The 144,179-nt window shown below is 42.3% G+C and overlaps 1 protein-coding gene and 1 long non-coding RNA gene across 3 annotated transcripts; one reads left to right on the top strand and one right to left on the bottom strand.

The window, feature by feature from the left end:
* Positions 1 to 23,109: 23,109 nt before the first annotated feature.
* Positions 23,110 to 43,398, bottom strand: LOC118397013 (uncharacterized). Its single transcript, XR_004828321.2, has 3 exons — positions 43,259 to 43,398; positions 23,941 to 24,052; positions 23,110 to 23,668 (listed from the first exon to the last, which is right to left on the bottom strand). It is a non-coding gene; the product is annotated as an uncharacterized LOC118397013 (long non-coding RNA).
* Positions 42,813 to 82,134, top strand: LOC118397012 (ATP-binding cassette sub-family G member 1). 2 transcript variants are annotated; one of them, XM_035791399.2, is made up of 15 exons: positions 42,813 to 43,066; positions 46,036 to 46,279; positions 62,588 to 62,705; positions 63,172 to 63,304; positions 65,140 to 65,190; positions 65,781 to 65,926; positions 73,211 to 73,334; positions 73,763 to 73,877; positions 74,172 to 74,317; positions 74,506 to 74,607; positions 75,019 to 75,187; positions 75,360 to 75,460; positions 76,236 to 76,394; positions 76,946 to 77,064; positions 78,831 to 82,134. In XM_035791399.2, exons 2-15 carry the CDS (start codon positions 46,060 to 46,062, stop codon positions 79,057 to 79,059), a joined length of 1,932 nt encoding a protein of 643 aa, XP_035647292.1. In that variant the 5' UTR covers positions 42,813 to 43,066; positions 46,036 to 46,059; the 3' UTR covers positions 79,060 to 82,134. The 2 variants fall into 2 exon arrangements, with proteins under 2 accessions (XP_035647292.1, XP_035647291.1); XM_035791398.2 differs by lacking the exon at positions 42,813 to 43,066 and adding an exon at positions 43,476 to 43,619.
* The last annotated feature ends 62,045 nt before the right edge of the window (positions 82,135 to 144,179 follow it).

Below are 144,179 nucleotides of genomic sequence, written 5' to 3'. Positions count from 1 at the left end.
TACTCTACTTGTTGTTATTTCTCCACTCCCCGTAGAAATCACCACAACGTTCCCAACCCCAATTTCTGAATAGGTATTAGCAGCCTGCGTCATTCTTTGGAAGTGGAACCTAAATGAGAATTTCCACAATTATATTGAAATAGGGGCTGCATTGCCCTCTGGGGGTGGCATTTTAAGCTAAATTCCTACAATTCTACACATTTTGCCATGTCATATGCCATGTTAATATGATATTTGAGTGAGAATAACTAAATCAATTGGAGCCCCCTAGAGGTCAAGGCCCATGACTGACATAACAAGAGAAAAACTGCTGATGCACAACCACATTTTGAAATTGCACCTGGTTTATTTTATGAATCATGCTTTCAATAGTTGAGACCCCGACTGAATTCCTAAAAATAAAATATATACAGTACCAGTCAAAAGTTTGGACACACCTACTCATTGAATGGTTTTTCTTTTTTAAGTATTTTCTACATTGTACAATAATAGTGTAGACATGACAACTATGAAATAACACATATGGAATCATGTAGTAGCTCAAAAAGTGTTTAAACTTTTTTCAGGCTAGGGTCTATTTTTCTCCACTTCCTGTCTGACTGACGCGCCCAAAGTAAACTGCCTGTTACTCAGGCCCAGAAGCCAGAATATGCATATAATCGGTACCATTGGATAGAAAACTTAAGTTTGTAGAAATGTCTATAACACAATAGATATGGTAGGAGAAAAAACAAAGAAAAACTAACCGGAATTGGGGGTTTTTGAGAGCCCATGCTCTTCCAATGGAACGTATAGGGCCATATCCAAATCCAGCTTCCAGATTGAAATTCCTTTGGTTTCCACTAGATGTCAACTGTCTTTGTTCAAGGTTTCAGGCTTGTCTCTTCCCAAACGAGGAAGAATTTTGAGTTTTAGTACTGGGAGTCAGAGATGGAAATCACTCTGTGCACACGCAAAGAAAAGGACACGCACATGTTAACTTTGCTTTCCTATTGAACATACTTCTTTCTGTATGAAATATTATAGTCTAATTACATTTTAGGGCACCTGAGGATTAAATAGAAACGTATATTTTGACTTGTTTTAACAAAGTTTAGTGGTAGCTTTTTGGATTCCTTTCTCTGCATGTTGAACGAGTGGATTACTCAAATTGATGGCTCTAACTAAACAAACTTTTTGTGATATAAAGAAGGATTTTATCTAACAAAACGACCATGCATGTTGTAGCTGGGACCCTTTGAATTGCAAATCAGAGGAAGATTTTCAAAAAGTAAGTCAATATTTAATCGCAATTTGTGATTTTATGAAGCCTATGCTGGTTGAAAAATATTTTGATGTGGGGCGCCGCCCTCAAACAATCACATTACATGCTTCACTGTAAAGCCTATTGTAAATCGGACAATGCAGTTAGATGAACAAGACTTTACGTTTTTAACCAATATAAAACACTTGTACATGTTTAATGTTTATAATTATGATTATTTATTTTAATTGCTCGCCCTCCAATTTCACCAGAAGTTGTCGACAGGTGTCCTGCTGGCAGCATAAGTAAGTCGCTCTGGATAAGAGCGTCTGCTAAATGACTTATATGTAAATATATAACAAATCAAAATATATTTTAGATTTTAGATAATTCAAAGTAGTCACCCTTTGCTTTAATGACAGCTTTGCACTCTTGGCATTCTCTCATCCAGCTTCATGAGGAATGGTTTTCCAACAGTTGATGACAAATGATAGTCCCATTAAACGCATGCCAAATTGGATGGTGTATCGCTGCAGAATGCTGTGGTAGCCATGCTGGTTAAGTGTGCATTGAATTCTAAATAAATCACTGACAGTGTCACCAGAAAGCACCATCACACCTCCTCCTCCATGCTTCACATTGGGAACCACACATGCAGAGATCATCCGTTCATCTACTCTGCGTCTCACAAAGACACGGCGGTTGGAACCAAAAATCTAAAATTTGGACTCATCAGACCAAAGGACAGATTTCCACCGGTCTATTGTTTATTGCTTGTGTTTCTTGGCCCAAGCAAGTCTCTTCTTCTTACTAGTGTCCTTTAGTAGTGGTTTATTTGCAGCAATTCGACCATGAAGGCCTGATTCACGCAGTCTCCTCTGAAAAGTTGATGTTGAGATGTGTATGTTACTTGAACTCTGTGAAGCATTTATTTGGGCTACAATCTAATGCTGTCCAGGTGATTACCTGCTTGTTGAGAGAGTGCCAAGAGCGTGCAAAGCTGTTACCAAGGCAATGGTTGGCTCCTTTCAGAAACTAAAATCTAAAATATATTTTCATTTGTTTAGCACTTTTTTAGTTGCTACATGATACCCTATGTGTTGTTTCATAGTTATAATGTCTTCACTATTATTCTACAATGTAGGAAATAGTAAAAATGCTTATATCACTTTTGCCTGGAGCCGGCCATGCATTGATGTCTGTGCCCAGTAGGTCTTTCCTTAAGTAGGACAGGACAGTTGTACAGGACAGTTGTATTTTTTTATCCATTTGATGCTGATTTGATGCTGATTAGTATGCTGTTGTATCAAAAATGTATTTTGCAATCTGCAATGTTTGAATTTCCAACTTTAATTACTGAACAAGTTATTACATTATTGCCACCAGCCAGCAGTGTAAATGGCAGCCTTGGAACACATACAGTGAGGGAAAAAAGTATTTGATCCCCTGCTGATTTTGTACGTTTGCCCACTGACAAAGAAATGATCCGTCTATAATTTAATGGTAGGTTCATTTGAACAATGAGAGACAGAATAACAACAACGTAAAATCCAGAAAAACTCATGTCAAAAATGTTATACATTTATTTGCATTTTAGTGAGGGAAATAAGTATGGGGCCAGAGCTGACTGTTGTTCAGGAGGCTGGGCAGGTGGCATGGCAACAGAAAAGTCCTGCCTGACCACTGGAGCAGTGGCCACGTTCGGTATGTTCACAGGAGCAGAAACCTGTGTAGACAGTGGAGAAGGTGCTGGGAGAGTGCAATGCCCAGAGAGCAACCTTCGACCATGTGCACGCGCAGTCATTTTCTAAGGACTGATTAAATCTTTTCTACCCCCCACAGTTAGCCAGCGGGTGATAGAAAGCAGTATGGATGTGGGTGACACCTTTGGCTGCGAGGTAAGAGGTGAAGTGGTTTGACAGGAACTGGGGTCCATTGTCCATGTTAATGGCCAAGGCAGGCCCCAGCGAGCGAAGACCTGATCCAGAAAGTTGAATATGGTCTCCGCTGTGCCTGTGCCCATCGAAATGACTTTGGGCCATTTATAGTGAAGATCATACAGCACAATGAGGAACTTTTGATAGTGTGGTATGTTGTGTATCTTCCCACAAACGTTGAGCTGTAGGTGCACTCAAGGCCCAAATGGCCAGTCCAGGGGATGAAGAGGGGGAGGAGCAGGTGAGCCAGTCTTCCCACTGATGAGGTATGACGTGCAGGACCTGACAAGCTCTTCAAGTTCACAATCTATGCCAGGCCACCACACCATGTCACGATACCTCTGTTTCAGTTTGATGATTTAAAAAAAAAAAATATTTCACCTTTATTTAACCAGGTAGGCTAGTTGAGATCAAGTTCTCATTTGCAACTGCGACCTGGCCAAGATAAAGCATAGCAGTGTGAACAGACAACACAGAGTTACACATGGAGTAAACAATTAACAAGTCAATAACACAGTAGAAAAAAAGGGGGAGTCTATATACAATGTGTGCAAAAGGCATGAGGAGGTAGGCGAATAATTACAATATTGCAGATTAACACTGGAGTGATAAATGATCAGATGATCATGTACAGGTAGAGAGATATTGGTGTGCAAAAGAGCAGAAAAGTAAATAAATAAAAACTGTGGGGATGATGCCGAGATGACCTTTGTGCGCCATCGCCATTACACGACTCCTGATAGCTGAAGGGATCACTGGCCGCGTGCAATGCAGGCATCACCCCAGCTCAGTTTGTTTTTCACTTGTGAGAATGACTCCAGTTCTGATGGGACATGGGAAGGCCATCCTTTCCTGAAGTACATTTGGCACAATGAGTTGTGCCAAATGTTGATTCTGCAGTCAACGTGTCCTCGAGTTCGTGCAGGGACACAGTGTTCTGTAGAGGAGAGTAGACAAGATGCACCAAAACCTCTGTCACCATCTGAGTAGATGAGCTTTGTGTGTTGATGGGGCGGGACAGGAAGTCTGCTACAACACTGTCAGTTCTGGAGGGAGCTGTACTTGGAAATCGTACTGTTGTAACCAATCTGACCACCTATGGATACGGAGAGACCTGTGTCTCCTGTCAGTGGTGGACATCAGGGCTTTCAGGGCTTGATGGTCTGTTCTGAGGGTGAAGAAGCGACCATAAAGGTAGAGATGCAAGCCCAGATGCAAGCCCAGATGCAAGCGAGAGCCTCGTGTTTCCCTACTGTGTACTTGTGCTCTGTCAGACAGATAGTGCGAGAGAACATCATGCAGCTGAGACAGGACAGGCCCCATAACCACTGCTGAGGCGTCGCAAGTCACCAGCGTGGGGCGGTTCAAGTGGAAATGAGCCAGGGTTGGAGACGTGGTGAGCAGACATTTTAGCTCCTTGAGCGCTGCCTGAGTCCAATTCCAATATCCTGCTTAAGAAGCTGTCACAGCAGTGACATGATGAACAAGTATTCTGGTAGAAATCACATGTAGTAAGCGGTCATACCTAGGAAGGATGCCAACTGTGAAGCTGATGTGGGTGCGACACTTTGAGGATGGCATCCACATTTGACTGCAGCGGAGAGATGCCCTGGGATGACACCCGGGACCCCACAAAGTCTATAGCTGATGGTGGTTGAGGTGATGGCAGTTGAGGCTGGTGAACACCTGTTGTAGGCGCTCATCATGAATGGCCGTCTTGGCCCATGCACCACAAACAATACCGTCCAGTGTGAGTGATGAAGGCCGTTAAGTTCCTGCTCTCTGGATGAGGTCGAGCTTGGAAAAGATATGGGAGCCATGGAAGTGTGTTGTGAGCGCCTCCATTGTGGGTAGTAGATATTTGTCAGGCACCACTGCTTTGTTGGCTGCTCACATGTAAACGCAGGTTCTGATGCCCCCTGATTTCTTCTGAACGATCACCAGGTTTGACACCCAGGGAGAGGCATAGATGGGTTCGATTAGATCCTCAGCCACGAGACATTGGAGATCCCCCTTGACGCCTTAGCAGAAGGCCAGGGGAATCCGATGCAGCTGTTGAATGACAGGAGGAACCTTGGGGTCAAAGAGCGGTTTGTGTGTGAATGCAGTCAGACATCCCAAACCACTGAACAGCTCTGGATACTGTTGATACCATGGAGAAGACACATGAAGTATCTTGGCCCCACTGTTGTGCTGTAGAGAGAATCCATGACTGACAAAAAGGTCCAGGCCCATGATGTTTGCACCCTGGCATGTGATGTGAAACGGGAAAGAGTCTAAGCCCCTGGAACCATAACGTACTGGGAGTTGGAGAAGGCCGACGATATCTACTTCGCTCTGACCGTAGCACGAGTGTGGTGGACGGAGGCTGCAGCGGTACGTGCTGGAAGAACTGGTTGTATGTTATGACATTTAGCAAAGACACCATGAAACTGGTGTCAAGGAGAGTGGGAACGCAGCTCTCTTCCAGGTGGAGAGGGCACATAGTAAAGTTCACTGATTGGGGCCCCACTGTATGGATCACTGCCTGTGTGTTTTGACTGTCGTAGGCATGTGGTTACACTGATGCATTGGCGTGTGTGGAACGGCACTACTTTGCAAAATGGTTAAACTTTTGACAATGTCTGCATGTCTGGTCCTTGGCTGGGTAATCTGGAGCCCTTGAAGCATGACGGGTAGATCCACCATTTCCACAGCGCTTCTGCTGGAACCGGTGAGGCAGTGCTAGCTGTATTGCGATGATTGAGTCTGTGTCACACACTTAATAACTAGTATGTAGCTACTGCACTGATTGCTCCCCAATGCTAGCATTTGTTGTGGGTTAAGCTTGTATTTCACCTATTTTAGCAGCACATTCAGTGGCAGATTCAATTTGTAGAGCAGGCGTGAGTGAAGTAGCAAGGGTTAAAATAGCATCTTCAATTTAAGTCTTTCTTGTACCTGGGTGTTGGACATTTAAAAAAAAAAAAGGGCCAAGGTGGCAAAGTAATTACAATATAGCAAGTAAAACACTGGAATGGTAGATTTTCAGTGGAAGAATGTGCAAGGTAGAGATCGAAATAATGGGGTGCAAAGGAGCAAAATACATAAATACAGTAGGGGAAGAGGTAGTTGTTTGGCCTAAATTATAGATGGGCTATGTACAGGTGCAGTAATCTGTGAGCTGCTCTGACAGCTGGTGCTTAAAGCTAGTGAGGGAGATAAGTGTTTCCAGTTTCAGAGATTTTTGTAGTTCATTCCCGTCATTGGCAGCATAGAACTGGAAGGAGAGACGGCCAAAGGAAGAATTGGCTTTGGGGGTGACCAGAGAAATATACCTGCTGGAGCGCATGCTACAGGTGGGTGCTGCTATGGTGACCAGCGAGCTGAGATAAGGGGGGACTTTACCTAGCAGGGTCTTGTAGATGACCTGGAGCCAGTGGGTTTGGCGACGAGTATGAAGCGAGGGCCAGCCAACGAGAGCGTACAGGTTGCAGTGGTGGGTAGTATATGGGGCTTTGGCGACAAAATGGATGGAATTGTGATAAGACTGCATCCAATTTATTGAGTAGGGTATTGGAAGCTATTTTGTAAATGACATCGCTGAAGTTGAGGATCGGTAGGATGGTCATTTTTACAAGGGTATGTTTGGCAGCATGAGTGAAGGATGCTTTGTTAGATTTAACTTTGGATTGAAGATGTTTGATGTGAGTCTGGAAGGAGAGTTTATGCGCCACTTGCATGTATTGTCTATGGCACAGCAAATTAGATGGCGCCGAGATTGCAAGTCCTACAGCTTCCACACGATGTCGCCAGTCTTGGCAATTGCCTGGGAGTTGTTCCTTGGTCAAACCGAAGAAGAGAGACCCCATTCCATCCGGTCTCCGACAGGATGTTTTGGAAGCGAGATTTCCGACCATGATTTGAAGACGTGGAGCTATTGAATACACATCGCCCCTTGATCAATTTGAGAGATGATTATTATTTTAAAAAATGACGTTGCGTTTTGAAACTGTGTTTTTTTCTGGATCACACAGTTTTCAGAGATGGATATTTTGGGTATATATGAACCGATTTAATCGAAAAAAAAGACCCAATAGTGATGTTTACAGTCTAACCAGACACCTGGGTATTTGTAGTTGTCCACATATTCTAAGTCAGAACCGTCCAGAGTAGTGATGTTGGACAGGCGGGCAGGTGCAGGCAGCGATCGGTTGAAGAGCATCCCAAACTTGAACTTGTATTTAAGAGCAATCGGAGGCCACGGAAGGAGAGTTGTGAAGCTCGCCTGGAGGGTTGTTAACACAATGTCCAAAGAAGGGCCAGAACTATACAGAATTGTGTCGTCTGCGTAGACGTGGATCAGAGACTCACAGCAAGAGCGACATCATTGATGTACAGTATATCACAAAAGTGAGTACACCCCTCACATTTTTGTAAATATTTGAGTATATCTTTTCATGTGACAACACTGAAGAAATGACACTTTGCTTCAATGTAAAGTAGTGAGTGTACAGCTTGTATAACAGTGTAAATTTGCTGTCCCCTCAAAATAACTCAACACACAGCCATTAATGTCTAAACCGCTGGCAACAAAAGTGAGTACACCCCTAAGTGAAAATGTCCAAATTGGGCCCAAAGTGTCAATATTCTGTGGCCACCATCATTTTCCAGCACTGCCTTAACTCTCTTGGGCATGGAGTTCACCAGATCTTCACAGGTTGCCACTGGAGTCCTCGTCCACTCCTCCATGACGACATCACGGAGCTGGTGGATGTTGGAGGCCTTGCACTCCTCCACCTTCCATTTGAGGATGCCCCACAGATGCTCAATAGGGTTTAGGTCTGGGGACATGCTTGGCCAGTCCATCACCTTTACCCTCAGCTTCTTTAGCAAGGCAGTGGTCGTCTTGGAGGTGTGTTTGGGGTCATTATCATGTTGGAGTACTGCCCTGCGGCCCAGTCTACGAAGGTAGGGGATCATGCTGTGCTTCAGTATGTCACAGTACATGTTGGCATTCATGGTTCCCTCAATGAACTGTAGCTCCCCAGTGCCGGCAGCACTCATGAAGCCCCAGACCATGACACTCCCACCACCATGCTTGACTGTAGGCATGACACACTTGTCTTGTCACACAGTACGATTTCCAAGCCACACATGCTTGACACCATCTGAACCAAATAAGTTTCTTGGTCTTAACAGACCACAGGACATGGTTCCAGTAATCCATGTCCTTAGTCTGCTTGTCTTCAGCAAACTGTTTGCGGGCTTTCTTGTGCATCATCTTTAGAAGAGGCTTCCTTCTGGGACGACAGCCATGCAGACCAATTTGATGCAGTGTACGTCGTATGGTCTGAGCACTGACAGGCTGACCCCCCACCCCTTCAACCTCTGCAGCAATGCTGGCAGCACTCATATGTCTATTTCCTAAAGACAACATCTGGATAAAACTGAATTGAAAGGGATCCTCACAGAAGTTAATCTCCTTGGCTACATTTCAGACAAGGAGTTCAACGTTCTTTTCAATGGCAGTCAGCGTATGTCTTCTTTTTACCTTCTTCCAAAGGTCTACAAAAATCTTGAAAATCCCCCCAGGCAGACCAGTGGTAGTGAAAGTCGGACAGAACCCATCTCTAAGTACATTGATTACTTTATTAAGCCTTTTCTGACGTCACTCCCAGCCTATCTTCAAGATAACACAGATGTGTTGAACAAAATTAAGGAATTGAACAATATAGGTACAGCTTCCTTTTTAGTCACCATGGGTGTGGAGTCTCTATACACCACCATTGAGCATGAACAAGGTTTGGCAGCAATGCACCATTTCTTGAGTACCCGACCTGAAACTGAGATGCCTCCTACAGAATTCATTGTCTCACTGACCGAATGGACTCTTAATCACAACATCTTTATCTTTCAGGACCGTATTTCTAAACAGGTCAAAGGGTGTGCCATGGGAGCTTGCTACAGCCCTTCCTATGCTGGTTTGTACTTGGGTAAATGGGAAAAAGACTTCATTTTGGATCCTTCTAATAACCATTTCTTTGACCCGATTATATGGTGGGGACGCTAATATTGAAGATGTTTGCCTGTTTTGGTCCGGCTCAGAAGATGAACTTATTTCCTTTCACCAATACCCTAACAACATTAACCCTAACATCAAACTAACTATGGAGTATGTCGTGGAGAATTGTTTCAGAAATATAATACTCTCAGAAGAACTTTGTGAATTCAATGTAGACTTTAATACAAGTTATTAACATTTACATTTACATTTAAGTCATTTAGCAGACGCTCTTATCCAGAGCGACTTACAAATTGGTGCATTCACCTTATGACATCCAGTGGAACAGCCACTTTACAATAGTGCATCTAAATCTTTTAGGGGGGGGGGTGAGAAGGATTACTTTATCCTATCCTAGGTATTCCTTAAAGAGGTGGGGTTTCAGGTGTCTCCGGAAGGTGGTGATTGACTCCGCTGTCCTGGCGTCGTGAGGGGGTGTGTTCCACCATTGGGGAGCCAGAGCAGCGAACAGTTTTGACTGGGCTGAGCGGGAACTGTACTTCCTCAGTGGTAGGGAGGCGAGCAGGCCAGAGGTGGATGAACGCAGTGCCCTTGTTTGGGTGTAGGGCCTGATCAGAGCCTGGAGGTACTGAGGTGCCGTTCCCCTCACAGCTCCGTAGGCAAGCACCATGGTCTTGTAGCGGATGCGAGCTTCAACTGGAAGCCAGTGGAGAGAGCGGAGGAGCGGGGTGACGTGAGAGAACTTGGGAAGGTTGAACACCAGACGGGCTGCGGCGTTCTGGATGAGTTGTAGGGGTTTAATGGCACAGGCAGGAGCCCAGCCAACAGCGAGTTGCAGTAATCCAGACGGGAGATGACAAGTGCCTGGATTAGGACCTGCGCCACTTCCTGTGTGAGGCAGGGTCGTACTCTGCAGATGTTGTAGAGCATGAACCTACAGGAACGGGCCACCGCCTTGATGTTAGTTGAGAACGACAGGGTGTTGTCCAGGATCACGCCAAGGTTCTTAGCGCTCTGGGAGGAGGACACAATGGAGTTGTCAACCGTGATGGCGAGATAATGGAACGGGCAGTCCTTCCCCGGGAGGAAGAGCAGCTCCGTCTTGCCGAGGTTCAGCTTGAGGTGGTGATCCGTCATCCACACTGATATGTCTGCCAGACATGCAGAGATGCGATTCGCCACCTGGTCATCAGAAGGGGGAAAGGAGAAGATTAATTGTGTGTCGTCTGCATAGCAATGATAGGAGAGACCATGTGAGGTTATGACAGAGCCAAGTGACTTGGTGTATAGCGAGAATAGGAGAGGGCCTAGAACAGAGCCCTGGGGACACCAGTGGTGAGAGCGCGTGGTGAGGAGACAGATTCTCGCCACGCCACCTGGTAGGAGCGACCTGTCAGGTAGGACGCAATCAAGCGTGGGCCGCGCCGGAGATGCCCAACTAGGAGAGGGTGGAGAGGAGGATCTGATGGTTCACAGTATCGAAGGCAGCCGATAGGTCTAGAAGGATGAGAGCAGAGGAGAGAGAGTTAGCTTTAGCAGTGTGGAGCGCCTCCGTGATACAGAGAAGAGCAGTCTCAGTTGAATGACTAGTCTTGAAACCTGACTGATTTGGATCAAGAAGGTCATTCTGAGAGAGATAGCGGGAGAGCTGGCCAAGGACGGCACGTTCAAGAGTTTTGGAGAGAAAGAAGGAATACTGGTCTGTAGTTGTTGACATCGGAGGGATCGAGTGTAGGTTTTTTCAGAAGGCGTGCTAAGAGGCGTGCTGGTCCGCGGAATAGCCCCTTCTTAGCACGGGCTCTGCTTTTATACGTACATAGTATTTTTGTACATCACATATGTAAATAAAGTTACTACGTGTTACATTACATTTACATTTAAGTCATTTAGCAGACGCTCTTATCCAGAGCGACTTACAAATTGGTGCATTCACCTTATGACATCCAGTGGAACAGCCACTTTACAATAGTGCATCTAAATCTTTTAAGGGGGTGAGAAGGATTACTTTATCCTATCCTAGGTATTCCTTAAAGAGATGGGGTTTCAGGTGTCTCCGGAAGGTGGTGATTGACTCCGCTGTCCTGGCGTCGTGAGGGAGTTTGTTCCACCATTGGGGGACCAGAGCAGCGAACAGTTTTGACTGGGCTGAGCGGGAACTGTACTTCCTCAGTGGTAGGGAGCGAGCAGGCCAGAGGTGGATGAACGCAGTGCCCTTGTTTGGGTGTAGGGCCTGATCAGAGCCTGGAGGTACTGAGGTGCCGTTCCCCTCACAGCTCCGTAGGCAAGCACCATGGTCTTGTAGCGGATGCGAGCTTCAACTGGAAGCCAGTGGAGAGAGCGGAGGAGCGGGGTGACGTAAGAGAACTTGGGAAGGTTGAACACCAGACGGGCTGCGGCGTTCTGGATGAGTTGTAGGGGTTTAATGGCACAGGCAGGGAGCCCAGCCAACAGCGAGTTGCAGTAATCCAGACGGGAGATGACAAGTGCCTGGATTAGGACCTGCGCCGCTTCCTGTGTGAGGCAGGGTCGTACTCTGCGGATGTTGTAGAGCATGAACCTACAGGATGGGCCACCGCCTTGATGTTAGTTGAGAACGACAGGGTGTTGTCCAGGATCACGCCAAGGTTCTTAGCGCTCTGGGAGGAGGACACAATGGAGTTGTCAACCGTGATGGCGAGATCATGGAACGGGCAGTCCTTCCCCGGGAGGAAGAGCAGCTCCGTCTTGCCGAGGTTCAGCTTGAGGTGGTGATCCGTCATCCACACTGATATGTCTGCCAGACATGCAGAGATGCGATTCACCACCTGGTCATCAGAAGGGGGAAAGGAGAAGATTAATTGTGTGTCGTCTGCATAGCAATGATAGGAGAGACCATGTGAGGTTATGACAGAGCCAAGTGACTTGGTGTATAGCGAGAATAGGAGAGGGCCTAGAACAGAGCCCTGGGGGACACCAGTGGTGAGAGCGCGTGGTGAGGAGACTGATTCTCGCCACGCCACCTGGTAGGAGCGACCTGTCAGGTAGGACGCAATCCAAGCGTGGGCCGCGCCGGAGATGCCCAACTCGGAGAGGGTGGAGAGGAGGATCTGATGGTTCACAGTATCGAAGGCAGCCGATAGGTCTAGAAGGATGAGAGCAGAGGAGAGAGTTAGCTTTAGCAGTGCGGAGCGCCTCCGTGATACAGAGAAGAGCAGTCTCAGTTGAATGACTAGTCTTGAAACCTGACTGATTTGGATCAAGAAGGTCATTCTGAGAGATAGCGGGAGAGCTGGCCAAGGGCGGCACGTTCAAGAGTTTTGGAGAGAAAAGAAAGAGAAGGGATACTGGTCTGTAGTTGTTGACATCGGAGGGATCGAGTGTAGGTTTTTCAGAAGGGGTGCAACTCTCACTCTCTTGAAGACGGAAGGGGCGTAGCCAGCGGTCAGGGATGAGTTGATGAGCGAGGTGAGGTAAGGGAGAAGGTCTCCGGAAATGGTCTGGAGAAGAGGGAGGGGATAGGGTCAAGCGGGCAGGTTGTTGGGCGGCCGGCCGTCACAAGACGCGAGATTTCATCTGGAGAGAGAGGGGAGAAAGAGGTCAGAGCACAGGGTAGGGCAGTGTGAGCAGAACCAGCGGTGTCGTTTGACTTAGCAAACGAGGATCGGATGTCGTCGACCTTCTTTTCAAAATGGTTGACGAAGTCATCTGCAGAGAGGGAGGAGGGGGGGGAGGAGGATTCATGGTGAGGTGTTAGTCATCAGTTATCTTGCCTACATCTTTCTTCCTGTATCCTGCTGACCACAGCACGTATGGTCTTGGTTAATGTATTCTTTCAAAAATAGAGTATGGTCTGGGTGTCATATGGCCTGGATATCATCTTCTCTTAATGTGCATGTCCTCGCTACTTCAGCCTAGCAGCCAAACCTATCTACATGCAATGCTGAGCTTTCCTCAATGGTTTGCTCCAACAAGTACAGCAAAGATAACATTCATTTTTTGGACCTCGACATGAGTAAAAATTACAAAGGTTGTTTGCACACATCTATCTTTAGGAAGCCTACAGATGGGAATACCATTCTGAGGGCAGACAGCTTTCACCCCAAAAGGCTAAAAGAAAACATTCCATATGGCCAATTCCAAAGAGTCCGCAGAATTTGCAATCAGGAAACAGACTACAGTGTCAAATCTGCTGAATCGGAGAATCGCTTCTTGAATCGGGGCTACAGCGTTCAGATCCTGAAATATGCCGGTATAAGGGCTGGATTACTTGACAGAGAGAAATTGTTGCGAAGGGGAGTGCCTCGTGATACATCGGAGAGAGTGTATTTTGTTACAAGATATAGCACTGAAGCAGAGAGCATTAAAATAATCATTAAAAACAATTGGGGAATCATCCAAAGTGATACGCTACTACGCCAAGTCTTTCCTGAGCCAGTCATAAGCTTTAAGAGATGTCCTACCCTAAATGACAAATTAGTCCACAGTTATCTTCTGGGTGACTCTCATAAAACTTGGGTTGACCACAAACCCAAGGGCTCTTTAAATTTTTTTATTTTATTTAAAGTTTTATTAAGTTCTTGTTTTTCAATCAACCAACAAAACACATTCCACATTCACAGACAATAAAAAGTCAAAAAGTAATAATACATTTGAAAAAATAAAAATAAAATAAAAATGAATGATAAAGTCAAATAAAAGCATTTATTTTTCATAATCTATATATTTTCCTTGGTACATACATACATACATACATACATACATACATACATACATACATACATACATACATGCACACGTACTCAAAAACTAAATTAAAATAAAAACACACAAAGAAAAACATAACACTTGCAGCAGCACTATCAAGGTTCTTATCAGCTATTTCAAGCATTCGCTGAGACGACGAGCCAATAATTCGTTTTTAGGTTTTACAGTACCTTACACAACATGTATCTGCGCATTTCCCTAGTCACCCCGTTCACTCTGTCCAGTTTGAAATATAGTTGAATAGTGGAGACCAGAGTCTATCAAACTTGGGCTGTCTCTTGTGGAGGTCATAAGTGAGCTTTTCAAGAGGAAGAAAGTCAACAATCTGGTCAATCCACATTTTAAATGTAGGGGTTTTTAGAGGCCCACAATAGGAAGAATACATTTCTTAGCAAAGTATGTAATAGTCATAAGCAAATTTTCTCTGTCAGGATCAAGAACAAAGTCCTGCTGGGCATTAAGAAGATAGATACACGGGGTCATATCAAACTGCACCTCTAGTATTTTCTGTGCAGCAGTATGCCTCAGCAAGACGGAGCTCCTCTTCCTCCCGGGGAAGGACTGCCCGTTCCATGATCTCGCCATCACGGTTGACAACTCCATTGTGTCCTCCTCCCAGAGCGCTAAGAACCTTGGCGTGATACTGGACAACACCCTGTCGTTCTCAACTAACATCAAGGCGGTGTCCCGTTCCTGTAGGTTCATGCTCTACAACATCCGCAGAGTACGACCCTGCCTCACAGGAAGACGGCGCAGGTCCTAATCCAGGCACTTGTCATCTCCCGTCTTGATTACTGCAACTCGCTGTTGGCTGGGCTCCCTGCCTGTGCCATTAAACCCCATACAACTCATCCAGAACGCCGCAGCCCGTCTGGTGTTCCAGCCTTCCCAAGTTCTCTCCACGTCACCCCGCTCCTCCGCTCTCTCCACTGGCTTCCAGTTGGGAGGACTTCATCGCTACAAGACCATGGTGCTTGCCTACGGGAGCTGTGAGGAGGAGCACCTCAGTACCTCAGGCTCTGATCAGGCCTACACCCCAAACAAGGGCACTGCGTTCATCCACCTCTGGCCTGCTCGCCTCCCTACCACTGAGGAAGTACAGTTCCGCTCCAGCCCAGTCAAAACTGTTCGCTGCTCTGGCCCCCAATGGTGGAACAAACTCCCTCACGACAGGACAGCGGAGTCAATCACCACTTCCGGTACACCTGAAACCCCACCCTCTTCAAGGAATACCTAGGATAGGGTAAGTAAGGGTAAGTAATCCTTCTCACCCCCCTTCTCCCCCTAAAAATTTAGATGCAGTGGCTGTTCCACTGGATGTCATAAGGTGTATGCACCAATTTGTAAGTCGCTCTGGATAAGAGCGTCTGTAAAAGACATCAATGTAAATGTAAATGTCAGAATCTGCAATCTCCCTACAGCTCCAAAATACATGCATATGGTTTCACTTTCAGAGGTACATCTTTTACAGTTAGGAGACATATCTGTTTTCATTCTATGGAGTCTCAAAGGAGTATAATAAAATGTGTACAAACATTTGTAATTAGATTGAGGAATGAGATGAGGAAATTACATGTCTAATTTGAAGATATTTAAAAAAAAAAAAAAATGGGATCTTGGCACATGAATTCACTGCAGAGCTCTTGAAAGGATTTCAATGTAGTGGTTTTCTGATGAAATAGGTCTGAAAAAGTCTGATTCCTAGAGCATGCCAAAGATTAAAGTTGGCGTCCTCAGGGCTTTTGGCAAGTCTGGGTTGCCTACTATGGTGGTGAAACATATTTGGGAAAATGCCCAGGTATTTCTTACAGTCCCTCCACGCTGTTTGTGATCCATGGTGCTGTAAATTGAAGGGAGGAAGGGCACCAAAGGTTTTGATAAGGCTAGGTTTTATTGCCCACTTCACTAAAGTTATTAATGAATATAATTGAGCTTAATGAACCACAGGATTGCTTCTATCTGGGATCACGTTGACTCTTGTCTGTTTGTGATCCATGTTAGCATGTTGAAACACCTGGTTTGGGCAGGACCAGTAGTGTACATATTGAGAGGGCAGAGGGAAGGGCAAGACCACCTTTAGATTTCTCAGGTTTTGATAAAGTGGAAAACTTGATCCACCCATAGGTTTTTATTACCCCATATAAATTTTGTGATTGTTTTGGTTAGTTGTTTGAAGAAGGATGAGGAGGAGCCATTTACTGTAGTTTTCTAGTCTAGGGCCTTCTCAGGACGTAGGATTACATTAATTCTTCTACTAAGCTAGGAGGGAGATCATGGGAGCTGGTGTTATCTAATATCCAAAAGGACAAAGTGTCTTCGAAGTGTAATATTGAGAGAAGACAGTATTTGTTCTGTCTCTAATAAAAGAAACTTGCTTTGGGCCTTTTAGAGCAGCGGGGAGGACGTTCATAGTATAGTAGTTTGATCGGCTTATGGGCTGGAAGGTAATTTTTATTATTTTGCTTTGGTACTAAGCTGTGTGCAATTGTCAGGTTTTTGCAAAATCCTCCAGCATTGGCATGAGATAGGGCTGAGCTGGGGCCAAAAGTTGTCGAGACTCTCTGGGAATCCATCTGGGCCTGGGGACTTATTAGGTGGCATGGAGGTAATTGCCTCCAGGATCTCCTCAGGGTGAAGGGGAGTTGAATCTTCCTGGTGAGTCTCTGATAGTTTAGGTAGCGAGATTCCCTCTAGGAAAGAGTGGAGTTCTGCCTCCATGTGTTTTCTCTGAGAGGTATATAGTTTGCAGTAAAAATCATGAAAAGTTAAATTGATCTTTTTTGGGTCATATGTGATCTCGTCCTCTGCTGTTCGGATAGCCATGATTGTACGCTCTGACTACTCCTTTTTTAATTGGTAAGCAAGCAATCTACTGGGCCTATTGCTATACTCATGGTATTTCTGTTTAGTAAAGAAAACGTTTTTTTATCTCCCGAGTGGAGTCCAAATTCAGTTTGGCTTTGGCTGCTTTAAGATGACTCCAGGAGGTGCTGTCTAGGGATTGTTTATGTATTTTTTCACAGCATTCCAGCTCCCTCTCAAGATCTAGCCTGTGTGCTTCCATTGCTCTTTTCTTAGAAGAAGCATATGCAATTAGATGACCTCTTAGTGTGGCTTTAGCAGCGTCCCACATTGTGGCCGGAGAAACAGGAGAATCTTTATTGTCTTGTGTGTAGTTGTCTATCCATGTAGTTACCAATGTATGGAACTCGTCATTTGATAGCATGGAGGTGTTGAATTTCCAGCTCTTTGACCTCGGGATGTTTTGCAGAGGTCAAGCGGAGGTGGACAAAGGCGTGATCTGAAAGTGCTATGGGTCCGATTGTACAAGTGGCTGAATTTATGAAACTCTTTGGGATAAAAATGTAATCTATACGGGAGTAGGTGTTATGGACATTAGAGTAGTATGTATAGTCCATAGATGAGCTATTATTCTCTCTCCAGATATCTATCAGTCCCATCTCTTTAGTAAGAGAGTTCAACATCTTTGCAGATCTAGGATTTGTGGTGGGGACTTGAGATGATTTGTCTAGGGTTGGGTTAAGGGTACAATTAAAATCTCCGGCCACCACACCAAAGGAGACACAATGCTCATTGAACAGGGTTATCATTTTTGACATGAAGGCAGGAATATCTGTGTTAGTGGCGTATATGTTTAATATAGTAATTGGTTGACCATATAGTGACCCAGTTATCAAAATAAATCTCCTCTCCGGATCAGATATGTTTTTGTCTATTATGAATGGAACATTTTTATGGATAAGTATGGCTGTGCCTCTACTGTTTGATTTGAAAGATGAGAAATACACCTGTCCCACCCAAGCTCTGCGGAGTTTGGCATGTTCAGCATCACAGAGGTGTGTCTCTTGTAATAGCGCAATGTCTGCTTTTTCCTTTTTTAGAGCACATAGTATCTTTTTTCGTTTTATTGCATGCCCTAGACCATGGCAGTTCCATGTCAATAGATTTAAGGTACTAGTCATCGTCATCGAGCAGTAATCGAACTTTAGTGCAAGTCATCGCTGGGTAAAAGTGGATAGTAATTACAGCTGCGTTCACATAAAAGGAAAATAAATGGTGTACATAAAATAATAATCTCTGAACACCCCAGCCGAGTTCCCAAACAACTCGACACATCCCGTTGGATCTATTACCCCCGCTCAGTCTCAATTCTGTGTTCCGAATAAAACAAAAACCGGGAACAGTTAGCAACGCACAACGTCTCCCTCTCCCCACCAAAGAAATGCCTCATCCTCTCCACCCCGCATTGAGTAAATAACACAGTTGCCCTCGTCCAGACCATAGTAAAAGAGGGGAGAAAAATAAAATCAATAGCCCAGCCTACATATACCTCCCCCAAGGGACATAGGGAACCCCAGGTAATAATAGCAACAACAAAAAAACAGGGAAATAAAAGTAGGCTGAATTGGTGATTGGGCGCGGCTCTCCCTCGAGTTCTATGGGCCTGTCGGTGGGCAGGTGGAGCCACTCTAGAAGTTTGTCTTGCAGGTAGCGGATCAGTGGCATGTTTCCCTCTTCTTTTTCGCCCAGATTGAATAGAACACAATTATTCCTTCGCCCCCTGTTTTCCAGGTCCTCTGTTTTCTCTTCCAGATGCTCAATTTTCTTTTTAGCATATGCTATTGTTTCCATGGCATCTGTCAATAAGTTTTCCATGGATAGGATTCGCCCCTCTGCCTCAACCATAAACGCAGGGCGCCTGGACATCTTGTTGTTGATGTCAGGAAAAGCGTTTTCCAGGATTGTCACCTTGCCCCCTATCGCACTGAGCTGAGAGTTAATGGCATCTAATTTGATGTTTAGTTCTGTACGTTGGGATCTCAACTCAGAAAGGATGTCTTCGACAGAGTGCGAGGTTGGCATTCGTTGTGCCTCGTGGGGGAGCGGGTTCTCTTGCTCCTGGCTAAATGGCGCTAGTTTTTTCTGAAGCTAGCTTCTTCTTGGAGGCTTTTTCCGTCACTAATACTCGAGTCCGGGTAAAAATGTCACCTGTAGTGTCGCCTTTTGTAGCCGCCATTACTTTTTCTTACTAAAGCTAAATGAGTGTGAACTTCGAGTGGAGGTAAGATTAGGAATTGGAAACTACTTGTGCGGAGCTCTTAGTTCATGCGGCCATCTCGTTCAAGGGTCACGTGATCCCCCCGGCTCTTTAAATTTAACCATGCAACCACTGCAGTAATATTGTACAGAAGAAGTATTTTGTTGACACAGCTTCCAAAATGGAGTATTACGTCAAGCATTTCATTAACTGCAAAACCACTCATGTAATCTATAGATTGGAATGTCCACAGTGCAAGGTGTTCTTCATTGGAAGGACAAAGAGACGACTTCAAGACCGCTTAGCGGAACACAAGTACGCCATACAGGTAGGTAATGAAGACTACCCCATGGCAAGGCACTACAAGTCCCTACACCATGGCAACCCTGCCTCCCTACAAGCTATGGGTATTGATCATATTCCGGCCTCTATTAGAAAAGGGGACCGTCAGTTAAACCAAAGGGAACATTTTTGGATTTACAAACTACATAAATACCCTGGTTTAAATGAAGATATGGTTTTCTCACCCTTCCTGTAGGGTCGTGATGGGTCCATTTGCTGTCATCTAGTGGACATTTTGCTTTATTGCCCTCAGCTATGTTAAGACTGTTGTTGCTCATGTTTTGCTGTGTTCTCGTGTACTATGGTAAATTTAGCTTTCTTATTCTTGACACTTCTCCCAGTCATATTTCAGGTTAGAACTTCCTTTTAGTGTTCTGATACTTCTAGTTTGGAGTTGTATTTTTAGGATAACATAGCTACAGTATTTCAATGTGTATAGTATTGCTTACTAGGTGTGTCCAATCAATTGTGTAACCACTCCCTCTTCCAATTAGGGCTAATTGATAAGCTGTTTAAAATAGGACCTTGTATTCCTCTTTTTTGTATTTTTTTGTTTGTTTTGTACTCCCTGACGAAGGCCATGCAGACGAAACGCGTCAGTTAAAAACAAACGTTGTTTCTATTGAACATGCCATACTAATAAAGGCATTTTAATCAATTATATGAAGAGTGCCTTGGTCGTCCTTTCTTTTTGATGAGCTTTGAGAGGAATTGAGAAAACAAGGACAGAGGAAGCAAGCATTTGACCGCTAGTAATGTTTTCAGACACAGCTGTGATGTCAGAGACAAAACCCATGCAAACAGATTTTACTCCATTGTAGTAGTGTCACGCTGTGCTGACTGAAATAGCGGAGGTGTTAGGAAATTATGATTAGTATGACTGAACAAATCATTTTAAATGTAACTGTAAGTAAACTTATACTCTGTTATATTATATCTGATTAACAATATGAGTTCATAAGAAGAAATTGTGTGACAGGACAAGGAGTAATAAAATGTTAAAGAACACCATTCCAACTGGGCAGGAACAAATGGTTTGTGGACTGTGTAAACACAAGGTCGTTAGCCTATGGTTGACCCAACTGAAACTTAGCTCTGGGGTTTTTAGATAAGGCAGTGAGTGCATTCCTAGGGTTTCTGTTAATTAAAACTGTCAGTTCAGTGGTGATCGATAATGTTGAGGGGTCAGAAGTTATCTGGGAGTGTGTTAGTAAGTTAGAATGAACTTTTCACCTTACTTTGTCCCGGTCGAGAAGAGGGGGTTCGGTTAAGGCAGTGAAATGACGTCATGATCTGTATATAAACTGATGCATGTGTTTGAGTGGTAGCGCGCTCCGAGAAATTCTATTACCTATTATTTAAAGACTGGTCTGCGTCTATGCAAACAAGAAATCTTACAAATTCTCATAAAATAGATGAAGGGCTTTCAATTGATGAAAGCACATCGGCATAATTAAATTATACCAACAGGAGGTATGGAGAGAGAACCCAGACAATGCAGCAGGCAGCTATATTTACAAATCCACGAATGCCTTTAACCTCTCCCATACCAGAATGCATTGTGTTTTTCATTCAGGCCATGTAGAACAGGAGCAAATTATGTTCACCAGACCTGGGGTCAAATACTATTCAAAATATTTCAAATACTTTGAGTGTTTGCTTTGACCTGTACTTTTGGGAGATCTCCATTGGGTCCATTGCAACAGACAAGCTTAATGAAGCACATCTAAAGTACAGTACCAGTCAAAAGTTTGGACACACCTACTCAATCAAGGGTTTATCTTCATTTTTACTATTTTCATTGTAGAATAATAGTGAAGACATCACAGCTATGAAATAACACAGGGGATCATGTAGTAACCAAAAAAAGTGTTAAACAAATCAAAATATATTTTATAATTTCATTCTTCAAAGTAGCCACCCTTTGCCTTGATGACATCTTTTCACACGCTTGTCATTCTCTCAGCCAGCTTCATGAGTTAGTCACCTGGAATGCATTTCAATTAACAGGTGTGCCTTGTTAAAAGTTGTAGTTGTGGAATTTCTTTCCTTCTTAATGCGTTTGAGCCAATCACTTGTGCTGTGACAAGGTAGGGGTGGAATACATTAGATAGCCCTATTTGGTAAGACCAAGTCCATATTATGGTAAGAACAGCTCAAATAAGCAAAGAGAAACAACACTTACTTTAAGACATGAAGGTCAATCAATCCAGAAAATGTCAAGAACTTTGAAAGTTTCTTCAAGTGCAGTCGCAAAAACCATGAAGCGCTATGATGAAACTGGCTCTCATGAGGACCACAATAGGAAAGGAAAAGCCAGAGTTACCTCTGCTGCAGATTATAAATTATTTAGTTAACTGCACCTCAGATTGCAGCCCCCCCAAAAATACTTACCAGATTTCAAGTAACAGACACATCTCAAAATCAACTTTTCAGAGGAGACTGCAGGAATTAGGCCTTCATGATTGAAATGCTGCAAAGAAACCACTACTCATAACACAAGAATAAGAGACTTGCTTGGGCCAAGTAACACAATCAATGGACATTAGACCGGTGGAAATCTGTCCTTTGGCCTGAGGAGTCCAAATTTGAGATTTTAGTTTTTTTTGTGAGACGCAGAGTAGGTGAACGGATGATCTCCTTATGTGCGTTTCCCACCATGAAGCATGGTGGAAAAGGTGTGATCCCACCGTGACGCATGGAGGAGGAGGTATGATGATGTGGGGGTGCTTTGCTGGTGACACTGTCACTGATTTATTTAGAATGCAAAACACACTTAACCAGCATGGCTTCCACAGCATTCTGCAGCGATACAACATCGCATCTGGTTTGCGCTTAGTGGGACTATAATTTGTTTTTTTCAACAGGACAATGACCCAAAACATACCTTCAGGCTGTGTAAGATTATTTGACCAAGGAGCGCGATGGAGTGCTGCATCAGATTACCTGGCCTCCACAATCACCCAACCTCAACCCAATTGAAATGGTTTGGGATGAGTTGGAGCGCAGAGTGAAGTAAAATCAGCCAACAAGTGCTCAGCATATGTGGGAACTCCTTCAAACTGTTGGAAAAGCATTTCTCATGAACCTGGTTGAGAGAATGCCAAGAGTGTGCAAAACTGTCATCAAGGCAAAGGGTGGCTACTTTGAAGAATCTAAAATCTAAAATCTATTTTGATCTGTTGAACGCTTTTTGGGTTACTACATGATACCATATGTGTTATATGTTCATAATTTTGATGTCTTCACTATTATTCTACAATGTAGAAAATAGTCAAAATAAAGTAGGTGTGTTCAAACTTTTGAAGGATACTGTACGTGAAATTATTTCAAATAGTATTTGAACCCAAGTCTGACCAGATCCCTGTTTCATTCTGATTCATAACTGCCTGGCTTTGCTGCAAGTGCAGGAATAGTAGTCTTATCCTCAGCATAACCCCCAGCTGCATATTTTTTGCACTGAAGATAGAAAAACCAATATATTCTGTGTTTATATTTACATGAGGGAAGCTAACCAATGTACAGTAGTGCTCATTCTTTTGACTAAAATAATCGTGTTACTACACTACCAAGTTGAAAAGAATATAGAGCCCAACAATTGTTGCATCAGTGTTTTCATTTGTCCTTGTGACAATTCTTGCTCAGAAGCTGCATCATGTATTTCCACACCACAACAACCTGAATTGTATTATATTATTACAATCACACTATTGATATTATATTACAATTAATGAATTGTATGAATTGTATGAATTGTATGAATTATGAAACAAACTGTATGAACAGTAAAAAGTATTTTATTGTATTTTAACTAATACAGTTAGATAATGAATGGAATACAATTAATCAGATGTCTTGTCACAAATATAAGAGTTCACAAGGAAAACGCTTCAAACATTTTCTTCACACCAGTAATATCTATGAACAACAAACTTTAAAATTATTTTAATGGTATACATAGTGCTAACAGACAGAATTTGGGTAAGTGAATTGTTATTGTCCTGGAACTTCACAATGCCGGGCATGGCGTGACAAGCATAAAACTAGAGCTGCTTTGACTTCTCTAATCCAATTAAAGCCAATACTAAGCAGAGATGCATTACATGTTCATACTGAATGTGTGCTTGCCTCAACAGAGACTAGTCCCTTGTTAGGAAGCACTAATGCACTATTTTGATATGAAACGGGATCCTCATAGCAGTTATAGTATAGGTTAATATTCCTAGTTCCCAAATGCATTCTGATTAAAAAAAAAGGGTCACCAAATTTGGCTCCAGATTGTTTATGTTGATCTCCTGCAGTCATGTATCATGCCAGGTTAGAAACGCAAAGCACAGCATCTGTATAGGAATAATGAGTGGTTCGAGTCACATGTTATACTTGAATTTCCAATCCTTTAATGTGATGCTTTATCCATTTTATTGCATTATTCCAGACCTGGGCTAAAAATATTTATGAAATACTTGAGGTGTGCTTGATTTGGCTCAACTGGTACAATGGAACCAATGGAGTAGTCCCAAAGGTGCAAACTCCGAAATCAAACACACCAAGTTTTTGAAAGTATTTTAGAAATATGCTTGATATAGGTCTGCATCATGACACACTATAGTACCTTAATCTGCGTGGGCAGCCATGGTAGCCAACCATGTACTCCTGGGCATAGCAGTACTTGCGGCAAGCCCCTCTGTGGCCACAGGTCCAGCCCTGAACCTTTGTGTCATCAGCTGTAAGAAAAATAGAACAAAACTTGACTGGGATGAATGAAAGTACCCCTTCATGACCAACATGTTGAGTTCTTGTCTTGTGACTAATGCCACTCTGTTAATCTTGAAGTGTACCTTGCACTGCTGTCAGCAGCAGAACTAGCATGACCAAACCCAGTCTCCTCATTTTGTTTCTTCAATAAACCCCTGACTCACCAGGCACTGTGCCTGCCTCTGTTGAGGCTGTTATATACAAAATTCCACCCCCCAAGGGGGAGGAGTTGTGGGAGTTTACGGAATCAACAATGATCACCAATAACACTCAGCGAGGGAGCCGGACCCACTGACAGGGGGGGGGGGTGAAGCACCTGACCTAACCCTTCCACTGTTGCATGTACTCTGAGCAGTGGAGCTGGGGCAAATAGTTAAGGGCATCCAGTAGCCATTTCCTGCAGTCAAATGACCTAGTGGCCTCATGGGTGGAATGTTAATTAATATTTTTCATTATTTCACAGTTAATGAAAAATGTTCTTTATTTTACACTGAAAATCCGGTGTTTCTATACTGACCAAACATATAAACGCAACATGCAACAATTTCAACCATTTTACTGAGTTACAGTCCATAGGAAACCAGTCAATTGAAAAAAATAAATGAGTCCCTAATCTATGGATTTCACACGAGTTTGCAGGGGAACAACCATGGGTGGGCCTGGAAGGGCATAGGCCCACCCACTGGGGAGCCAGGCCCTGAAAATCAGAATGAGTTTTCCCCCAAAAGGGCTTTATCCCAGATAGAAATACTCAGTTTTATCAGCTGTCCGGGTGGCTGGTCTCGTGTGGCTGGTGGCTGGTCTCGTGGACGATCCTGACAGGTGAAGAAGCCAGATGTGGAGGTCCTGGGCTTGCATGGCTGCACGTGATCTGCAGTTGAGGCTGGTTGGATGAAATGCTCACCAACAGGGATGTAAATAAATGTGTGCGCAACATTCTATTTTTGTTCAGTATATGTCAAACGGTTTTGTTATATTCAGACTTCTGTGATGCTTATAAAAAAGTGTAATATTGGGATGCAAACTCAAAATTGAATTAATTTCAACTATATATCTGACTTGGTACAGGTGTCTTCTTTTTTTCAAGCCCATAGATTTGTTTTAGACTCCATGAAACACTCTACAGTAAAAGGTTTTAACTTAATTGTCATTGACGGTCTGGTATCTGGCAGTGGCGTGTATTCATGGACACCAAAACAAGCCAGGTTTCCCCCAGAAATGTACCCCAAAATATATACAGTGCCTTGCGAAAGTATTCGGTCCCCTTGAACTTTGTGACCTTTTGCCACATTTCAGGCTTCAAACATAAAGATATAAAACTGTATTTTTTTGTGAAGAATCAACAACAAGTGGGACACAATCATGAAGTGGAACGACATTTATTGGATATTTCAAACTTTTTTAACAAATTAACTGAAAAACTGAAAAATTGGGCGTGCCAAATTATTCAGCCCCTTTACTTTCAGTGCAGCAAACTCTCTCCAGAAGTTCAGTGAGGATCTCTGAATGATCCAATGTTGACCTAAATGACTAATGATGATAAATACAATCCACCTGTGTGTAATCAAGTCTCCGTATAAATGCACCTGCACTGTGATAGTCTCAGAGGTCCGTTAAAAGCGCAGAGAGCATCATGAAGAACAAGGAACACACCAGGCAGGTCCGAGATACTGTTGTGAAGAAGTTTAAAGCCGGATTTGGATACAAAAAGATTTCCCAAGCTTTAAACATCCCAAGGAGCACTGTGCAAGCGATAATATTGAAATGGAAGGAGTATCAGACCACTGCAAATCTACCAAGACCTGGCCGTCCCTCTAAACTTTCAGCTCATACAAGGAGAAGACTGATCAGAGATGCATCCAAGAGGCCCATGATCACTCTGGATGAACTGCAGAGATCTACAGCTGAGGTGGGAGACTCTGTCCATAGGAAAACAATCAGTCGTATATTGCACAAATCTGGCCTTTATGGAAGAGTGGCAAGAAGAAAGCCATTTCTTAAAGATCCATAAAAAGTGTCGTTTAAAGTTTGCCACAAGCCACCTGGGAGACACACCAAACATGTGGAAGAAGGTGCTCTGGTCAGATGAGACCAAAATTGAACTTTTTGGCAACAATGCAAAACATTTTGTTTGGCGTAAAAGCAACACAGCTCATCACCCTGAACACACCATCCCCACTGTCAAACATGGTGGTGGCAGCATCATGGTTTGGGCCTGCTTTTCTTCAGCAGGGACAGCGAAGATGGTTAAAATTGATGGGAAGATGGATGGAGCCATTTTGGAAGAAAACCTGATGGAGTCTGCAAAAGACCTGAGACTGGGACGGAGATTTGTCTTCCAACAAGACAATGATCCAAAACATAAAGCAAAATCTACAATGGAATGGTTTAAAAATAAACATATCCAGGTGTTAGAATGGCCAAGTCAAAGTCCAGACCTGAATCCAATCGAGAATCTGTGGTAAGAACTGAAAACTGCTGTTCACAAATGCTGTTTTGCAAGGAGGAATGGGAAAAAAATTCAGTCTCTCGATGTGCAAAACTGATAGAGACACATACCCCAAGCGACTTACAGCTGTAATCGTATGAAAAAAAAAAATGTATAAAAAATTGCCAATCAGCGTGTTGAGCTAAACTGAGCGAGCTCAACTGTGAATGGTCCTGGCGGGAAAAAAAGTGTCAAGGGAATCCAGCTTGGATTTCACGTGTCACCTATCAAATCGCTTTGAGAGCATACCTCATCAACAGAAACAACTTGAATTGTTGCATCTACAGTCATGGCCAAAAGTTGAGAATGACACAAAATATTAATTTCCACAAAGTTTGCTGCTTCAGTGTCTTTAAATATTGTTGTCAGATGTTACTATGTAATACTGAAGTATAATTACAAGGATTTCAGCATTTCAAGTGTCAAAGGCTTTTATTGATAATTACATGAAGTTGATGCAAAGAGTTCATATTTGCAGTGTTGACCCTTCTTTTTCAAGACCTCTGCAATACACCCTGGCATGCTGTCAATTAACTTCTGTGCCACATCCTAACTGATGGCAGCCCATTCTTGCATAATCAATGTTTGGAGTTTGTCAGAATTTGTGTGTTTTTGTTTGTCCACCCGCCTCTTGAGGATTGACCACAAGCTCTCAATGGGATTAAGGTCTGGGGAGTTTCCTGGCCATGGACCCAAAATATCAATGTTTTGTTCCTCGAGCCGATAAGTTATCACTTTTGCCTTATGGCAAGGTGCTCCATCATGCTGGAAAAGTCATTTTTCGTCACCAAACTGTTCCTGGATGGTTGGGAGAAGTTGCTCTCGGAGGATGTGTTGGTACCATTCTTTATTCATGGCTGTGTTCTTGTGAGTGAGCCCACCCCCTTGGCTGAGAAGCAACCCCACACATGAATGGTCTCAGGATGCTGTACTGTTGGCATGACACAGGACTGATGGTAGCACTCACCATGTCTTCTCCGGGCAAGCTTTGTTCCGGATGCTCCAAACAATCAGAAAGGTGATTCATCAGTGAAAATGACTTTACCCCAGTCCTCAGCAGTTCAATCCCTGTACCTTTTGCAGAATATCAATCTGTCCCTGATGTTTTTCCTGGAGAGAAGTGGCTTCTTTGCTGCCCCTCTTGACACCAGGCAATCCTCCAAAAGTCTTCGCCTCGCTGTGAGTGCAGATGAACTCACACCTGTCTGCTGCCGTTCCTGAGCAAGCTCTGTACTGGTGGTGCCCCGATCCCGCAAATGAATCAATTTTAGGAGACGGTCCTGGAGCTTGCTGGACTTTCTTGGGCGCCCTGAAGCCTTCTTCACAACAATTGAACCGCTCTCCTTGAAGTTCTTGATGATCTGATAAATGGTTGATTTAGGTGCAATCTTCCTGGCAGCAATATTGTTGCCTATTAAGCCCTTTTTGTGCAAAGCAATGATGATGGCACGTATTTCCTTGCAGGTAACCATGGTTGACAGAGGAAGAACAATGATTCCAAGCACCACCCTCCTTTTGAAGGTTCCAGTCTGTTATTCGAACTCAATCAGCATGACAGAGTGATCTCCAGCCTTGTCCTCATCAACACTCACTCCTGTGTTAACAAGAGAATCACTTACATGATGTCAGCTGGTCCTTTTATGGTAAGGCTGAAATGCAGAGGAAATGTTGTTTGTGGATTCAGTTCATTTGCATGGCAAAGAGGGACGTTGCAATTAATTGCAATTCATTTGATCACTCTTCATAACATTCTGGAGTATATGCAAATTGCCATCATACAAACTGAGGCAGCAGACTTTGTGAAAATTAATATTTGTGTCATTCTCAAAACTTTTGGCCACGACTCTAGTTGTGTTGTCCTCCGGTGGCTAGCTAGCTAGCTAAAACGGTCCCTTTTCTTAAATTAGCCACGGATGGAGATAGGGATTTGGACTTGTGGTTTTACTTAATTCTCTGTACTGGCCAATGATTATAATGGAGATTCTGATCCAATCATTAATTCATACATTGTTGTGCCCCTAGCCTGAGAGGATGTTCAATATGTACAGTAGCTAGATGTAGAAGGCTGTATGAAAAATACAAGCGTGTACTGTATGACAGAATGATAGACCGTTACTGGTATCTGGTGCTGTGAATCATTATGTTAGTGCAAACATTAAATGAAAGCAATACACACCGTTTTAATTATCTGTCTAGGGCCTGAATTCAATCAGAACAAGTGTTAACCGGTGATAGCAGACACACGCATAGTGGATGTTTTGGCGGTGTCGGAGGTGGAACTGTGTTGGAGTGGTGAAATCAATGAGCAGCTGCTCTCGTGATCAATATCAGAAATCGATCCTTTTTTTCATTCTTCATTTTCTTCATCATCTTGAATGAGACTCTAGACCTGACAAAAGACACAGGCTACTATGGCTGTGAAGAGGAGGAGCTAAATACTGTGTTATCAATTTGATCAAGACTGCTGTGATCAATCTAACTTGTACTGTAGGCTATTTTGTGATTAAGCATTTTTGTTTTCCCTGAGAAAATTAAATCACTATACCAAATAGGGGAAAATTATACAGGGTTAGTTTTGTCTTTTGTAGATCCCATGTTTGCTGATGATTACTACACCTCTTTTTCTGTTAAACATTTGAGCCAAAATACCTGATTTCAGATTTCAACATTTTGATAAACATATCTGTGGAGAACTATGCACAGCCTTGTCAGCAGAAATGTAGTATTCACAACCCCTCCCAGGCAGCAGTAGCAACAGCATCAGCAGCAGAGGCACATGACTGGCTCCCTCTTCCACATGCACAGCCCGCCCAGTGAGGGGTAGAGCACTCCTACAAAATAGGCTACTGCGTTGCCTTTTACAACCTACACATGCCTGACATTGTGGTTTCTCTTAATATTTGATTTGACATTATGAACAGTCCATCCCTGAACACAAATATAAAACGCAACATGTAAAGTGTTGGTCCCATTTTTCATAAGCTGAAAATAAAGATCCCAGAGATGTTCCATATGCACAAAAAGCTGATTTCTATCAAATTTGTTGACATTCCGGTTAGTGAGCAAATCTCATTTGCCCCAGATAATCAAATCACATGTGTCGAATACCGTGAAATGCTTACTTACAAGCCCTTAACCAACAATTCAGTTCAAGAAATAGAAAATATTTACTAAATAAAATACTAAGTAACACAATAAATTAACAATAACGAGGCTACATATAGGCTACATACAGGTTAGTCGAGGTAATTTGTACATGTAGGTAGGGGTAAAGTGACAACGCATAGATAATAAACAGCGAGTAGCAGAAGTGTAAAAACAAAATGGGGGGTGTCAATGTATTAATCAATGTGGCCATTTGATTAATTGTTCAACAGTCTAATGGCTTGGGGGTCGAAGCTGTTAAGGAGCCTTTTGGACCTAGACTTAGTGCTCTGTTACCGCTTGCTGTGCGGTAGCAGAGAAAACAGTCTACGACTTGGGTGACTAGAGTTTCTGACACCGCCAAGTATCACAACTGGCCGGGATTGGGAGTCCCATAGGGTGGCGCACAATTTGCCCAGTGTCGTCCCGGTTTGGCCGTTGTAGGCCGTCATTATGAATAAGAATTTGTTCTTAAGTTCTTAACTGACTTGCCTCGTTAAATGAAGGTTATAAATAAATTTAAAATATAAAACAAAATAGTATATGCAGTACCGGTCAAAAGTTTGGACACACCTACTCATTCAAGGGTTTTTCTTCATTTTTACTATTTTCTACATTGTAGAATAATAGTGAAGACATCAAAACTATGAAATAACACAGTCATGTAGTTACCAAAAAAATATATATTTGAGATTCTTCAAAGTAGCCACCCTTTTTCTTGATGACAGCTTTGCACACTCTTGACATTCTCTCAACCAGCTTCATGGAATGCATTTCATTTAACAGGTGTAGTCCAACACTCTAACCACTAGGCTACCCTGCCGCAATGGACCCAATGGAGATCTCCCAAAAGTGCAGGTCAATGCAAACACTCAAAGTATTTGAAATATTTTGAATAGTATTTGACCCCAGGTCTGGTGAACATAATTTGCTCCTGTTCTACATGGCCTGAATGAAAAACACAATGCATTCTGGTATGGGAGAGGTTAAAGGCATTCGTGGATTGCCATTTGTAAATATAGCTGCCTGCTGCATTGTCTGGGTTATCTCTCCATACCTCCGCTATTCAGTCAGCACAGCGTGACACTACTACAATGGAGTAAACCCTCACAAATCTGTTTGCATGGGCTTTGTCTCTGACATCACAGCTGTGTCTGAAAACATTACTAGCGGTCAAATCCTTGCTTCCTCCATCCTTGTTTTCTCAATTCCTCTCAAAGCTCATTGGAGGAGGCGGGCCAAGGGAGGAACATCGGTTCCTGTCCTCCAATGCACTGTGAGAGGAATTGAGGAGATGAGTATGGAGGAAGCAAGGATTTGACAGCTAGTAAAGCTTTCAAACACAGCCCACAATAACATCTCTGGAATATCCCCACACAGAGGCCCATGAGGTCCAAACACTATGATGGTTTAAAAAAAAAATAAAACCTTGAATGAGTAGGTGTGTCCAAACTTTTGACTGGTACTGTTGGTCCTGGATGGCAGGAAGCTTAGCCCCAGTGATGTACTGGGCCGTACGCACTACCCTAAAGGTCGGATGCTGAGCAGTTGCCATGCCAGGCGGTGATGCAACTGGTCAAGATGCTCTCGATGGTGCAGTTGTAGAACTTTTTGAGGATCTGGGGACCCATGCCAAATCTTTTCGGTCTCTTCACGACTGTCTTTGTGTGTTTAGACCATGATAGTTCATTGGTGATATGGACACCAAGGAACTTGAAAGTTTTGACCAGCTGCACTACGGCCCTTCGATGTGAATGCGGGCGTGTTCGGCCCTCCTTTTCCTGATGTCCATGATCACCTCCTTTGTCTTGCTCACGTTGAGGGAGAGGTTGTTGTCCTGGAACCACACAGCCAGGTCTCTGACCTCCTCCCTATAGGCTGTCTCATCGTTGTTGGTGATTATGCCTACCACTATTGTGTCATCACCAAACTTAATGAGGTTGTTGAAGTCGTGCTTGGCCACGCAGTCGTATGTGAACAAGGAGTATAGGAGGGGGCTAATGATCACCTCCTTTGTCTTGCTCACGTTGAGGGAGAGGTTGTTGTCCTGGCACCACACTGCCAGGTCTCTGACCTCCTCCCTATAGGCTGTCTCATCGTTGTTGGTGATTAAGCCTACCACTATTGTGTCATCAGCAAAGGTTCCCCTGAGGTTTCCCCGTGTTGAGGATCAGTGTGAAAGACGTGTTGTTGCCTACCCTTACCACATGGGGGCGGCCCATCAGGAAGTCCACGATCCAGTTGCAGAGGGAGGTGTTTAATCCCAGGGACCTTAGCTTATTGATGAGCTTTTTGGGCACTAAGGTGTTGAACGCTGAGCTGTAGTCAATGAACCGCATTCTCACATAGGTGTTATTTTTGTCCAGGTGGTAAAGGGCAGTGTGGAGTGCTATTGAGGTTGCATCATCTGTGGATCTTTTGGGGTGGTATGCGAATTGTGGGTCTAGGGATTCCGGGATGATGGTGTTGATGTGAGCCATGACCAGCCTTTCAGTATGGTGAACTGCTTGAAACATGTAGGTATTACAGACTCGATCAGGTAGAGGTTGAACAGGTCAGTGAAAACACTTGCCAGTTGGTCCTGGTAATCTGTCTGGCCCTCAGCCTTGTGAATGTTGCTTGCCTTGAAGCGAGCATAAAAGGCATTTAGCTCGTCTGGTATGCTTGCGTCACTGGGCATCTCACGGCTGGGTTTACCTTTGTAGTCCGTAATAGTTTGCAAGCCATGCCTTATCGGACAAGTGTCAGATCCGGTGTAGTAGGATTCAATCTTCGTCCTGTGTTTACGCTTTGCCTGTCTGATAGTTCGTCTGAGGGCATAGCGGGATTTCTTATAAGTGTCCAAATTAGTGTCCCGCTCCTTGAAAGCGGTAGCTCTAGTCTTTATCTCAGTGCAGATGTTGCCTGTAATCCATGGTTTCTGGTTGGGATATGTACGCACAGTCACTGTGGAGACAACGTCGTCGATGCACTTATTGTTGAAGCTGGTGATTGAGGTGTTATACTCCTCAGTGTCATTGGATGGATTCCGGAACATATTTCAGTTTGTGCTAGCAAAACAGTCCTGTAGTGTGGCATCCGCGTCATCTGACCATTTCCGTATTGTGTGAGTCACTGGTACTTCCTGCTTTAGTTGTTGTTTGTAAGCAGGAATCAGGAGGCTGGAATTATGGTCAGATTTGCCAAATGGAGGGCGAGGGAGTGCCTTGTATGCATCTCTGTGTGTGGAGTAGAGGTGTTTTTTTCCCCTGTTGTTGCACTTGTTACATGCTGGTAGAAATGAGGTAAAACAGATTTAAGTTTGCATGCGTTAAAGTCCCCGGTCACGAGGAGCGCCGCTTCTGGATGAGCATTTTCTTGCTTGCTTATGGCCTTATACAGCTCGTTGAGTGCGGTCTTAGTACCAGCATCGGTTTGTGGTGGTAAATAAATGGCTACGAAAATATAGATGAAAGCTCTTGGTAAATAGTGTGGTCTACAACTTATCATGAGGTACTCTACCTCAGGCGAGCAATACCTCTAGACTTCCTTAATATTAGACATAGCGCACCAGCTGTTATTGACAAATAGACACACACACACAACACCACCCTTCGTCTTACCAGACGTAGCTCTTCAGTCCTGCCGATGCACAGAAAGCCCAGCCAACTGTATATTATCTGTGTTGTTGTTCAGCCACAACTCGTGAAACATAAGATATTACAGCTTTTAAATGTCCCGTTGTAGTGGTATTTATTAGAGAGGGGTAAAGAAGGATTTTGTCGGGCGCCAGGCAGGTATTAACCATGCCGAAAGGAAAAGAGTAGAATAGAGAGAACCACTACCAGACCCACACACATCAGCAGAAGAGACTGCCTAGAGTGTAGCCTGTTTACCAGATAGCAAGTGGAGAGAAAAGAGAACACACACCATATAAAACCCACATCACAGCACAGGGGTAACCCAAACAAGAATACCTCATACAATAATACTAATACTAATAATGGCAGAGCAATTCAACAGCAACTTCATACAAGAACGAACCCAGTCATCAACAGAGGATTTGCAATAATCGGTATTATTTTCTAGTGGATGAGTGCAGAGGGTATGAATGTTCATCGACACAACAAAGGCCTTAAAAATGTCCACAGTCTTCTCGGCCACATGTCATTAGTACACCTCACCACAATACAGTTCACATAACAATACACAACTTGCAAGCAACCTCCCTTTTAACTAAAATGTCCATCAAAATACTTCTGTCAGGGCAATAATAGTCCAGCTCTAATGAACTTCAATGGGAAGTGCATTTGAAAAATAGAGAGTCTGTTGCAGGGTAAAGCACTGGAACGAGAGGGAAGAGAAAGAGAGAGAAAAAGAGAAATCTTAGCTGTGGTCTTCAGGCCTGCCGGTGTACTGTCTGACTGTCCGATGGTTTGTATGTTAAAGCTTCACAACAATGTTGCTAATAATCCATGCGATCCATAACGGGCGCGGTCCCAAACAAAAACAACCACGATCTAAAGCGATCACCCCGATGATTGAGTTAAATACTTTATAAACTACAAACAAAAATTCTGCAGCACAGCACACACAATCAAACTGTTGCGCCACCCAAGAGCTCCTCCCCAAAGAGCTGAATGATCTCTCTTTATTTCCTCCTTCCTTACTGCTCATGCGCTCTTAAAGTGGCAGTGCACGGTGAAGGCTCCGTGCAGATCCCGTTTATTCTCCAGTGATTGCACGTTGGCCAATAGAACGGATGGTAGAGACAGGTTACCCACTTGCCGACCAACCCTCACAAGGCACCTCAATCTCCGCCCGTTTTTCCATCTTTTCTTCACTAGATGGGGATTTGGGCCTGGTCTTGGAGAAGCAGTATATCCTTATGTTGGACTCATTAAAGAAAATAATATTTGTCCAGTTCGAGGTAAGTAATCTCTGTTCTGATATCCAGAAGCTCTTTTCGGTCATCAGAGACAGTAGCAGCATTATGCACAAAAAAGGTTACAAACGATGCGAAAAACAAAAAATGCACAGTTGTTTAGGAGCCCATAAAACGGCAGCCATCCCTTCAAGAGCCACTATCTCCTATCCATCCACCTAACAGGTGTGGCATATCAAGAAGCTGATTAAATACCATGATCATTACACAGGTGCAACTTGTGCTGGGAACAATAAAAGGCGACTCTAAAATGTGCAGTTGTCGCACAACACAATGCCACAGTTGTTTCAAGTTGAGGGAGCTTGCAATTGGCATGCTTACAGCAGGAATGTCCACCAGAGCTGATAAGAGAATTTAAAGTTAATTTCTCCACCATAAGCCGCCTCCAACTTCGTTTTAGAGAATTTGGCAGTAAGTCCAACCAGCCTCACAACCGCAGACCATCTGTAACCACACCAGCCCAGGACCTCCATATCCGGCTTCCTTACCTGTGGGATCATCTGAGACCAGCCACCCGGACAGCTGATGAAACTGAGGACTATTTCCATCTGTAATATAGCACTTTTGTGGGGAAAAACTTATTCTGATTGGTTGGGCCTTGCTCCCAGTGGGTGGGCCAGTTTCCCAAGTGGGTGGGCATATGCACTCCCTGCCCAGTCATGGGAAATGCAAAGATTAAGGCCTATTTCATTTATTTCAATTTACTGTTTTCCTCATATTTATTTTGAATTTGTATTCAACCTTTATTTAACTAGGCAAGTCAGTTAAGAACAAATAATTATTTACAATGACGGCCTACCAAAAGGCAAAAGGCCTCTTGCGGGGACGGGTGCATGGGATTTAAAATAAAGAATAAATACAATATAAATATAGGATAAAACACACATCACAACAAGAGAGACAACACTACATAAAGAGAGACATAAAGACAACAACATAGCAAGGCAGCAACACAACACAGCATGGCAGCAACACAACATAAAAACAACATGGTAGCAACACAACATGGTATCTGCACAAAACATGGTAAAACATTATGGGGCACAGACAACAGCACAAAAGGGCTAAAAGGTAGTGACAACAATACATCACACAAAGCAGCCACAACTGTCAGTAATAGTGTCCATGATTGAGTCTTTGAATGAAGAGATCGAGATAAAAACTATCCAGTTTGAGTGTTTGTTGCAACTCTTTCCAGTTGCTAGCTACAGTGAACTGAAAAGAGGAGCGACTCAGGAATGTGTGTCCTTTAGGGACCTTTATCAGAATGTGACTGGCAGCACGGGTGTTGTATGTGGAGGATGAGGGCTGCAGTAGATATCTCAGATAGGGGAAATGAGGCCTGAGGCCTAAGAGGGTTTTATAAATAAGCATCAACCAGAGGGTCTTGCGAAGGGTATGCAGAGATGACCAGATTACAGAGGAGTATAGAGTGCATTGATGTGTCCTATAAGGAGCATTGGTGGCAAATCTGATGGCCGAATGGTAAAGAACATCTAGCTGAACTGTAACTAGTTGAAATTGTTGCATGTTGTGTTTAGATTTTTGTTTAGTATAGTTGCAGTCCCTGGTATAAATATTCATGAACAGTAGGCAAACATGACTGATGCAATGGTTGTTTGCACAACTATCCACAAGAGGGAGTGTTAAGATTACTGTCCTCGATTCTAAACCTGTTGACTGACCTGGGAGCCCTGTTCCCCATATAAACATTTTTGTCCATAAAAAATATATTCTATAGCCTATCACAAGAGAACACAAGATGAATGTTGCCTATAATCTTAGGATGATCCTTTCCTATGTAATATTTAATGGGAATATCATCAAGACTATAATTGATATGTTTTTAGAATAATTTTGCTTCCCATTTTTATGGAGTTTCCTTAGTAGCTGAGGAATGTTCAACTCCGTTCTTTTGAGACAGAGTTTAGTAGGCCTATTGATAATTGGTTGAGGGATTTGATAGCAACAACATTGAGTGGCCATCTGTTGATTGGCCTACCCCACTGGGCAGTTTTTTCCAATTTGGTTCAAAGTAATTTCATTCAAATGAAGTGGTAACAACGTTTATTCAACCAGTGTGCACCCAGTGGGTAGACCTACTTGTAAAAATGGCAATTCTGAAAACGCTTACCTGTAGCCTAACTATGTATGTCCTGTAGGGTACTAGGGGGTAATTGCCCCCCCATAATTCACATGAAGAATACCAGATGTCACCAAATTATTTCTCAAAACACTTTCTCTGGCTACCAATGCTATCTCATTACAACTTTAGGAAAAATATTTTATGGTACGTTTATCAATTTTTTTTAAGTTTTGAAAAAGTTTAGATATATTCCAATGAAGATATAGAGTGACTTGCAAAAGTGTTAATCACCCTGGTGTTTTTCCAATTTTGTTGCATTACAACCTGTTATTAAATTGATTTTTATTTGAATTTCATGTAATGTACAATGGTAATTGTCCAAATTGGTGAAGTGAAATAAAAACAATTACTTGTTTTTAAAAATTCAACAAAAAAAAACAGAAAAGTGCATGCATATGTATTCACTCCTTTGCTATGAAGCCCCTAAATAAGATATGGTGCAACCAATTACCTTCAGAAGTGACATAATTGGACATTTCCACCTGACCTAATTAAAGCGTCCCTGGCCCAGCTGAGCAAGTGGCCATAAATTAAAGGATTCTTCCACCAACTCCATGGGTCTTTTCTACAGCCACCCCGGAAATGTGTTAAATTCCACACTCCTCAAAAAGGCACATTGCTCCCCGTCCTCTGTCATCTCAGGTAGAGGAGTTAGTCGAGCAACTGGCCGGATATATGTCTGGTTCTTTAACTGGATCTCCACTGATCTAACACGACCATCGGTCCCAGGCATGCTCTTAGTGATATGGCCCACCGGCTAGGAGGCTCGAGGCAGCTGAGGGTCCAATATAATTACACCGTGGCCAGTTTCCAGGCTGGCCGTTTCTTTCTGCCATTTCCCTCTGTGCTGTAGTCTTGGTAGGTAATCCTGAATTAATCGGGCCCAGAAATGGTCAGCCAAGATTTGGCTGTGTCGCCACCAGCGTCTGCCAACAAGGTTGGTATCAGAATACATGGCTTGAGGAAGTGATGCATCTCGGCGTCCCATCAAGAACATATTCGGTGTAACCGGATTGGGGCCAGCGATGTCTGCAAAGAGATATGCCAAGGGTTTGGAGTTCAGTATCCCTTCCACCTTTATCAGGACGGTCCGCAAGACAGTTTCAGTGACAGTTTGATCCCCCAGGACTCGTAAGACCGTCTTTACAGATTTGATCTCTCGCTCCAATGTTCCTCCAAAATGAGGAGCTCCTGGAGGGTTACATTTGAATGAGATTTGTTGGTCCATCAGCTGATCCTAGAGGCTGGGTTCCATGGCTTGGAAGGCTTCCTCCAACCTGGCTTCTCCTGCCTTGAAGTTTGTGCCCCTGTCAGCCAGGATCCCGTAGGGTTTCCCCCATCGGGAGATAAACCGCCATAGGGCCATGAGGAAGGCTTCAGTATCCAAACTCCAAACTCCAAACTAATCTACTCATTTACCAGAAGGGTGGTTTGAGGAGGCGCAAGCGAGCAGGGGGTAAATCTGCCATTTTGGGCACAGTGGCTCTGGCCCGCCATCTCTGACATTCCACGCAGGCGTATGGGTGCTTATGAATGGCTCCTCGTCCTCCAAGTATCCAGTACTTCTGCCTCATCTCCCCATAGACTCTCTCTGGCCCTGGGTGGAGAAGCCTCTCATCATAACTCTTGATGAGGAGGCTGGTAATAAGGTGTCTGGAGTCAAGGATAATTGGGTGGATAGCATCGGGATACAAGATTTCTGCTTGGCGCAGCCTCCCGCCGACTCTGATCACTCCAAGGATTTGGTCATATTCTGGGGCAAGAGAGCGAAGCCGGCTGTCCTTAGCCACTTCTCTACCGGCTTTCAGAGCTTTTAGCTCCTCAGGGAAACTAACTGCTTGTGCATGCTGGAGGAGTAGTGTCTCTGCCGCGAGGGAGGTGGGTATGGAAGCCACCCCATATGAGGTCTGGTTTGTGGCGGCGATCAGATCTGGCAGTGTTTGTGCTGGATTGTGCTAGGCGAGGGAGAGCTGTTGTTGGTTGCTGTAGCATTGGGCGGACATCCTTAACTCATGAGCTTCAGTTGGTTGCGGAGGGGCCGTGTGACTGGGGGCTATCGGCCACTCGTTCTCTGGTTGGGACAAGAATGGTGGTCCCAAGCTCCAGCGATGGGGTTGAGCCAGTTCCCAGTCTTCACGAGTAATGTCATCAGCAGGATTGTTTACACTGTCAACATACCTCCATTCCTGGACTTCTGTTAGGTCTTGGTTTTCCGCAATGCGAGTTCTGACGAACACTTTATACAGTTGAAGTCAGAAGTTTACATACACCTTAATCAAATACATTTAAACAATGGTAGCATTGCCTTTAAATTTATTCACTTGGGTCAAATGTTTTGGGTAGTCTTCCACAAGGTTCCCATAATAAATTGGCACATTCCTCCTGACAGAGCTGGTACAACTGAGTCAGGTTAGTTGGCCTACTTGCTCGCACACACTTTTTCAGTTCTGCCCACACATTTTCTATAGGCTTGAGGTCAGGGCTTTGTGATGGCCTCTCCAACATCTCGACTTTGTCCATTTGGAAGACCCTTTTGCGACCGAGCTTTAACTGATGTCTTGAGATGTTGCTTCAATATATCCACATAATTTTCCTGCCTCATGATGCCATTTATTTTGTGAAGTGCACCAGTCCCTCCTGCAGCAAAGGACCCCCACAACATGATGCTGCCACCCCATGTGCTTCACGGTTGGGATGGTGTTCTTCGGCTTGCAAGCCTCCAGCATCTTCACAAGGTCCTTTGCTATTGTTCTGGGATTAAGTTGCACTTTTCGCACCAAAATACATTCATCTCTAGGAGACAGAACACATCTCCTTGCTGAGCGGTATGACATCTGGGTTGTCCTATGGTGTTTATACTTGCGTACTATTGTTTGAACAGATGAACGTGGTGCCCTCAGGCATTTGGAAATTGCTCCCAAGGATGAACCAGACTTGTGGAAGTTTACCATTTGTTTCTGAGGTCTTGGCTGATTTATTTTGTTTTTCCCATGATGTCAAGCAAATAGGCACTGATTTTGAAGGTAGGCCTTGAAATACATCCACAGGGGCAACTCCAATTGACTCAAATGATGTCAATTAGCCTATCAGAAGCTTCTAAAGCCATGACAACATTTTCTGGAATTGTCCAAGCTGTTTAAAGGCACAGTCAACGTAGTGTATGTAAACTTTTGACCCACTGGAATTGTAATACAGTGATTTGGAAATGAAATAATCTGTCTGTAAACAATTGTAGGAAAATGATTTGTGTCATGCACAAAGTAGATGTCCTAAACGACTTACCAAAACTATAGTTTGTTAACAAGAAATTTGTGGAGTGGTTGAAAAACGAGTTTTAATGACTCCAACCTGCAGGGCTCTGTCTTGAGCAAGGTCGAATCACTCCAGTAGATGACCCTTTGGATTGGCAAGGTGAGCTCAGCTCACAATTTAGAGGCCAACTGGGCTCCTGAAAGAGTAGCACTGAGTTCCAGCCTAGGCATTGACAACTGCTTCCTGGACATGACAAAGGAGACATGGGTGTGGCCTGCCTTATCCTCTGCTCTTAGATAGGAAACCGCCCCATAAGCTCGCTCCGAACGTCACAGAACACGTGCAGTTCTAGACATGATCCCAGTTGGTCAGCACAGGGTGGTATTTGGGAGCTCCGATAACTGTTTCCTTACAGATCCATCATTCCACTAGGTCAGCCGGGTGGATCAGTTCATCCCAGTCCCTCTTGGTCTGCCACAGGTCCTGGACTATAAGACTTTGGCCCGGTTTGTGTATGGCAGGATATACCCAAGGGGATCGTATTGACTGGCCAGGGTCCGATAGATGGTGCGCAGAGTGGGGGTTTTGGTACTCAGGGCTGAGTGGTGCTTGTACCCCAGAGTATCCTGTATGCAGCTCCATCTCAGTCCTAGAGTGGGCAATTGTGAGGTAGGGCCAGACTGCGATAGCCATAGTTCACTGCTACTGGACCTGGCTCGTGGCGGGAGGTGCAGGATAACCTCCGCTCTGTTACTCGCCCACTGTCGGACTTCGAATCCCCCTTTTGACAGGAGATTCGTTACTTTATCAAGGAGTGCTTTTGCTTCAGCCGTGGATGGGACGATCTGTAAGAAGTTATCCACATAGAAGGCTCCACTAAATCCACTAAATCCCATACTTCTGGGTCACTGTCTGGGTGCTCCCGTGTGTGTCTCTGCAGAGCATATATGGCACAGCAAGGACGGCAGGTGGTGCCAAATGGGAGTACTTGCCATTCATAGATTGTGGGCTCCAAGTCTCGTTCCATATCTCGCCATATGAACCAGAGCAGTGTGGGTTCGGAAGGCAGCTGACAAATCTGATGAAACATGGCTTTGATGTCTCCACTGATGGCTGTGAAATGCTGCCGAAACTGGAGAAGGACAACGAGCACAGAAGGACCTAAGTTGGTCCGGGGAGTAAACAGTCATTCAGGCTTTGACCAGCAGCATGGAATGAACAGTTGAAGACAGGTCTGTACTTCCCACCGTGTTGCTGGATAACATGGTGAGGGAGATACCAGGATTCGCTGAGTGGGTTTCCCTCTTCATGAGCTGTCACTTTGGTGACTTAGTCTGCCTTCACAAGGTTATGAATCTCTTGGTTATGAATTTCAGCAAGCTCAGGATTCTTCACCAGGTGTCGCTCCATTCCACGCAGTAGTGGGAGTACAGCCCGTGTCGTGGTTGCCAGAGGAGGATGGTTGGGCACCCGTAGCAGTGGTCGCATACCTCTGAACACCATTCATTTCAGTGGTTGTGGTGCGCTTCTCCAGGAGGTCTAATGCATAGGAGTCATGTTACGAGTGGGTGACCTCCTGTAGCTTCCGGTTGGAGAAGGTGTCCTTCTTCCAGGGCATCTCCACATTCCAAAGGAGGTCAGTGGCGGGACAGGGGGATGGATTGCTTCTGGATTGCTTCTGGTGAAGAGGACTTGCTGGGACTGTACAGCTTGGGAGTGGAGAGAAGTGGAGAGAAGTAGAAGGGCTGGACCTTGCACACTCCAACCCAAGGATGTATGGACAGCAACGGGCCCTCCTTTTGGTCCAGCTCGTATAAACTCGGTTGGGGTGACGAGATGTGGGTGGTCAATCAGGATGAGTGGCGCAACCCTGGCCAGGTTAGAAAGAGGCAATCCTTGGAGATGAGGATATTGTTTCTGTAGAACACTTACCGGGCAGGAGTGCTCTGCGAGATTCAGGCCATCTGCCGTGAAGGCATTGGGGATGTTATAGGCCACGTCCCTGTTTCCTGAAGGTGAAACGCTGAAGGTCACAGCAGAGCCTTTCACTTGGATAACATCATGTCACACCGTTCTGAGATTAAGGGTCTCGGGGGTCCCCTCCAGGTTAAGCTGACAGGTGGCCACCGGGAGAATGATGGTTCTTTCAGAATTAAAGGATTCTTCCATGGGCCTTTTCTACAGGTACATTACATCAAATCTACTCATAGTGTGGATATCTATGGTGACATATGCAACACCATTTCCCCCCATTTTAAATCATTAAAATAAGACAGCTTTTAAGTATTACTTACTAAATAATGTCTGACTAAAATTGATTAAATGGATTTTAACACACTTGTGTGAAACCCTATACCATAATCTTCTACCAGGGTAACTGGCACCCCCAGTTCTAGAAACATTTAATGAAATAACAAAAAAAGTGAAAACTCTGGACATTTATTTCCCTTTGTAGTTTATCACCTAAGCATGACCTTCATCCATATACCAATGTTTTTCTCCAAATGTAGCTTTTTTGTGTCAGTAATTAGACAGTGTTCTTAGGGGTGCCTAGTTACCCCCTAGTACCCTACAACTGCCGTCCTTCTACTGGGTGCTAAAATTCATACTTTTAATAAAAACTTTTATGTAATACATCCACTGACTTTTTTTCTATGTTGAGTTGATCCAACTGAGACATGGTAGCCTTGACATAACTGAGATTAATGGTGCTTTCACGATAACTCGGAAATAATCGCGGTCATGTCATGACCTAGAAAGATGCCCGAGTTTCCGAATTTGAATGACCGTTTTAAACGATTTTTCCCAGTCGGAGCTAGTTTTTTTTCTCCAGAGTTGTCTTGAACGCAATGAAGTCGGAGATTTACCAGTTACAATTTGTTTTGAACAGAGCATCGATTGGCACAAACCTACTTGCGCTGAGTTGAGAAACCGGTGGTTGTATTCGATACAAGTCTTTATTAATTAAAAGTTAGAATTTCAGCATCCCGCGGAAGGACGGCAGTTGTACAGGACAAACATAGGTACAGGTAAGCGTTTTCAGAATTGAAATGTTTACACGTATCGACGTATGGTGACCCAATGCTGTTGCTATCAGTTCTCAACTCCGTCTCGAAATTGAGTTTAGTAGCCTATAATACGTTTTGTATTGTAGGCCTACACCGTGACCGGCAAGCGGGTGCGTATTGACATGCGTATTGTGCAATTCCACAAGCATTTACCTAGAGACAGGCGATAATTTGTGTGCACGTTTGCTCCTTCCACCCGTAGACCTCCAGTCGTCGTCGGGCCGGTGTGTGACGTGACATTTTAAACACGTTGGCTGGTTGTGCGCTTGTAAACAACAGGCTACTGATTTCGTCCTGGGCACAGGGCAGGTAAGACACGCGGGAGAGAACTAGGAAGAGTGAACACCTTTTTTAGGTGCTCAGCGCATACCAAGCGGCGATGCAACAGATTTGTGCAGGTTTTTAGGTGGAATATTTTTGTCAATTTATTGGATCCATTTTTGGAGGGGGAATGGCATGTCTTATGGCAGCATTTTCTGTGAATAACGCCACTGACACTAACTCCATCCTAATGGTAAGAAAACGCTCTTATTCATTAAACATGAAAACGTGATTGTGTCAATGTGTTGTGATAATATTGATGGTATTTTCTTTAATGACACTTTTTTTTATCCTTTTATTTATCCTTTATTTAACCAGGCAAGTTGATTAAGAAAAAATGCTTATTTACAATGAAGGGCTGGCAAGTTGTGCATTTCTTTAAATGAAAATGTTTGATCAGCATTTTGCTATCAGTTCTTCTTGTTCATCATAATGTCCAAAACTGTTCATCATAATAGGCAGCCTTGATGAGAATATGTACTGTAATATCCCCTCGCCAAATGATTGAAATGCATTATGATCAGTGGTATACAGTATTTCAGTAAAAATACTTTAAAGTGCTACTTCAGTAGTTTTTGTGGTATCTGTACTTTACTATTTCGATTTTTGACAACTTTTACTTTTACTACATTCCTAAAGAAAGTGATGTACTTCTTACTCCATACATTTTCACTGACACCCAAAAGTACTCCTTACATTTTGAATGCTTAGCAGGACAGAAATGAACCATTTCACGCACTTATCAAGAGAACATCCCTGGTCATCTCTACCAGCCTCTGATCTGGTGACTCACTAAACACATTGCTTTGTTTTCTAAATTATGTTGGAGTGTGCCCTTGGCTATCCGTAAAAAAATAAAAAAAACATGAACAATTGTGCCATCTGGTTTGCTTAATATTAGGAATTTGAAATTATTTATACTTTTACATTTGATACTTCAGTTCATTTTTGCAATTACATTTAGTTTTGATACTTGAGTATATTTAAAACCAAATACTTTTAGACTTTTACTTAAGTATTATGTTACTGGGTGACTTTCACTTTATTTCTTGAGTCATTTCCTATTTCCTTTTACTCATGTATGACTATTGGGTACTTTTTCCACGACTGATTATGATTGTATGAATGTGGGAAATACTTTAATATATGTTTTGCATTTTCAAATCATGATAATTACAAGAACGATAACAGTATTTGCTAATTATTAGGCAACATATATCAATCTGCAAGTTTTTCATTTAGTCAGTTTTGTTTAACCTGTTGTGGCCATAAATGCTGGGTTACAAACAATCCAATTTGGGTCATTTGGTAACCCAGCACTGGGTAAATATTGGATAAAACACATGCTGGGTTATTTTGACCAGCCAGTTGGGTATCTTTTACTTTCATGCTTGGTTGACCTAGCATCTGGGTATTTCTTTATGTAATCCCTAGGTTATTTTCAGGAGGTGTGGCTTTCAGATATAACTTATTAATGGCAACCCGTGAGAGTAAATGTCATTCCTGTTTACATATTGCAAATAAAATGTTTTCTAAAAATGTTTATCATTTTACAAATTCTATTAGAATATTAGGAATACTTATTACATATTATAATAAAGTGGTATCTATCCCAACAGTGTGATTTGTATAGGCTTTTAGGGAACTCATACACTTCTGTAAGCCTCATGGAATACCAAAACCCCCTACTAAACTACATATAGTACATATTTTAATAACCCAGCATCAACAACCTAACTGTGCTCTTTTTAAAGAAAACAATCCAACTATGTGACCCAATGCCTGCAACCCGGCAGTTGGGTTAACCAAACAACCCAACATTTTTTTTGTGAATAAACCATGAACCATAGATTCGAATGACTGCCGTCTTTCTTCAATAATCTATTTTTTTTATTACTCAAATGTGTATTATGTAATTAACACATACCATGTAGTTCATCAGTATTATTGCATGGCTGTTGTTTTTCTTTGTGCTCAGAGTAAGCTTTGTCCGATAGTAACCTCGGCACTCTGCCTATAGATAGAAACAGATTAGGCGACTCTGCAGTAGCCTACAGTAGCCTATGCCAATATGCACTTTGCCTAAATCGTATTCTGAAAGGGAAATTATCAGAAATGTATATGCATATGTACATCTCATATCAAGGAATTGTGTTATAAGATATCTTTATTGTATTCAAGTTTGATTGTTGCCTACAATCTGGGATATTTTCAGTGGTCAAATTACAATTATTGACCTTGATTCTTGAAGAATATAACTTAGAAATTCCTCTCAGGCTCAGCACAACTGTCTTGGTCTATCATAAGCCAAAATATGTTTTTTTTACTCCATTGTTTAAGAATATCAAGATCGGAAATGAACAATGCATAGCATCACGTTTCAAACATATCACTTCCATCACAAACATTGTCTATGGATTTGAGAGGGGTTACATTTTCTTAGTCTCATCTCTCAACTTTTAATATCAAAACAAGTGGCGAGGCTGCCATTTCTCAATTCACAGTTTTAATGGTGTAACCTACCCCAACTTTGTTTGCCAATGTTTTGATAATTCAATCATTTTTATACCCCAAACCATCTGTTGTACCTCTCTCTCTATCACCACCAGAACACCAATGGGCCTCCTGATCTGATGCTGGACCCCAGGACTGTATGTGTATCTCTTGATGAAGTGGTATCCAATCATTTGAGCAGTCAACATACTCCATTATTAAATGGGCATCTCAAGAAAGTGGAGAACAGTCTAACTGAAGCCCAACGTTTTTCCTACCTGCCACATCGACCAACAGTTAACATTGAATTCAAAGATGTCAGCTACTCAGTTCCAGAGGGACCATGGTGGAGAAAGAAAGGTGGGTGCATTATAGGCGTTTCTCAGGAATCTTATTTTTCAAATCAAATCACATTTTATCTGTCACATGCTTTGTAAACAACAGGTGTAGACTAACAGTAAAATGCGTATGGGCCCTTCCCAACAATGCAGAGAGAAAAATAGATAGAGAGTAATGAAGTATAAATACAGTTTCCCACAATAAGTTGGCCCATTCCTCCTGACAGAGGTGGTGCAACTGAGTTAAGTCAGTTGGCCTCCTTGCTCACACACACTTTTTCAGTTCTGCCCACACATTTTCTATGGGATTGAGGTCAGGGCTCTCCAATACGTTGACTTTGTTGTCCCTGCCACAACTTTGGAATTATGCTTGGGGTCATTGTCCAGTTGGAAGACCCATTTGCGACCAAGCTTTAACTGATGTCTTGAGATGTTGCTTCAATATATCCACAATTTTCCTCCCTCATGAAGCCATCTATTTTGTGAAGTGCACCAGTCCCTCCTGCAGCAAAGCACCTCCACAACATGATGCTGCTGCCCCGTGCTTCACGGTTGGGATGGTGTTATTCAGCTTGCAAGCCTCCCCCTTTTTCCTCCAAACATAACAATGGTCATTATGGCCAAACAGTTCTATTTTTGTTTAATCAGACCAGTCGACATTTCTCCAAAAAGTACGATCTGGTGTTTTTATGGTGGTTTTGGAACAGTGGCTTCTTCCTTGCTGAGCGGCCTTTCAGGGTATGTCGCTATGGGACTCATTTAATTGTGGATATAGATACTTTTGTACCTGTTTCCTCCAGCATCTTAACAAGGTCCTTTGCTGCTGTTCTGGGATTAAGTTGCACTTTTCGCACCAAAGTACGTTCATCTTTATGAAACATAACGCGTCTCCTTGCTGAGCGGTATGACGTCTGCGTAGTCGCATGGTGTTTATACTTGCGTACTATTGTTTGTACAGATGTACGAGGTACCTTCAGGCGTTTGGAAATTGCTCCCAAGGATGAACCATTTTCTTTCCGAGGTCATGGCTGATTTCTTTTAATCTTCCCATGATGTCAAGCAACGAGGCACTGAGTTTGAAGGTAGGCCTTGAAATACATCCACAGGTACACCTCCAATTGACTCAAATGATGTCAATTAGCCTATCAGAAGATTCTAAAGCCATGACATTTTTCTGGAATTTTCCAAGCTGTTTAAAGGCACAGTCAACTTTGTGTATGTAAACTTCTGACCCACTGGAATTGTGATACAGTGAATTATAAGTGAAATTATACGTCTGTAAACAATTGTTGGAAAAAGTACTTGTGTCATTCTAATGGTATCCCTCGTCATCTGAGGAAGAGTAGTCAAGATCGGACCAAAATGCAGCGTGGTACGTGTCCATGTTAATGTTTATTTAAACTGAACACAAAACAACAAGAGAACTAATGAAAACGAAAGAGTTTTGTCTGGTGCAGACACAGAGACAGAAAACAACTACCCACAAATCATAGGCAGCCTGTTTTCCCACTAAGTATGGTTCTCAATCAGAGACAACAATTGACAGCTGCCTCTGATTGGGAACCATACCAGGCCAAAAACAGAAATACAAAACATAGAACAAAAACATAGAATGCCCTCCCCAACTCACGCCCTGACCAAACTAAAATAGAGACATAAAAAAGGAACTAAGGACAGGACGTGACAGTCATGCACAAAGTAGATGTCCTAACCGACTTGCCAAAACTATAGTTTGTTAACAAGAAGTTTGTGAGTGTTTGAAAGCCCCTGAGGGGCCGCCATATGAGGGTCAGCGTGCTGGATGTGTTGTTGCCTACACTCACCACCTTTGGGTGGCCCGTCAGGAAATTCAGGGTCAAGCTGCAGAGGGCGATGTTCAGTCCCATGATCCTGAGCTTAGTGATGAGTTTGGAGGGCATATGGTATTGAAAGCTGAGCTGTAGTCAATTAACAATTTTCTCATGCTCTGAGTACGCATCCTGGTAATCCATCTGGCCCCACGGCCTTGTGAATATTAACCTGTTTAAGGTCTTACTCACATCGGCCATGGAGAGCGAGATCACAGAGTTGTCCGGAACAGCTGGTGCTTTCATGCATGGTTCAGTGTTGCTTGTCTCGGAGCGAGCATAGAAGGAATTTAGCATGTCAGGTAGGCTGGCGTCAATAGGCAGCTCACAGCCGCGTTTCCTTTTGTAATCCGTGATCGTTTTCAAACCCTGCCACATTCGACGAACATCAGTGTAGTATGATTCAATCTTAGTTCTGTATTGATGTCTTGCCTGTTTGATGGCTCGTCCGAGATTGTAGCATTATTTTTTTAATAAGCGTCTGGATTAGTGTCCTGCTCCTTGAAAGCGGTAGCTTTCATGGCTTCTGTTTGGGTTATGTACGTACGGTCACTTTGGGTATGACGACATCGATGCACTTATTAATGAAGCGTGTGACTGATGTGGTAATGTTATCAGATGATTCCCAGAACATATTCCAGTCTGTGCTAGCGAAACACTCCTGTAGCTTAGCAGCCGCTTCATCTGACCACTTGCGCTGAATACAGATCACTGGTACTTCCTGTTTGAATTTTTGCTTGTAAGCAGGAAGAAGGAGAATAGCGTTATGGTCAGATTTGCCAAAAGGAGGGCGAGGGAGAGCCTTGTATGCGTTTCTGTGTGTGGAGTAAAGGTGATAAAGAGTTTGTCACCTCTAGTTTCAAAGTTGACATGCTGGTATAAATTTGGTAAAATGGATTTCAGTTTCCCTACATTCCCTTCACCAGTTTATTTGAATATTAAGTCAATCAATAGTAGGTCAATTGTTACAATTATGTACTTACATTTGGGGAGGCAGGTAGCCTAGTGCTTAGAGCGTTGGGCCAGTAACCAAAAGGTTGTAATCGAAAGGAATCCCTGATCTGACAAGGCAAAAATCTGTCATTCTGCAAGGCAGTTAACCCACGGTTGACACATTTCAGTACATTCAGTTGGACAACTGACTAGGTATCCCCCTTTCCAACTGAAAGTGTAATTATTTTCCTCTGTATGTAGTGTACTACAGAAAACTGCAGCCTAGTGAAATTCTACGTACCGCTTGCTCTTCAAATTTTGCTGGCAATTTTTAAAATTAAATTAGACATGATGATTACTTTGTCTGGTGGATTATCATAAATAAATGCAGATTTGCATATTTGTAGGAAGAAATAGCTAGGTTTGATTTAGCATGGATCTTATTGTGGTTCAGTGAAGCTTGTACTAGTGTTCAGATAACACATACTGTAAGCTCCAGTTAGGAAACTCAAATCACCTTTTAGAGAAATCGGCTGCCTGACAACACTCCGATCCCACTGAGTATTTTAAGAATCACCAACCATTATAAAAGTCTGATTTGATGTTGAGAGGGATGGAAGGCTATTGCTTCAAAGATGTGCCATCATACAAATTACTGTAAACAAAGTAAGATATTACTTGGTAGCCTTTTGAATAGGCACATCATTACTCCCTCTGGGTAAGTGATGGCTCTCCCACAAGACCAGAGTGAGAGAGTTGTTAGCGAGGTTGCTTTACGTTTGGGATTGGGTGCTGGTGGTAGCGTTTCTGTGAATCTGTGTTGACAGAACTGCACAGCTGGCTAGTTACTCTGGCATTTCTTCACTGGAGGGGCCCTCCTCCCATCACAGCAAAGCACTGTTGTCTTCATTAGCACTCTCCATCTGGATGTTCATTGGCATGCAGACCTGCGCCTTCTGTCTGTCTGTGCGCCTGTCCATCTGTCTCCCTCTCGAAGCGTAGACGAGATCAGAGAAACATACAGACAACATTAAGATAAAAAAGTGCAGAGAATACAAACATGTCATCTAATCATTAAAAGTCAGCCTACAGTTAGATGCAGTGATGCACATGTATTAATGTTTTATATATATATAAATTAATCAACCATGAGCATGGAGGAAACGTAGGTCATCTAAATTGATTGGACATTTGATTTCGATAATGGGAACTTCTGTCTGACCTTGTGGACTTGACCGGATGCCGTTGTCCCTGCCAGGCTTTAGGCCTGGGCAACATTACAGCCTGTATTGTTCCTGGTTGACTGAAATGTAAACCGGGCCGCCGAGCTGTCCTGCAAATCTTGGTAATACATAAGATAAGGAAACTGAGAAAAACTCTGTAGCAAGTCATCTGCAGCAGCAACTAAGAGAGTCTGAGTTGCTCTCAGCTGGTTACTATCGGTCAGCAAACTGCAGTAACCCAGAGATGCAGTGGGGGTGGGGCTGATGATAACACAGCAGGATGCCATGGGCTTTGCACTCACAAAGATACAAACAAAAAAGGATGCCTCTTGAGCTGCCTTTCATCTCTTAAAAGAGCAATGACTATTTTTTTTTTGCATTAACACATATGCCTTATGCTTCAATTCTTAATTGACCGATGGAGCTGGTTGCATCATAAAATTCACTAATAATAATACATCTTTAGATGATACAATTTTAGATGTCAAATCGACCTCAACCACATTTCAATTCATTACGTCACTTTATTTACTGTAGAACACACATTTATTTGCATAGCTAGTTGTGATGATGGCTTGAACAGAAATGTTCAACCTTAATATTCATGATCTCCAGCACTACTCCTACATCAACAATGTACAGTATGTGAATCATGTGATTTTAACCAATTAGTAGGTAATGACTACTCACAATTGATTAAAATCACATGATTCACACCAGATGATGCCATTGGAAAAAAATGATCTTGCTGTGTCTTTTTTTACTACAAAACATAGACATTTAAATATCCGTTTAACCAGACCCAGACCTACAGTTTAGTGCATTGATGTGACCTGACCTTGTTTTCTGACTGACCATCTGTCTAACTGATAGGATGACGAGGCATGGCTATCACCCTGGAAATCCATTAAATGACATGTCAGTTAGCGCTTTAAAGACCTGATGCATTTCACCTAGGCTGAACCCTCCAGACATACAGACATTCTGTTACTCTGCCGTTTACACCAAATAGTATTGGTGGTGATGAAAGTGTGTGTGCTTGCTTGTGTGCATGTCTGTGCCTGTGTGCGAGTGAGCGAGCGAGCATGACTAAATGTTTTGCTCCCCGTTTTTAAAGTGCATCAGAGGACTAATATTCAAGGGATTAGGCCACTGTAAGCTTTTGTTTGTTGGCATGGCTCTATATAGCTTTTTTAGAAACGTTTGTGTAAGGGGTCTGCTCAATGGTTTTTATTAGACTTCACACAATTGAGTCACATACTCTTTTAATGTCATCTTTGGTTGAAAAGAAAAACAGCTCTGCCCTGGTTATAATCTCGATCTTTCAAGATCCGTCAGGATCATGGGAAAGATTTTTAACAGGGTAGTACAACTCAGTCACTGTCACGAAGGGTTGTCAGCATCTACAATATGTCTGGCAGAGCATGGGCACCTGTGCTGGGGACCCTGGGGATTGGATTACTCTCAGATTTGTGCCACTGAGGATCCCTGTGATATCCTGTCAACTTTAGCAAGGTGTTCAGATTTACATTTAGATGTATTTATTTTATTTTATTTAACCTTTATTTAACTAGGCAAGTCAGTTAACCTCTTAACCTGTTGACGGTACAGGTTCCCCAAGGGGTACCACACCCCCCCTCAACTGAAACAGTGGCGCACAGAATGCAAAAATATTCTTAGACATATTTAACCTCCACACATTAACAAGTCCAATAGCTCAAATGAAAGATAAACACCTTGTTCATCTAGCCAGCGTGTCAGATTTCTAAAATGTTTTACGGCGAAAACATAGCACATATTTATGTCAAACCACCACCAAAGACACAGACGATATACAGCCATTTTGTCGAACAAAAGATGCAATCAGAAACGCAGGATTAAAAGAAAAATAATTCACTAACCTTTTGAAAATCTTCATCAGATGACAGTAATAGGCCATGTTACACAGTACATTTATGTTTTTTTCAATAATATGCAATTTATATCCATAAATCTCAGTTTACATTGACGCCATATGTTCAGAAAATGCTAAAAAATGTCCGGAGAAATTATAGATAACTCCGCCAGATAACGCCAGATAACAGCAATACACATCATAAACTTTGAGTAAATATACATGTTCTACATATAGTTAGAAAGATACACTGCTTCTTAATGCAATCGCTTTGTCATATTTATTTTTAATGTTACAGAAATCGTTCACTATTCAATAATCTGAGACGGCGCTCAGACATAAGCAATATTTCTCCGCTATGTTGGAGTCAACAGAAACACAAAATTACAACATAAATATTCCCTTACCTTTGATGGTCTTCGATCAGAATGTAGTGGAAGGAGTCATACTTACCCAAAACATTGTTTGGTTTCAAGTCGTGTGTCTTTGTATTAGCATATCAAGTTCCAGCTGAAATGCATCCAAAATGACTTCTGGTCTCTGGACTTCTGGTCTCGAACAGTTGCGCATTAAAACTTCAAAATTACATGTTATATGTCGACTAAACTGGTCAAACTAAGTGCAGAATCGAGGTTTAGGATGTTCTAAACGTACAAAACAATTCTCAAATCTATCGCAACAATCGTGCTTCTTCTCAGGCATTCTGGAACAAAGGAAGGTCTGTCCTAAAAGCGCGCTCTAGTCTCCAGGTATTTTCTCGCGACATCCACTCTTTCGCCTCCCAAAGGGTCAAAACTCGCGGGATTTGCACAATTAAACGCTGTACTGGATGAGGACATCTAGTGGAAGACACAGAAAGTGTCTCCAGATCCATAGCTGGTTGGGAAGGGTGGAGGCGACGACGTCAAAGTTGCCCCAAGTTTCAGGCTCCCAAAAATAGTTTGGAAGATTGCCTGCCCTGTGAGTTCTGCTATACTTACAGACACAATTCAAACGGTTTTAGAAGCTTTAGAGTGTTTTCTATCCAATAATAATTATTATATGCATATATTAGCAATTTTGGACAGAATTCATCCAAAGGGGGAAGAATTTCCACTTTTGGATAAATGGCGTGCCCAATTTCAACTTCCTGCTACTCATGCCAGAATAGAAGATATGCATATTATTCATAGATTTGGATATTAAACACTCTGAAGTTTCTAAAACTGTTTGAATCATGTCTGTGAGTATAACAGAACTGATGTAGCAGGCAAAACCCAGAGGACTAACTGTTCAGAATTGTTTTTTTCCCCCTCTCTGTTCCCTATATTGTCTTTGCCATTGGATATTTAATAGGAACCTAGTGTCAGTTCCTAGCGCTTCCACTGGATGTCGCCAGTCTTTAGAATATGGTTGAGGTTATTCCTTTGTGCTATGAAGAAGTAGGCCAACTCGGGACTGGAGAAACTTTTGTGAGTTGCGCAAGACGTGAAAAGCAGTGCTGGTTTCTTTTCTTTCCTGTATTGAATACAGATTGCCCCGTCTACAATTTGATCGATTATTAACGTTTAAAAATACCTAACGTTGTATTACAAAAGTAGTTTGAAATATTTTGGCAAAGTTTATAAGCAACTTTTGAAATATTTTGTAGTGACGTTGCGTTTTTGTAAGAGTTTTTTTTCTGGATCAAACGTGCCTTATAAATGGACATTTTCGATATATATATATATGGGACATATTGGAGTGCCAACAAAAGAAGCTTGTCAAAGGTAATGCATGTTTTATATTTTATTTCAGCATTTTGTGTAGCGCCTTCTATGCTAGCTCCTTTGTTTACTGCTGGTGCAGATGGTGCAGGCTATCAAATAATAGCTTCTTATGCTTTCGCCGAAAAGCATTTAAAAAATCTGACATGTTGGCTGGATTCACAACGAGTGTAGCTTTAATTGAGTATCTTACATGTGTGATTTAATGAAAGTTTGAATTTTATAGCATTTTATTTGAATCTGGCGCTCTGCATTTCCCCCAGCAATTGGCCAGTTGAGACGTTAGCGTCTCGCCTATCCATAAGAAGTTTTAAGAACACATTCTCATTTACAATGACGGCCTACCAAAAGGCAAAAGGCCTACTGCGGGCAAGGGGGCCTGGGATTAAAAAATAAATTATAAATACAATATAAATATAGGACAAAACACACATCACGACAAGAGAGACAACACTACACTACATAAAAAGAGACCTTAGACAACAACATAGCAAGGCAGCAACACATGACAACACAGCATGGTAGCAACACAGCAAAACAACAACATGGTAGCAACACAGCATGGTATCAGCACAAAACATGGTACAAACATTGGGCACAGACAACAGCAAAAAAGGGCAAAAAGGTAGACAACAATACATCACACAGAGCAGCCACAACTGTCAGTAAGAGTGTCCATGATTGAGTCTTTGAATGAAGAGATTGAGATAATACTGTCCAGTTTGAGTGTTTGTTGCAGCTCGTTCCAGTCGCTAGCTGCAGCGAACTGAAAAGAGAAGCGACCCAGGGATGTGTGTGCTTTGGGGACCTTTAACAGAATGTGACTGGCAGCACGAGTGTTGTATGTGGAGGGTGAGGGTTGCAGTGGACATCTCAGATAGGGGGGAGTGAGGCCTAAGAGGGTTTCATAAATAAGCGACGTATAGAGTGCAGGGATGTGTCCTATAAGGAACATTGGTGGCAAATCTGATGGCCGACTGGTAAAGAACATCTAGCTGCTCAAGAGCACCATTACCTGCCGATCTATAAATTATGTCTCCATAATCTAGCATGGGTAGGATGGTCATCTGAATCAGGGTTAGTTTGGCAGCTGGGGTGAAAGAGGATCGATTACGACAGAAGAAACCAAGTCTAGATTTAACTTTAGCCTGCAACTTTGATACCTGCTGAGAGAAGGACAGTGCACCATCTAGCCATACTCCCAAGTACTTGTATGAAGTGACTACCTAAGCTCTAAACCCTCAGAGGTAGTAATAACACCTGTGGGAGGAGGGGCATTCTTCTTACCAAACAACCTTTGTTTTGGAGGTGTTCAGAACAAGGTTAAGGGTCGAGAAAGCTTGTTGGACACTAAGCAAGCTTTATTGTAGAGCATTTAACACAACATCTGGGGAGGGGCCAGCTGAGTATAAGACTGTATCATCTGCCTATAAATGGATGAGAGAGCTCCCTAGGATGGGGCCTAGGATCGGGCCTAGGATCGAGCCTTGGGGTACTGCCTTGGTGACAGTCAGTGGCTGAGACAGCAGATTTTCTGACTTTATACACTGCAATCTTTGAGAGAGGTAGTTAGCAAACCAGGCCAAAGACCCCTCGGAGACACCAATGCTCCTTAGCCGGCCCACAAGAATGGAATGGTCTACCGTATCAAAAGCTTTGGCCAAGTCAATAGAAATAGCAGCACAATATTGCTTAGAATCAAGGGCAACGGTGACATCATTGAGGACCCTTAAGGTTGCAGTGACACATCCATAACCTGAGTGGAAACCAGATTGCATACCCGAGAGAATACTATATCAAGAAAACCAGTCAGTTGATTATTGACACGTTTTTCCAACACTTTAGATCAACAGGGCAAAATAGAAATAGGCCTATAACATTTAGGATCAGCTTGATCTCCCCCTTTAAATAATGGATGAACCGTGGCTGCCTTCCAAGCAATGGGAACCTCTCCGGAAAGGAGAGACAGGTTAAAAATGTTGCCGATAGGCTTGGCAATGATAGGGGCAGCAACCTTAAAGATGAATGTTAAATTAATACCTTCTTATAGCACTCAGTTAGTGAGAGAAAGAGAGATGGTGTCTTTAAACTCGCACTTGTCTTTTCTAACTAGCACTGATTTTGTAGATTTTCTGAAGAAGGGTTTTGGTTGCTGTGCTGAGCTGCTCTTCTTCCAGTGTATTTTATCATCCATGACTGGAGACCCAGTTGAGTAGACGCATCACCCTGACAATGATGTCTTGTGACTTAAGCAGTGCAGCAGTCTCTCCTTGATGGCCCATATTCTCAAAGTTTCTCAGGGCAGGCGTAGCCTACCGATCTAGAATCAGTTTTGCCTTTCAGATCACAATGAATAGGACAGGGGGGACAGGGGGGACATGATCCAACGGTGCATTCGGGAAGTATTCAGACTCCTTGACCTTTTCCACATTTTGTTATGTTACGGCCTAAAATTGATTTAAATAGTCCCCCCACCCATCAATCTACACACAATACCATATAATGACAAAGCAAAAACAGTTTTTTAGATTTTTTTGCAAATTTATAAAGAATAAAAGCTGAAATCACATGTACATAAGTATTCAGACCCCATCGGGTTCAAGTCCGGGCTCTGGCTGGGCCACTGAAGGGCATTCAGAGATTTGTCCCGAAGCCAATCCTGCTCTGTCTTGGCTAAATGCTTAGGGTCATTGTCCTGTTGGAAGGTGAACCTTCGCTCCAGTCTGAGGTCCTGAGCTCTTTGGAGCAGGTTTTCATCAAGGATCTCTCTGTACTTTGCTCCATCTTTCCCTCGATCCTGACAAGGCTCCCAGTCCTTGTTGCTAAACAACATCCCCACAGCATGATGCTGCCACCACCATACTTCACCGTAGGGATGGTGCCAGGTTTCCTTCCGACGTGACGCTTGGAATTCAGGCCAAACAGTTCAATCTTGGTTTCATCAGACCAGAGAATCTAGTTTGTCATGGTCTGAGAGTCCTTTAGGTGACTTTTGGCAAACTCCAAGTGGGCTGTCATGTGCTTTGTACTGATTAGTGGCTTCCGTCTGGCCACTCTACCATAAAGGCCTGATTGGTGGAGTGCTGCAGAGAGTTGGGCTTCTGGAAGGTTCTCTCATTTCCAAAGAGGAGCTCTGTCAGAGTGACCTTCAGGTTCTTGGTCACCTCCATAAGATTGCTCAGTTTGGCCGAGCGGCCAGCTCTAGAAAGAGTCTTGGTGGTTCCAAAGTTCTTCCATTTAAGAATGATGGAGGCCACTGTATTCTAGGGGACCTTCAATGCCGCAGAAATGTTTTGGTACCGTTCCCCAGATCTGTGCCTCAACACAATCCTGTCTTGGAGCTCCACGGACAATTCCTTTGACCTCATGGCTTGGTTTTTGCTCTGACATGCACTGTCAACTGTGGGACCTTATATAGACAGGTGTGTCCAATCAATTGAATTTAGCACAAGTGGACTCCAATCAAGTTGTAGAATCATCTCAAGGATGATCAATATAAACAGGAGGCGGTTAACTTTTCTGTAATACGATTGGTCAACAACTCAGATTTTCAATCAATCAATCAAATGTATTTATAAAGCCCTTCTTACATCAGCTGATGTGTCACGCCCTGACCTTAGTTATCTTTGTTTTCTTTATTATTTTGGTTAGGTCAGGGTGTGACAAGGGTGGTTGGTTTAGTTTTTGTATTGTCTATGTGTAGTTGCCTGTCAGCTTCACGTTAGTTTTGTTGTTTTGTTAGTTTGTTTAGTGTTCTTTGTGTAAATAAAGAAGAATGTATTCTTGGCGCCTTGGTCTCCTCATTGTGACAAAATAACCAACCAAACAAGGACCAAGCAGCGTGAAAAGGAGGAACTGCGCTTAATGGGGAGATGGACCTGGGAGGAGATATTTGATGGAGCAGGACCCTGGACACAGCTGGGGGAGTATCAAGGAGAAATAGAGGAGAATAGATTGGCTGAGTCAGGTAGGAGACCTGAGCCAACTCCTCGTGCTTACCGTGGGGAGCGTGTAACTGGTCAGGCACCGTGTTATGCAGAGATGCGCATGGTGTCTCCAGTGCGCTATTCTTGCCCGGTGCGCTCTATTCCAGCTCCTCGCATTTGCCGGGCTAGAATGGGCATCCAGCCACGACGTATTGAGCCAGCTCTATGTTCTGGATCTCCAATGTGTCTCCACGGTCCAGTGTATCCTGTGCCTCCTCCCCGCACTCGCCCTGAGGTGCGTGTCACCAGCCCAGTACCACCAGTGCCAACACCACGCACCAGGCTTCCTGTGTGCCATCAGAGCCCAGTACGCCCTGTTCCTCCCCGCACTTGCCCTGAGGTGCGTGTCTCCAGCCCAGTATCACTAGTTCCGGCACCACGCACCAGGCCTACAGTGCGCCTCCAGGGTCCAGTACGCCCTGTTCCTGCTCCTCGCACTCGCCCTGAGGTGCGTGTCCCCAGTCTGGTACCACCAGTTCCGGCATCACGCACCAGGCCTACAGTGCACCTCGGCAGTCCAGGACGCCCTGTTCCTCCTCCCAGCGACGGTCCCCAGTCCGGAACCTCCAGCGACGGGCCCCAGTCCGGAACCTCCAGCGACGGGCCACAGTCCGGGGTCTCCAGCGACGGTCCCCAGTCCAGAACATTCGGCGACGATCCACACAGCGAGGGTCCCCAGCCCGGGGCCTACGGCGAGGATTCGCAGTCCAGAGCATCCGACGATGATCCACGGGTCAGTCAGTGATACAAGAGCGGACTCAGTGTAAGGAAGGGGGGCGGCGTCCAGAACCAGAGCCGCCACCAAGGTTAGATGCCCACCCAGACCCTCCCATATAGGTTTAGGTTTGCGGCCGGGAGTCCACACCTTTGGGGGGGGTACTGTCACGTCCTGACCTTAGTTATCATTGTTTTCCTCATTATTTTGGTTAGGTCAGGGTGTGACAAGGGTGGTTGGTTTAGTTTTTGTATTGTCTATGTGTAGTTGACTGTCAGCACTCGTGTCTTAAAGCTTCACGTTCGTTGTTTTGTTAGTTTGTTTGGTGTTCTTCGTGTAAATAAAGAAGAATGTATGCTTATCACGCTGCGCCTTGGTCTCCTCGTTTTGACGAACGTGATATGATGTCACAAATTGCTGTACAGAAACCCAGCCTAAAACTCCAAACAGCAAGCAATGCAGGTGTAGAAGCACAGTGGCTAGGAAAAACTCCCTAGAAAGGACAGGACCTAGGAAGAAACCTAGAGAGGAACCAGGCTATGAGGCATGGCCAGTCCTCTTCTGGCTGTGCCGGGTGGAGATTATAACAGAACATGGCCAAGATGTTCAAATGTTCATAGATGACCAGCAGGGTCAAATAATAATAATCACAGTGGTTGTAGAGGGTGCAACAGGTCAGCACCTCAGGAGTAAATGTCAGTTGGCTTTTCATGGCCGATCATTCAGAGTATCTCTACTGCTCCTGCTGTCTCTAGAGAGTTGAAAACAGCAGGTCTGGGACAGCTAGCATGTCCGGTGAACAGTTGAAACTGGAGCAGCAGCACGGCCAGGTGGACTGGGGGCAGCAAGGAGTCATCATGCCAGGTAGTCCTGAGGCATGGTCCTAGGGCTCAGGTCCTCCGAGAGAGAGAAGTAAAGAAGGAAAGAAAAAAGTAAAGAAGGAAAGAAGGGGAGAGAGAGAGAGAGCATACTTACATTCACACAGGACACTGGATAAGACAGGAGAAATATTCCATGATATAACAGACTGACCCTAGCCCCCCGACACATAAACTACTGCAGCATAAATACTGGAAGCTGAGACAGGAGGGTCGGGAGACACTGTGGCCCCGTCCGACGATACCCCCGGACAGGGCCAAACAGACAGGATATAGCCCCACCCACTTTGCCAAAGCACAGCCCCCACACCACTAGAGGGATATCTTCAATCACCAACTTACCATCCTGGGACAAGGCCAAGTATAGCCCACAAAGATCTCCGCCACTGCACAACCCAAGGGGGGGGCACCAACCCGGACAGGAAGATCACATCAGTGACTCAACCCACCCTCCTGGAGACGGCATGGAAGAGCACCAGTAAGCCAGTGACTCAGCCCCTGTAACAGGGTTAGAGGCAGAGAATCCCAGTGGAGAGAGGGGAACCGGCCAGGCAGAGACAGCAAGGGTGGTCCGTTGCTCCAGTGCCTTTCCGTTCACCCTTCACACTCCTGGGCCAGACTAAACTCAATCATAGGACCTACTGAAGAGATGAGTCTTCAATAAAGACTTAAAGGTTGAGACCGAGTTTCCGTCTCTCACATGGGTAGGCAGACCATTCCATAAAAATGGAGCTCTATAGGAGAAAGCCCTGCCTCCAGCTGTTTGCTTAGAAATTCTAGGGTCAGTAAGGAGGCCTGTGTCTTGTGACCGTAGCGTACATGTAGGTATGTACGGTAGGACCAAATCGGAAAGATACGTTGGAGCAAGCCCATGTAATGCTTTGTAGGTTAGCAGTAAAACCTTGAAATCAGCCCTTGCCTTAACAGGATGCCAGTGTAGAGAGGCTAGTACTGGAGTAATGTGATCCATAAACAAACAAAAAATCCAAACAAGTCAGATGCTTATAGAAGCGTTTTAGATTCATTGTTCTTTCTCTTTCTTTGTTCCTGACACTCTCTCTTTCTTTCTGTCTCCTCACCAGGGACTCTTGGGACATGGCCTATGACTTCGCTCTCTCTCCCTGTCTGATAATGCCTAGATATTAGATGCCTTGTTAATGTCAGTATTGCCTTGTAACTTAAGCTTTATGCCTTATATGTGATTTCATTGATTTGACAAAGTAATTAAATACACTTGTATTTCGAATTCCATTCTCAGACCTTTCTTGATTTTCTATTACTTTAATGCAACAATATTCTTGCTGTAATATTGCTAAATTTTCTTCATTGACAATTAATTTTTATTGCATTTTTTACGGGTCGCATATGAAGGACATGTAATATGCATATAATAAATATTACCCCACTACACAGGAACATCCACGCTAAACTAGAATCAGTTCGGTTCATTTGCCACATTGTTTCAGAACACTTTTTGACCCACTTCTATCCTACTGTCACTTTGACCTTTGCCCTAACTATCTTGATCTGCTACTGTATGCCTTTAATGTTTTGTCATGAGTAACACATACCTTTGGTAACAAACAACATTTTCTACATTATCGAAGGTAAAGACCACTTCGGAGTGCTGTGGAAAAGCAAAGAACTAAAATGGAACTGTAGATTGTGTTTATTGAGTAGGCCTAACTTAACATTTGCTTTATGGTCAATTAAAAGAAATTCAAAAGTTCAATTGACTTTTAATTCAATCCTGGCTGACCATTTCTTGCTCTTGAAATATCATGGCTCTAAGTTAGTGGAATAACTATTTTGGCATTAATTCTCGGGCTAGTCCAATTTCAACAATCACAAGAGTGAACACTGGGTGTTTGTGCCTTATAAGTTGAATAGCAAAGGGAGACACTCGGGTGCTCATCCTTTTTGGCTGCTCTAGAGAAGGGTGTAGTTACCATTTATAGTGGTATTCAACACCAACTAGACATATAACATACTGCAAGCACAAAGATTTGTTTTTTGTTTAGCAAATTGTTTTTTATTCTTCTTCCCGATCCACATCCTAGTGCATTTATATCATCACTCAATGCTTCACCCCCCCCCGCCCCCCCAAAAACATACCCGTATTGGAATTAAGCCGTGAAATGAACAAGTTATGAACATGCCCTTCCTGAACCAGTCAATTACTGTCTGTGCAACCACTGTCTGTGCATGGCTTACACACTGTGTCCTCACAAGGGAGAGGTTACTAAAGTGCATCCTCTCCTAGCAGGGAATTACATTCCATTAAAAGAGGACAGAAAAGGTTGGAGGTATTTGTGTATCGCTCTGAAGGATTATACCAGAAAATCCAAATAAACTGGCAGCCACTGCAATCAACGGGATTAGCGTTCAGATGGTTGTGTCCATTAGATAAATAGCAGGTTACTATAGACCATTCCACTGGCTTTCTGCATGCTTATGGCTAGGCAATTATTCAATTTCCATTTTATTTACAGTGTTATCACATACGATAGATTAAGAGTGAGACACTCTAGTACTGAGACCATGGGTTGCACATTTCTGTTCTAGCCCAGCTCTAACACACCGGATCCAAATCATCAAGGTCATGAATTGGGTGTGCTAGTTCTGGGCTAGAACAGCAGTGTGTTCAAACAGAATAGATAAACGGCTCATTTTAAAATGTGAATTAATTCTAAAATGTATAACAATAACTTTATTTATAAAGCATATTTTATGAATGCAGCTCAAAGTGCTTTTCAATAAGCACCCCAAAAAAAGTGTGTGTTGATTTGAATCACTCCATGGGCATGTTTGGGTGGGAACCCGGCTAAAACCAGCTTGTTCTGGGGTCTGAAAGGTGAGCATGAGGAGATTTAAAATGTAATAGACACCCAACCAGATGGGTGCATTCACTCAGAAATACAATAAAATCCAAATACCCCCTTTTAACCCGAAACACAAAGAGGGTTTTATCCGAGGAGGAGAGAATGCATGGTTTGGACATTTAAGCAGGTTTAAGCAGATACTGTGTGAAGCTTAAAGCCTGAAGTGCCATTGTGAGGCTGATGGAGGGTTTTATATGGTTCTGCCTTCTTTTGTACCCGGCTCTTAGGTTACAAGACTCTGCTGAAAGGGATCTCTGGAAAATTCACCAGTGGCTGCCTGGTGGCCATCATGGGTCCCTCAGGAGCTGGGAAATCTACGCTGATGAACATTCTGGCCGGCTACAGGTGAGCCACAGGCCCGACACTTAACAACCAAGAGGTGTACAAGGACATTGATAGACGATTAACTTCTACTAACAAGTATCACGCCACACCCACAGTTCTGGGCATTAAAAAGTTGTCATTACAAAAAGCCTTGCTGCAGCTTGCTGTTACCTTGCTGTGACTCTTGCAGGGTGACGCCAAGCGCCAAGTTAATTCGAAATCATTTAACAATGACCCAAGTCATGAAATACATTTTTGAGAATGATTACTGTATGCATTTTTGAATATATTCAATTTTTATTGTATGTGTATGTTTTCAGGTTTTAAACTCTTTTAAACTTTGGAAATATGTGTTGTTCATTTTTACATGAATGTATTAGCTGTTCCCTATTGTTTCAATTGTTCATATTTCTTTTAAACCCAGAAATAAATAAATTATATCATATGGATCAAATGTGTAACCCAGGTATGGCTTTGCCCTCTGTAGAGAGACAGGGATGAAGGGGGAAATCTTGATCAATGGGCAGCCTCGTGACCTACGCTCTTTCAGGAAGGTCTCGTGCTACATCATGCAGGACGACATGCTTCTGCCTCACCTCACAGTACAGGAAGCCATGATGGTAATTTAAAAAAATTATATATTTAACCTTTATTTATCCAGGAAGTCCCATTGAGGCCAGAAGACCTCTTTTACAAAGGAGACCAGAGTGCAGGCCAGAGTGCAGGTCAATCGATTAAACACATTGCAGTGCATACACAATGCAATTGAATGCTTCTTGAAGTAAACAATAGGTTAATTAAAAAAAAAAATCACTTATCTAACCAGGTAGGCCAGTTGAGAACAAGTTCTCATTTACAACTGCGACCTGGCCAAGATAAAGCAAAGCAGTGCGACAAAAACAACAACACAGAGTTACATATGGGATAAACAATCGTATAGTCAATAACACAATGGAAAAATATGTGTACAGTGTGTGTAAATGAAGTAAGGAGGTAAGGCAATCGATAGGCCAATAGTGGTGAAGTAATTACAATTTAGCAATTTACACTGGAGTGATATATGTGCAGATGAGGATGTGTAAGTAGAAATACTGGTGTGCAAAAGAGCAGAAAAACATATGGGGATGAGGTAGGTAGTTGGTTGGATGGGCTATTTACAGATGGGCTGTGTACAACTGCAGCGATCGGTAAGCTGCTCTGACAGCTGACGCTTAAAGTTAGTGAGGGAGATATAAGTCTCCAACTTCAGTGATTTTTGCAATTTGTTCCAGTCATTGGCAGCAGTGAACTGGAAGGAAAGGTGGCCAAAGGAAGTGTTGGCTTTGGGGATGACCAGTGAAATATACCTGCTGGAGCGCGGGCTACGGGTGGGTGTTGCTATGGTGACCAGTGAGCTGAGATAAGCCGGAGCTTTACCTAGCAAAGACTTATAGATGACCTGGAGCCAGTGGGTTTGGAGACGAATATGTAGTGAGGACCAGCCAACGAGAGCATACAGGTCACAGTTGGGAGTAGTACAGTGGGACAAAAAAGTATTTCGTCAGCCACCAATTGTGCAAGTTCTCCCACTTAAAAAGATGAGAGGCCTGTAATTTTCATCATAGGTACACTTCAACTATGACAGACAAAATGAGAAAAATAAATCCAGAAAATCACATTGTAGGATTTTTAATGAATTTATTTGCAAAGTATGGTGGAAAATAAGTATTTAGTTAATAACAAAAGTTTCTCAATACTTTTTTATTTACCCTTTATGGCAATGACAGAGGTCAAATATTTTCTGTAAGTCTTCACAAGGTTTTCACACACTGTTGCTGGTATTTTGGCCCATTCCTCCATGCAGATATCTGCTGTGGGGGGTGCAGAGCTGTTGGCCGGTGTTGGTGTAGCCAGGCGGAAAGCATGGCCAGCCGTAGAAAAATGCTTATTGAAATTCTAAATTATCGTGGATTTATCAGTGGTGACAGTGTTTCCTAGTCTCATGGACTTTACAGTGTCCCAGAACATTTTGGAATTAGTGCTGCAGGATGCAAATTTCTGTTTGAATAAGCTAGCCTTTGCTTTCCTAACTGACTGTGTGTATTGGTTCCTGACTTCCCTGAAAAGTTGCATATCGCAGGGACTATTCGAAGCTAGTGCAGTACGCCACATGGTGTTTTTGTGCTGGTCAAGGGCAGTCTGGAGTGGAGTTAAACTGGTGAAATGTTTATAAAGCTGCAAATACAATGTATTAGAGCAGTCAGAATTCATTATTCCACATGATGTCTGTTCTACATAATGCATTTATATGTGACATGGTGCCCTTCTAAACTGTGTCTTTCTTCACATTGATAAGATACATCTTCTCTCTACATGGTTGCTTCTGAGACATGAAAGATTCTATGCATGTAGGCGTCGTTTCTCTTCTTTGGGACGCAGCCGTAGTGTGAACTAAATCTTACTCTCTCTCTGCTAGGTGTCTGCTAATCTGAAGCTCCAGGAAAAGGATGAGGGCAAGAGAGACATGGTGAGAGAGTTGCATGGGAACGGCTTCAGAATCTTCCCTCACCTTAATCTCGTACATGTTCCCTGACCCTCAAACTGGAAATGAGGACAAGTTACTATTTCAGCACTGGAGTTTTGCCACTAGTGCAGTCAGTACTGGCTTTAAACAGGCTGGAATGGATGTCATGTGAAATGATGATTGTGCCTGGGAAGGTGTATGTGTGTAGATGTTGCTACTAACCACTGATGCAGGGTCAGATATGATTTCCCCCCCATTATGTTTAAAAGGATCATTTGGGATTTTGCCAATGAAGCTCTTTATCTACTTCCCCAGAGGTAGATGACCTAGTGGATACTATTTGTATGTCTCTGTGTCCAGTATGAAAGAAGTTAGAGGTAGTTTCACTAGCCAATGCTAACTAGCGTTACCCATAGACTGTTAGTCATTGTGCTATCTGCTAGCTTGCTAGTAGTTACCCATAGACTTCCAGTCATTGCGCTAACTTTAGTTAGCATTGACCCTAGATCTGTGATTAATGTAGACATATGTCACGTTGCCAAGAGGGAGGGATGTGGTTATAGGTGTTTGTAATCCTCCTGTGTTGTTTTTAGGTGAGGGAGATCCTGACGGCCCTGGGCCTGCTTGAGTGTGCGAAAACCCGAACGTCACATCTATCAGGGGGGCAGAGGAAAAGGCTGGCTATCGCCCTGGAGCTTGTCAACAACCCTCCCGTCATGTTTTTTGACGAACCCACCAGGTCAGAAGCTCCCATTGCACATCGTATAGAAAACATGCATGTGTATCCGTGGCAAGGAAAGTCTTGACGTGACTATGGATTATAACGTGCCACTGTCTAAGCACACTGTACAGTCCATATTTTAGAGGCAATGCTATTCTTTCATGAGATGTACAAGGCAATATGACGTTGTTGAGTGCAGGTGTTAGTTGTGTTCCATTTTGTGTGTGTTTTTTTCAGTCTTGTTTGTGTCCCCACTGAAAGTAATCTGAAAGAAAAGGTTAACCTGTCCACTTTTTGGAACAGAGGATGCAATTGAATATCATCTCTCCCAGTTGGCTTCTGGTTAGGAAAGACTAGTCTCACCAGGGGACACAAATGAGTCCCAAAGTCCTTAATGGCCAAAAAGCAGCCATTTGTTTCCCTTTGGTTTACATTTGTACCATCTGTAGGGATGAGCCTACTCCTGAAGCTCACACACAAAATGTTGTCATTGCTCTACACAACATACTCCATAATGTCGAAGTGAAAAGAAAATTATACACTTTTTTTAAATTGATAAAAATTCAATAACAAAGAAATTGCCTAAATTAGTTAAGTAAAAAATTATTCTGACTACCCCTTCGTCTGTCCCTCATACATACAACATCTGTAAAGTCCGGCACCAACAGAGATGGCCGCCTCGCTTCGCGTTCTCATGTTCTTATTCATTCCTTTACACTTGTGTGTATAAGGTAGTTGTTGTGAAATTGTTAGATTACTTGTTAGATATTACTGCATGGTCGGAACTAGAAGCACAAACGTTTCACTACACTTGCATTAACATCTGCTAACCATGTGTATGTGACCAATAAAATGTGATTTGATTTGAGGTCCCTCAGTCAAGTTTTATTTTTATTTTTTATTTTTATTTCACCTTCATTTTTAACCAGGTAGGCTAGTTGAGAACAAGTTCTCATTTACAACTGCGACCTGGCCAAGATAAAGCATAGCAGTGTGAACAGACAGCAACACAGAGTTACACATGGAGTAAACAATAAACAAGTCAATAACACAGAAAAAAAGGGGAAAAAAGGAGTCTATATACATTGTGTGCAAAAGGCATGAGGAGGTCGGCGAATAATACATTTTTTAGCAGATTAACACGAGTGATAAATGATCAGATGGTCATGTGCAGGTAGAGATACTGGTGTGCAAAAGAGCAGAAATGTAAATAAATAAAAACAGTATGGGGATGAGGTATGTAAATTGGGTGGGCTATTTACCGATGGACTATGTACAGCTGCAGCGATCGGTTAGCTGCTCAGATAGCAGATGTTTAAAGTTGGTGAGGGAGATAAGTCTCCAACTTCAACGATTTTTGCAATTCGTTCCAGTCACAGGCAGCAGAGAACTGGAAGGAAAGGCGGCCAAATGAGGTGTTGGCTTTAGGGATGATCAGTGAGATACACCTGCTGGAGCGCGTGCTACGGGTGGGTGTTGCCATCGTGACCAGTGAACTGAGATAAGGCGGAGCTTTACTTAGCATGGAATTGTAGATGACCTGGAGCCAGTGGGTCTGGCGACGAATATGTAGCGAGGGCCAGCCGAATAGAGCATACAGGTCGCAGTGGTGGGTGGTATAAGGTGCTTTAGTAACAAAGCGGATGGCACTGTGATAAACTGCATCCAGTTTTCTGAGTAGAGTATTGGAAGCCATTTTGTAGATGACATCTCCGAAGTCGAGGATCGGTAGGATAGTCAGTTTTACTAGGGTAAGTTTGGCGGTGTGAGGGAAGGAGGCTTTGTTGCGAAATAGAAAGCCGATTCTAGATTTGATTTTGGATTGGAGATGTTTGATATGAGTCTGGAAGGAGAGTTTACAGTCTAGCCAGACACCTAGGTACTTATAGATGTCAACATATTCTAGGTCGGAACCATCCAGGGTGGTGATGCTTGTCGGGCGTGCGGGTGCAGGCAGCGAACAGTTGAAAAGCATGCATTTGGTTTTACTAGCGTTTAAGAGCAGTTGGAGGCCACGGAAGGAGTGTTGTATGGCGTTGAAGCTCGTTTGGAGGTTAGATAACACAGTGTCCAAGGAAGGGCCAGAAGTATACAGAATGGTGTCATCTGCGTAGAGGTGCATCAGGGAATCGCCCGCAGCAAGAGCAACATCATTGATATATACAGAGAAAAGAGTCGGCCCGAGAATTGAACCCTGTGGCACCCCCATAGAGACTGCTAGAGGACCGGACAACATGCCCTCCGATTTGATCTGTCTGCAAAGTAGTTGGTGAACCAGGCAAGGCAGTCATTAGCAAAACCGAGGCTACTGAGTCTGCCGATAAGAATATGGTGATTAACAGAGTCGAAAGCCTTGGCCAGGTCGATGTGAAGACGGCTGCACAGTACTGTCTTTTATCGATGGCGGTTATGATATCGTTTAGTACCTTGAGCGGGCTGAGGTGCACCCGTGACCGGCTCGGAAACCAGATTGCACAGCGGAGAATGTACGGTGGGATTCGAGATGGTCAGTGATCTGTTTATTGACTTGGCGTTCGAAGACCTTAGATAGGCAGGGCAGGATGGATATAGGTCTGTAACAGTTTGGGTCCAGGGTGTCTCCCCCTTTGAAGAGGCAGCTTTCCAGTCCTTGGGGGATCTCAGACGATATGAAAGAGAGGTTGAACAGGCTGGTAATAGGGGTTGCGACAATAGTGGCGGATAGTTTCAGAAATAGAGGGTCAGATTGTTAAGCCCAGCTGATTTGTACGGGTCCAGGTTTTGCAGCTCTTTCAGAACATCTGCCATCTGGATTTGGGTAAAGGAGAAGCTGCATTTCAAGTATTGCATTTCAAGCACAGATTCATCTACAAAGACTCATCTACAAAGACCAGGGAGCTTTTCGAAAGCCTCATAAAGAAGGGCAGTGATTGGGAGATGGGTAACAATAACAAATCAGACATTGAATATACTGTATCTTTAAGCATGGTCAAGTTAAAACTTCTTGTGACTCTCAAACCCGGATCCGGGAGCATAATCATAGCCTCAAACGAATTAGCATAACGCAGCGGACATATATACCCCTAGAAAATGTTCCTATTCATGAAAACCACAAATGAAATATATTGAGACACAGCTTAACCTTTTGTTAATCACACTGTCATCTCAAATTTTCAAAATATGCTTTACAGCCAACGCTAGACAAGCATTTGTGTAAGTTTATCATGGCATATTGCTATGCTATGCTAGGCTCTGCTGGCAGCAGGCAACATTTTCACGAAAATAAGGAAGGCAATCAAATTAAATAATTTACCTTTGAAGAACTTCGGATGTTTTCACTCAGGAGACTCCCAGTTAGATAGCAAATGTTCCTTTTTTCCCAAAATATTATTTTTGTAGGCGAAATAGCTCCCGTTTGTTCATCACACTTGGCTGAGAAATCGACCGGAAAATGCTGTCACTAGAACACCAAACTTTTTTCCAAATTAGCTCCATAATATCGACAGAAACATGGCAAACGTTGTTTAGAATCAATCCTCAAGGTGTTTTTAACATATCTATTCGATAACATATCCGTCAAGACAATTGGTTTCTCATAAGAAGCGATTGGAAAAATGGCTACCTCAGTATTTTACGCAAGATTTTCTGCGGGAGACATCATGTGACCACTTGCTAAATGTGGTCCCTTACGGCTATTCTTCAACATAAATGCGTAAAAAGACGTAGAAAACGTAAGCTCATTCGTAGCTCATTCACAGCCATATAAGGAGTCATTGGCATGAGGCAGTTTCAAAAAATGCGGCACTTCCTGATTGGATTTTTATCTGGGTTTCGCCTGTCACATCAGTTCTGTTGCACTCACAGACAATATCTTTGCAGTTTTGGAAACGTCAGAGTGTTTTCTATCCAAAGCTGTCAATTATATGCATAGTCGAGCATCTTTTCGTGACAAAATATCTTGTTTAAAACGGGAACGTTTTTTATCCAAAAATTTAAATCCTGCCCCCTAGTCGTAAAAGGTTAATAATTATGTTGTGGTTGGTGTTAAAACCACCCAGACACATCATAGATGCAGTTATCCTTCTGAACTGAGCTGCAGGACAGGAAGGAAACTGCTTAGGGATGTCACCATGAGGCCATTGGTGATTTTAAAACAGCTACAGAGTTCATTGGCTGCGATAAGAGAAAACTGAGGATGGATCAGCAGGTAGCCTAGTGGTTAGAGTGTTGGGCCAGTAACCGAGAGGTAGCTAGCTCGAATCCCCAAGCTGACAAGGTAAAACTATGTTGTTCTGCCCCTGAACAAGGCACTTAACCCACTGTTCCTAGGCCATAATTGTAAATAAGAACGTGTTCTTCACTGATTTGCCTCTTGAAATAAAGGTTAAATATCAGTAAGTATCAACAACAACTCCACAATATGAAAAGAAGAAGAATTTTTGTATGTATGCAAAAAGACACTAAAGTATTATTTCCAAGGAATACATTTTTTGGCCGAAATGCAAAGCTTTATGTTTGGGGCCAACACAACACAAGCATGGTGGTGGTGGCTGCAACATGGTATGGGTATGCTTGACATTGGCAAAGACTGGGGGAGTCTCTCAGGAGGAAAAGAAACGGGATGGAGCTAAGCACAGGCAAAATCCTAGAGGAAAACCTGCTTCAGTCTGCTTTACACCAGACACTGAGAGAGGATTTCACCTTTCAGCAGGACAATAACCTACAATGCAAAGCAAAATCTACACTGGAGTTGCTTACCAGGAAAATGATGAATGTTCCTGAGTGGCCAAGTTACAGTGTTTACTTAAATATGCTTAAAAATCTATGGCAAGACTTGAAAATTGCTGTCTAGCCATGATCCCTAACACCTTGACAAATATTGCACAATACAGATGTGTACTAAAGCTCTTATGAGACTTACCCAAGAAGACTCATGTATTGACTCCGGGGGGTGAAAATAATCCAGGTATATTCGTTTTATGTTTAATAAATCTCTTCCACTTTGACATTAGAGTATTTTGTGTAGGTCGTTGATAAAAAAAAAGACAATTCACCCATTACAATCTAAGCCTTGTCTAAGCCCGGAGATGGGGAAGGGTTCTACTAAGCTACAGTGGGGCAAACAAGTATTTAGTCAGCCACCAATTGTGCAAGTTCTCCCACTTAAAAAGATGAGAGAGGACTGTACTTTTCATCATAGGTACACTTCAACTATGACAGACAAAATTAGAAAAAAAATGTTGCCCAGCAACAACCCCAAAACATCACTGCTCTAGAGGAGATCTGCATGGAGGAATTGGCCAAAATACCAGCAACAGTGTGTGAAAACCTTGTGAAGACTTACAGAAAATGTTTGACCTCAGTCATTGCCAACAAAGGGTATATAACAAAGTATTGAGATAAACTTTTGTTATTGACCAAATACTTATTTTCCACCATAATTTGCATATAAATTCATAAAAAATCCTACAATGTGATTTTCTGGATTTTTTTTCTCATTTTGTCTGTCATAGTTGAAGTGTACCTATGATGAAAATGATAGGCCTCTCATCTTTTTAAGTGGGAGAACTTGCACAATTGGTGGCTGACTAAATACTTTTTTGCCCCACTGTATATGGAATTGTTTTAAGAAGGTCATACCAACGATACTTCCGCTATTTGATTTGGAATTTTAAGACCCCTTGAGGTATGATGGATGTCACTGTGTTTTGGGGGCCTACAATGCTGCAGAATTATTTTGGTACCCTTCCCCAGATCTGTGCTTCGACACAATCCTGTCTCAGAACTCTATGGACAATTCCTTCAACCTCATGGCTTGGTTTTTGCTCTGATATGCACTGTCAACTGTGGGATCTTATATAGACAGGTGTGTGCCTTTCCAAATCATGTCCAATCAATTGAATCAAGTTGTAGAAATATCTGAAGGATGATCAATGGAAACAGGATACATCTGAGCTCATTTTCAAGTCTCATAACAAAGGGTCTGAATACTTATGTAAATAAGGTGTTCTATTTTTTTTATTTGATCCATTTTAGATTAAGACTGTAACGTAACAAAATGTGCAATAGGTCAGGTGGTCTGAATAATTTCAGAATGCAATGTACTTCCAATAAAAAAAATGTAAACGTCCTAGAGCAACAACCATCATGTGCGTGTTCGTGAGTCTCACCTTTCCATAGAGGCGTCATAATACATAAGATTTTGTGAGAAGACCGATTTTCGGGATGTCTCATAGTCCAACAATCACCGCTCTTCTAGCTCTGTCACCTTTAACCGCAAGTGCCACATTGCGGTAGATTGAGACGGATCGAATGCAAAACAAAACTGATAACTCTAGTTTAAACTGATGGATTTGAATCGACTCTAGGGGGTTGAATCCATCTTAATCCCACTTTGTAACAGAAATCCAAAAGAAATCCAAGGCGGTTGTAGATTATCTATAGGCACTGTAAATATTCCAAGCATCTGAAATGGTGTCTTCTAAAGTCAATCTGACAACATATGGGACTGAGATAGGGCAGCTGGAAAGTCCCTGACAAATACAATCGATAAACAGCAGAGTACTGTAGAGCTACCACATTTGCTAACCTTACCATAAAAGTGGTCTTGTTATTTAAGGCTCAATGTTGTTTTTAGGGTACATTGTCCACTGTTAGTAGAGATAGAGATGTGTCTGAAACAGGATTTGGGTCCATTTGAATTGTCAGCCAATTCATGTAGAGTAGTAAACTGAAATTCCAATTCAATATTTGAGAAAACATTTTATTTTCAATGACTTCTCAATAAATCAAAAAGGAGAAACTATTTATTTTAAAATGTTAAAATTCCTTCCTGAATTGACTGACTTCAATTTGAATTGACCCTGGTCAAAAACTGGAATGATGTCATAGTTTTTGAGAGCAGCAGTGTGATACAACAAGTTAAGGGGATTTACTCCTGATGCCCATTCCTCTCTCAGTCACCTCTGACTGCTTAACTGCACTGTGATACACACTCAATCCAAAGAGTCTTCTCACCTGGTCAAAATCACTGACATATGATTCATATCAGTGTCCAGTGATAAGCCATTAGATCAGTTACAGAACATGTGTGCAGAAAAAAACATGTTAACTTCAGTAGCTCACGTTAGTGTTTGTTGCTTTGTCATATAGTGCAAGTTTATGCAATGTGCTGGAGTCCTTCTACCAGTTCACTTCACTAGTTTGCTTCTCCTCCATATTGATGATCTAAGATGTTACTTTAGGTGTACAAAAGCAAATCTATTCTTTGCTTTGACATTGTCCACCATATACTAACCTTGGCCCCTATACCCTGTTTTGCAGTGGCCTGGACAGTTCCTCCTGCTTCCAGGTGTTGTCTATGCTGAAGGCCCTGGCCCATGGTGGCCGCACCGTCATCTGCACCATCCACCAGCCCAGCGCCAAGCTCTTTGAGCTCTTCAACAAGGTCAGCCTCCAACCTGGCCTTCTGTTAGCCTGAGTCCCAGATCTGTTTGAGTTGTCTTACCAACTCCTACGCCATTGGCATGAAAAACATAAACAGATCTGGGACTCAGGCTAGCCTAATGCATGGGAATCAATGAAAGGCACAATTATACCAAAGGATCACAGTTGGAAATTAGATATGTAGCTAGCTATACATGTGGCACAATACTTATGCATGGTCCCCAACAAATAAACAAATCAACAGGCTAATTTAGTTGTTTAACAAAGTAAAAACAAACTGTGTATGCTTGGTATATACAGTACCTAGTGTGACTAACCTTTTCCCCTAATGTCAATGATTCCAATACTATTTTGATAACTAAATGAATGGTCTGCTAAATGAATGTACTGTATCCTGATTGCTTCGTGCCCCTGTGTTTCCCTCCCTAGCTGTATGTCCTTAGTCAGGGCCAGTGTATCTACAGAGGGAATGTACCTAACCTGGTCACCTATCTTAGAGAGCTGGGGCTCAACTGCCCAACGTACCACAACCCTGCAGACTTTGGTGAGAAACTCTTACCAGTTTAATAAGAAACAAGTAAAGTGTGTTGTCATCATTGTTATAATAACCGTATTTGCACATGCATATCAGTGTATTCAGGAATCTGCCTTATTTTCTGAGAATAACTGTCCCAGGAAGTTATTTTAGTATACTTTGGTATAAAGCGTTCTCGAAACTATTCTTTCTATTAGTTCAACTGAAAATACATTTTCTCAGAATAGCTTTTACAGATGGTTCCCATGCAATAATCACTGGGCTTTCTGTGACATGCGTACCTCTCTCTCCATTTGATCCCAGTGATGGAGGTGGCGTCTGGGGAGTACGGAGATCAGACGGTGCGTCTGGTGAAGGCCGTGCAGGAGAGGAAATGTGAGCAGGTCTACAAGACAGACATGAACAATGGACCCCTCAATCCCTTCCTGTGGCACAAGTCGTCTGAGGAGGTAAAGGGGGGATTAGTGTATTACTACAGCTCTCAATGGGTTGAAATTAAGAATCTCACTGAAGTTATATTTTCAGAGTCAAAGCATTTAATTTCAATGTTTCAGGAAATTTATGTTGAGAAGTCTTAGCACTTCAGGTTGTTCAGTCTCTGTTTCTCTCTCTCTATGTTGCTCTCCAATCCTTTCAGGACTCGTCTTCCGGTGAGGGCTGCCACAGTTTCTCGGCCAGTTGTCTGACTCAGTTCTGCATCCTGTTCAAAAGGACGTTTCAAAGCATTATTAGAGATACGGTAAGACACACTGCCACCTACTGTTTTGTTTTTATACGGCAAACAGCTTCCTTTTTAAAATAGCCAAATGTTATGTAATGAACCCAAAACATTTTAATATGATTCAAAAGCAAATGAAAAGGATAAGAGGAAAAAACTAAGTTCAACAAATTGATATGAGAATGTCATAACACAAACAAAAACTAGATCATAGCCATTCCATTTTCCCTCTTCCTCTCTGCCCTCCTTCCTCTCAATCAAATATATTTTATAAAGCCAAATGTATTTTTACATCAGCAGTTGTCACAATGTGCTTTACATATACCTGGCATAAAACCCCAAAGAGCAAGCAATGCAGATGCAGAAGCGCAATGGATAGGAAATTATATAAACAAAAAAATGTTCTCTTTTTCTCCTGTTCTGGTCCTACAGGTGCTGACTCACCTAAGAATCTGCTCTCACATTGGAATTGGGATTCTGATTGGCCTGCTCTACCTGGGCATCGGCAACGACGCCAAGAAAGTGCTCAGCAACTCTGGCTTCCTCTTCTTCTCCATGCTCTTCCTCATGTTTGCTGCTCTAATGCCTACTGTTCTGACCTGTGAGTATTCTCTGATCTTCTTACTGACAGGCATCTGCGTGCATTGATTTAGTGCATGAAGTCGGAAGCCATTGCATACAGTATGTTAGGAGTAGACTGTGCTGGGATTTACCTTGGCTCTGATTACTTAAATGAGATTACTATGACGCTGTTTCCTCCGTCTCTAATGCAGTCCCTTTAGAGATGGGAGTTTTCCTAAGAGAGCACTTGAACTACTGGTACAGTCTGAAGGCTTACTATCTGGCCAAGACTATGGCGGACCTCCCCTTCCAGGTAATTACAAATGTCACATAGAACTCTGGAGGGTCATTTTCAGTAGTTTTGTATCCCAAAAAAGGTCTACGTTGGTATTTCATCAAAATGTAAAAGACAAGAGAAACAAACAAAAACATTATGATTCTATCATTCACTGAAAAGAGCAAAGGTATTGATTGTAACTCAAGTAACCTGTTATGGGAGCTCAAAGTGGCTTTAGCATTAAAGTGGCTTTAGCATCAAAGCAATTCTGTCTGTCAGATTTGGACAAATCCCACAACAACATTACATAAGGAGGCTTTACGCGTCACCAGACATCGCCCTGTGCTCTAAATTTAAAGTGACGAAGGTTTACTGCATGCTTTCATTTATTGTATTGAATTTGTATTGTATAGCATCTAATTTGGCTTTTTTCAACAATTTCAAAATGATTATTTCAAAGCACAAATATCTTGGCCTTTATTCTCCACATGAAGAAAAGTGTTTTAGTTTGATGTTTTAATGATACTCAATGTGTTTTCCATGGTGTGATATTGTTGGCTGAACATGAGGAATGTGAGGTGGCCGTATCACAATCTTAGATAACAACAGCTTCTCCCGCTGTTGTGCCCTTCAGCAAGGCACTTAACCACCTAGACAACCCTGGGGTGCTGCACTGACACTATCCTTACAATCTGTCAATGTGTGGTTGGGCTTGTGTGGAACTGTACGTGCGTGTGCATGAAAGAAAAGCTGACAGGACAAATGTGTCCACAAATTGACAATCAAGTATTTGTCTTATTTTGCTTCACAGATAGTGTTCCCAGTCGCCTACTGCAGCATCGTCTACTGGATGACGTCCCAGCCGCCTGACGCTGTGCGTTTCATCCTTTTCTTGGCCCTGGGAGTCCTCACCTCTCTTGTGGCTCAGTCTCTGGGCCTGCTGATAGGAGCGGCTTCCACCTCTCTACAGGTACATCCTCCATCCAATGCTAACACGCAATAATAACTGCTACCCCTATTGTTTGCAGCTTGAGATTTGCAAATAAACTCTATTGTGACCATTCCAGCAGAGTATTGATATTATTAGCAAATTATGGCTGAGTATTGATATTACTTGCTCTTAAAAAATATATTTTGTGCTTGTGGCTGGTCTAAGGGTAGTGCCACCCCGTACCACATATGCCCCTAGAGGCAGCGTTTCAATCCCCTGTTCCACCTTCCACTCTCTCTACTGTATTCCTCTCTTCTGTCCCCCCCATCTACATTTATATCTGTAAATACAACTTTTTAGAATTAAACAAATATTTATACATATATTTTTAACTGTATTTCCTGGTACAATCACACCAACCACATTGTATTTACACAGTACCCACCTGTAGTATATGAATATAATTCTATGTTTCTCAGAGTGGTACCCAGTTTTATTCTAAGCAGACACTATGAACCGCAGTATCTTCATGTAACATGGTGACAGTGAGTCACGTCCTGCCTCTGATGTTGCGCTTGTCCATGTCTCAGGTTGCCACGTTTGTAGGTCCGGTGACTGCCATACCCGTGCTGCTTTTCTCTGGCTTCTTCGTCAGTTTCGACACAATTCCGTGGTATCTTCAGTGGATGTCATACCTTTCATATGTCAGGTATAAATCGTTTTTCAGATACTTTTTCCTGAGCATGTGACCTGCCCCTAATACTGAGAAAGTGGCATGTAATTCAGCACTTGAACAGTAGGGGAAAGGGGGGTATGTTGAGCCAAAGGGTTAATTCACCACCCCTTGTTTCTAGGAAACCATACACAAAATGAATCATGCGACCAAAGAAGTGGTAATCATTTCATGAAGTCTGTGACAGAAGAAACCATGTGGAAAAAGTGATAAGCAAGTTATGTCCAAAAAACTGATTTTCCCAAAGTCAAATTAATTTGTGTTATAGATTTCATGATGCTTGTATCTAAACCAAAGTACATTGTTTCATACAATCAGTTGAGGTCTATATAAGCTACAATATGAGGTCCTAAACCTAGCATGAAAGTGCATCCTTGTAACTGTGTGGGCTAATAGTCAAAATGTCAGTTTAACACATAATATGCATTTTTATTTTTGCATTCTGTCATGCATATGAATTCAAGAGTGCATTTGTATTGTTACAGAGCCGACATAATCATGCGCCGTGTACACAAATGTAAAACAAGCCGGGGTCTAGTCCCCATTGAGGTTCTTGACAGAGCAGCCAAAGAAGTGAGAAAAGTGAAGTCCATTTGAGCAGCAGCAAGGGATGAAAAAAATAGACTTAATGACACTAAAGAGGTACATTGGGAGAAAAAAAAAACGGACATGCATCTGTCCGAAAGGGAGGCTATGATAGAAGAGCAGAGGCACACAAGGTCTTATTGGATGACATGGAGTCTGGCACTGGGCCAATCGTGTCTCCCGGTTGCAGATGGCTACAACACGGTAGCTTGCATGCGGTAGTTTGCATGCGAAGCAGTGCCTTAGACTGCTGCGACACTTGGAGGCCCACCCTATGCTTAACTTACCCCATACCAGGGTGCCAAGTGACCACATTTTTTGGACAAGCTATGTTTTCAAAACTGTTATGTTTACATGAATTTGGATTATTTCCAGGGATACACAACATCCTGAAATATATGTAGATATCTTTCTTAGAAATAATTATATATACACACTGAACAAAGAATATAAATGCAACATGCAACAATTTAAAAGATTTTACTGAGTTACAGTTCATATGAGGAAATCAGTCAATTAAAATGTATTCATTAGGTTCTAATCTATGGATTTCAGGTGACTGTTGGTCACAGATACCTTTTTTAAAAAATGGCCCTCACAATGGGCCTCAGGATCACGTCACGGTATTTCTGTGCATTCAAATTGCCATTGCGTTTGTTGTCCGTAGCTTATATCTGCCCATACAGTACCATAACCTCACTGCCACCATGGGGCACTCTGTTCACAACGTTGACATCGGCAAACCGCTCGGCCCACACAACGCCATACACATGGTCTGCTGTTGTGAGGCCAGTTGGACATACTGTCAAATTCTCTAAAATTAAATTGGAGGCAGCTTATGGTAGAGAAATGAATGTTAAATTCTCTGGCAAAAGCTCTGATGAATGTTCGCAGTCAGCATGCCAATTGCACACTCCCTCAAAACCTTGAGACATTTGTGGCATTGTTGTGTGACAAAACTGCATATGGAACATTTCTGGGATCTTTTATTTCAGCTCATGAAACATGGGACCAACACTTTACATGTTCCATTTATATTTTTGTTCGGTGTATTTCCATTGACGTAGGGATGCTGAATGTAAGACATGTCTCAACTTACCCCACTTACTGTTCATCCTCTTTAGCAGCACCATAAAGCAGTTCCTATTATTTTGTAGGTATGGCTTTGAAGGTGTCATCCTCTCCATCTATGGCCTGGACCGGGAGGACCTCCACTGCAACAAGGATGAAACATGCCATTTCCAGAAGTCGGAGGCCATCTTGAAAGAGCTTGACGTGGAAGATGCCAAACTGTACCTTGACTTCATAGTGCTTGGCATGTTCTTTGTGAGCCTCCGCCTCCTCGCATACTTTGTGCTGCGCTATAAGATCAGTGCAGAGAGGTAGACTGGAGAGTGAGGGTAGGAGGAAGAAGGCCTAGATCGCTTGCATGCTGGAATACTGCTTCTGGAGACCTCCAGGCAGTGACCAGAAACACACCATGCACACTGCAGAAATTATGGGTACACTATGTGGCGGTGGCACGAAAGGGCTGGATTTTGACACTTGACTGGCCAATCAGAACATTCTCCATGGCTAAATATGTGGTTGCTTTACAGTCTTTTATGTTTTGCATTGTCATCAACGCCAATTTGAATGTCAGTCCGCTATAGCCTAGTTTGTTAAATAGCCTATAGAAACAAACTAACTAAATGTAGGCCTACCCATCTTTCCTAAATATATTGAACATGTTGGCAGTCCACATTGCTCTATGTAATTGCATTGCTTCAATATGGAAATATATTATCACACTGATATGAGCTAGGCCTACTGTAAATGTCATTATGGCTGAGCCATGGACATGCCAAACGTTGTCAATAAGCAAGATGTAATTCACTATTGACGAGGCCTAAAAAGAGTGAATCATTCTAATCAAATTCTAATCAAAAGAAAAAGTTGTTTTAAGTAGGCTGTCTAAATACATGTTTAAATGTTTTGTAGTAAACAAGTGTTTCCAATGACATCATCAACCAATTAGTAGACCATTAGTAGGCAATGTTTACTCACAATTGGTCAAAATCACATTATGCACACTGATGATGTCATTGGAAACACTTATCTTCCCCTATCTTTTTTTTTTTACAACAAAACATAGAAACTCACCATTTTCACATGTTGATGTTGGGGTGATGATGAATATGAAGTTGGAAAAAATGTGTTGTTTCCCTTTAAGGGTAGACTACAGGATGGCTTGGTTTGTAATCATATGAAACGGAAAACAAGCAATTGTTACAGGAAAATAAGTTCTAAAGGGTCACCAGCATTATCTCATCTCTCCTTTCATGATGGGCGTATGGACACAAGTAGCCTGCCTGGAGTTTATTTTTATTTTTACGCACGTCCAAAACGGGAGCTGGCTAAAATAACATACATATATACATACATACATATATTATATAAGGGGATGTCCACTTACTGTTTTTTTCTGTTTTTCCGCTCCCAAACGTTCATTTTTAATTAAGCTTTGTTGGTTAAGATGTATTTCAAAGCGGTCTCACTAGCGAAACCCTTTATTGTTAGGCTTGGCTACTTGGCGAACGCATTGGGCAGGACAAAACAACTGCCTTCATTGAGAGGAAGGGAGGACTATGCACAATTTTTAATCAAATGAAACCAAATGAGAAAACATATCCTCTCTTCTTCCATGAGTATAAGGGTCACAGCTGGATAGGTTGCGCTTCAGCTCACAAAATCCTTGCCATTACCAACCGCAAAGACCGGCTTTTCATTGGTCTTAAGTCTCCCGATATGCGCTGCATGAAATTGTCACTTTTGAACTTGTTTTCATGGGCACGCCTAAAATATTTACACAGCGCAAGCAAGCTGATATTAGACTGATGCGCTGCTGAACCTGGCACATGGGGTGGAAAACGCCAAAGCGACAGTTTTTACATGCTGAATTTGTGCGTTTGGCACTTGTGCCGCGTAGCTCCAGCCGAAAATAGAGCTTATTCTCTTTTGATAGGTTTACTCCCTGTGAAAAGGAAATTATATGACCTCATGGCATCTTGTCATTCATTATACATGGCTTTCATTTGTTTACCATAGTGAGAGGAACATGCACTGGCCACATGTGTAAACCTCAAAAATAGTGGAATGAATAGCAAAGGAATGCATTAAAGGGATAGTTCACCCAAATTAAATTAATTAAAAAATTACATTGGTTTACCATTACCCTGTAAGTAGTCTATGGACAAGTTAAGACAGCAATCCATGCTTTGGTTTTGTTTATTTGACCACTGTCTCCAAATGCTAACTTTTTAGCATTCATGTCATAATTACAATATGTCGTTAGGGTGAACTATCCTTTTAAGTTGCGAATTGGGCATTAAAACGATGTACAGGTTGCATAACATAACAGCAGAACTGCATGAAACAAATGAAGCTGCTTAATCTCTTTAGTGGTTTACTTATATGGCCTGAAAAATAAACTTTATATTTTTAATTATCAGTAGAAAGTATGATGAATTTTAAAAAAAACTTAAACAAATTACACACTCTACATAATGTGATACTGCAAATATCAATGCAAAACCTTTTGTAAAACATGATAATATGCTTTTGTAGATTGGTATGTTTTTGTCATTACTTTATTTTGTGTTGCAATATTTCACACACAGAGGTTGAAACTCTAATAAAACACTGCAGAGGAAATGTTGCATGTTACACTATTTCAAAGCTATGTTTTAATGGCAGTGTTATGAACATGTTTTCAGTACATAGGATAGTATTATTAAATATGTTTAATTGGCTTGCTGGGGAGGAGGCTTTAAAAGTTTAATGTTTAGACAAACCCCACTCTGAAGTTCTGAACTCATTGGAACAGCTTTCTATCAAGAATGTGGGGCATTACCAAATTATTTTTTGTACATTGGTTTGTTTTTCCAATTGTTTAGCTTTTCCTCCTTTGAATCCCCTTTATATCTACACGATACACTGATTATACAAAACATTAAAAACACCCACCTAATATTGAGTTGCACCTCCTCCCTTTCTTCAACAGAACAGCCTCAATTTGTTGAGCCATGGACTCTAATGTATCAAAGCTTAAAAATCCCTCTTTAACCTGTCTCCTCCCCTTCGTCTACATTGATTGAAGTGGATTGAACAAGTGACATCAATAAGGGATCATAGCTTTCACCTGGTCAGTCTGTCATGGAAAGAGCAGGTGTCCTTAATGTTTTGTATACTCAGTGTAGTTTACCTCATGGTAAACTGCAGACCCTTTTATCTACCAATAATGTTTTTTATCTTCCATAATGTTTTGTAGGTCGATTCTTGCATCAAACTAAAGCTGTATTTGAATAATGTTCAAATAAGTGTTGAGATACTCAGTTTATAGCTCATATTTTCTGCAACGTGTGAACTGTTACGTACTGACATTTTAGATGAATGAAATTAATAAAGTTGCAATATTTTTCACATGGCCTGTCTTGATTAGTCTATTTATATCCCCACATAATTGTATTGGGTACTAGGGGTGGGTTATTAGGTTTCACACACTCAAAAACAAACATGACAGATCAACATGCCAGACAAAAAACATCCAGGACAAACTCAACCTGATAGGCACACATTTCTATGTTGATGACATCTAAACAATGATAAAGTAACCATCCTCATGGTTTTATTATTTTGAAGTTCATTGAATGCCAAACATTTCAATTCATTACATTCTTTTTAGCACCCTTTAAGCATGCTTGCCCTTATCTTTCTCTCAGAACTTCAAATTCTCATTGATGTGAGCAGGCGGTTTCAGGACAGGAAGATGATGTCTACCTACCTTGCTCATTAGTAGTAATTCAAAGGGTAAACGATCCAAAGACAGTATTTTTACATTTCTGAACAATATCTCAGTTTTTTATGCCCCATGGGATCCTTGTTATTCATCAGTAAATGTAATCCAACCACTGTCTAAACAGGGCACTTCCTCTTTTGGCTTATTTGGATAGGCTAAGAGAACTATAACAGAAAAGTCATTTCCAACATATGATTGCTTGTAGATTGAGTACATTTTGTCTGGGATCTTTTGATAGGTGATTGTATGTTTTCAAAGTAGCACGGAATAGATAACGGTACACATGATGTAATCTATTATGGCAGGGAATAGAAAACAAATGTGTATGGCTGCATTTCAGATTTATTTTTGAACATTAGGACCTACAGTAGAAGGAAATGTTTTCTGTCTGGTGCTTTAGCGTTTGAGCGAGAGAGAGAGAAGGAGAACTCTGGGTTTTCAGTGAATTTATGTAAATCAACGAGGCTCATTTGAATTTCCTGCAGCACAGGAATATTCTTTGCGACAACCGCGTGATCAAATAAGGATAGGCTCTGTCCCACTTTGTGCAATCATCAAACTCGAGGATCGCTCAGTGATGTGTAGGACACCCATGCATGTACCACAACATATCACCAGATGGCATAATTATCAAACGAATCAGTTTGCCCACAATACAAACCCCAAACTGGCCACCAAACGCAACCATTTTTCTATGTAGTTTGGCTTCGTGGAGTTTGCAATTTAAACCAAAGCATCAAGCATCTGCTCAGCAACGCAGATGCTTTCGAGCAGTGTGGTTTAAATGACTTATTAACATATACTGGTTAAATTATTTTGCAATGCTATCACAACCACCGTTGCCGGTTTGGGGTCCGTGTAGGATATCATGTGAACCAAAAGGCATGTAAATTATGATTTCTGTATGCTCTTGATTGCTGTTATACTTGCTCTTCCAGGTGAAGTACAGTTGGGCTATGTGTGCCCATGCACCCTTATCAGAGCTCCTTAGCATGTGGTATTAATTACTCGTTATTTTTGTCAATGTAGAAACTGTCAACCATACATGCAGCACTTTATTACATGGAACCCTCCTAGTCAGTATATGAAGTGTAGAGTACATTTAATTTCAAGTTACTATATCCAAGAGTGAGATTAAAATCTCTCTTGGGGTCCAAGATATATGGAGGACAAAACCTGCCATAATTATAAATAAATAAATAAATGCACACATAATTAGATAGTGGGGCAAAAAAGTATTTAGTCAGCCACCAATTGTGCAAGTTCTCCCACTGTTGGAGGAAATTATAGTTGAAATGATTAATTATGTATACATTTATATTAGAACCATTTATTTTAATACGATTATGTTATGGTATGAAATGTATGGATTCTTGGTTAAACTAGGACTGAAAATGTAAGTAAAACAAATTAATTGTCTGTACCTTGCGGGTTTAAGGGAGAGGGATGGCATATCTCTTTAGACAGATAAAAATGTTTGTTTGATGTTCCATTAGTGGAGAAGAGTATATCTTTTAGACAGATTGGAATGTTTGTTTTATGAGGGGAGTAGAAGACAATCTCCAGACCTGAAGACACTGTGCTATTGTGTGGATCGGAGAGAGGGTGAGAAACTGATGACGTCATTTTTATCTTCTCTCTTTAAAATGTAATGTTCTTTGTATTTTGGGTCAGTACTCTCTTGAATTAAACGCAGTTACCTGACTGTTAAGACTGGTCTCGATCTATTTCATGCAAAAATGATAAACTTACAACTTATTATGAAATAGATAGTGTGAATTTGGTTTTGGCTACAAAACATATAGGAATTTAGAATTCCTCTAAAACCCACTTAAAAAGATGAGAGGCCTGTAATTTTCATCATAGGTACACTTCAACTATGACAGACAAAATTAGAAAACAAAATCCAGAAAATCACATTGTAGAATTTATTTGCAAATTATGGTGGAAAACAAGTATTTGGTCACTATCAAAAGTTTATCTCAATAATTTGTTATATACCCTTTGTTGGCAATGACAGAGGTTAAATGTTTTCTTTAAGTCTTCACTGTCACACCCTGACCATAGTTTGCTTTGTATGTTTCTATGTTTTGTTTGGTCAGGGTGTGATCTGAGTGGGCATTCTATGTTACATGTCTAGTTTGTCTATTTCTATGTTTGGCCTGATATGGTTCTCAATCAGAGGCAGGTGTTAGTCATTGTCTCTGATTGGGAACCATATTTAGGTAGCCTTTTTGGTGTTTGGTTTTGTGGGTGATTGTTCCTGTCTCTGTGTTTGCACCAGATAGGGCTGTTTTGGTTTTTCACGTTTCTTGTTTTGTTAGTTTGTTCATGTGTAGAGTCTTTATTAAATAACCATGAATAGAAACCACGCTGCATTTTAGATCGTTTTTCATTAAAAAAAAACCTTTGATACATTTCTGTATTCTCTTCCTCCAATATGATAACAAGGGGGTGTCAAGCAAATGTATGTATGTGGTATCTAATACAAAAGTGGTTGATCAATGCAGCAGTGCGTTGCTCGATTGCATGTGCCGATGGTGCGTTCAGTGCGACATGTGTTCAAGTGTTTCACATTAGCACCTCACAAACAATTATGTATCAATATGTCACTTTTTTATTCAACATTGGAAATTGGAGATAAAATATATTACATGCTGCTGTGTGGCACACGCACCATAAAAACACAAAAATATAAAATGGAACATTGCAATAAGGAACCGGACTACAGCTGTATAGTTTTGAAACTTAAAGGAGTCGACCGGGATTGGTGAGAAGAATGTCGAGTTGGCCAGAAAAGCATGGTAAAGCTAACGTTACACTAGTGTTAAGGGTTGAATCGAATCTGGTATCAGGATAAGTATGACACTGAGTCACCGAATTGTTTACTATGTACTTTTTATTAGCTAATGCAATTTTTGTATATACGGGCAAATATATATCAGGGCAAACAGAGAACTGACTTGTTCCTTACAAAGTTATCATTATATACTCTGACAGAAGTTGTTCCTGCTTCCGAGTCGGCCTGTCAGAGTAGAGACTGGGCGTGGTTTAAACACACCCAGCCTATCGTTGATTGTTGGCGCAAATAAAAGATAGGGGCTCTAAACAGAATCCACCACTTTCCCAACAGGGAACCATGGGTCATTTTTGGCGAGCCCCATCTTTCTCTCAAAATCTGAGTCAGAGTCTGCACCGCCTCTGGAGCCTCCAGGAGAGGCATCATACTGGCAGCATGCACATCTGTAACATATTTATTCAAACAAGGGATTATACAGGCAGCACAACACATCAATAACAAAAACACAAGAATTGGGGTCAGAAACCCAGTAACCACCAGTGATACTTACCAAGCCACACCCCCATCCAATACATCCAGCCAGACTCCTCCACCCCAGCCATGCCCTTCATTTCAACTGAGAGCTTTTCCAACCCAACCAATTATTTTGATATACTCCCATCAGGACTGGTATTATTAGGTATAAATGTACAACATTGTTCACCAAACATTTTGTAAACCCCTCCTTGGCTGGCCAGGATCATATCTAAAGCCAATCTATTCTGCCTGGCGGTCCTGGTAGTAGCCTCCAATTGCTCAGCCATACCAGTAAGGGCAGAGAGAGTATAGTTAACAAAACGTTGTTGATTATAGTATATATAATTTATCCATGAGGTCTGTTTGGCATCCACAATAGCGGGGCCAAGAATTGGTAGTAGATGCAATAAACCATCATTCCTGTTTAGCGCCTGGAATTCATGAGGAACACCTACTGGCACACCTAGTAGGTTGATATGTATATTATCTATTATCTCAGACCAAGGTGTATCACGCTTATATCTGGAGTATGGGTGAACATCATTAGGTGCTTTTCTAGTTGATCCCAGGAGCTGATTAGCTGTAACTTCAATAATGGTTAGTGGTATTATCAGACTGGCTAAAGCACACGTACCCTGTCAGTCACCTCTAAGGACAGGTGTTAAATGCCTGTTTTGGCCACATATCCACCGTACATCAGCAACACCCTTAGTTTGATTCAAGTCTTTCACTGGCCAGGTGGCATTAATGGTTATGTTACTATTACAATCTGCTGCAACCGTCATATCTAGTTTCAGTACCCAATTGGTCGCTATCTGTGATATCCTTAATATTAATTACCTGGATAGGGTTTGATATTTTGGTTGGTGGAGGCAGGGTTGGGCCTGGAGTGGTGGAGGAGTGTGTCTGGCTCAGGCTCTGGTTCATCTGGGACCGCTGTGGCTTCGGCAGAATTTTTACAGAGAACACACCCATCGTGTCAGCCCCATTTCTTTACAGACCGAGGGTGTAGGTTCCTGCATCAGAAAGCTTAATGGACCTAATGGTTAGTAGGATTTCATCACCTTTACAGAGTTCAACAGTGCTCCCAGGTTTTCTCCATATCATGGAAAACCTATCCACCTTTGTGGGATCCCCTATACTATAAGGATACCCTCTTCTCCAATCCCAAAACTGTCCCAAGTTGGTTATCATGTAATCCCCATACGGACACCCTCCCCCATTACACAGGTACACTGGTACCCTCCTATACACAGGAGTTAAAACCAAACATAAATATCTCAATTTCTTCCCTGTTTATCCAGATTAAGTGATCCCACATGCTTTGTTAATATATCGCTATATCACATTTGACATTGTCCGTAAGCTTGAGTTCATTTGTACACAAAAAATCATACATTTGATGGAAAGACCTATGTGTTGTCCTTGTTAAAGCAGACAGAAAAGAGCTCCAACTTCTTAATCATAGCCTCAATTTTGTCCCGCACATTGAAAATAGTTGCGGAGAGTCCCTGTTATCCTAGATTCAGATCATTCAGGCGAGAAAAATTCCCCCAGATAGACCAGTCGTGTGGGAAACTCATCATCATGCAAGTGGTCAGACAAGTGAAAATTATGGTCAGTAAAGAGAACTTTAAGCTCGTCTCTCAATTAAAAAAAACATGTTTATACTTTGACTCTTGATAACCAGTGAAGTGTATTTAATTGTTTTAATTTTTAATTTTACCTTTATTTTACTAGGCAAGTCAGTTAAGAACAAATTCTTATTTTCAATGATGGCCTAGGAACAGTGGGTTAACTGCCTGTCCATTTGATGTCACAAGCTGTCCAGTACTTTAAAAATAACCTCTCATGTTGTCCTGGTTTCCAGTGGTTTGCAGAAGAGGATGTCTTCCTTAATAATTAACCCACCATAAACGTAATGGACATATACCAGGAGCTGTGCCTCTGTTGACTCATCCAGCTGTAACGCATAGAATTCACTGGCTTTGTATGCGAAGCAGTAATTGTTTCAAAACAGTGTTGTTGGATGGCATTGTCTTTATAGTTTTTTTTTTGCCTTTTCCCCCAGCATTGTCCCAGCCATATCCGCGGTAGCAGGAAGAATTAAATCCTCCACAATAGTATGGGGCTTGCCTGTCCTAGGCACTCTTTAGGTCACCATATAAGATGCTTCTAGCCCCCTCTTATTAATTTTAAGCAATTGTTCCACGGGCACTTAACTGAACAATGTAAAAATCTCCTCAATTTAAGGTAAGGTATTGTAAGGCCCTTATATGATCTAAATTGATATTGTTTTATGATGATACATCTATCTTTTCATATTTGTGCAAATCTTTCTAAAAGAGAAAATGGACACCATTCAATCTCTGTCACACCCTGATCTGTTTCACCTGTCTTTGTGATTGTCTCCATCCCCCTCCAGATGTCGTCCCATTTCCCCATTATCCCCTGTGTATTTATACCTATGTTCTCTGTTTTTGTCTTGTTTGTCAAGTCAACCAGACTTTTTGTTATCAGCTCCTGCTTTTTCCAGTCTTTCCTTTTTTGCACCCTCCTAGTTTTGACCCTTGCCTGTCCTGACACCTGAGCCCGCCTGCCTGCCCACTCTGCCTGCCCCTGACCCTGCCCGCCGTTCAGTACCGTGGCCCCACCTCTGGTTTACTGACCCCTGCCTGCCTTGACCTGTCTATTGCCTGACCTTGTTGGAATATTAATCCATTGTCTATTCGACGTGTCCGCATCTGGATCTAACCTTGATTTCTGATAGATTTCAATCAACAAAGAGGAATATGTTTAAGGCTACTTGTATTGGGTGCAGATGACTGAACTGCTCACTTTTGTATCTGTGTCTGCAGGTATACTGACGAGGAGGCATACAAAGGTCTGTTTTGCAGATCACATGTACCATCCTCCTCCCGTACCTCTTCAAATATAATCCCATAGGCCTCTACATTATGAGCAAGGTGTGTGTATGAAAACCATTATCAATTTTTGTTTTCATTCACGTTTACCATAAAAACAAAGTTATGAATTCTGTCGTGTGCATGTTTTTTGTTAAATATCTGTATAATTAAAATATTTTATTTTCACAGACTTCACCCTCCCTACACCTCTGAATATAAAAGCCTTTTTAATCACTGTTCACTGCAAAATCATTCTGGCTATGGATATGGAGTACATCAACACATTAGCATCAACATGCCAGAGGATATATCCATTGGACTTGGGGCTCTAGATTTTTTTTTATTCTGTTTTGCCACTGAAATCATAATAAACACTGACAACTAAAATATTGTGTTATTGTGTTATTATAAATAATATGGTTATTGAAACGGTTCCTAAGAATTTATAGGGGTTCAGATTCAATTTGAAGAACCCCTAAAGGCTACCCCAGGAACATTTTCTTTGTAGAATGCATTACAACTGCAATATGCTGCAAATACTGCATCCAAAGAAACTGCAGTTACTGCACTTTTACTACAGTTTCAAAACTGCATATTTATTTGTAATGATTTTAGTGCAAAGACACACTCAAGAAACACCCACATAAAACCACACCCCCAAGACAACTCTCATTTGCCAGTCATGGCCACTAGCATTTCTTAATGAGCATTGATTGAAAAACAATGTCCAGTCATGAAGCGCAGTCAACCTTTAAGGCTAGGGCTGAAATCAAGGTTTTCTCAGCAAACAGCTGGAGGCAGGGCTTTCTCCTATAGAGCTTATTTTTCTGGAAAGGTCTACCGGTCCATGTGAGAGATGCAGTCTCATCCTACACATTTTGCCAATACTTACAGTTGAAGTCGGAAGTTTACATACACTTAGGGTGGAGTCATTTAAAACTCGTTTTTCAACCACTTCACAAACTTCTTGTTAACAAACTATAGTTTTGGCAAGTCAGTTAGGACATCTACTTTGTGCATGACACAAGTAATTTTTCCAACAATCGTTTACAGACAGATTATTTCACTTATAATTCACTGTATCACAATTCCAGTGGGTCAGAAGTTTACATACACTAAGTTGACTGTGCCTTTAAACAGCTTGGAAAATTCCAGAAATGGATGTCATGGCTTTAGAAGCTTCTGATAGGCTAATTGACATCATTTGAGTGTACCTGTGGATGTATTTCAAGGCCTACCTTCAAACTCAGTGCCTCTTTGCTTGACATCATGGGAATATCAAAAGAAATCAGCCAAGACCTCAGAAAAAAATTGTAGACCTCCACAAGTCTGGTTCATTCTTGGGAGCAATTTCCAAATGCCTGAAGGTACCACGTTCATCTGTACAAACGATAGTACACAAGTATAAACACCATGGGACCACGCAGCCGTCATACCGCTCATCTCCGAGAGATGAACGTGCTTTGGTGCGAAAGGAGGAAAAAGGGGGAGGCTTGCAAGCCGAAGAAAGCCATCCCAACTGCGAAGCACAGGGGTGGCAGCATCATGTTGTGGGGGTGCTTTGCTGCAGGAGGGACTGGTGCACTTAACAAAATAGATGGCATCATGAAGCAGGAAAATTATGTGGATATATTGAAGCAACATCTCAAGACATCAGTCAGGAAGTTAAAGCTTGGTCGCAAATGGGTCTTCCAAATGGATAAGACCCCAAGCATACTTCCAAAGTTGTGGCAAAATGGCTTAAGGACCACAAAGTCAAGGTATTGGAGTGGTCACAAAGCCCTGAACTCAATCCTATAGAAAATGTGTGGGCAGAACTGAAAAAGCCTGCACGTGCAAGGAGGCTAACTAACCTGACTCAGGCTAACTAACCGTGCACCAGCTCTGTCAGGAGGAATGGGCCAAAATTCACCCAACTTATTGTGGGAATCTTGTGGAAGACTACCCAAAACGTTTGACCCAAGTAAAACAATTTAAAGGCAACACTACCAAAAGCTAATTGAGTGTATGTAGACTTCTGACCCACTGGGAATGTGATGAAAGAAAGAAATCATTCTCTCTACTATTATTCTTTATTAAAATAAAGTGGTGATCCTAACTGACCTAAGACAGGGAATTGTTACTTGGATTAAATGTCAGGAATTGTGAAAAACTGAGTTTAAATGTATTTGGCTAAGGTGTATTTAAACTTCCGACTTCAACTGTATGACAGACTGACCAGGTGAAAGCTATGATTCCTTATTGATGTCAGCTGTTAAATCTGCGGCAATCAGTGTAGATGAAATGGAGGTTAAAGAATGATTTTTAAGCCTTGAGACAATTGAGAAATGGTTTGTGTATGTGTGCTATTCAGAGGTTGAATGGGCAAGACAAAAGATTGAAGTTCCTTCTGTAAAACAACATTGGAGGCAGCTTATGGTAGAGAAATTATCATTAAATTGTCTGGCAACAGCTCTAGTTGACATTCCTGCAGTCAGCATGCCAATTTCCCACTCCCTCAAACTTGAGACACCTGTGGTATTGTCCCCAGCACAAGGTGCACCTGTGTAATGATCAAGCTGTTTAATCAGCTTCTTGATATAGCACATCTGTCAGGTGGATCGATTATCTTGGCAAAGTAGAAATGCTCACTAACAAGGATGTCAACAAATTTGTGCACAACTTTTTACCTTTAATTTTTATTTATGCTCTGGCGATGTTTTTCAGTGGCAGGGACTGGGAGACTAGTCAGGATCGAGGGAAAGATGAACGGGGCAAAGTACAGAGAGATCCTTTACAAAACCCTGCTCCAGAGCGCTCAGGACCTCAGAATGGGGCAAAGATTCACCTTCCAACAGGACAATGACCCTAAGAGCACAGCCAAGACAACACAGGAATGGCTTTGGGACAAGTCTCTGAATGTCAGCCAGAGCCCGGACTTGAACCCAATTGAACATCTCTGGAGAGACCTGAAAATAGCTGTGCAGCAATGCTCCCGATCTAACCTGACAGAGCTTGAGAGGATCTGCAGAGAAGAATGGGATTACTCCCCATATACAAGTGTGCCAAGCTTGTAGCATCATACCCATGAAGACACAAGGCTGTAATCACTGGCAACGGTGCTTCAACAAGGGGGGTGGCAGGTAGCCTGGTGGTAGGAGCGTTGAGCCATGACCAAAAGGTTGGTGGATCGAAACACCAAGCTGACAAGGTAAAATAAATCTGTCATTCTTCCCCTGAACAAGGTAGGTAACCTGCTGTTCCTAGGCCATCATTGTAAATAAGAATTTGTTCTAGGTAAATAAAGGTAAAAGCAAAGGGTAATTATGTAAATGAGTGAGTTGTTTCTTTTATAATTGTCTAAAATCCTGTTTTTACTTTGTCATTATGGGGTATTGTGTGTAGATTGATGAGTAAAAAATGATTTAATCCATTTTCGAATAACATTTGGAAAATGTAGGTCTGAATACTTTCTGATTGCACTATATGTTAAGAATATAAATGTATCAATGAGAAGTTGATAATTAATACCTTTTTACCCCCAAAATTTGTGTTGGCTATTTAGAATTTTATCAGAGTAGCCTAGTCAGTTCAAAATGGAGAGCCAACATAAACTGTATTGAAAAGTGAAGCACCAGATAAACAAACTATTTTAAATCTTTAAGGTTTCAGACTACTTCATTCTTCTCTCCATACCCTATCAAGGTTTAAGAGGGTACACTACATTACTGAACCATGTGTGTTGTTTTTTTTACTATGCGCTAAAGGGCTCAAGAGGGTACTAGTCCTACGCTTTGCCATTGCAGAACAAGTAGTCAATATTGTATTTTCTGAGTACCATAAATTACCACGTTGTTGGTCACTTTACCTGAACAATGGTGGGACACAGACCATCATAATACATTTTTAACTACCATGCTTTCATGTTTCCCTACATGCTGCTAGTACAAAACCACAATATTTTTGGTTCATTTTTGGTTCATTTTTGGACCATGGTAGTTTTGGTTCATTTTTGGTTCATTTTTGGACCATGGTAGTTTGTACAATGTTTTTGTGGTTACTACCTTGGTAGTAATAGTAATTCAAATGCTGTCAACAAGACAAAATAGCAGGCTGCACGAATAGGGCAGCGCTATCTAACTATCTAGAATCCATGTGGATGTGACAGACCTAATGTGATTCTAAGTCAGCTTGGATATAACTAGCTTGATTTAACTCTGTATGCTGTTGTCTAACGCTAGTTTAGTTTTAGCAAAGATTTTTTTATAAGTTAACCAAGATAGACCACAGCCTGTCCTTGGAGAGGTGAGGAGTCATATATTCCAATTAGGAATGAGAGGAATGATTAGGTGTCCATGATGAAATGTGGCCAGGTTGGGAATTTAGCCATGATACCAAGGTGAACACCCCTACTCTTACAATATGCACTGTGGAATTTTAATTGACCACAGAGAGTCAGGACACCCATTTTAACGTCCCGTCCGAAAGACGGCAACCTACTATGATTATGTTTACTATGATTATGTTTCAGTCAAATATTATATCTGTTTAGGCTTCTTGCGGAAAATTGGCCCGCAGCTGAATATAGTTGATGATCCCTGGCCTATACAGTAGTTTACATCAGGATGCACTACCCTTCAGTTCTGTAAAGGGTTCTTTATCTTGTCATTCCTACTCTGATGCAGCACTTGTTGATTGTTTTTTAAAAGCAGGACAGAAATGAGGCAAATTATTTTTTACAACGATGGCCTGGCAAGAGGCCTCCTGTGGGGACGGTGGCTGGGATAACATTAAACCAAGTTAGAAAGGATGGACCCCCTACAGTCACAGCAATCCGTATATCTGATATCGTTCCTAATATTGGTTTGACATAATAACTCATAATAACTCATAATAACTCACAATGTTAGTGGCTGTGTAAATACTGTACATGATGTTGTGAACATCTTATAGAATTCTGGAGTTGGTATATTATACTACATGTACATAACGCTTTTATCAAATACTGTCTAATTTAGAATGTTGGTCAATTTTGTCAGACAAGGCAGCTTTACTGAGTAATAGGCAAATCATAACTGCATAACGTTTGCAGAAACTTTTTTCACTAACAGTTCATTTTGTAACAAGTCGTATGTATAGTTGTAATTGAATAGAAAATATCACACAACTGCTAGGTCTCCCGAGGTGCACATGTAGAGGACATATTATTTAGTCCTCAGTAAGTTACTTCTCTTAACTGCATACACAAAATGACCTTTCATGCTTTGTGGTCACCGTGTTGCATGCAGATTTCCCCTCCGCCATTAGTGGTGGTGCAAAAGCAGATTTTCCCCATCCAAACTAGTCGCATCAACACAGATCCCCAACACTGGCAGGGTGTTCAAAAGCTTCTTCGGGCTCATGCTTGTGATGACATTACTGCTTGCGCTCATGATCGCACTGCTCTGTTACTAGTCTCTAGGTGGAGTAGTCTCAGTACAACTGGAACTAGCAAGAAGCAACCACGAAACAGCATATGCAAATTTGAGTAGATTACTTTGAAAAAAAAAAACGATCTTGGATGCTGTCTCCAGTTCCTTATACCTCAGTGGGTGTATGTGTATTATACCTCAGTAGGTGAATTTGTACGCCAGTCATATCAGTGCACTGTCACAACTGTTGGCTGTTTTCAAGGTGTTAATCCTGAATGGGCCTGCCAAACCAAATATTGTCCACTTGCCAAAATGTGTCCACCCCTGCGTCACAATGTGATCGATTAGTTGTTAGCATCCGTTGCTATATCAACGGTGTGATGAGTTTATACTTTGAATTTTGGATCAAAGCCAAAATGAGTTTTTTTTTTCATCCCTGCTATGTAAACAAAGCTGATTTCGGCCACAATATCGCCGCTAAAACAATTTTTGTTTAGCTAAGAAGATGAATACATTACTTCAATCTATTTTTGACTACCTTGTTAACATTTCAACATTAAAATCAATGTTCTAAATGTTTCTATGATTTTGAAATACATAGCAAAGAAAACGTGTAAACTACACAATAACTTACCTTTCGAATAACAAAAGGAGCTGCAGCAATTATCGCTTCATTCATGTGCATATCATTTAAATTCATACACTGGTTCGTCTGGCTGGCATGTTTTTATTTAGAGCTCATATTCTACACCAAAGTATGCTATTAGTCCTATTATGATCATTTTTCCCTATCTCCCTTCCACATGGCATAAGCATACCTCAGTACTACACTTGTGGTTTAATATAATGCTGGACACAACATATAAAGTGAGACACAACAGGCATTTGAATAATGTTGAACTCACAAATACCAAAAAGGGACTTGCAACAATTAATGAATTAAATGAACACCCTGTGAAAACCAACCTGGCAATATTTAAGATTGAAACATGAAAATGTTTGTTGAACAGGTGTGTCATGAACTTGTTTATTTGATTTACTATACCCAGTTATAGACTGAAATTACATGCCTCGGGTGGTTCTGCCAGTCACTTTCCCTCGACAGGCAGCCAGTCTCGGAAGGGTAAACTGAAGATTCCAGGCACAGCTGATCTCTTTGCTCTTGGAGTGTTTGCAGTGCTAGTGTATCTAGTGTGTCCAGGATGATATGGCAAGCACAGTTTCTTATCAGATTAGGCAACATGATGATAAGAGTAGCTTTAGATAATGTAATGAAAAGTGGGATCTTGGAGGGTGGGTTGTCATGGAGGACATCAGGTGGAGTCTGAGGAAGGGATACGGTAGGCTTTTTGGAGAATGGCAGAACCCCTAGATAAAGGGTAAAAGGGGAGGAGATAGAGGCATTGAAGGATACAGAAATAAATGACACAGGTTACGGGTAGATTAGTGGCACATTGAGCAGGGTACAATGTTTTGGCGCATTCAGATAGAAATCTGTTACGTAGAACAAACATTCCTCTCCGACATGTAGAACATCCCAGTCCTTGGAGGATGTAGTACACTCACATACGCTGGGCTACATTAGCTCCATCTTGCCCTCTGATAGGACAGGTAGAATTGTCACCATATTGCTTACACCTATCCAATCTGCATAAGTTTATTTGCCTTTGATTATTCACGTCTTTTCTTTTCACCTCCTTGGAGGATTGCAGGAGAATATCTAAGGTTCCGAGCAAGACCTTTTTTCTCCTAAGCAATATGGAATTGTTTTAGGAAGTTCATACCAAGGATCATTAGCTATTCGATTTAGAATTTTAAAACCACTTGAAGTATAAAAACAATATATATGCAAAAATGATTTGATGAAAGAAATGTTTGGGCCTTACTACTATTAGCCCATTCAAACACATTAAATAACAGATTCACTACATGGAACAACAGATAGTTCCCACAAAACAATCTAAAGGAAGTTTGTTCTGAAGTGTTGGTCCTATATCTGAGAGATATAAGAAAGATCAGTTTTTTAATTTTTTTTAACATTTTTCAAAACATGTATTTAACCCCTTATTTCCCACTCAACAGTCTCTATATACCACCATTCATTTTTTCAAGTAGTACAGGGGGACCTTCAGACAAGTCTTGTAAGACCTGCAGGTGTCCTAGAGCAAAACAACCACCATTTACAGTGCTATTTAAAGTATTTAGACCCCTTGACTTTTTTCACATTTTGTTACATTCCAGCTGCATTCTAAAATGTATTAAATAAATAAAAAATCTATCTACACACAATATGCCATTATAAAAAAGCGAAAAACAGTTTGCAGATTTATGAAAAAACAAACAAAACAGAAATACCTTATTTACAAAAGTATTCAGACCCTCTGCTATGAGACTTGAAATTGAGCTAAGGTGCATCCTGTTTCTATTGATCATGTTTCTACAACTTGATTGGAGTCCACCTGGGGTAAATTAAATTGATTGGACTTGATTTGGAAAAGCACACACCTGTTCCCATAAGCTCCCAAAGTTGACAATGCATGTCAGAGCCAAAACCAAGCCACGAGGTCAAAGGAATTGTCCGTTGAGCTCCGAGAGAGAATTGTGTCGAGGCACAGATCCGGGGAAAGGTACCAAAGGATTTCTGCAGCATTGAAGGTCCCCAAGAACACAGTGGCCTCCATCATTCTTAAATTGAAAAAGTTTGGAACCCCCAAGACTCTTCCTAGAGCTGGCCGCCCGTCGGAACTGAGCAATCGGGGGAGAGGGCCTTGGTCAGGGAGGTGACTAAGAACCCGATGGACACTCTGACAGAGCTACAGAGTTCCTCTGTGGAGATGGGAGAAGGAAGGAAACCAGTCCTCAGTAAAAGGCACATGACAGACCGCTTGGAGTTTGCCAAAAGGTACCTAAAGACTCTCCGACCATAAGAAACAAGATTCTCTGCTCTGATGAAACCAAGATTGAACTCTTTGGCCTGAATGCCAATCGTCACGTCTGGAGGAAACCTGGCACCATCCCTACGGTGAAGCATGATGGGAGTAGCATCATGCTGTGGGGATGTTTGTCATAATAAGGCTGTAATGTAAGAAAATGTGGAAAAAGTCAATGGGTCTGAAGACTTTCCGAATGCACTGTATGTGACAATACATGTTTTTTTATTAACTCTTTGATGCATTGGCGCTCTGTAGAGTTGCTATTTTCTTGAGTTTTCTCATGTCAATTAGCTTGTGACGTTCCTTAATTACTCATTACACTAATAAAGTCCCATTTAATCAACAAATACAATAGTCAGTTTTTAAAAGATTACGGGTAAAATCACTACATATCCCATCAAGCTAAGTGGGGAGAGGCTGCCCGTTGTCACAGTTCTAAGACCAGACAGACACTTCCAGCTAACCCTACGCCAATGACGCCGGTGGATTTCAAAACTGAACTTGGATCCGCATTTAAGTAGCAATGATATAATTCGAGATATCTGTCGTGTCAGACAATGGTGGCGAACCAGTCATGAAAATTCAATAAAACAATAAATAATTTTCAAGTTTCTTTCCAGATAATTTCTTAGTAACATGACTGCATAACTAGCAAATGAGTTTGGAAGTTGAGGGTGCAATAATTATGAAGTTTGGCAATGAGGACGAAATATAGCATAGTTCAGCTAGTTTAGCCAGGGACAACTGGGGATACAAGCTCGGGTCAGGATATTCAGTGCCTTCATAAAGTATTCACACCCCTTGGCTTTTTACACATTTGATTGTGTTTCAGTCTGAATTTAAAATGGTTTATATAGAGATCGTTTTGTCACTGGCCTACACACAATATTCCATAATGTCAAAGTGGAGTCATGTTTTTTCGATTTTTTTATTTTTATTATTTCAAATGAAAAGCTGAAATGTCTTGAGTCCTTAAATATTCAACCTCGAAAATGTGCTCAACAAAGTGACACAATACAATTACTATAATGAGACTATAAATACAGGGGGTACTGGTACTGAGTCATTGTACGGGGGGGTACAGGTTAGTTGAGGTAATTTGTACATGTAGGTAGGGGTGAAGTGACTATGCATAGATAATAAACTGTGAGCAGCAGCAGTCTAAAAACAAATGGGTGGGTGTCAATGTAAATAATCGGGTGGCCATTTTATTATTTTTTCAGCAGTCTTATGTCTAGGGGGTAGAAGCTGTTAAGGAACCTTTTTGGTCCTACACCTGGCACTCCGGAACCACTTTCCTTGCGGTAGCAGAGAAAACAGTCTATGACTTGGATGACTGGAGTCTTTGACAATTTTTGGGGCTTTTCTCTGACATCGCCTAGTATATAGGTCCTGGATGGCAGAAAGCTTGGCCCCAGTGATGTACTGGGCCATACGCACTACCCTCTGTAGTGCCTTACGGTCAGTTGCGGGCCACTTACCATACCAGGTGGTGATGCAACCGGTCAGGAGGCTCTCGATGGTGCAGCTGTAGAACTTTTTGAGGACCCATGCCAAATCTTTTCAGTCTCCTATGGTGTTATCGTGCCCTCTTCATGACTGTCTTGGACTGTTTGGACCATGATATTTTGTTGGTGATGTGGACACCAAGGAACTTGGAACTCCCGAACCGCTCCACTACAGCCCCGTCGATGTTAATGGCGGCCTGTTCAGCCTGCCTTTTCCTGTAGTCTACGATCAGCTCCTTTGTCTTGCTCACATTGAGAGAGGTTGTTGTCCTGGCACCACACTGCCAGGCCTCAGCCTATAGTGAGGTCAGTCTCATCGTTGTTGGTGATCATGCCTACCACTGTTGTGTCGTAAGAAAACTTAATGATGGTGTTGGAGATGTGTTTGGCCACGCAGTCATGGGTGAACGGGGAGTACAGGAGGGGACTAAGCACACACCCCTGAGGGGCCCCAGTGTTGAGGATCAGCATAGCATACGTGTTGTTTCCTACCCTTACAACCTGGGGGCGGTCCGTCAGGAAGTCCAGGATCCAGTTGCAGACTGGGGGTATCATCGGATGGGGCCACAGTGTCTCCTGACCTTTCTTGTCTCAGCCTCCAATATTTATTCCGCAGTAGTTCATGTGTCGGGGGGGCTAGGGTCAGTCTGTTATATCTGGAGTACTTCTCCTGTCCTATCTGGTGTCCTTTGTGAATTTAAGTATACTCTCTCTAATTCTCTCTTTCTTTCTCTCTCTCGGAGGACCTAAGCCCTCGGACCATGCCTCAGGACTACCTGGCATGATGACTCCTTGATGTCCCCAGTCCACCTGGCTGGGCTGCTGCTTCAGTTTCAACTGTTCGGCCTGAGGCTATGGAACCCTGACCTGTTCACCGGACGTGCTACCTGTCCCAGATCTGCTGTTTTCAACTCTCTAGCGACAGCAGGAGCGGTAGAGATACTCTTAATGATCGGCTATGAAAAGGTAACTGACATTTACTCCTGAGGTGTTGACTTGCTGCACACTCGACAACTACTGTGATTATTAATATTTGACCATGCTGGACATTTATGAACATTTGAACATGTTGGCCATGTTCTGTTATAATCTCCACCCTGCACAGCCCGAAGAGGACTGGCCACCCCACATAGCCTGGTTCCTCTCTAGGTTTCTTCCTAGGTTTTGGCCATTCTAGGGAGTTTTTCCTAGCCACCATGCTTCTACACCTGCATTGCTTGCTGTTTGGGGTTTTACGCTGGGTTTCTGTACAGCAATTTGGGATATCAGCTGTAAGAAGGGCTATATAAATCGTGGCCAAAAGTTTTGAGAATGACACAAATATTAATTTCCACAAAGTTTGCCTTTTCAGTGTCTTTAGATATTTTTGTCAGATGTTACTATGGAATGCTGAAGTATAATTACAAGCATTTCATAATTGTCAAAGGCTTTTATTGACAATTACATGAAGTTGATGCAAAGAGTCAATATTTGCAGTCTTGACCCTTCTCTTTCAAGACCTCTGCAATCTGCCCTGGCATGCTGTCAATTAACATCTGAGCCACATCCTGACTGATGGCAGCCCATTCTTGCATAATCAATGCTTGGACTTCATCAGAATTTGTAGGTTTTCGTTTGTCCACCCGCCTCTTGAGGATTGACCACAAGTTCTCAATGGGATTAAGGTGTGGGGAGTTTCCTGACCCTGGACCCAAAATATTGATGTTTTGTTCCCTGAGCAACTTAGTTATCATGTTTGCCTTATGGCAAGGTGCTCCATCATGCTGGAAAAAGCATTGTTCATCACCAAACTGTTCCTGGATGGTTGAGAGAAGTTTCTCTCGGAGGATGTGTTGGTACCATTCTTTATTCATGGCTGTGTTCTTAAGCAAAATTGTGAGTGAGCCCACTCCCTTGGCTGAGAAGCAACCCCACACATGAATGGTCTCAGGACTGTTGCTTTACTGTTGGCATGACACAGGACTGATGGTAGCGCTCACCTTGTCTTCTCCAGGACAAGCTTTTTTCCAGATGCCCCAAACAATCGGAAATGGGATTCATCAGAGAAAATGACTTTACCCCAGTCCAATCCCTGTACCTGTTGCAGAATATCAGTCTGTCCCTGATGTTTTTCCTGGAGAGAAGTGGCTTCTTTGCTGCCCTTCTTGACACCAGGTCATCCTCCAAAAGTCTTTGCCTCACTGTGTGTGCAGATGAATTTCCTGCTGCCATTCCTGAGCAAGCTCTGTACTGGTGGTTCCCCAATCCCGCAGCTGAATCAACTTTAGGAGACGGTCCTGGCGCTTGCTGGACTTTCTTGAAGCCTTCTTCATAACAATTGAACCCCTCTCCTTGAAGTTCTTGATGATCCGATCAATGGTTGATTTAGGTGCAATCTTACTGGCAGCAATATCCTTTTTGTGCAAAGCAATGATGACGGCACGTGTTTCCTTGCAGGTAACCATGGTTGACAGAGGAAGAACAATGATTCCAAGCACCACCCTCCTTTTGAAGCTTCCAGTCTGTTATTCCAACTCAATCAGCATGACAGAGTGATCTCCAGCCTTGTCCTCGTCAACACTCACACCTGTGTTAACGAGAGAATCACTGGCATGATGTCAGCTGGTCCTTTTGTGTCAGGGCTGAAATGCAGTTAATTTGCATGGCAAAGAGGGACTTTGCAATTAATCTGATCACTTTTCATAACATTCTGGAGTATATGCAAATTGCCATCATACAAACTGAGGCAGCAGACTTTGTGAAAATGACTAATTATGTCATTCTCAAAACTTCTGGCCACAACTGTACTCCGGTGGTCTCCTTGAAACATGTAGGTATTACAGACTCGGTCAGGGAGAGGTTGAAAATGTCAGTGAAGACACTTGTCAGTTAGTCCGTGCATGCTTTGAGTACACGTCCTGGTAATCCGTCTGTCCTCGTGGCTTTGTGAATGTTGACCTGTTTAACGGTCTTGCTCACATCGGCTACCGAGAGAGAACATCTGGTGCTCTCATGCATGCTTCAGTGTTGCTTGCTTCGAAGCAAGCATAAAAGGCATTTAGCTTGTCTGGTTGGCTCGCGTCACTGGGCAGCTCGCAGCTGGGTTTTCCTTAGTTTTCAAGCCATGCCACATCCGACGAGCTTCAGAGCCGAAGTAGTAGGATTCAATCTTAATCCTGTATTGATGCTTTTCCTGTTCGATGGTTCAGGATTCTTACCACCCTCCGGATTAGTGTCCCGCACCTTGAAAGTGGCACCTCTAGCCTTTAGTTCGATGCGGATGTTGTCTGTAATTCATGGCTTCTGGTTGGGATATGTACGTACAGTCACTGTGGGGACGAAGTCGTCGATGCACTTATTGATGATGCCAATGACCGGGGTGGTATACTCCTCAATGCCATTTGATGAATCCCGGAACATATTCCAGTCTGTGCTAGCAAAACAGTTCTGTAGCGTAGCATCCGCGTCATCTGACCACTTCTGTATTGAGCGAGTCACTGGTACTCACTGCTTTAGTTTTTGCTTGTTTTGCAGGAATCAGGATGATAGAATTATGGTCAGATTTGCATCTCTGTGTGTGGAGTAAAGCTGGTCTAGAGTTATTTTTCCTCTGGTTGCACATGTGACATGCTGGTAGAAATGAGATCAAACGGATTTAAGTTTGCCTGCATTAAAGTCCCCGGCCACTAGGAGTGCCGCATCTGGATGAGCATTTTGTTGTTTGCTGATGGACTTATACAGCTGGTTGAGTGCAGTCTTAGTGTCAGCATCAGTTTGTGGTGTTAAATAGACGGCTTTGAATAATATAGGGTGAGAACTCTCTTGGTAGATAGTGTGGTCTACAGCTTATCATGAGGTACTCTACCTCAGGTGAGCATTTCCTCAAGACTTCTTTAATATTAGACATCACTCACCAGCTGTTATTGACAAATAGACACACACTCCTGCCCCTCGTCTTACCAGACGTAGCTTCTCTGTCTTGCCAGTGCATGGAGAATTCTGCAGCTCTGTATCATCCGTGTTGTTGTTCAGCCACAACTCTGAAACATAAGATGTTACCGTTTTTAATGTCTCATTGGTAGTATAATATTGATTGTAGGTCATCCATTTAATTTTCCAATTATTGCATGTTGTATAACGGATGACAGTGGGAGTTTACTTGTTCGCCAACAGATTCTCAAGAAGGCAGTCTGACCTCCGCCCCCTTTTTCTCTGTTTTTCTTCACGCAAATGACGGGAATTTGGGCCCGTTCCTGAGAAAGCAATATATCCTTCCCGTCGGGCTCGTTAAGGAAAATGTATTCTTCCAGTACGAAGTGAGTAATCACTGTTCTGACGTCCAGGAGTTATTAACGGTCATAAGAGACGGTAGCAGCAACATTATGTACAAAATAAGTTTTTAAAAAAGAAGTTACAAACAACGTAAAAAAAAAACGAACAAAATGGTTAGGAGCACGTAAAACGTCAGCCATCCCCTCCGGTGACATTTCAATGTGTGTCTTAACTCTAGTGACTCCCCATCCCGGGTGCGGGAGTGTAATCGTCGACTGACACTAATTAGCATAATGCAACGTACATAAATATTCCTAGAAAATATTCCTATTCATGAAAATCACTAGTGAAATATATTGAGACACAGCTTAGCCTTTTGTTAACCACCCTGTCATCTCAGATTTTCCAAATATGCTTTACAGCCAAAGCTAGACAAGCATTTGTGTAAGTTTATCGATAGCCTAGCATAGCATTTTGTCCAGCTAGCAACAGGTAACTTGGTCACGGAAATCAGAAAAGCAATCAAATTAAATCATTTACCTTTGATGAGCTTCGGATGTTTTCACTTTACGAGACTCCCAGTTAGATAGGCAATGTTCCTTTTTTCCCAAAATATTATTTTTGTAGGTGAAGTAGCTCCATTTTTTTCTTCACGTTTGGCTGAGAAAACGCCCGGAAATTGCACTCACGAAAACCCCTAAAAATATTCAAAATTAGCTCCGTAATATCAGCAGAAACATGGCAAATGTTGTTTATAATCAATCCTCAATGTGTTTTTCAAATATCTATTCGATAATATATCTACCCAGACAATAGGTTTTTCAGTAGGACCGATTGGAATAATGGCTACCTTTTGTATTTTACGCGAGAATCACTCTGGGAGCCATCAGGTGACCAGTTGCGCAATGTAGCCACTTACGGGTATTCTTCAACATAAATGCGTAAAACTACGTCACAATGCTGTAGACACCTTGGGGAATACGGAGAAAAAGTAATCTGGCTGATAGCCCATTCACTGCTCAATAGGGACGCATTGGAACGCAGAGCTTTCAAAAGATGAGTCACTTCCGGATTGGATTTTTCTCAGGCTTTCGCCTGCAATATCAAATCAAATCAAATCAAATCAAATGTATTTATATAGCCCTTCGTACATCAGCTGATATCTCAAAGTGCTGTACAGAAACCCAGCCTAAAACCCCAAACAGCAAACAATGCAGGTGTAAAAGCACGGTGGCTAGGAAAAACTCCCTAGAAAGGCCAAAACCTAGGAAGAAACCTAGAGAGGAACCGGGCTATGTGGGGTGGCCAGTCCTCTTCTGGCTGTGCCGGGTAGAGATTATAACAGAACATGACCAAGATGTTCAAATGTTCATAAATGACCAGCATGGTCGAATAATAATAAGGCAGAACAGTTGAAACTGGAGCAGCAGCACAGTCAGGTGGACTGGGGACAGCAAGGAGCCATCATGTCAGGTAGTCCTGGGGCACGGTCCTAGGGCTCAGGTCCTCCGAGAGAGAGAAAGAAAGAGAGAATTAGAGAGAGCATATGTGGGGTGGCCAGTCCTCTTCTGGCTGTGCCGGGTGGAGATTATAACAGAACGTGGCCAAGATGTTCAAATGTTCATAAATGACCAGCATGGTTGAATAATAGTAAGGCAGAACAGTTGAAACTGGAGCAGGAGCATGGCCAGGTGGACTGGGGACAGCAAGGAGTCCTCATGTCAGGTAGTCCTGGGACATGGTCCTAGGGCCCAGGCCAGTTGAAACTGGAGCAGCAGCATGGCCAGGTGGACTGGGGACAGCAAGGAGTCATCATGTCAGGTAGTCCTGGGGCATGGTCCTAGGGCTCAGGTCCTCCGAGAGAGAGAAAGAAAGAGAGAAGGAGAGAATTAGAGAACGCACACTTAGATTCACACAGGACACCGAATAGGACAGGAGAAGTATTCCAGATATAACAAACTGACCCTAGCCCCCCGACACATAAACTACTGCAGCATAAATACTGGAGGCTGAGACAGGAGGGGTCAGGAGACACTGTGGCCCCATCCGAGGACACCCCCGGACAGGGCCAAACAGGAAGGATATAACCCCACCCACTTTGCCAAAGCACAGCCCCCACACCACTAGAGGGATATCTTCAACCACCAACTTACCATCCTGAGACAAGGCCGAGTATAGCCCACAAAGATCTCCGCCAGTTCTGTTGTACTCACAGACAATATATTTTACAGTTTTTCTATCCTAAGCTGTCAATTATATGCATATTCTAGCATCTTGTCCTGACAAAATATCTTGTTTACTATGGGAACGTTATTTTTCCAAAAATGAAAATACTGCCCCCTAGTCACAAAAGGTTATGTAGTTTTCTGGGGTATCTGTACTTAACTTTACTATTTATATTTTTGACAACTTTTACTATTTATATTTTTGACAACTTTTACTATTTATATTTTTGACAACTTTTACTATTTATATTTTTGACAACTTTTACTATTCATGTTTTTGACAACTTTTACTATTCATGTTTTTGACAACTTTTACTTTTACTTCACTACATTCCTAAAGAAAATAATGTACTTTTTACATCCAATTTCCCTGATACTCAAAAGTACATGGTACATTTTGAATGCTTAGCAGGACAGGAAAATGGTCCATTTCACGCACTTATCAAGAGAACATGCCTGGTCCTCACTACTGGCTCTGATCTGGCCAACTCACTAAACACAAATTCTTTGTTTGTAAATGATGTCTGAGTATTTTGGGGCGCACCGTTCACTGGGGATGGGGACCCCACATTTTGAAATAGCATTTTTATCCCCCCCAGTTTTATAATTGGAATGTGATACAAAACGAGGCAACGGTGTGCTTTAGGACCATGCGGATGCCTTCGAGCAGTCGGGTAGGATGTTTGGAGTGTTTATCCAACTATCTCCCCCACTTCTATATCCAAAGTTTCGCCGCTACCCCTGACTATCAGTAAACATTTTGCAACAAGAAAATTGTGCCGTCTGGTTTGCTTAATATAAACGATTTGAAATGTATACTTTTTTTATACTTAAGTATATATAAAACCAAATACCTTTAGACTTTTAGTCAAGTAGTATTTTAATAAGTGACTTTTACTTGAGTCATTTTTTATTAAGGTACCTTTACTTTTACTCAAGTATGACAATTGCGTACTTTTTCCACCACTGAATAAAGGTGATGTATCTGTAACAGGCAACCAGGGCTCTGTTCTAGGCCCTCTCCTATTCTCGCTATACACCAAGTCACTTGGCTCTGTCATAACCTCACATGGTCTCTCCTATCATTGCTATGCAGACGACACACAATTAATCTTCTCCTTTCCCCCTTCTGATGACCAGGTGGCGAATCGCATCTCTGCATGTCTGGCAGACATATCAGTGTGGATGACGGATCACCACCTCAAGCTGAACCTCAGCAAGACGGAGCTGCTCTTCCTTCCGGGGAAGGACTGCCCGTTCCATGATCTCGCCATCACGGTTGACAACTCTATTGTGTCCTCCTCCCAGAGCGCTAAGAACCTTGGCGTGATCCTGGACAACACCCTGTCGTTCTCAACTAACATCAAGGCGGTGGCCCGTTCCTGTAGGTTCATGCTCTACAACATCCGCAGAGTACGACCCTGCCTCACACAGGAAGCGGCGCAGGTCCTAATCCAGGCACTTGTCATCTCCCGTCTGGATTACTGCAACTCGCTGTTGGCTGGGCTCCCTGCCTGTGCCATTAAACCCCTACAACTCATCCAGAACGCCGCAGCCCGTCTGGTGTTCAACCTTCCCAAGTTCTCTCACGTCACCCCGCTCCTCCGCTCTCTCCACTGGCTTCCAGTTGAAGCTCGCATCCGCTACAAGACCATGGTGCTTGCCTACGGAGCTGTGAGGGGAACGGCACCTCAGTACCTCCAGGCTCTGATCAGGCCCTACACCCAAACAAGGGCACTGCGTTCATCCACCTCTGGCCTGCTCGCCTCCCTACCACTGAGGAAGTACAGTTCCCGCTCAGCCCAGTCAAAACTGTTCGCTGCTCTGGCTCCCCAATGGTGGAACAAACTCCCTCACGACGCCAGGACAGCGGAGTCAATCACCACCTTCCGGAGACACCTGAAACCCCACCTCTTTAAAGAATACCTAGGATAGGATAAAGTAATCCTTCTCCCCCCTTAAAAGATTTAGATGCACTATTGTAAAGTGGCTGTTCTACTGGATGTCATAAGGTGAATGCACCAATTTGTAAGTCGCTCTGGATAAGAGCGTCTGCTAAATGACTTAAATGTAATGTAAATGTAACAAACCAAAATGTGGAATAAGTCAAGGGGTCTGAATGCTTTCTGAAGGTACCGTATTTACATATCTACCTCAACTACCTCTTACCCCTGCACATCGACTCGGGAAGGGTACCCTGTGTATATAAGTTATTACTCATTGTGTATTTATTCCTTCTGTTATTAATTTTACATTTTTCCCACATTCTTATTTTAAACATTTACACGATTATTTCAAATGTTTTTCTCTCTGCATTGTTGGTAAGGGTCCATATGTGAGCATTTCACTGTTAGTCTACACCTGTTGTTTACAAAGCATGTGACAAATATAATTGTATGTATTTTTTCTCCCACCACCTTTAGGTCTTTGGAGGGGCTGAAACATGAGCATACGCTGACTGTTCGACTGCAAAAGCAGGACACCTCTCGATGCTGTATTTTTGCAGGATTCTGTGAAATGGCTTAACCACTGGAAAGCCTGGGATTTCCTCATCATATTAGTGTTGGGCATTCTGAGATCTTTTCGGTGAGCTGCATGATTTGGCTCCGTTTACATAAAAGTCATGAATTTGGCTTCCAAACTGCTTTTCATTCAAAATGCTTGAAGATTGACCTAGAACCATGAAGAAAATACACATTATCTAACGTAAAGACAAAAAAGTATGCTTGGATTATGTCATATCATGAAATGCATGTTCAAATAAATGTTTACATGTCCAAATTATTCGATCAGCTGCAAATAAAATGCAGCTTTTTTTTTAAACGTACTGCAGAAATCGTGGTGGACCCGAATGATGTGCTCTCCCCGCTATTTATTGTTTCTACAGTGAGGATTCACCATCTTCAGAGAATGATTTTGTAATTTATGTTCAGAAGCTACAGAAGCTGTAGTAGCAGTATGCAAATCTGGGGGCCAAATGAACGACTCTGTCACCGATGCAATTCAGTTCCCAACGTTCACCAAAAGGAGCCGTTCAAAATGAGTGTGAATCCAAAATAAGTGCTTCTCATCCGTTCCCTCGCTCTCTCCTTACCTCGAACCCATCTCTCTTGCTCTAGCCTTCCTTTTCTCTATTTCACCTTCCTTCTCTCGCTTCTCCCTTTTATTTTTGATTTACATTTATTTAAACAGGGAACCCCATTGAGATCAAGGCCTCTTTTTAAAGGGGAGGCACAATCATACACAATCATACAAATTCACAATATTTACAATAAAAACATACAATATTTTCAATTTAAGAGAAGTAACTTGCAGCACACTATCATGAAAGACAAACACATTCCTCAATAAAAATGTATCAACCAGCCACCTGAACTGCCCTAGCGGCACCAAAACATTCAACTTTAGAGTGTTCTGAACATCATTCCATAAGTAAGGTGCAAAAAAACTAAATGCAGGGATCGAAGGGATCTCTGGTGACATGTATGCACAATTTAAAAACCAAGTAAATAAGTTTGCATAAGAGGGATTTATAAACAAAACGAGTGCAGTATCTACAGTACAAGAATTAACAGAGGGCCAGCCAGTGGAGGATCCTCAGAGGAGGAAGGGGAGGACCAACCTCCTCAGTGAATTACATAAATATTTACATTGTTAAACATTTAAAAAGTTAACCTCTTTAGATAAAATTATACTAAATATAATCACGTCACCAAATTAAAACACACTATTTTGCAAAGAAAGTCTACAGTAGCCTCAACAGTACTCTGTAGGGTAGCACCATGGTGTAGCTGGAGGACAGCTAGCTTCCGTCCTCTTCTGGGTACATTGACTTTAATACAAAACCTAGGAGATTCATGGTTTTCACACCCTTCCACAGTAATTATGACAGGCTGGAAGATGTCCTCCAGCCTATCAAAGCTCTTGCAGCATGAACTGACATGTTGTCCACCCAATCAAAGTATCAGAGAATGAATCTAGTACTGAAAGCATAAGCTACAGCTAGCTAGCACTGCAGTGGTATACAATGTGGTGAATAGATGACTGAAAGAGAGAGAAAGACAACAGTTAAACGGTTTTGAACAAAATAATTTCTTCCAAAATGAAGGAGAAGCAAGAGAGAGTTAGAGAGAATAATTATTTTGTACTTTCAGCTTGACTTACTTAGCTAGCAAATGCAGCTAGCTAGTTAAGCCTACTGAAACACCCTGCTCAAATAGAGGGATGCTATGTTAGCTAGCTTTCCAACACGACACTGGAATTCTTCCAAGTCAAGGTAAGCTTTCGGTACTAGCTTTTGGTACGACTAATTTATTGCCACCGGGTCCCGCCTGTGTAACTGCTTACTGACTGTACATTCATGTTACTGTATGATTGTAGTGGGTTTACTAACGCTTTAGTGATATTAGCTACGCTGACTGACGTTATTTTAGCTAATATGGTGACAACGATGTAGGCTGTGTGCAGTGGTTTGGCTTGGAAAGTTTTTTTTTTTGCCTGGTCACATACAGCTGATGTGTTGTGCATTGAAATCCACAAGCGAAGGGAAGAGATGAGAGGAGGAGAGCGCATAGATGCGAGAAGGAATACAACGTGGCTTCTATGAAAGTGAACTGTGTTTACATGTGAAGCAAGTGGAAACCAACGGGGACAACATGAACTTGTCCAATAAAAAAACTGTTGGACTAGTGATTACACCCTATATCAGCTAGATGCATGAAAGAGTGTGCAAGGCTCTTGAATGTTGGTGTCTCTTCATGTATCACTGTCTGTCACCTCACATTTGTCTCTCGAGCTGTGTGCACCTACGTTGTAAACTTCCATTCATAGGCTAGGTTGTAGATGTGTGTAGGAAAAATTTGAGTATCATGTAGTAGCCTAAAACTATCGCTTTGGACAACACCCTGTCGTTCTCAACTAACATCAAGGCGGTGTCCCGTTCCTGTAGGTTCATGCTCTACAACATCCGCAGAGTACGACCCTGCCTCACACAGGAAGCGGCGCAGGTCCTAATCCAGGCACTTGTCATCTCCCGTCTTGATTACTGCAACTCGCTGTTGGCTGGGCTCCCTGCCTGTGCCATTAAACCCCTACAACTCATCCAGAACGCCGCAGCCTGTCTGGTGTTCAACCTTCCCAAGTTCTCTCACGTCACCCCGCTCCTCCGCTCTCTCCACTGGCTTCCAGTTGAAGCTCGCATCCGCTACAAGACCATGGTGCTTGCCTACGGAGCTGTGAGGGGAACGGCACCTCAGTACCTCCAGGCTCTGATCAGGCCCTACACCCAAACAAGGGCACTGCGTTCATCCACCTCAGGCCTGCTCGCCTCCCTACCACTGAGGAAGTACAGTTCCCGCTCAGCCCAGTCAAAACTGTTCGCTGCTCTGGCCCCCAATGGTGGAACAAACTCCCTCACGACGCCAGGACAGCGGAGTCAATCACCACCTTCCGGAGACACCTGAAACCCCACCTCTTCAAGGAATACCTAGGATAGGGTAAGTAATCCTTCTCACCCCCCTAAAAGATTTAGATGCACTATTGTAAAGTGGCTGTTCCACTGGATGTCATAAGGTGAATGCACCAATTTGTAAGTCGCTCTGGATAAGAGCGTCTGCTAAATGACTTAAATGTAAATGTAATGTAAATGCTTTGACATTGAACGAGGCGAATGCAATAGGAATGAGAGTCATCCAATATGCTGTAATAGAAATAAGGCCATGCTAATGAAAAAAAAAAGTGTCCTCCCTCATCTTATACAGCACTGACCGCCACTGGGGCCAGCCTACATTCTGATACAGAATGAAGTGATGTGTACTGAACCTATTGGCCGTAATAAAGCATAGTGCGCTATGAGCTGCGTCCAATGACTTCAATACAGTCCAATGGCTTAAAAACGACCAAATAATGTTTTGTATTTATTTAACAATGGTATGTTACCACGTTTCTCCCCAATTTTAATCGTGTCTCATCTCTGCAACTCCCGACGTGCTCGGGAGGCGAAGGTCGAGTCATGAGTCCTCCGAAACATGACCCGCCAAGCCGCGCTTCTTAACACCCGCCTGCTTAACCCGGAAGCCAGACGCACCAATGTGTGAGGAAACACCGCTCACCCTACGACTGACTTCAGCCTGCAGGTACCCAGCCCGCCACAAGGAGTCGCTAGAGCGCAATGAGCCAAGTAAAGCCCCCCCGGCCAAACCCTCACTATCCCAGACAACGCTGGGCCAATTGTGCGCGTGTGTGTGTTTGTGGGTAGTTGTTTTCTGTTTTGTGTATTGCACATTGCAGAACTGTTCGGTTGTTGTTTTTGTTCAAGTGTTTGTATGTTTTAAAGTATTATGAATACTTACCACGCTGCACCTTGGTCCTCTTCTCCTTCTGGCGACAACATTTGTTACAATACCAAATATCTATTCTGTTTAGTTTAGTCTGGACCAATGGTTATAATAAATGGTTATTCAGTTCAGAACATGTTTATTTTTGTGCCCTTGTCATTAGCTTGTGATATCATGACATGGCCCGTGTCCCCTGCTGTTCTATAAGAAGTCCTCCTCACAAGTGCAGTAAATTCCTGTATCGGTGTTGGTACAGAGAAAGAATGTTGTTTCCATGTATTTACGTGTTCTGTTCTCCATTCTCCAGGGCTCTTGACCTCAGCGAAGCCCTAAGGCCACTGAAGTGAGGCTGCAGACATGTTGTCTCCTGTATAACAGGGTCTATCCTCCGACTGATGTGAACTCTGGTTAGCTTCAATTAATAAGGAGATAGCATGGATCATATCTAATGCTGCCTTCACAGCTCTGCCTCGTCCTCTGGAGATGGAGAACTTTAAGCGACCAAAGGCTTTCTTGGGTGAGGAAGAGGCAGATACTATCTTCAATCTTACCTGATTTATGCATGAATGGATATAAGCCATAGATACAGTATACATAAAGTGATTTAAGTTCGAATACATTGTACTTTATTTGTCCAGAAACAGCTCTTATGAGATGTAAATTCTTCTTCTGCTCTGCTCCCACAACACGTACATAATGAGATGAAATGTACTGTATGTTATGAATATGTTTGAGTTCAACACAAACATTCTTCCTTCTGAAGATATTCCAACATTTTGACTACAGATGCCACACAGTTGGAAAATAGCTTCAAAACATGTGTAAACATAAAGCGGCCATTTGAGAACTAGTCCTAATGATACTAGGCGTATGAAAACCCAGGTTTTTAGCTGTACGGTCTTAGATACATTACACGAAGAGGATCATGGGCCAAACTTTGTGTTCGTTTTCCATTTCAAAACTTGATAGAGACTGATTTCCTTAATGTAACAGAACCTATGAAAGCTTGGAATGTCTATTTGGTGTACTTTGTTCCAAACTATACTTAAAAGACAAGCCTCTGTCTTGATAAGGCACCAACAAGCTGAAATGCCTCAGAGACTAAACCCACTGGGCACACACTGGTTGAATCAATGTTGTTTTCGTGTCATTTCAACAAAATTATGTTGAACTAATGTGAAATAGGTGTTTAATTGACGTCTGTGCCCTCCAGCCCACTGTAAGGCTATAACATTCTGATGATTTCACATATTGCAATAAAATTATTTGAATCTTCTCTAGATTAACAGTCTCGAAGGAAGCACTTTGCTTTCCTGAGTTGTAAATACACTTACAGGGGTAGGCATTTCTACCCGAAAAGAGATGTAAAGAATTAAAGCCTCCATTTTCTAAAAACTATTGACTATGCGTAAAATTAGATGTGTTACTGAAACAAAAGCTTTCATTCATTCATTATGCATATGATTAGTATGTGTGGATAGAAAACACTCAGACGTTTCTAAAACTGGTTAAATCACGGCTGTGACTATAACAGAACGTGCGTTTCATCGAAAGTGCATGAAAATCTGATCACTGAAAATGGAAATAAATATCCATCCACGACTTCAAGGAATTGTTCAAAGTGAACTGAATTAAAGTAGGCCGAGGTTGCAGTGCCTACAGCTTCCACACGTTGTCTAGAGTCTTGTCATTTGATTCGCAATTGATTCTTGGTCTAACCGAATCAAGGGAGCCAATTCCCTCCAGTCTCCGACCGGATGTTTTGGTCGAGCTCTCTCCAAGACATTTTTTCGAGACGACATCTATAGAATTTACATCGCCTCCTGATGAATTTTATCGCTTATTAACGTGTACTAATACCTAAAGTTGCATTACAAAAGTATTTCGAAGTGTTTTGTGAAAGTTTATCGTCAACTTTTTTAATAAAAAAAATGACGTTACGTTAGAAAAAGCTCTTTTTTTCTGTTGTTCACACAGTATTCTTAGATCGATATCTAGGCTATATATGGACCGATTTAATCGAAAAAAGACCCTAAATTATGTTTATGGGACATCTAGGAGTGCCAAGAAAGAAGCTTGTCAAAGGTAATGAATGTTTTATATTTTAAAATCTGCGTTTTGGTTTGCGCCGGGTAACGCAAAATCTGTCGTGTTAGGTGACGTTGCAGTATTTTGAGGGTGCATGGTATCAGATAATAGCTTCTCATGCTTTCGCCGAAAAGCATTTTACAAATCTGACTTGGTGGATAGATTCACAACGAGTGTAGCTTTAATTCAGTATATTGTATGTGCATTTTAATGAAAGTTTGAGTTTTATCAAAAACGATACGTGGCGCACTTGAAATTTCCGCTGATATATGTTCCCAACACGGGACCACTGCCCTAACAAGATTTATGTAAACTGTTGAGCCTATGATCCTTTTTACCCTCCTAGAAGATAAGCATATTCCGTAAAGGGCAATAGAAGTGATAGGGTGGAATGTAATTGTTGCTCCGGTACCCCAGGCACATGTTTGTCATGTTCCAGAATTGATGTTTCACAAATCATCTGTGTTACCCACTAGCTTATGAGCTCAGTTTGTCAGCTCGCAATCTGTCGCTCCAGCCCACTGTCGCACAGCTTTTCATTAGGCAAATGTATGTCAAGGAGGAACTAGCAGCGGGGCTGTCTGTCGTTACGGAGACCATGAACGCACATCTGGCAGCCGTGTTGCTTTTGGAGAAATATTGCCTGTTGTCTTGTTAAATGGAGGGCATCTGTTGGCGACACCGGAGCTTTGCTCACAGAAACGGAAATTAAACTAAGATGGATTTCCTTTGCCACCACAGACTTTCCTTTGCTGTCCTGTTTATTGAGTCACTGTGTAATATATATGTTAATTTATTTAATTCATCCCTTTAGGGTAATTTCTCCTCCCTGTGCATGTTTAGGTATTATAGAGCTGTGTGTATGCTTGGCGGAATTAGTTTTTTGGGAGGAGGGATTTTAGGCTTCTGTAGTGCTTCTCAGTGTTATAAGTAATTACAGGTAATGAGGCAGTGATGTGTAAAATAAATGACCAATTTCAGTAGCACGGCTTGATTATGCAGTGATGTTTTACTCACTCAGACGCTGCGGAGTTGGATATCGCTACAAACAAAAAAGCTAGCTAACAAGCTGTAGCTGGTCTCCCTGGAGAAACCAAATTATTTTCCGGTGATATCAGCACGGAGATGACGCAGACACATTTTTTCTATTCCTCTTTTCTTTATTCATTTTTTGGGGGGAAATCAAGTATTTTTCTATTCCAAGGCATCACATGGAAGTCTCTGTGTGTAAAGCAGTACCTTGGATGGAGCCTCGGATGGAGCCACAGTGTCTCCTGACCCCTCCTGTCTCAGTCTCCAGTATTTATGCTGCAGTAGTTTGTGTCGGGGGGGCTAGGGTCAGTTTGTTATATCTGGAGTACTTCTCATGTCCTATCCGGTGTCCTATAGTGAATTTAAGTATGCTCTCTCTAATTCTCTCTTTCTTTCTCTCTCTGAGGACCTGAGCCCTAGGACCATGCCTCAGGACTACCTCACATGATGACTCCTTGCTGTCCCCAGTCCACCTGGCCGTGCTGCTGCTCCAGTTTCAACTGTTCTGCCTTTGATTAATTATTATTTGACCATGCTGGTAATTTATTTTGGCAATGTTCTGTTACAATCTCCACCTGGCACTGCCAGAAGAGGACCCCACATAGCCTGGTTCCTCTCTAGGTTTTGGCCTTTGTAGGGAGTTTTTCCTAGCCACCGTGCTTCTACACCTGCATTGCTTGCTGTTTGGGGTTTTAGGCTGGGTTTCTGTACAGCACTTTGAGATATCAGCCGATGTACGAAGGGCTATATAAATAAATTTGATTTGATTTGGAGATTTGTTGAGTAACGTTTCAAAGGTATGTTTTGAGTCGCGTCACAGTAGGGATGTATTGAAAATGAAAAAGAAATATCTAATTTACATAAGTGTTTACACACCTTTGCTATGACACTCCAAATTGAGCTCAGGTGTATCCAATTTCCTTTGATAATCCTTGAGTCCTTGTCACGATCGTCGTAAGTAGCGGACCAAAGCGCAGGGTGGTGTGAATGCATCATTTTAATGGATGACGAAAACAAAGTAAACTGAACAAAACAATAAATGAACAACGACCGTGAAGCTATATCTGAAATGTGCTGACACAAGCAACTACACATAGAAAAATCACCCACAACCCACAATGACAAAACAGGCTACCTAAATATGGTTCCCAATCAGAGACAATGACTAACACCTGCCTCTGATTGAGAACCATATCAGGCCAAACACAGAAACAGACAAACTAGACATACAACATAGAATGCCCACTCAGATCACACCCTGACCAAACAAAACATATAAACATACAAAACAAACTATGGTCAGGGCGTGACAGTCCACCCGTGCCCAATTCAATTGTTTGGACATGCTTTAGAAAGAAACATACCTGTCTATATAAGCTTTCCATAGTTCACAGTGCATGTCAGAGCAGAAACTATACCATGAAGTCCAAGGAACTGTCCGTAGATCTTCGAGATAAAATTGTGATGAGGCTTATATCTGGGGAAGGGTATAAAACTATTTCTAGAGTGTTGAAAGTTTCCAAGAGCACTGTGGTCTCAATCATTGGAAAATTGAAAAAATATGTAACTACCCAGACTCTGCCTAGAGCTGGCCATCCAACCAAACTGAGCAACCGGGCAAGGCGGCCCTTGGTCAGGGAGGTGACCAAGAACCCAATGACCACTCTGACAGAACTACAGAGTTCCTTGGTTGAGATGGGAGAACCTGCCATAAGGACAACAGTCTCTACAGCACTTAATCAATCTGAACATTATGAGAGCATGGCCAGACGGAAGCCATACCTGAGAAAAAGGCACAAGACAGCTCATCATAACGATGAGACCAAGCTACAGCGTGAGAGGAATACATTCTTCTTTTATTAAAACGAAGAACACTTAAAATAACAAAACGAACGTGAAGCTATAAACACGAGTGCTGACATGCAACTACACAGACAATAACCTTCAAAATACCCAAGGAAAATGGCTACCTAAATATGGTCCCCAATCAGAGACAACAATAAACAGCTGCCTCTGATTGGGAACCAATCTAGGCAACCATACACATAAAAACCCCTAGACATACAAAAACCCCTAGACAATACAAAAACTACCTTCTTCCACCCTGACCTAACCAAAATAATAAATTAAACAAATATCAGAAATAAATAAAACTAAGGTCAGGGCGTGACAGTACCTGGCCGCAAACCTAAACCTATAAGGGTGGGTCTGGGTGGGCATCTAACCTCGGTGGCGGCTCTGGTCCTGGACGCCGCCCCCCTTCTTTACACTGAGTCCTCGCCGTAGGACCCGGGCTGGGGACCCTCGCTGCGTGGATTATCGCCAGATGTTCTGAACTGGGGATCGTTGCTGGAGAACCCGGACTGGGAACAGTCGTTGGACACTCTGGACTGGGTACTGTCGCCGGACGTTCTGGACTGCCGAGGCACAATGTAGGCCTGGTGCCTGGTGCTGGCACTGGTGGTACTGGGCTTGTGACACGCACCTCAGGGCGAGTGCGGGGAAGAGGAACAGGGCGTACTGGACCCTGGAGGTGCACTGGAGGCCTGGTGAGTGGTGCCGGCACTGGTGGTACCGAGCTGGTGACACAACCTCAGGGCGAGTGCGAGGAGCAGGAACAGGGCGTACTGGACCCTGGAGGCGCACTGGAGGTCTGGTGCATGGTGCCGGCACTATTGGTACCGGGCTGGTGACACGCACCTCAGGGTACGTGCGGGGAGGAGGAACAGGGCATACTGGACTGGTGCCAGAACTGGTGGTACCGGTACGCACCTCAGGGCGAGTGCGAGGAGGAGGAACAGGGCGTACTGGGCTGCCGAGGCGCACAGGAAGCCTGGTGCGTGGTGCCGGCACTGGTGGTACCGGGCTGGGGACACGCACCTCAGGGCGAGTGCGAGGAGCAGGAACAGGGCGTAATGGACTGCCGAGGCGCACTATAGGCCTGGTGCGTGGTGCCGGCACTGGTGGTACCGAGCTGGGGACATGCACCTCAGGGCGAGTGCGAGGAGCAGGAACAGGACACACCGGGTTGTGAAGGTACACTGGAGACCTGGTGTGTATAGCCGGCATAAATTTTTCCGGAACTTTAACATGTTTCAGGATGTGTACGAGGAACTGACACAGGTTTCATCGGACAGCTAACATGCTCCTCAGGGCGAATGCCGTGCATACTACGCCAAACCAACAGCTCTCTCTCTTCACCCTTCAATTTCATCAACAACTCCTCGAATGTCTCATAATCTCCCCTCCGTTCACTCTCCTCCAATCTGTTCAATAACTCCTCGACAATCTCAGACTCACCCCTCAACTTCGCCGACTGCTCCATGTGCCCCCCCATGGGGTTTTTGTGGCCTACCTCCCCAACGTCGTTGCTGTCCTCTCTTACTTCGCCGTACCTCCTGCGTTGTTTCGATCCTCTCATGCCAAAATCTCCTCCCACGTCCAGGATCCTTTACCCTCCAGTATTTCATCCCAGGTCCATTTTTCCACCAAGCGCTGTTCCTCCCTTTCACGCTGCTTGGTCCTGGTTTGGTGGGTTATTGTTAGAGGAAATTATAGTTGAGATGATTAATTATGTATACATTATTGATTAGAACCATTTATTCTAATACTATTATGTTATGGTATGAAAAGTAAAAGTTATTGGTTAAGCTGTTACTGAAAATATAAGCAGAACGAATTAATTGTCGGTGTCTCTTGGGGAGTTAAAGGGGTAGCGATGCTATGGCTTTTCATACAGATAAGAATGTTTTGGTTGGATTCCATTAGTGGAGAGAAGTATATCTTTTAGACAGGTTGGAATGTAGTTTTATGAGGGGAGTAAAACTATCTCCAGGACTGAATACTACGCTTTTGTGAGGATGGGAGAGGGAGTGAAACTGATGACATCATTTTATGTTCTCTTTCTTTAAAATGTAATGTTCTTTTGTATTTTGGGTCATCAAGAATAAATGCTGAACTTGTTTTTAAGACTGGTCTCTTGCTAATTCATGCAAATGATAAACTTACAACTTACCATGAATTAGAAATGAGTGCGAATTGAATTGGTTTTGGCAATAAAACATAAAGGAATTTAGAATTCCTCTATCAGTTATTCTGTCATGTTCATCATAACGATGAGACCAAGGCGCAGTGTGATAGGAATACATTCTTCTTTATTTACACGAAGAACATTTAAACAAACTAATAAAATAACAAAAGGAACATGAAGCTATACACACACAAGTACTGACATGAAACTACACATAGACAATAACCCACAAAATACCCAAGGAATATGGCTACCTAAATATGGTCCCCAATCAGAGACAACGATAAACAGCTGCCTCTGATTGGGAACCAATCTAGGCAACCATAGACATATAAACACCTAAGATATAGAAAAACCCCTAGATATACAAAAAAAACCTAGACAATAAAAAACTACACAAACCACCCTCATTACACCCTGACCTAACCAAAATAATAAAGAAAACAAAGATAACTAAGGTCAGGGCGTGACAACAGCCTGAAGTTTGCAAAAAGGCACATGAAAGACAGATCACAAGACATGCTTTGCCTTCGGCCTGAATACAAAGCATGTCTGAAGAAAACCAGGCACAGTCTATCACCTGTCTAACACCATCTCTACTGTGAAGCAGCTTCATGCTATGGGAATACTTTTCAGCTAATATGAATGTGAGACTGTTAAGGATAGAGAGAACAATGAATGGAGCCAAATACAGGCAAATCCTTGATGAGAACCTGCTTCAGAGTGCAAACGACCTTAGAGTGCATTCCAACAGGACAATGACACCAACCATACAGCCAAAGCAACACTGGAATGGCTTCAAAAAAAGTCAAAAGCCCAGCCAATGCTCAGACTTGAATCCCATTGAAAATCTGTGGAAAGCCTTGAAATTGCTGTTCACCGCCATTCCAAAACTAACTTAACAGAGCTAGATAAAATCTGCAAGGAAGAATGGGAGCAAAAACCCAAATCCAGATATGCAAAGCTGATACAGACATACCCAAGATGACTCAAAGCTGTAATAGCCACCAAAGGCCCTTCTACAAATTAATGTCTCAGGGGTGTGAATACTTAGTTGAAGACAAGTTTATATACACCTTAGCCAAATACATATATACAATTCATTAAACTCAGTTTTTAACAATTCCTGACATTTAATCCTAGTAAAAAGTATCTGTCTTAGGTCAGTTAGGATCACCACTTCATTTTAAGCATGTGACATAATGATTTTTTTTCAGCTTTTATTTCTTTCATCACATTCCCAGTGGTTCAGAAGTTTACATACACGCAATTAGTATTTGGTAGCATTGCCTTTAAATTGTCAAACGTTTCATGTAGCCTTCCACAAATGTTCTATAGGATTGAGGTCTGGGCTTTGTGATGGTCACTCCAATACCTTGACTTTCTTGTCCTTAAGCCATTTGGACACAACTTTGGAAGTATGCTTGGGGTCATGTCCATTTGGAAGACCCATTTGTGACCACGCTTTAACTTCCTGACTGATGTTTTGAGATGTTGCTTCAATATATCCATATAATTTTCCTCTCTCATGACGCCATCTATTTTGTGAAGCGCACCAGTCCCTCCTGCAACAAAGCACCCCCACAACATGATGCTGCCACCCCCGTGCTTCACGGTTGGGATGGTGATCTTCGGCTTGCAAGCCTCCCCCTTTCTCCTCCAAACATAACGATGGTCATTATGGCTAAAAAGTTATATTTTTGTTACATCAGACCAGAGGACATTTCTCCAAAAAGTACGATCTTTGTCCCCATGTGCAGTTGCAGACCGTAGTCTGGCTTTTTTATGGCGGTTTTGGAGCATTGGCTTCTTCCTTGATGAGTGGCCTTTCAGGTTATGTCGATATAGGACTCGTTTTACTGTGTATATAGATTATTTTGTACCTGTTTGCTCCAGAATCGTCACAAGGTCCTTTGCTGTTGTTCTGGGATTGATTTGCACTTTTCGCACCAAAGTTAGACAGAACGCGTCTCCTTCCTGAGCGGTATGATGGCTGCGTGGTCCCATCTTGTTTAAATTTGCACACTATTGTTTGTACAGATGAACGTGGTACCTTCAGGTGTTTGGAATTTGCTCCCATGGTTGAATTTGTGGGCTTGTGGAGGTCTACAATTTTTCTGAGATTTCTTTTGATTTTCCCATAATGTCAAGCAAAGAGGCACTGAGTTTGAAACACATCCACAGGTACACCTCCAACTGGCTCAAATTATGTCAGTTAGCCTATCAGAAGCTTCTAAAGCCATGACATAATTTTCTGGAACTTTCCAAGCTGTTTAAAGGCACAGTCAACTTAGTGTATGTAAACTTCTGACCCACTGGAATTGTGATACAGTTAATTATAAGTGAAATTATCTTTCTGTAAACAATTGTTGAACAAATTACTTTTGTCATGCACAAAGTAGATGTCCTAACCGTCTTGCCAAAATTATAGTTTGATAACAAGAAGTTTGTGGAGTGGTTGAAAAACGAGTTTTAAATTACTCCAACCTAAATGTATGTAAGCTTCAGACTTCAACTGTATGTATACTGAACAATTAAGTGTTGGTCTCCTGTTTCATGAGCTGAAATTAAAGATCCCCAAAATGCATAGGGCACCAAAATTTGGTTACATCCCTGTTAGTGAGCATTTCTCCAAGATAATTCATACACCTGACAGGTGTGGCATATAAAGAAGCTGATTAAACAGCATAATCATTACACAGGTGCACCTTGTGCTGAGGGCAATAAAAGGCCACTGTAAAATTAGCAATTTTGTCACATAGCACAATGCCAAATAGGTCTCAAGTTTTGAGGGAGCGTGCAATTGGTATGCTGATTGCAAGACTGTCCACCAGAGCTGTTGCAATTGAATTGAATGTTAATTTCTCTACCATAAGCCGCCTCCAATGTTGTTTAGAGAATTTGATATTATGTCCAAAGGGCCTCACAACCACAGACCACGTGTAACCATGCCAGACCAGGACCTCCACATTTGGCTTCTTCCCCTGCGGGTTGGTCTGAGACCAGCCACACAGACAGCTGATGAAACTTTGGGTCTGCACAACCAAAGAATTTCTGCACAAACTGTCAGAAACCGTTTGAGGGAAGGTCACCTGCATGTTCGTCATCCTCATTTGGGTCTTGACCTGACTGCAGTTCAACGTCGTAACTGACTTCAGTGGGAAAATGCTCACCTTCAATAGCCACTGGCATGATGGAGAAATATGCCATTCATGGATGAATCCCGGTTTCAATTGTAGTATGTCGTTGTGTGGACGAGTGGTTTGCTGATGTCAAAGTGGTCAACAGAGTGCCTCATTGTGGTGATGGGCGTATTGTAAGGGCAGGCATAAGCTACAAATAACGAACACAATTGCATTTTATTGATGGCAATTTGAATGCACAGAGATACCGTGACGAAAGCCCCATTGTCTTGCCATTCATCCGCTGCCATCACCTCATGTTTCAGCATGTACACAATTCTCGGAAGCTGAAAATGTCCCAGTTCTTCCATGGCTTGCATATTCACTAGACATGTCACCAGTTGAGGATGTATGGGATGCTCCGACGTGTACCTTTTCCCGCAAATATCCTATACCTTCGACACAGGCATTGAAGAGGAGTGGGACAACATTCCACAGGCCACAATCAACAGCTTGATCAACTTTATGCAAAGGAGATGCCGCACTGTCATGTGAATCCCAGTCATGTGAATTCCATAGATTAGGGCCTTATGAATTTATTTCAATTGACTGATTTCCTTATATGAACTGTAACTCATCTTTGAAAAAAAATAATATTTGAAATTGTTGCATGTTGCGTTTATTTTTCTTCAGTGTAAATGAGAGTTCTGCATTTAATTTTCAATAAATGTGCTAATATAAAAAAAAAAAAGGTTTTCACTTTGTCATTATGGGGTATTGTGTGTAGATTTTTCTATTTACAGTATTAAATAAATTTTGATATCAGGCTGTAACATAACCAAATGTAGAAGTCAAAGGGTATGAATACAATCTGAACGCACTGTATATTCTCCCCTACCAAGACAGTACATTTATGCATGCACCACATCAGTTCTCTGTTTGTACCTCTATTCCAGAAACAGTTGAAAAAGATCATACAGTAGAAAGTAGAATTGTAATGTTTTCCCACGTACACTGTGTGTGTGTGTGTGTGTGTGTGTGTGTGTGTGTGTGTGTGTGTGTGTGTGTGTGTGTGTGTGTGTGTGTGTGTGTGTGTGTGTGTGTGTGTGTGTGTGTGTGTGTGTGTGTGTGTGTGTGTGTGACGTCTGGGCACCCAATGAGACTGTGTTGCTCAGGAGATGGCTCAAGAACTCCAGTGTCAGGCATGTCTCACAGCAGGGCGGCTGTTGTAACATACAATTTAGGCCAAATTTACTGTCGCAGGTGTCAGGAAGGGTAATGGTGTTTTGAACTAAACCAAAGGCATTAGCTGGGTGGGTGATTTTGGTAGCTTAGCTTCACGAACGGGGTTGCTTTGGAGAGGCCATTTGTTCCAGGTGAGGAAGCATCTGGTTTTCAACTATCACAAATCTTTGTATTATCCGGATCCTAGAGCATTTGGTACCCTGATCCAAGCTATAAAGCATGTGTGAAACGCTAACGAAACCTGGCTGAAACGAATCCTGGACCTGCGTGAGTAGAAGGTCCAAGATCCAGGACCAGGGTACCAGATATTGTTACGCAGCAACGTGAGTCGCATGGAATATTTTGCACGTTCTAAATAAGCTAGCTTGCTAACGTCATGTGGAATGTGCGTCTCGCAGATCGCATCCTGAAACGGTTATTTTCAGGACTTGTGAAAGTAAAACACATTTTTTGTAATTCTCACAAACGCTCAAGAAAAAAACATTTCGCTGTCCTCATGGGAGAACCCTTTGAATAACTTTTTCAGGTTACAACATGGAACCCAAAAGAGATCTTCACAGGGTTCTCTTATGGGAACAGCTGAAAACCCCTTTTTTTCCTAAGAGTGTACTGTACCTGGCCTTGAGTGAGTTCTAGCATTTTTATGCTATGCCACCAAGGGGTGTGTTCCTAAAATTGGATGCATCTTGTTGAACAGAACACTGCCACAGGAAACACTACAGAATTATCTCTCTCTCGGAAACCATCTGCAAGCTGTCATTCCAGATGAACATGTTATGCGTCTATGAAATGTACCACACCACAGCATCCAGAAGACAAGGGGTTTGTGGCTAGACAGAAAGGTATTGATTGAATTGATGAACACAATTGGTAAACAGAAATATGTTCCTTTGTTTAGGTCATCAATTTAATGATTTATGGTTGTGGGTTATCTGACTGTCTATTATGCTGATGTATGGTGTTGGAAGTGCCATTGCCCCTTTGGGTGGAATTTCAAATTGAGGTATTGCTCAATGGAGGATACGGCTGATCCTATACAGTATTTCATAGGCATTAGTGCTGAGTACTGAGCTGACTGCGTGGCCCTACATTTGAATCAATTCCCTGACTCATGCAGAAAGAGAAGAACAATGTGATTGTGTGTGGGGGCATAGCTACAATTAAACTAGATGTTTAATGCACCTAATATTTCATTATTTTTTAAATGTTTAATGCACAATAATACACAATATCAACAAAAAAAACATCAACTGATAGGCAAAGGATATGTAAGGGATAAACGCCAACGTTCTGTACATTATCTTGGAAATAATGGACGACGCAGCGGGACGAGGATGAGACTAATTTATTTCTAAGGTAATGTACAGAACGGAGGCATTTATCCCACCTATACCAAAGTTGCCGAAGAAAACAATATGAAAGCACACATTTACCGGTAGAAATACAAATTTTTCATTGATATTTACATTTTTATGAGAACATTCTAAAAAGGATAATGGCGCCGGAGGAGATGGCTGCAGTTTTACGGTCTCCTAACCAATTTGCTATTGTGTGTTTTTTCACATTATTTGTAACTTATTTTGTACGTAACGTTTCTGTCACCATCTCTTATGACAGAAAAGAGCTTCTACTGTATCAGGACAGCGATTACTCACCTCGTACTGGACGAAGATTTTTTCTTTATTAACCTGTTGATCCTACCCCCTACTTTTTTGAACATTCTGTTAAAAATCGTGCAACATTTCAGCGCCCTGCTACTCATGCCAGGAATATAGTATATGCATATGATTAGTATGTGTGGATAGAAAACACTCAGACGTTTCTAAAACTGGTTAAATCACGGCTGTGACTATAACAGAACGTGCGTTTAATCGAAAAGCGCAGGAAAATCTGATCACTGATCACTGAAAATTGGAAAATATATCAATGCGCCACTTACCTGGAGCCGAGATTGCAATTCCTACAGCTTCCACACGATGTCACCAGTCTTGTCAATTGCCTAGGCTTTGTTTCTTGGCCCATTTCTTCCGGTCTCCGACCGGATGTTTTGGAGTAGAAATTTCTGAACATGATTTGAAGACGTGAAGCTATTGAATATACATCGCCCCGTGGTCAATTTGATAGATTATTAACGTTTACTAATACCTAAAGTTGCATTACAAAAGTATTTTGAAGTGTTTTGTGAAAGTTTATCGTCGACTTTTTTAATTTAAAAAAATGACGTTGCGTTATAAAACGCTGTTTTTTCCTTGCTCACACAGTCTTCATAGATCGATATCTAGGCTATATATGGACCGATTTAATCGAGAAAAAGACCCAATAGTGATGTTTATGGGACATCTAGGAGTGCCAACGAAGAAGATTGTCAAAGGTAATGAATGTTTTATATTGTATTTCTGCGTTTTGTGTAGCGCCGACTATGCTAATTGTTGTTTATGTCCCCTGCGGGTCTTTTGGGGTGTTGCATGCTATCAGATAATAGCTTCTCATGCTTTCGCCGAAAAGCATTTTAAAAATCTGACTTGTTGGCTGGATTCACAACGAGTGTAGCTTTAATTCAGTACCCTGCATGTGGTTTTAATGAACGCTTGAGTTTTAACGAGTGCTATTAGCATTTAGCGTAGCGCATTTGCATTTCCAGATGTCTTGATGGGACGCATGCGTCCCGGGTCGACCTAAGAGGTTTTAACGAGTCGGACACTAAGGATTTACTTCAGACACCCAACAAGGCCCACATCCGTGTCATTGGCAAGAGGAAGAGACAGAGATATCGGGTACGTTGGTCGGGTGCCTTGTAAGGATTCGACGTTGAGTGGGTAATCTGCCTCTACCATCAGTTGTATTAGAGAACGTACAATCATTGGATAACAAAATAGATGAGCTACGATCACGAATATCGTGCCAACAGGACATTAATAACTGTAATATCTTATGTTTCACTGAGTCAGGGCTGAACGAAGACATGAATAACATACAGCTGGCGGAGATTACGCTGCATTGGAAAGATAGAGCAGCTGCCTCCAGTAAGACAAGGGGTGGCCGTCTATGCATATTTGTAAACAACAGCTGGTGCACAAAATCTAATATTATGGAGGTCTCTAAGTTTTGCTCGCCTGAGGTAGAGTATCTCATGATATGCTGTAGACAACACTATTTACCAAGAGAGTTTTCATCTATATCTTTCGTAGCTGTCTATTAAACACCAAAAACCGATGCTGGCACTAAAACCGCACTCAATGAGCTGTATAAGGCCATAAGAAAACAGGAAAACGCTCATCCAGAGGTGGTGCTCCTAGTGGCCGGAGACTTTAATGCAGGGAAATTTAAATCCGTTTTACTTCATTTCAACCAGCATGTTAAATGTGCAACCAGAAGGGAAAAAAACTTTAGACCACCTTAACTCCATGCACAGAGACGCGTACAAAACTCACCCTCGCCCTCCTTTTGGCAAATCTGACCATAATTCTATCCTCCTGATTTCTGCTTACAAGCTAGAACAAAAGCAGGAACCACCAGTGACTCGGTCAATAAAGAAGTGGTCAGATGACGCAGATGCAAAGCTACAGGATTGTTTTGCTAGGACAGACTGGAATATGTTCTGGGATTCTTCCGATGGCGTTGAGGAGTACACCACATCTGTCACTGGCTTCATCAATAAGTGCATCAATGACGTCGTCCCCACAGTCACGGTATGTACATATCCCAACCAGAAGCCATGGATTACAGGCAACATCCGCACTGAGCTAAAGGGCAGAGCTGCCGCTTTCAAAGAGCAGGACTATCCCGGATGCTTATAAATAACCTTGCTATGCCCTCCGACGAACCATCAAACAGACAAAGCGCCAATACAGGATTAAGATGGAATCGTACCCCAATGGCCCCGATGCTCGTTGGATGTGGCAGGGCTTGCAAACTATTACAGACTACAAGGGAAGCACATCTGCGAGCTGCCCAGTGACACGAGCCTACCAGACGAGCTAAATTACTTCTATGCTCGCTTCGAGGCAAGCAACACTGAAGCATGCATGAGAGCATCAGCTGTTCCGGATGACAGCATGATCACGGTCTCCGTAGCTGACGTGAGTAAGACCTTTATAACAGATCAACATTCACAAGGACGCAGGGCCAGACGGATTAAAAGGACGAGTTCTATGAGTATGCGCTGACCAACTTACTGATTCTGTAATACCAACATGTTTCAAGCAGACCACCATAGTCCCTGTGCCCAAGAACACTAAAGGTAACCTGACTAAATGACTACCGACCTGTATCACTCACATCTGTACCCATGTAGTGCTTTGAAAGGCTGGTCATGGCTCACATCAACACCAGTATCCTAGAAACCCTAGACCCACTCCAATTTGTATACCACCCCAACAGATCCAAAGATGATGTAATTTCAATTGCACTCCACACTGCCCCTTCCCACCTGGACAAAAGGAACACCTACTGTACGTGAGAATGCTATTCATTGACTACAGCTTAGTGTTCAACACATAGTGTCCTCAAAGTTCATCACTAAGCTAAATACCCAGGTAATAAACACCTCCCTCTGCAACTGGATCCTGCACTTCCTGATGGACCGCCCCCAGGTGTGAAGGGTAGGTAACAACACATCTGCCGCGATGATGTGCCCCCGCACATTGACTCTGTACCGATACCCCCTGCGTTTACAAAGTATCCAATTTGAGTTTTGTTTACCTTTCTGTTACTTTGTAGCAAGTAAGGTCTGCATGTGTAGGCGGATATTGCCTCATGATTGTAAGGTGTCCCGATATCTTTTCCAACTGTCCCATTATCTGGTTTTAATGTCCATTCTAGAATTCCCTTCTAGGCAATCATAAATGAGTATTCAACAATGCTGTGGTATAATTACATGCAATAGACAGCATGCTGGATGACTATAAAATGCTAGAATTTATCAAATGCAAGAATTTTGGTGTGATAAAAAATGCTACAGTAAAATAATGATATTGAAAGCAAAACATAACCCAAACTATTGATAGCTGTGACAATGGTGCGTTAGGAGGTAGGTGAAGGAGTCATGTGCAGGAGAGCAGAGATGTCTGAGATGCGTACTTTTAATAGGCAAGTCCACCAAACACAGGTGTGGCACAATCCAAAAGTCAAACTCCCTCGACAACAGAGACACCCGTTAGTCACGCAAGGAGGAACCAACAAAGCTCCTAAATAGCACACTCTTATTTAATGCTTGAAACAAAAAGTCGGGCACAACCTCACTGAGCTACATCACAAAATAAAAATAGTTATCTAGGGTTTTTTGTACATATTTTGGTTTGTCTAGGTTAATGTAGGTCTACGGTGGCCTGAATTGGTTCCCAATCAGAGGCAGCTGTTAATCATTGTCTCTGATTGGGGATCCTATTTAAGTTGCCATTTTTCCATTTTGGTTTTGTGGGTTATTGTCTATGTGTAGTTGTATGTCAGCACTCGTGTTTATAGCGTCACGTTTGTTTTGTTAGTTTGTTCTTATCAAGCTGCGCCTTGGTCTCATCGTTATGACGAACTACTCCTCTCCCTGTTCGGGCGGAGCTCGGCGGTCGGCGTCGTCACGTTCGTCATAAGTCGTAACAATAGCAAAACAGAATATTGCAAGTAAAAAAAACAACACTTTCTGTTTCCTGTGCATTGTTCGTGTTACTTGTTTTGTATTATGTTTAATTTATTTTTATAACACTCACTCCCTGAACTTGCTTCCAGACTCTCAGCGTACATCGTTACAGACTCGTGAATTTCCCATTGGAATTATAATTTCCCCTCCTACTTATTTTCCCTCACGTGTCAACATGTGTTCACATGTGTCCGAAAACCATGTCTTGTTTTTCAAGTGATTTTTTAAAATATATTTTTTTTTGTGTAAGAAATTGAAGAATTGAGGTGTGATTAAAAAAATGTGATCCAACTAGGCAGTGTTGGCTACATCGTGATAGTGACGTCACCCCTTAAACATTTTTGCATGTGAAAATCGCACTTTCACATGATAGAAACGTTCACATGTGATAATCAGATATGCAGTATCACATGTTAAAAAACATTCAGGTGATAATCGGATATGCAGTTTCACGCGTGGGGGAGGGGGGCATGAACAACATTACATTTTTGGTCATCAAGATTTGTTCAAAATAACTACTTCCAAATGTTAATTATATACCTGTAGTAGCAAAACAATAGAAATATACAAGAGTGAAACATACACATACAGATGCAAATAAGCTTTTTACATTGACTGGCCAGTGCAGGCCTGTGTTGTGTACAACTTCCTGTATTATGATTGGTTCTCGTTTGCGAGGTCGACAACAATATTGCGTCAGATAACAACATTGACGAATACGCTGATTTGGTGTGCGAGTTCATTAGAACGTGCGTTGAAGATGTCGTTCCCATAGCAACAATTAAAACATTCCCTAACCAGAAACCGTGGATTGATGGCAGCATTCGCGTGAAACTGAAAGCGCAAACCACTGCTTTTAATCAGGGCAAGGTGACTGGTAACATGACCGAATACAAACAGTGCAGCTATTCCCTCCGCAAGGCTATCAAACAAGCTAAGCGTCAGTATAGAGACAAAGTAGAATCTCAATTCAACGGCTCAGACACAAGAGGTATGAGGCAGGGTCTTACAGTCAATCACGGACTACAAGAAGAAAACCAGCCCAGTCACGGACCAGGATGTTTTGCTCCCAGGCAGACTAAATAACTTTTTTGCCAGCTTTGAGGACAATACAGTGCCACTGACATAGCCTGCAACGAAAACATGCGGACTCTCCTTCACTGCAGCCGAGGTGAGTAAAACATTTAAACGTGTTAACCCTCGCAAGGCTGCAGGCCCAGACGGCATCCCCAGCCGCGCCCTCAGAGCATGCGCAGACCAGCTGGCCGGTGTGTTTACGGACATATTCAATCAATCCCTATACCAGTCTGCTGTTCCCACATGCTTCAAGAGGGCCACCATTGTTCCTGTTCCCAAGAAAGCTAAGGTAACTGAGCTAAACGACTACCGCCCCGTAGCACTCACTTCCGTCATCATGAAGTGCTTTGAGAGACTAGTCAAGGACCATATCACCTCCACCCTACCTGACACCCTAGACCCACTCCAATTTGCTTACCGCCCAAATAGATCCACAGACGATGCAATCTCAACCACACTGCACTCTGCCCTAACCCATCTGGACAAGAGGAATACCTATGTGAGAATGCTGTTCATCGACTACAGCTCGGCATTCAAAACCATAGTACCCTCCAAGCTCGTCATCAAGCTCGAGACCCTGGGTCTCGACCCCGCCCTGTGCAACTGGGTACTGGACTTCCTGACGGGCCGCCCCCACGTGGTGAGGGTAGGCAACAACATCTCCACCCCGGCTGATCCTCAACACTGGGGCCCCACAAGGGTGCGTTCTGAGCCCTCTCCTGTACTCCCTGTTCACCCACGACTGCGTGGCCACGCACGCCTCCAACTCAATCATCAAGTTTGCGGACGACACAACAGTGGTAGGCTTGATTACCAACAACGACGAGACGGCCTACAGGGAGGAGGTGAGGGCCCTCGGATTGTGGTGTCAGGAAAATAACCTCACACTCAACGTCAACAAAACTAAGGAGATGATTGTGGACTTCAGGAAACAGCAGAGGGAACACCACCCTATCCACATCAATGGAACAGTAGTAGAGAGGGTAGTAAGTTTTAAGTTCCTCGGCATACACATCACAGACAAACTGAATTGGTCCACTCACACAGATAGCATCGTGAAGAAGGCGCAGCAGCGCCTCTTCAACCTCAGGAGGCTGAAGAAATTTGGCTTGTCACCAAAAGCACTCACAAACTTCTACAGATGCACAATCGAGAGCATCCTGGCGGGCTGTATCACCGCCTGGTACGGCAACTGCTCCGCCCACAACCGTAAGGCTCTCCAGAGGGTAGTGAGGTCTGCACAACGCATCACCGGGGGAAAACTACCTGCCCTCCAGGACACCTACACCACCCGATGTTACAGGAAGGCCATAAAGATCATCAAGGACAACAACCACCCGAGCCACTGCCTGTTCACCCTGCTATCATCCAGAAAGCGAGGTCAGTACAGGTGCATCAAAGCTGGGACCGAGAGACTGAAAAACAGCTTCTATCTCAAGGCCATCAGACTGTTAAACAGCCACCACTAACATTGAGTGGCTGCTGCCAACACACTGACACTGACTCAACTCCAGGCACTTTAATAATGGGAATTGATGGGAAATGATGTAAAATATATCACTAGCCACTTTAAACAATGCTACCTAATATAATGTTTACATACCCTACATTATTCATCTCATATGCATACGTATATACTGTACTCTATATCATCTACTGCATCCTTATGTAATACATGTATCACTAGCCACTTTAACTATGCCACTTTGTTTACATACTCATCTCATATGTATATACTGTACTTGATACCATCTACTGTATCTTGCCTATGCTGCTCTGTACCATCACTCATTCATATATCTTTATGTACATATTCTTTATCCTCTTACACTGTGTATAAGACAGTAGTTTTGGAATTGTTAGTTAGATTACTTGTTGGTTATTACTGCATTGTCGGAACAAGAAGCACAAGCATTTCGCTACACTCGCATTAACATCTGCTAACCATGTGTATGTGACAAATAAAATTTGATTTGATTTGATTAGCAAAATCATTAGTCAAAGAAAACATCACTTCCTTACAACTGATGTTTTTTTTTGGATTATAATAAGGTAGGAGGCAGTGTCCAAGCAGTGTCCTTCAAAAAAAACATGAAGAAATATTGGTTCAAATATGACATGATGTTAATTTAAATAAGGCCATTTTTAAACATGACGTGCTCTGTGTTATAAACACAGTATTTCATCAATAGTAGTCATTATTTCTAGACTGCTACAACTGCATTGAGTGTTCCTATATGGCCAACCATTCTACAGTAAACATTGCATTCGTGACCTTTCCTTATAAAATAATATAATAATGCATTCTGCATTGCATCAGGAATGCTTTGCGTCAGAATTGCATCTTTTGTGTTATCTATAATCATTTTCCATTGCATTTCAAAAGATTCCATCCTCATAAACATTTTTTTTTTTATGTGTGTCTTGAATATGACTGAAAACGTGATCATGAAGAGGCTATCATACGGAAATGGAATTCACAAATGATATCAAAGGTAGAGAGAGAGGGGAGAGAGAAACTTCAGAAATGGAACAAGTAGTATTCCGGGAAATTACAGGCTCCTTTCAGATGTGTCTATCATCACTTGCACAGCATTGTGATCCAATATTAAGTACTTGAAAGGCTTAGAAAAAGGTATGAGTATGATTGCCTGGAGAGGCAGATTACATTGTGACAATACTGTTTGCTGTAGTATCTGGTCTTTAATAAAAGTATATCTGTACATACACGTGGAAAAGACATGAGATAAACAGAACACTTGTAAGAAACATTAGACGTTCACACATTACATACGACACAAAATATAGGAATGTCCATAGTGTGATTTAAAGTGCGTAGACACTAACAAATATGAGATGCTATATGTACCTGAGGGCCAAGTTGAACCACTGTTCTATACTTTCAAAGTGGTAGTACAAGCTGGTTCACTCTTGTGCCTCAAACCTAACACAGTATGTGTCGCACTTTCCCTCCTATCCAACGATGTGACAGGCGAACACTGGAACAAAATAAACGTGCCTGTCTTGATGGTTGACATGCACAGAGCATGTCGTCCTCCATACAATGGACTGGGTTGGGGACTGTGAGCCATTGAGACAACGTCTGTGTTCATGGTCCATCGCTCTCCATGCCAAGACCAGGATGTACCTAAGAAGCACTAGTCTATCCTCCCTGCAATCAGCCTTTGGGAGACCCAAATTGCACCCTAGAACCTTTTTGCGCCCTTGTCAAAAGTAGTGCTCTACAAAGGGAATGGGGTGCAATTTGGGATGCAACCTGATTCAACCTGCACAGACAAGGAGATGGGTCACCCCGGAGATGCTGAAAAGAGCAGCATGTCATTAATGACATATAATATTATCTTTAATACATTCCACCACATCCTGTCTCCCTCTATCCACGTGCATATTATCCACAAGTCAGACAGAGGTTCCAAGTCAATCTGCATTTAGCTAGATGTCCTTGTGGCAGAGACTAATAATATCTCCATTAATATATTCTTATTTAGCCTCGCTTACCAAGTTATAGCATAATGGCTAGGAGGACTACTTGTTACTAGAGAGATTAGTATGTTGGCATGTGAGATTCCCAAAAGTTGTTCTGCCTGCTTTTGTTTTACCATTCTAAAATCAATTAACATTTTACTGCAGTGCTCTAAATTAGGGTCACAGAGAATGATTCTTGGTAGTCTTAAACAAATCTACTTTGAAACAAAAGTATACACCTCACACAGATGGTTAGGGACTTAAACAAAGAAGAAAACTACCATGTCAGACATAGAGTTGAAATGTATTCAATTTTGAGTTTGCGTCCCAATATTTATACACATCACAGAAGACTGAAATATAACAAAACTTGTTTGACATAGAAACACTGGATTTTCATCATTAAAACCCCCCATAAACAAATCTTTATTAATTATGAAAATGTTCCACCCATGAGACAAAAGAGGGCGCTTTTGGTCATTGACTGCAGGAAAGGGCTACTACATTCTGGAGAGAAAAAAAGTTATTTGAAAGCCTACATCTTTTTTTTCAGTGCTAACTTTATGCAGTGGATATTTTATATTGTCTTAACAGAGATGAGAAATCCAAGACAGGCCTTTACTATCTCAATGGTAATTATTCCAGTTGGTATTTATAGACACCACCATCCCCCCTCCCTTCAGTAGTCTTACTGGCCCTGTGTGCAAGCAAGATTATATTTTAATTATGGTCAATGGAAAATGGAGAATGTGCTCCTCTGTGGTTGGAATGACTATTGACTTTAATTAAAAAAGTGAGGAGCAGAGAATATGGAACTCTCGTTAAGACTGTCCTTTTTTCCTTCCTCCGTGGTTTTTCCTTCTTCACACTACACACTACACTGTTTTTGAATTGTCATTTTGAGAAATAGAAAAAATTGTGGTTTGTTGTTTTTCATTATTGACTAATTTCTCCTTCCAGACAAACTGAATCATGTTGATTTAGATCGGAATAATGACTTTGACAGGGGCATACTTAGTTTCAGACTGCTGTTTTTAGCTCTCACAATCTAATGAATCATAAAATTGTCCCTAGGAACCAAGACTGTGCGATTGGAAAGTGCTGTGTAATCTGAGTTTCAGTTTATTTATTGTTCTGCTCCCCTTACAGGGGAAGTTCAGGCACCATCTAACAAGTTGTAAAATAAATCCACAACTTTCCCTTTAATGATAGTTCCACTATGTTAAAGATAACAACTGGCAGCGATTAACATCAACAAAACGCTGAAAGCAAAAGGCCATTGGTCTTTATTGTGACAGCAAGTCAAAAGCTGAGAAGTCCTGAACGGACAATCAAGTAATGAAAAGACTATATACTGTATACTCCTGATGAATTGTGACTTGAGACCACTTGAATTGCAGCTGTTCATTTACTCTTTTTCACATACAGATCTTCTGTCAAGATATCCTAATGAAGATCCTAACAAGACATTTGTTGAGTTCCCTGAAGAATGGACTGGCTGCTCAACCACTATCACTCCTTGAGTTCTTATCTTGTCAGGCGATATGTATAGTATATTTAATTTCCTTAAACTTAGTCTGGCACTGTTTCTGTAGCAGATGGGGATCTTTGAAACTCACTCCTCAACCTGAAGTGCTGACCCTTGCGCAATTGAAGGAGGCCTTTTTATTAATAGCGTGATGAGCAGGACCGCTTCTGGAGAGTGGTCAAGTGTATTTGCGAGGCAGAGGTCCTGGGTTCAAGCCTTAGTATGAGCTGAATCAGGGGGAAGTGGAACTCTCTACGTAAGCAGCGTGACGCCTTTTACACTTCCATGAACGTTGATAGCCAAGTTCCATCAACTCCGCGAAAATGTAACTTAATATTTTTTGGGGTAACTTGGCTCCATCGTAAATAGAATCTGTTCATTTGACCACAAGGTGATCTGTACCTTTGTCTCCTCCACGGACCAGGCTCGTCCACTCTCTTCTGCCATTGTCAATATCAATGATAAGACAATGATCTTGTGCAAATAGCAAGTGTCATGTAGGTGAATGCAAGGATTTTGGTATTCCTCTCTGTTTGTTTGTAAAAGGTGCTGGAAGCGTCATTTGACCTCTAAACCTAGACATCGGCAGACAAATGGTAGACGCATTGGCCAACACATTTCTCTTTACACTGCACCACTCGGAGGTGGCTATGTGGAGTAGAAGTATTGTAAGAAAGCTATGGTGGCATTAACACGTGATTCCAAAGTGAGATTTGAAACCAGATTTGCATCTTTACACAACAAAAATGTGTATACGCGGGTATTCTCATCAAAACACTTGTCAGTGTAAAGAAGGACTAATGTTCCTGATTCAACTATTGGTGTTCCGAATTTAAGGCAATTCATTATTTTACTGAAGGCTGTTAGAACTGGGCTGGACTAAACTCCTGCCACCCCCTGTTGCTGACTATTGCCTGGTCTGGACAGTGTTACCCAGTCCAGCTCTACCCTGACTGGAATGAGCCACATCCATGCATGGCACCAGCTTCTGTCTCTCCAACCGGAACAGAGAAGAGGACAGACATACAGTATTCCCACAAGGCGATCTCTGACCAACTCTTCGCAACAACCATGATGTCACGCCCTGGTCTTAGTATTTTGTGTTTTCTTTATTATTTTGATCAGGCCAGGGTGTGACATGGGTTATTTATGTGGTGTGTTTTGTCTCTGGGTTTTTGTAGGTCATGAGATTGTGGTTAGTGGGGTTGTCTAGAATAGTCTATGGCTGCCCGGAGTGGTTCTCAATCAGAGGCAGGTGTTTATCGTTGTCTCTGATTGGGAACCATATTTAGGCAGCCATATTCTTTGAGTGTTTTGTGGGTGATTGTTCCTGTCTCAGTGTTTGTTTGCACCACATAAGGCTGTTTAGGTTTTCTTGGTTTGTATTGTTCGTGTTTATCTTTCATTAAAGATTAATCAAAATAACCACGCTGCATTTTGGTCTGATCCCTGCTACACCTCCACTTCAGAGGAAGAGGAGAAAGAAAACCGTAACACATGACAACAGCTAGTGCTCCCAACTCAGTTTTCATGACAGGAGAAAATGAACTAACTTGTCCCTCTGTGTATCTGCACCTCGGCTCTGCGTCTTCAATGGCAGCATTACAGATGCCTTCTACAAAGCGGTTACCTGAATCAAATCAATTCAAATTTATTTACATAGCCCTTCTTACATCAGCTGATATCTCAAAGTGCTGTACAGAAACCCAGCCAAAAACCCCAAACAGCAAGCAATGCAGGTGTAGAAGAAATCTCCCTAGAAAGGCCAAAACCTAGGAAGAAACCTAGAGAGGAACCAGGCTATGAGGGATGGCCAGTGCCAGGTGGAGATTCTAAAATAATGAATCAACGTAGCGTTGGCTTACCTGCATATGGTGATGGGCACATTTAATATGAATTACAGTAGAATTAGTGTGAATTAATCTTCTTTTTGTGGGTGGACAGGCATGTGATACACTGATATGACGGTAAGATGTCAGAGTCAACCTGTATGTTGAATTATTATAGTAGCAAATGCATACTTGCCCTGAGGGGGAACACAGTGAGTGTGTGTGTGTGTGCCTGTGTTGATGTGTAATACAGTAGGTGACAGAGGAAATTAGTTACTCTGTTCCCTGCACAAATCTATAGGGCTGATGGACATTCCCACATCTGTCTCTGCCCCCCCCACCTTTCTCCATCTCTTTCTCACTCCCTGTCTCTCTTTTGCTGAGAGTATTGCGCTTGTGGGATTTTTGTGACGTCTTTAAAAATAAAGGACAGTCAAGACACAGCCATGAGGACTAGGGCCAAGCTTACAGAAATCACGTCAAATTTGCAGTTTCACATGTAAAATAGCTGTGTTCACATATTAAGCTTAAACATCACGCGAAACCTTATTTTCACGTGTATTTTAATTAAGTGTAGAGTTTACATGTTAACACCACATTTTCATGTGAGATGACATGTTTTCACCTCGTGAAATACAGATGCACATGTAACATTTGCACTTTCACATGTTAAATCGGATATGCATCTTCACATGTGAAAAACGTTCTCCTGTGAATATCTCAAGTTCGCATGGAGAATTGCAAGTTAACATGTGAAAATAAATCAACGTGAAAATCTAATTTGCAGTTTCACATGTAAGAAAACTCCACATGTGAATATCTCACTTTCACATGTGGAATTGCAAGTTCACATGTGGTGGTGAAATAGTGTAGTTCTCCTCACATGTGAAAAGGTGTGATGTTGCAGTAGAAATGTTTCCACATATGGAATAGCAAATTCTGTAATGCCATTCTGTAAATAATGTGCCTACCTGAGTACAGCAATTCAAGTGAGTTAAAAATAATGATTTCTTATTTCTGAGCCATCCATTCAGAGAGTTACTGCTGCATGCCTCTCTTCTTCATACATTACATAGGTCAGTGACTGTTGGAAGAAGTTCATTGAAGAGAACAGGGTAGCTAGCGCGCTACGTCTCCTGATTTATCCTGTTTAACATGTGAAAATGTACACTTTCAAAGTTAATCAGTTAACTTTTCGTCATTTTAATGCACAATTTGTTTTCATTTCATTGTTTTGAACGCTTCAAAATACACTGAAAACATGCAAAATACATCATATGTACAGCTAAAAACAACAGAGGTGTGGACAGAGTCACAGGACGTGGGCACACAAGTCACAAATTTGATGACTTGATAGAAAACAAAATAAATTGATACTTGACTTGGCCTTGGAGACTCGATACTCGGGTATTGACATGGACTTGAGACTGATGACTTCAAATTATCTGGCCAGGTTTTGTAACTCATTTTGTGGCACAGAATCTCAGTGGATTTACTCTCCACTCAGCCAGAGACAGTATTGCACTTGGAAAAAAACAGATTGGCTAGTAAAACACACACTCGGCCCCTCTGATTGGACCAGCAAACTGTCAATCAACATAGATTGGGTGAGCTATCGCAGTGAGCAAGTTTTGGGGGGTCGTGAGTGTGATGCATATTTTAATAGGCTACATATAGCCGACCAATTGTATTTTATATTTACACCTTTGCTTATTCGATCAGGTCACAAACATAGTCCTATGGCATTGCACCAAATTCTTGTTTAAAACCATCTAATCTCAACTTCAGAACCAAAAAGTTGTGTGTCTTGATTGTTGACCAATCCCCAGTCAAAGGCTGGTGCACAAATCCAGATTAGTGACCAGAAAGCAATTGTTGAATTTTCTCTGGTTTTACCTGGCAAATACAGAGTAGCCTACATATGTTAATATTATTCATATACAGTGCATTCGGAAAGTATTCAGACCCCTTAACTTTTTTCACATTTTGTTACGTTACAGCCTTATTATAAAAATGGATTTAATAGTTTTCCCCCCCCCATCAATCTACACACAATACAGCATAATGACAAAGCAAAAATAGGTTTAAATACATTTTTGCAAATTTATAAAAGAAAAAAAACAGAAATATCACATTTACATAGGTATTCAGACCCTTTACTCTGTGCTTTGTTGAAGCACCTTTGTCAGCAATTACAGCCTTGAGTCTTCTTGGGTATGAGGGTACAAGCTTGGCACACTTGTATTTGGAGAGTTTCCCCCATTATTCTCTGCAGATCCTGTCAAGCTCTGTCAGGTTGGATGGGGAGCGTTGCTGCACAGCTATTTTCAGGTCTCTCCAGAGATGTTCGATCAGGTTCAAGTCTGGGCTCTGGCTGGGCCACTCAAGGACATTCAGAGACTTGTCCCAAAGCCACTCCTGTGTTGTCTTGGCTATGTGCTCAGCGTTGTTGTCCTGTTGGAAGGTGAACCTTCGCCCCAGTCTGTGCTCCTGAGTGCTCTGGAGCAGGTTTTCATCAAGGATCTCCCTGTACTTTGCTCCATTCATCTTTCCCTTGATCCTGACTAGTCTCGCAGTCCCTGCTGCTGAAAAACATCCTCACAGCGTGATGCTGCCACCACCATGCTTCTCCGTTGGGATGGTATTGGCCAGGTAATGAGTGGTGCCTGGTTTCCTCCAGACGTGATGCTTGGCATTGAGGCCAAAGAGTTAAATCTTGGTTTCATCAGACCAGAGAATCTTGACGGAATCCGGCTTGGCAAACTCCAAGCCAGCTGTCATGTGCCTTCTACTGAGGAGTGGCTTCCGTCTGGCCACTCTACAATAAAGGCCTGATTGGGTGCTGCAGAGATGGTTGTCCTTCTTTAATGCTCTCCCATCAGAGTTCCAGAGTAGACCCCCGGAGCTGATGAACAGAATGAGCAGCAGTACTGGGGGATCCGTGATAACTTCACCACCTGTTGCTCAGTATGGCCAGGCAGCCAGCTTTAGAAAGAGTATTGGTGGCTCTAAATGCCTTCCATTTAAGAATGATGGAGGCCACTGTGTTCTTGGGGGACATTAAATGACTCCAAAATGTTTTGGTAAATGTTTTGGTAACGCAATTCCGTTTTTACTCTGACATGCAACTGTGAGACCTTATATAGGCAGGTGTGTGCCTTTCCAAATCATGTCCAATTAATTGAATTTACCACAGGTGGACTCCAATCAAGTTGTAGAAACATCTCAAGGAAATAAGGTATTTCTGTTTGTTTAAAAAAAAAATGTGCAAACATTTAAAAAAAATAGTCATTAAGGGGAATTGTGTGTAAATTGATGAGGAAATAATTTATTGAATCCATTTTCACATCACGAACAAACTGAAATTGTCCACTCACAAAGACAGCGTGGTGAGGAAGGCACAACAGCGCCTCTTCAACCTCAGGAGGCTGAAGAAATTTGGCTTGTCACCAAAAACACAATCAAACTTTTACAGATGCACCACCGAGAGCATCCTGTCGCGTTGTATCTCCGCCTGGTATGGCAACTGCTCCGCCCACAACCGTAAGGCTTTTCAGAGGGTAGTGAGGTCTGTACAACGCATCACCGGGGAAAAACGACCTGCCCTCCAGGACACCTACACACCACCTGATGTCACAGGAAGGCCAAAAAGATCATCAAGGACAACAACCACCCGAGCCACTGCCAGTTCACGCCGCTATCATCCAGAAGGTGAGGCCAGTACAGGTGCATCAAAGCTGGGACCGAGAGACTGAAAAACAGCTTATATGTCAAGGCCATCAGACTGGTAAACATTCATCACTAACATTGAGTGGCTGCTGCCAACATACTGACTCAAATCTTTAGCCACTTTAATAATAACAAATTTAATGTAATAAATGTATCACTAGTCACTTTACACAATGCCACTTTTTATAATGTTTACATACCCTATATTACTCATTTCATATGTACAGTTGAAGTCGGAAGTTTTACATACACCTTAGCCAAGTACATTTAAACTCAGTTTTTCACAATTCCTGACATTTAATCCTAGTAACTTTAATCCTAGTAATCTTAGTAGTTTACATACACTCAATTAGTATGTGGTAGCATTGCCTTTACATTTTTTTAACTTGGGTCAAACGTTTCGGGTAGCCATCCACAAGCGTCCCACAATAAGTTGGGTGAATTTTGGCCAATTCCTCCTGACAGAGCTGGTGCAACTGAGTCAGGTTAGTTGGCCTCCGTGCTCACACACGCTTTTTCAGTTCTGCCCACACATTTTCTATAGGATTGAGGTCAGGACTTTGTGATGGCCACTCCAGTACCTTGACTTTGTTGTCCTTAAGCCATTTTGCCACAACTTTGAAAATATGCTTGGGGTCATTGTCCATTTGGAAGACCCATTTGCGACCAAGCTTTAACTTCCTGACTGATGTCTTGAGATGTTGCTTCAATATATCCACATAATATTCCTGCCTCATGATGCCATCTATTTTGTGAAGTGCACCAGTCCCTCCTGCAGCAAAGCACCTCCACGACATGATGCTGCCACACTGTGCTTCACGGTTGCGATGGTGTTCTTCGGCTTGCAAGGCTCCCCCTTTTTACTCCAAACATAACGATGGTCATTATGGCCAAACAGTTCCATCTTTGTTACATCAGACCAGAGGACATTTCTCCAAAAAGTACGATCTTTGTCCCCATGTGCAGTTGCAAACTGTAGTCTGGCTTTTTTATGGCGGTTTTGGAGCATTGGCTCCTTCCTTGCTGAGCGGCCTTTCAGGTTATGTCGATATAGGACTCGTTTTAATGTGGATATAGATACTTTAGTACCTGTTTCCTCCAGCATCTTCACAAGGTCCTTTACTGTTGTTCTGGGATTAAGTTGCACTTTTTTGCACCAAAGTACCTTCATCTCTAGGAGACAGAACGTGTCTCCTTCCTGAGCGGTATGACGTCTGCGTGGTCCCATGGTGTTTATCTCTAGGAGACATAGCGCATCTCCTTCCTGAGCGGTATGACGTCTGTGTGGTCCCATGGTGTTTATACTTGCATACTATTAATTGTACAGATGAACGTGGTACCTTCAGGCGTTTTGAAATTGCTCCCAAGGATGAAACAGACTTGTGGAGGTCAACAATTATTTTTTTGAGGTCTTGGCTGATTTTTATTTTGTTTTTCCCATGATGTCAAGCAGAGGCACTGAGTTCGAATGTAGGCCTTAAAATACATCCACTGGTACACCTCTAATTTTTCTGAGATTTCTTTTGATTTTCCCATAATGTCAAGCAAAGAGGCACTGAGTTTGAAACACATCCACAGGTACACCTCCAACTGGCTCAAATTATGTCAGTTAGCCTATCAGAAGCTTCTAAAGCCATGACAACATTTTCTGGAACTTTCCAAGCTGTTTAAAGGCACAGTCCACTTAGTGTATGTAAACTTCTGACCCACTGGAATTGTGATACAGTGAATTGGAAGTGAAATAATGTCTGTAAACAATTGTTGGATAAATGACTTGTGTCATGCACAAAGGAGATGTCCTACCCGACTTGCCAAAACTATAGTTTGTTAACAAGAAATTTGTGGAGTGGTTGAAAAACAAGTTTTAATTACTCTGTCAACTAACCCTACACTCATTCAAACCCACCATCCCATACATCCTAACATTACTTTGTCAGGCAAAGACTCTGAATCAAATCGCAATTGCAACATTTGGTTAAAAATAAGGTCTAGATTTTTGGCCAATATGGTGCAGCCATACGTGGCAGTGTGTAAATGATCTCAAATTGAGTGCAGGAAATGCAGGAACCGATGAAAATGCTGAAAATATGTTTTGGTTTAAGGTTAATAAAGTGCAACTGACAGCATTTTAGCATCATTAAATCTTATTCAAATCTGTTCATATACTGTACTCCCCCAGGAAGAAATATTACTTTTTTTTCTTCTTCTGACAAGCGAGCACTGAGATATGTGACTCATTTCAGGAAACTAGGCATATGTCGCAAGTCATGACTTCCCAGGAGAGCCATTTGAACATTATATCTTTTTTTGTTGTCTAACAAAAATATTTTTTTATAGGCAGAAATGCTTTCTAGAACATTTGAACTTTCATGTGCCTTAATAGCAAACTTGTATGCCATCTGTAAATACAAATAAAGTTGTTACAAGCCTAGTTGGTTTAGCCACAGAAAAAAGACAGGAACCTTCCCGCTAGCCATGATTGGCTGAGATAATGAGTGGGCTGGACATACCGAGAGATACGTTTCAGATTGGTTTGCCATCGAGCATCTTCTGTCTGACTCTGAAAATGAATCAGACGATGAGGTAATCCCTGATTTAGATAACATTTTCATTGAAGAAGACATTGTAGAGTCTTCTGATGAAAGTGATGGGGAAGAAACGGGGATCAACAGTGTTGTTGTCACAGAAGAAGTTGACAGAGTTTTGAAATCAGTGGAATGTGTGGTAGAAGCAGAGTATGATAAGGAGATGAATAGAATTCTGACATTTGATTGCAAATGCAGAGGGAGTTAAATACAGAACATGGAAGGCTGTTGTATAAAACACCTGTCTCCGGATTACATCATAAAACTAAGGGAAACCATGGCATCCGTGACAGAGAGGGAGAAAGATCTGATGATTCTATTGGCATTGCACACGGTCAGTGTGACTTGACACAATGAGCCGTAGCAAGCTGTACAAACAAAGCGGAAACGACACAGGACGTTTTATTTATTGAAAGGGGTTGCAGTCTGCCGTGAAGCGTTCATCCATGTACATGTTTAAACAAAAGACCCCTAGTTAAAGTATACTGTTAGCTAGCTACAGTGCCTTGCAAAAGTATTCAGCCCCCTTGGCATTTTTCCTATTTTATTGCATTACAACCTGTAATTTAAATATATTTTTATTTGGATTTCATGTAATGGACATACACAAAAATTGTCCAAATTGGTGCGTGCGTATGTATTCACCCCCTTTGCTATGAAGCCCCTAAATAAGATCTGGTACAACTAATTACCTTCAGAAGTCACATAATTAGTTAAATAAAGTCCACCTGTGCGCAATCTAAGTGTCACATGATCTGTCACATGATCTCAGTATATATACACCTATTCTGAAAGGCCCCAAAGTCTGCAATACCACTAAGCAAGGGGCAACACCAAGCAAGCGGTACCATGAAGACCAAGGAGCTCTCCAAACATGTCAGGGACAAAGTTGTGGAGGAGTACAGATCAGGGTTGGGTTATAAAAACATATCCAAAACTTTGAACATCCCATTATACAAAAATTGAAAGTATATGGCACCACAACTAACCCGCCAAGTGAGGGCCGCCCACCAAAACTCACAGGCCAGGCAAGTAGGGCATTAATCAGAGAGGCAACAAATAGACCAAATATAACCCTGAAGGAGCTGCAAAGCTCCACAGCGGAGATTGGGTATCTGTCCATAGGACCACTTTACGCCGTACACTCCACAGTGCTGAGTTTTACGGATGAGTGGCCGGAAAAAAAGCCATTGCTTAAAGAAAAAAATAAGCGAACATGTTTGGTGTTGGCCGAAAGGCATGTGGGAGACTCCGCAAACATATGGAAGAAGGTACTCTGGTCAGATGAAACTAAAATTGAGATTTTTGGCCAACAAGGAAAATGCTATGTTTGGCACAAACCCAACAACTCTCATCACCCCTTGAACACCATCCAACACCAAGCATGGTGGTGGCAGCGTCATGCTGTGGGGATGTTTTCAT

Source organism: Oncorhynchus keta, chromosome 18 (genome assembly GCF_023373465.1).
Source record: "Oncorhynchus keta strain PuntledgeMale-10-30-2019 chromosome 18, Oket_V2, whole genome shotgun sequence".
NCBI classification, from domain to species: Eukaryota; Metazoa; Chordata; class Actinopteri; order Salmoniformes; family Salmonidae; genus Oncorhynchus; species Oncorhynchus keta.
This window is presented reverse-complemented; position numbering and strand designations above follow the sequence as displayed.

Coding starts and splice junctions, on each gene's coding strand:
- LOC118397012 (XM_035791398.2), top strand. CDS start 43,557: ATGGCATGTCTTATGGCAGCATTTTCTGTGAATAACGCCACTGACACT. Junction 65,191..65,780: donor ATGAGGGCAAGAGAGACATG/GTGAGAGAGTTG, acceptor TGTTGTTTTTAG/GTGAGGGAGATCCTGACGGC. Junction 75,188..75,359: donor AATGCCTACTGTTCTGACCT/GTGAGTATTCTC, acceptor TCTCTAATGCAG/TCCCTTTAGAGATGGGAGTT.